General features: G+C 43.2%; 1 protein-coding gene across 1 annotated transcript; it reads left to right on the top strand.

Annotated features, from left to right (window-relative positions):
* The first annotated feature begins 23,521 nt into the window (after window positions 1-23,521).
* On the top strand, window positions 23,522-142,875 carry LOC124553527. Its single transcript, XM_047127376.1, has 8 exons — window positions 23,522-23,675; window positions 54,028-54,250; window positions 69,788-69,966; window positions 78,972-79,099; window positions 80,568-80,743; window positions 95,442-95,635; window positions 116,132-116,406; window positions 142,729-142,875. The coding sequence occupies exons 1-8, from the start codon at window positions 23,522-23,524 to the stop codon at window positions 142,873-142,875; spliced, it is 1,476 nt and encodes a 491-aa protein (XP_046983332.1).
* Window positions 142,876-144,179: the final 1,304 nt, after the last annotated feature.

Genomic DNA, 144,179 nt, shown 5'->3' with positions numbered 1-144,179 from the left:
TGTGAGTGAGTGCTGGAAGACACTCCAGCATGAGCTACACAGCGCACTGTGTACACTCGAGCCAGCAGCTTCGTGTACGAAAACCACGAAAAGACATTGCTTCGATACACATTTGCTACGACAAAAAGACGACGTAATCACAGCCAGTCTGACGACATTTTGTGCAAAATAACGACAAAGAAAAATTCCGTCAGTGTCATTTTCCCCACAATTAACGACTTTATAACTAGTGCACACTAATGTAGTGGACAGTTTTCTTCAACTTGTGCACACTGCTGTCAAACGGAATGTAGCGTATTCTACATACACCTGAGCGCCAGTGTAATCAACATTTGTAACTTTACTTGGAGTGCATCTGAGCAAGAAATGGACGATGATTTTTGCAAATTAATTTATCAGCGACGGAGCACTGCCACTTACAAAACAAAAAAGTTTTTCATGACTTGTTTACACTGCATATATGCCAGTCACATGTATATATTGCATATTCTGTTATATATTTATGTTTCTTTATAATATACTACTCTACTTCCTACTATTTTTGTGTAATATTACGCAGACGAATTTTTCAGTACAATATTTGACAAAATTCTAGCTGGAGAGGCTGTGGGATAGCGAAATAGATTGTGAAATAGGTCTACTGTAAGTTCCTTCTTCTTCTTCTTCTCCTTCTTCTTTCGAATAACCCATTTGGAGGGTACCATGAATCAACTGTGAGTACTCTTCATTGTATTAGATTGCCTTAGTTTCCAAATTTCCTTCACCCTTTCAGAGTGTCGTTCCCTTTCTTCTTGAGCCCGCTTTCGTCTAGTTGTTTTCTTTCTCTCCTCAAATTCTGTCATTTGAACTGCCTTTCTGAAATGTGTTCTGTTTTCTATTATGTCTATTGTAATTCCGCGGTTTTCCAAGTCCATTTCAGTCTCTATGAACCATGCGGGCTAGGATTTGTAGCTATAGAGTAATGTGAATATACGTTTGGTTAGTCTGCTGTTATCCATTCCGAATATACCTCCAAATAACTGTATTCTTCTCTTCCACATTACATCACTTAGTTTTTCAATTTTCAAGTACAGCACTCTGTCTGGTCTTAACCTGTACTCAGCATTATCGTTTCTTTTAGCTCCATGTATTTTCCTTAAAATTCTTCTTCCGACTTTCTGTGAGTTTGCCATTTGCATTTCGGTATTTATACGTACTATGTGTGCCTGAGACGCCAAACGACAATCTTGAGTCTGTTATTCTCCACGGGCAGTCTTTGGCCAGAGACTGCCTGGCAGCGAGGAGAGCGGGAGTTGTGACGTCAGAGGGGTAGCGAGGCAGGCGCCGAGCAGCGGACTCGTGGCAGAGCAGCCGTGGAGGTGGCCGTGGGTGCGTCTGAGTTAAAGTGAACTGTGTCTGAATATTGTGAGACAGGGGGGGAAGATTTGACTAGTGATTTGGAATGAAATTAGAGCAGGAAAGAGTATGAAGAGGAATGAAGGCAACATTACTTATTTAGTGACACCGCAGTCGCACGTTGAATGAGACATCCACATCAGGGAACTTCAGATTTTTCATTAAAGATTCTGTAATTTTCACTGTGAGGTATTTTTCATGTTTATTGATTATCTGTCTAACGTTTATGAGAGTGAGAGTTTGGTATCGGTTTCGTCCTTTGTCAGCGTCAATAAATTTGTAATATGAACTGCGTACGAGTAATAATACATCAGATAATTTTTAAAAAAGGTGGTTAAAGAGACATTTCATCTACGAGCATTGTCCACAACCTCGATCCAAGTCATTTTCATTTAAGGACTGCCTCACTCAGTGATGTGTGTGAAATAGTTTACTTGCTGTCTGGAGCATTGCACTGGGCTCTCAGCAAGTGTAGTCAGAAATTCGCAACTGGCTTGCAGAGAGCACCAAGCACTGCGTTTCCAAGCGGTTAAATTACGAGGTGAGATAGTTTCATTTCACGATCTGTTTGTTTGCTACGAAAATTATCAGAGCACAGAGACCATTTCATGAACAGCATTATTTGGCAGATCATTAACGCATAGGAACTACTTAATTTAATTAAAGAGATTAATAGTAAAGTTCACATTTTTAGAACGATTATGCAACATGTCTCATTCTGGCAGACAATTATAAAACGTTTCTCTCGCTGTTGGAAATGCTGCCAAGACTAAACAACAGGAAACTAGTACGAAATCTCAAATAAAATGAAAGGAATTATTTTAAAGGAAACTTTCAATATCACATTTCACATAGGAATCTGTAGATATTATTTGACGTAGCAGAATGTAATATTAAAATTTTTAACCAGATCTAATTACTTAACATCCGATAGAAGGAAGTACTCATTTTTCTACATTTGAAAGCCAGATTTCGTGTAACGCATCTCATCTTCGCAAGAAAAAGGCTGTCGATTGCTGAGTAAATATTGGCAGTCAAAAGGAGGTCGTTAACCTGCTGATAAAGAAGAGGAGAACAACCCTATTGCAACGTTTCGTACAGGAATCTGTAGATTGCATTAACGCAATTTTATAAATGCTAACCAGACGTTATTACTTACCACACGAATCAAGGAAGTACTCGTTTCCCTACCTCCCAATGCTATCTTTTGAGTAGGGCATGTTCACTTTCCAAATAAAATGTACTCGATATAATAGTTCTTTTGGAGAAACACTACTGAGAAAATTTAGAAAACAGGCATTTGACGGTGACAGCCGAACGATTCTAGTGCCACCAACATGCATTGTGCGTGAGGTCCACGAAGAGAAGATACGAGAAATTAGGGCTTATAAATAGGTATATGGAGAGTCGTTTTTGCCTCGCTCTGTTTGCAAGTAGAACAGGAAAGCAAATGACAAGTAGTGGTACAGGGTACCCTCTGCCACGCACCATACGGTGGCTTCAGGGGTACCTATGCAGATGTACTACATTTCTTATAGGAATCTGTAGATATCTTTTTCATCAAATGAAAGAAAGAAGTACCCATTTCTCTACCGCTCGAAGCCAGTTTTCGAGTATCGCATGTTCTGTCTGCAGACAAAAAGCAGCCGATGGGAGAGTAAATGGCGGCAGCCAGAAGACGCTTGGTAACCTGCTGTGGTAAATCAGTGGAGAACAACTCTGTTACTACTTCTCATATATGAATCAGTAGAGAGCATTTGAGGTAGCAGAATATAATACACCCAACAGCGAAAGAAACTGGTACACCTGCCCAATGGCGTGTAGGACCCCCGCGAGGACGCAGAAGTGCCGCAACATGACGTGGCATGGGCTCCAGTAATGTCTGGAGTAGTACTGGAGGGAACTGACACCATGGATCCTGCACTGCTGCCCATAAACCCGTTAGAGTACGAGGGGGTGGAGATCTCTTCTGAACAGCACGTTGCAAGGCACCCCAGATATGCTCACTAAGGGGCGTTTGGTGCCCAGCGGAAGTGTTTAGACTCAGAAGTGTGTTCCTGCAACCGCTCTGTAGCGATATTGGACGTGAGGGGTGCCGCACTGTCCTGCTGGAATTGCCCAAGTCCGTCGAAATGCACAATGGATATGAATGGATGCAGGCGACAAGGCAGGACGCTTATGTGTGTGTCACCTGTCAGAGTCGTATGTACAGGTATCAGCGGTTCCACGTTACTCCAGCTGCACACCCCCCACACCTTTGCAGAGCCTCCACCAGCTTGAAGAGTCCACTGCTGACACGCAGCGTCCATAGCTGTACACGTCAATCCGCTCGATCAATTTAATGGAGACTCATCCAACCAGGCAACATGTTTCGAGTCATCAACAGTCCAATGTCGGTGTTGACGGGCCCAGGCCAGGCGTAAAGGTTTGTGGGCCTTCGGCTCCAAATGCCCATATTATGATGACCAACTGAGGTGGTGGTTAAGATAGAACCCGGGGAAATACGTATGTTGCGGCAAATCTCATCCTACGTGTTTGCTGCCAACATGAGAACTGCAATGAAATGATTTCAGAAGACTGGTGTTTGGCCAACGAACCTCGACGCCTTTTCAGGCGGTGACTTGCCACCAGCCGCTACGACTGGTATTCCGCCGCCACCCAGAAGCCTTCAGCCGACCGTTCAGCAAAACCCACACACTGACGCTCCCGCTGACTCCCCCGACGCATCTCGTGGACTCGCGCAATCTGACTGCAGCGCCAGATTATAAAATACTGAGCTGGAGCAAAGACGTCAGTGTTCTTTGACGCCTGACGCTCCAAATTCGTCCATAAGTAACTCCACTGGGTCAACCGTCCCTGGTTTTACCCCGGAAAATGTCAAGCCAGTATCCAGAGCACCTGAGAGTGACGAGAAAGACAGGTCGAACCGCTATTCTCACATCATCTGCCTACGAGAATGAGGTACATCAAGAGACCAAGAAACCACTTAAGCTAAAGAATCTGAACAGAATAGAGCAGAGATCAGGCTGCTGGCTGGAGAAGAGAAGAAGAAAGGAAAAGAAACATGTCTTCCCTTACAGGAGAGGAACACAAAAGAAAACCAAATTGACTCTACAGAAAATGAAACATACGAAGACGACAAAGATGCGGCATGAACATATCGCAAGGAATTGTACTGGACTCCAACTGAGGGACGGATTGCCTGACAGAAGAGCAAACAGTGGGCTGGTGACTCGTGTGCTGGCACAGGCAGCGAGGACGGTGGATCCCAGCTCACCTCTAAGACGTGTCATCGAAGAAACTTAAAAAAAAAAAGAGGAAAAGTCGAGGTCCATTCCACCCTGTGTGGGGAGCGGAACGGCCTTGAAAACACTTTCCTAGTTGGTTGGTACAACAAAGTAATGTGTATTATTCTACTTTACTTTCGTTTGCGGAGTGTACTACAAAAACGTACCGTCCCTAAGCTTCCGCACCTTGCTCCAGACGTGAGGGTCCCCCCCTTCCGCTGGAGCAGCTTCCCGGCTGCGCCCCCCGCGGACTCAGCCGCGCCGTGCTCGCCCTACGAAGGCTTTCCTCACGAAGCAGCGCACTACACCGGCGGCGCACAGCTGCGCACAGCTGCGCACGAGGCGAACTTCGGTCCAAAGCTTCCAGTTCGAGGGCTGCCGCAGCCGGCTGCTTCGTTCTCCATTTCTTGTCTTAATGTCCTCGTGTTGTGCACTCTACCTACACGCATCACTCACCCTTGCAAACCCTCGTATGCCTCGAATGTAGAAGAAGGAGCACAGAATGTCGTTCGCTGTAATCCAGTAAACTCAACGATATTACTTTCCCCGTCTGTAAACACAAATCTACGACCTACCCATTTTCATAGAGGACATCTTGAAGATGGAAAACTCCTGAGAGAGAAAGAGTCTGTTGTCCTTGTGTTTTGCGGTAGTGCTCGTCTCTCCTACATCTCTTTCACCAACACGGAGTATTTCGCCACTGCCCATTTCGTATAGGGTTCCATTCGTTGTGCCGCTCTGTTAAGCTTCGTACAGAACACACTGCTCTGAAACCTAAGGTACTTTGCCTCACTTTTATCTACTCCGAATATAGCGCAGAGACGGACAAGGCGTGGCACAAACACTGTAACGTAATATCAAGTACCCATCTAACACAGGGGTTTCCAAACGTTTCCTCTGACGGAACTCTTCGAGAATGCTGGTACTTTTACGGAACGCCTTTTTTGTTTTGAATGTTAAAAAAAACTTTAAAAAATGAGAAGGATTTGTTTTATTCAGTGATTACTTCAATTTAACTCATGACTAATAACACAGTAATCATAATAAAATGAAATAAAAATTAATATCGTCAAGGTGTTCACGAAAAAACTGGCCATGTTATAAACATTTTTTCGTGGAGCACATATTCTGTCCTCGCGGAGCATCAATGTTCCACAGGACACAGATTGGGCAACCCTGCTCTAAGAAAATGCTCTGTGTTGAGTGCAGGGTGAAAGAGCACCGGTTAGTTTGAGACACACTGCGAATCTGGTTGTCATCCTCAGCAGACTAACAAAACACAGTTGCACAGGTGCGTCTAATTTTGGCTTCCACGATGACATTTTCACTCTGCAGTGGAGTCAGCACTGATATGGAACTTCCTGGCAGACTGAAACTGTGTGCCGGACCGAGATCGAATCTCGGCACACAGTTTTAATCTCCCAGGAGGTTTAATTTCGGCTTACTGAAAAAGACGCGCCGTGCAAAATACAGGGGCGAAAAATTCATTAACTGGATAGAATTGGAGTAACATTTTTGCCAATACGTATACTGGGTAACGTGGGACTAGTACCATCGCCGTAGTTGTTCTCAAATCGACAGTTCGATTAACTTTTTTGTTATGACTGACAGTAATCATTGAATTACGTTCGCTACGAGACTGTTTTTCCCGTCCCGGGCTACTTATCGTTACAGCGCAGGACCACTGTAACAGTGTGTGTGGGTGGGGGGAGGGAGGGAGGGAGGTGTTGGTGCTCGGTTCCTGTCTGAGCTGGCTGCGTAGGGTTAACTGCCTTTGGTTTACTTCGAACCGGCGGCCATTTGTGTAGCCATTCGACATCTGTCTTAGTGCAGCTACGTTACAGAGTAATGTATTAAGCGAGATTCGAACGACGACCCCGAGCTGGCGCCCAGGCAAGTTGTGGAATGCGATTAATTCGTTTTGCAAAAGATTTTAATTGGGATGAAACTAGTGCACAGCTAATGGCACCATTTGTAGTTGCAGCGATAGCATTTTGCGTGCAACAGCATTCAGAAAAAACGTTTTTCCGCGAATTTTTTGAAACGTGCAGCTTCTGTACTTTTAACTTGCATAAATGGGTTCAAATTTTGCACGAAGGTAGGTAAATGGCTAAAGTCAAAACGAGCCAAGATACTAGGTACACCTGGTTTCAGTTTTCATCTCCACATGCGCCAGTTGCTACGACGTGCTATTTTAGGTGTCCACACGTGCACCTTTACATGTGTAAGTTGACGTGCGCGGCCGATACCTGCCCGTGTAAACCCCGCTTAATGTACCACTCTGTACCTCCCGAGGTCTTTAGCAAACTAAAGAGAGACAAATACGGCGCAGTTTTTTAGTTGATGCCGATTTTTACTGCACTACACGCGCTGCCTCTTGTGAAAACTGTGTTGTAAGTCATCACACACACACTACTGCCGGCTCTCATCCCCTATCGTCTTCAGGAGTGCTGGTTACTGTCCGCTTGGGGCGCTGCCGTCGCTGTGCATAAGGAAAACGGGCACCAGTGTGGTGAGAGTAACCTGTTAACTCCAGACTGTGGTTAGACAACACGCAGCCGCTGCGACGCGATATACACAAATACACGTCAGGTGTGTCGTAGGATCCTCAGTGCCTTCTGATCTTCCAGCAAACGGCCTCGCCGAAGTGGTAACACCGGTTCCCATCTGATCACCTGAGTTAAGCGCTGTCGGGCTTGGCTGGCACCTGGCTGGGTCACTGTCCGGGTCTGCAGAGCGCTGTTGGCAGGCGGGGCGCACTCAGCCCTCGTGAGGCAAACTGAGGAGCTACTCGAGTGAGAAGCAGCGACATAGGTCACCAGAACTGGCAACAGCCTGGAGAGCGGTGTGCTCTCCACATGCCCATCCCTACCTGCATCCAGTAATGCCTGTGAGCCTCGGATGACACGGCGGCTGGTCGGAACCGTTGTGCCTTCAAAGCGTGTTCGGGCGGAGTCCTTTTTGTTCCCGTGGTCCGCAGATAAAACATCTTGACCACAAAAAATTTATCGCCAAACCATTTCTTGGAATAGCTGAATTCGTGAGTAATCACTCATCATTATTACACGCATAATAATAAAAAGATGTATTGTATGAACATAATGTGTTCGCTTTTCTGCATCTACGAAAAATGGTCAGATGCAGGGGTGTCACGTAAGTTGGTGTGCCAAAGAGTCGAAAAGGTCGAGAAACGCGGCTCTAAAATCTTATTTACTCCTTTTCGGCTTTAGTCATGGTTGTTCTGTAATAGACACCTGCATAAAAAGAGAATTCGAAGTTACTAGTTTTCTTTTAAAGAAATCGGTAACACGAGATTTGAATTTCAGTTCTCAGTGTGGACAAGGAAGTTTTCTCGGCGCAAAGGTAAGAATAATTCACCAGTCAGCAGGAGAGCGGAGACAGCTGTGATGGTAACCAGTCGCAGTTGCGAATTTTTGCGGTGTGAGTTACTCGCCTCCAGATCAGGTGGGAAATGAGCTGAAATGTTCGTATGTCGTTGGTGACATTTGTCTTATGCCAGTTAACATGTATGAATCACATATGTGCTCGAAAAGCAGATAGTTTTTAGCGTTCTGTCTCTCTCTCTCTCTCTCTGTTTCTCCCTGTTCCACAATAGTCAGTATACATTACAACCTTCATAGGCAGAACCGATACAGTAACTATTGATTGTCTTTCACAACAAATAGAAAACTTTGATGTGTTGTCGTCAATGCCATAACAGCATGCCTTTCTGGTCATATCGAATGCCTTTTGTGGCTTGGGTTTTTCCGATATGCGAATCAGGAAATACGTGTTACGAATTTGATGGCACCTACTTTGACGCTGACGACATTTTTATCTTCATCATACCTTGCGCGGCACACGAATGATCTGAATTCGAAAACGCTGTACTGAACGAATCGATAGCTGTGGTGCTGTGGTGTCGGGTTGGTGACAACCAGTTGGTGCAGCAGTGCCGCCAACTATATTGTGAAGCCTGAAATGACTCTGCCGGGCTACTGTTAGCGCTACAATATACCTGACAGACACAAATGCAGAAGGTGTCTCAGCAGGGACGTTCGATATTCGCGGATATTCCAGCGGCAATCATTCGAAACAAAAAAGCCTTAGCAAACGTGTGCTCTAAAGCACTTACCTTAAGAGCTGTGACCTCTTCTTCATCTTCGATACCGTGAAGCAAATCGCTTCTACGGCCAGCTCTTTACTTTCCGTATTTTGAGAGGACCTGTAAATAGCGATCTAAAAATTTCAGTATGAGGGTGTTGCTGCAAAGAATATGAAAGCCAGCATGACTCCGATGCTTGTATGTAATCACCGACGTGTAAGGAAGGGCGTAGTGTGTTGATACAAACTAATGTATTATAGTGATAAGTGGATGTTTCGTTATGCTTCCTTTCGAACTGTTACCCAATAATTGTAATGTGTTACGTCTCAATCGAGCGGGTAGGTTAGACAATTTAAAAAGGTAAATGGATAAGTTAAAGTTAAATATAGTGGGAATTAGTGAAGTTCGGTGGCACGAGGAACAAGACTTCAGGTCAGGTGAATACAGGGTTATAAATACAAAATCAAATAGGGAGCAGGTTTAATAATGAATAAAAAAATAGGGGCGCGGGTAAGCTACTACAAACATTACAGTGAGCACATTATTGTAGCAAAGATAGACACTAAGCCCACGCCTACCACAGTAGTACAAGTTTATATGCCGACTAGCTCCGAAGATGACGAAGAGATTGATGAAATGTGTGATGAGATAGAAGAAATTATTCAGATAGTGAAGGGAGACGAAAATTTAATAGTCATAGGTGACTGGAATTCGATAGTAGGAAAAGGAAGAGAAGGGTAAGTAGTAGGTGAATATGGAATGGGGTAAGGAATGAAAGAGGACCCCGCCTGGTAGCATTTCGCACAGATCATAACTTAATCATAGCTAACACTTGGTTCAAGAATCGTGAAAGAAAGTTGTATACATGGAACAGGCCTGGAGACACTGGACTGCTTCAGGTAGATTATATGATGGCAAGACAGAGATTTAGGAACCAGGTTTTAAATTGTAAGACATTTCCAGGAGCAGATGTGAACTCTGACCACAATCTATTGGTTATGAACTGTAGATTAAAACTAAACAAACTGCAAAAGGGTGGGCATTTAAGGAGATGGGACCTGGATAACCTGAAAGAATCAGAGGTTATAGAGGGTTTCAGAGAGAGCGTTAGGTAATAATTGACAACAATGGGAGAAAGAAATACAGTAGAAGAAGAATGGGTAGCTTTGAGAGTTGAAATAGTAAAGGCAGCAGAGGATCAAGTAGATAAAAAGACGAGGGCTAGTAGAGATCCTTGGGTAACAGAAAATATAGTGAATTTAATTGATGAAAGGAGAAAATATAAAAATACAGTAAATGAAACAGGCAAAAAGAAATACAAACGTCTCAAAAATGAGATCAACAGGAAGTGCAAAATGGCTAAGCAGGTATGGCTAGAGGACAAATGTAAGGATGTAGAGGCTTATCTCACTAAGGGGAAGATAGATACTACCTACAGTAAAATTAAAGAGAACTTTGGAGAAAAGAGAACCACTTGTATGAATATCAAGAGCTCAGATCGAAAACCAGTTCTAAGCAAAGAAGGGGATGCAGAAAAGTGGAAGGAGTATATAGAGGGTCAATACAAGGGTGATGTACTTGAGCACAATATTACGGAAATGGAAAAGGTCGTAGTTGAAGATGGAAAGGGAGACATGATACTGCGTGAAGAGTTTGACAGAGAACTAAAAGACCTAAGTCGAAACAAGGCCTGGGAGTAGACAACATTCCATTTGAACTATTGATGGCCTTGGGAGAGCAAGCCCTGACACAACTCTACCATCTGGTGATCAAGATGTATGAGACAGGCCTTCAAGACTTCAGACTTCAAGAAAAATATAATAATTCCAATCCCAAAGAAAGAATGTGTTGTCAGATGTGAAAATTACCGATCGATCAGCTTAATAAGTCATGGCTGCAAAATACTAACACGAATTCTTTACAGACGAATGGAAAAACTGGTAGGAGCTGACCTCGGGGAAGATCAGTTTGGATTCCATAGAAATGTTGGAACACGTGAGGCAATTCTGACCCTACGACTTACCTGAGAAGATAGATTAAGAAAAGGCAAACCTACGTTTCTAGCATTTGTAGACATAGTGAAAGCTTTTGACTATGTTGATTGGAATATTCTCTTTCAAATTCTGAAGGTGGCAGGGGTCAAATACAGGAAGCGAAATGCTATTTACAGTTTGTACAGAAGCCAGATGGCAGTTATAAGAGTTATGGGGCATGAAACGGAAGCAGTGGGTGTAAAGGGAAAGAGACAGGATTGTAGCTTATCCCTGATGTTATTCAATCTGTATATTGAGCAAGCAGTAAAGGAAACAAAAGAAAAATTTGGTGTAGGAATTAAAATCCATGGAGAAGAAATAAAAACTTTGAGGTTTTCCGATGACATCGTAATTCTGTCAGAGACAGCAAAGGACCTGGAAGAGCATTTGAGCGGTATGGACAGTGTCTTGAAAGGAGGATATAAGATGAACACCAACAAAAGCAAAACGAGGATAATGGAATGTAGTTGAATTAAATCATGTGATGCTGAGGGAATTAGATTAGGAAATGAGACACTTGAAGTAGTAAATGACTTTTGCTATCTGGGGAGCAAAATAATTGATGATGATCGAAGTAGCGAGGGTATAAAAAGTAGACTGGCAATGGCAAGGAAAGCGTTTCTGAAGAAGAGAAATTTGTTGACATCGAGTATTGATTTAAGTGTCAGGAAGTCGTTTGTGCAAGTATTTGTATGGAGTGTAGCCATGTATGGAAGTGAAACATGGACAATAAATAGTTAAGACAAGAAGAGAATAGAAGCTTTCAGAATGTGGTGTTACAGAAGAATGCTGAAGATCAGATGTGTAGATCACATAAGTAATGAGGAGGTACTGAACAGAATTGTGGAGAAGAGAAATTTGTGGCACAACTTGACTGGAATAAGGAATCGGTTGGTAGGACATGTTCTGAGGCATCAAGGGATCACTAATTTAGTATTGGAGGGCAGCGCGGTGGGTAAAAGTCGTAGAGGGAGACGAAGATATGAATACACTAAGGAGATTCAGAAGGATGTAGGTTGCAGTAGGTACTGGGAGATGAGGAAGCTTGCACAGGATAGCTGCATGGAGAGCTGCATCAAACAAGTCTCTGGACTGAAGACCACAACAACAACGCATAATACAATTCCTCAAGTAGAAGTGGATGAATTCAACAGCTGAAAACAAACCGTACGTTTTCGGCCATGGGTTTTTGTTCAAAATATTATGTACCTACTCCCCTCTACAAGTATTAGAAGTTTGTAACGGGAAATTCCGAACAACCTGTAGCTCAATGCCATTATCCGCGATCGCATTTATTCCGGTAGTTCCAGATTTTTAGTATGTTATATTAACTTACCCCTGCTGTAAAGTCTAAGGTCTCGACATTAGAGCGGACGTGTGCATGTGGTCACATTCGAAAAACCAGCCGAAATCGCGACAGAAACTTTTTCCCTATATATCTAATTTCCAGTGGAAATTTCGGTAAAAGCAGTGTCAATAGATTTTGAAGAGCATTTTTCTCCAGACTTGCATCTACGATTTTTTTCTCTCTGTTATGGGTTCCTGGATATTATGCCTTAAAAATGTGTATGAGTTAGGAGAAACACGCATTTTTCACGAATAGGTTTGATTTGTCGTGAGTAGTTCTTTCCAGGGAAATTTTGGAAAAATTAACTGACAACAATGTAGTACAGCATAAAATATCCATAACACTTATAAGCTGCAATGTGTTAATCCTGACGCCTTGTTAGAAATACCAAAATAATGGGAAAGGAAGAAGAGCAGATAGTTTAAGTCTGAACGCCATTTTAGTTGACATGTTACAATTTCCAGTCGGTAACATCCCAAAACAACGTTAATAAATTTCAACTCTTGTTTTTCTGCGAGTATTAATCCACATACGACGTTTTGCTAATCACTGCAGATAATTTCCGTTAGCAGGTGTTCCAGACGTAGTGGCGTTGGAATTACTGATTAAAATTGCCATATAAATCGCTGGTGTGTTTTGTGACCAATCACTAGCAACAACTGCTGGTGACATTGCCAGCGAGATATTGCTCATGTGTAGGCTGCTAGGTGAACTCGTCGTCGGCGAACCTATCAGATAACAGGATGCACAAGTGTGTAAGAGGTGACAGGTAAGTGATGCTCACTGCTGTACTTTACATATCACCGAAATGAAACACAGCATTAAGCAATGACGACCACAGCTCTTGAATGATACTTCCGCCTTCTGACTGTACAGACTTCCTTGTCCTATATTAATATCATGGTTTTGTTCTTAAGTCATTACCACGTTCATTCGGTATAATTAGACATTGTTAAGTGAAGTCATCGTTAAGATCTATTGAAATGGTTGTGCAGCATGCAGAAAATCCAAAATCGTCTAAATATATGACAAACAGGTAGCAAATATGTTTTCCAGTCATTAAATAATTGAGCCACAGAATGAACATTAGTACAGTAGTTACATGTGTAGTGAATTTGGTCTGAAAATATACTATGGAAGATACTCATTGACTAACGCCCAAAGATGAATAGCATAGGTTGTATGCCCCTTTACCGTAACACATGCTCACAGGAAGATCATAGGTACATAAAATCATACATCTTTGGAAGAACTATGTTTTCTGTGAATACACTTACAAATACATCTTTGGAAGATCAGTGTTTTCTGTGTCTACAAGGTGTAAACAGCACTTCATAGCATGAAAATGTGACACCATGCCGAAAGGAATACCCACATCATACACAGGTTTAAATGAGAAACATGTCCATGTGTCATACATACCATACTACAGAAAATTGCGAGAATTTGCCTTTGCCAAAGACGACAGCGAAACGAATCAACGTATCAGCAGCTCGAATTCGTGCAGCCTCTACTATTTCAGTTCTAGGGAGATGAGAAGCCAACATAACGTGCCAGCATTGCACTGGTGTTAAGGATACGAATATCATTGGCGCAAGGACGACGAAGACGCCTCATTTAATGATACACAAACGGTAAAAAAGCAGTGAATGAATTCTAGTGCCCCGTTTCACCCTCGGCTCTGACCACAGAGTGAACATTCGGATGGACGGATTTGATTTTCGGGGCGGCGTATGTCTGTCCGTAAAACGTCCCACAAAGTTGGAATGCCGCCATATCCTTAGTACCGACAGAGACCCTTCGTATGTGGTGTGTATTTGGGACAGGTGTTTTGTAGACACCATGGCAATTTGCATTCGATACCAGGATTAAATTGTTCTCTCAGCTTAGATGAGTAAAATGAGCGGGCGCCGTCTCACTGCACCGTCACGTCAGCGTGTGTTCACACTGTCTGTCACGTCATGTAGCGTCAGTTCCCTTAGTCTGTGTGAGAGTATAGTATTGCCACTGAGGAAACAAGGTTGTTAATGGCCAAAGCAAACCTCATAAGGCATGTTCTTGATCAGTTTCGTTTGTGCTAAGACGTGAAACAACATTTCAAAACGTCGACATTTCTGCGCTGTGGGATAGTGGGCATCTGTTCTGTTACTGTCAAACCTAAATAAGTTTGTCGCTTTCGGATATCTCACACTGCTTGTGTAAAAACATCCAATGCAAAAAACCTGCAAGTCAGCATGAAACATTTACAATTTGCCACGAAAATAAAGCACAATAATAAAAATAAAGATTAAGTAGATACAAAAGCACAATATCCACTACCATAATACACGTGAATGCGGCAAAATAGGTTAACTTACGACGTTAGCAGACGATGATACCGTCGACATTTCCTTCCCGGGAAACCTTGACCTGCCGTGACGTGACGAGACGTTACGGTCTGTTGACGGCTTGACTGAATGCCGCCATTTGAAATGCATTGTGGAACGTTTTGACAGGACTCAATGGCCAAGATGAACTGTTCTTAAACAGTCATGCCGAGATCACGTGATAATTTCTGCTTAATGTTGACAACGTGAGCATCACGCAGTGCACACTCCAGAGATTTTTCTACTCTATGGCTTGGACCGACGTCATATCTAAGTCACAGACGCTACATCTGAAGGCAATGAGGTTTATTCCTAAAGCAAAGAATGTATCGCAGAAAAGAAAGATAGTAGACATACATACAATAAAATTTCATAGCAGCTCACGAGAATTAAATAGCCACAAGTTATATCGCAAAGAAATTGTGGTAATAAAAAAGAAAGTAACAACATTAAAAACAAACAGGCATAAAATAATTCCAGAATGAGATTTTCACTCTGCAACGGAGTGTGGCCTGATATGAAACTTCCTGGCAGATTAAAACTTTGTACCGGACCGAGACTCGAACTTTTTTTTTGAACGTATATAGACTTTTCCTTACAAAATAACAATTTTCGTTTTACAATTACAGTTTGCGTTTTACTTGTAAAGACGAGACAATCCATTCTTTGCTTTTATTTTTCTGTTACTGTACTGTCCAGGTAATTATTTCATTTGGTGCTTTTTTTTTATATATTTTTCGAGAGTCTGTCAGTCACATTTCGTTAGTTGTTTCTTGCACTGTTTACTGTTGCAGTTTAGCTTTTTCTGAGTCTTTGTTCACTACATCTGTACGTGTGGCAGAATGGATTGGGAATAAGCATTGATTGTACGATCTAGTTATTTTCAGAGAAAATTAGTAGAAAAAAGTTATTTTGTGGAAATTTTACTTATTACTAGTTATGGTATTATTATTATTGTTATTATTTTTGTAGATATTTTGAGTTGTGGATGTGCTCTATTCATTTTACAATAATGTTGAGTTATTACTATCTTCTTAGTAAATCTTGTGTTAGAAAACAAGGGGGAGGCATTTCACGTTGGGTCTTGAAAACGAGACCTTAGTGGGACATGCTCTAGGCATGAAATCAGTTTGACAGAAATATTAACGAGTGTATCAATTGTCCGCTGTTGTTTGATGAGTGAACTCGGGACCTTTGCCTTTCGCGGGCAAGTGCTCCACCGACTGAGCTACCCAAGCACGGCTCACGCCCCCTCCTCACAGCTGTACTTCTGCCAGTACCTCGTCTCCTACCTTCCAAACTTCCCGTGTTTGCAGGAGAGGTTCTGTAAAGTTTAGAAGGTAGGAGACGAGGTACTGGCAGAAGTAAAGCTGTGAGGAGGGGGCGTGAGTCGTGCTTGGGTAGCTCAGTCGGTGGAGCACTTGCCCGCGAAAGGCAAAGGTCCCGAGTTCGAGTCTCGGTCCGGCACACAGTTTTAATGTGCAAGGAAGTTTCAGGCATTAAATTAATTATTCTCACAGTTTATGCAAGCAAGTGTAAGAACCATAGACGGCCTTTTAAGTCCGTAATATCACTCGCAGTAGACCCTTAATCTATATTTACACCTACAGGGATACTTTGCAAATTACATTTACGTGCCTGGCAAACGGTTTATCGAACCACTTTCACGATAATCCTCAATTATTCCAGTCTCAAACAGCGTGCGGAAAAAACGAACACCTATATCCTTCTGAGCGAGCTCTGATCTCCTCATTTTATGATGATGATAGTTTCTTCCCGTGTAGGTCGGCGTCAAAAAATATTTTCGCATTCTGAGGCGAAAGCTGGTGATCGAAATTTCGTGATAAATTTCTGCCGCAACGAAAAACGCCTATGTTTTAATGATGTCCGCCCCAAATCCTGTATCGTGTCAGTGACACTGTCTCCCCTGTTTCTCGATAATGCAAAATGTGCTGCTCTTCTTTGAACACTCTCGATGTAGTCCGTTTATTCTGTCTGGTAGGGATCCCACACCGTAGAGCAGCGCTCCAGAAGAGGACGGACAAGCGTGGAGTAGGCAGTCTCTCTAGTAGATCTGTGGCATCTTCAGCCAATAAAACGTAGTCTTTGGTTCGCCTACCCACAACATTTCCTATGTATGGTTTCCAATTAATGTTGTTCTTAATTGTGATTCTTAGGTGTTTAGTTGAATTTACAGCCTTTAAATTTGACTGATTTATCGTCTAACCGAAGTTTCACCGATTCCGTTTAGGACTCATGTGGAGAACCTCACACTTTTCATTATTTGGGGTCAACTGCCAATTTTCGCAGCGTACAGATATCTTTTCTAATCGTTTTGCAAATTGGTTTTGATATTCTAATGACTTTACTAGATGGTAAATGACAGCATCATTTACAAACAAGCCAGCCAGAGTGGCAGAGAGGTTCTAGGCGCTTCAGTCTGGAAGCGCACGACCGCTACGGTCGCAGGTTCGAATCCTCCCTCGGGCATGGATGTGTGTGATGTCCCTAGGTTAGTTAGGTTTAAGCAGTTCTAAGTTCTAGGGGACTGATGACGTCTGAAGTTAAGTCCCATAGTGCTCAGAGCCGATCTACAAACAACCTCAGACGATTCATCAATTGTCTCCGAAATCGTTTATATAGATAAGGAACAGCATTACCTTGGTATCATTAAGTGCATAAGAATCACGTTGGGGAATTTATAACGGAATGCACAGTTCAGTAAACACACTCCTGGAAATTGAAATAAGAACACCGTGAATTCATTGTCCCAGGAAGGGGAAACTTTATTGACACATTCCTGGGGTTAGATACATCACATGATCACACTGACAGAACCACAGGCACATAGACACAGGCAACAGAGCATGCACAATGTCGGCACTAGTATAGTGTATATCCACCTTTCGCAGCAATGCAGGCTGCTATTCTCCCATGGAGACGATCGTAGAGATGCTGGATGTAGTCCTGTGGAACGGCTTGCCATGCCATTTCCACCTGGCGCCTCAGTTGGACCAGCGTTCGTGCTGGACGTGCAGACCGCGTGAGACGACGCTTCATCCAGTCCCAAACATGCTCAATGGGGGACAGATCCGGAGATTTTGCTGGCCAGGGTAGTTGACTTACACCTTCTAGAGCACGTTGGGTGGCACGGGATACATGCGGACGTGCATTGTCCTGTTGGAACAGCAAGTTCCCTTGCCAGTCTAGGAATGGTAGAACGATGGGTTCGATGACGGTTTGGATGTACCGTGCACTATTCGGTGTTCCCTCGACGATCACCAGTGGTGTACGGCCAGTGTAGGAGATCGCTCCCCACACCATGATGCCGGGTGTTGGCCCTGTGTGCCTCGGTCGTATGCAGTCCTGATTGTGGCGCTCACCTGCACGGCGCCAAACACGCATACGACCATCATTGGCACCAAGGCAGAAGCGACTCTCATCGCTGAAGACGACACGTCTCCATTCGTCCCTCCATTCACGCCTGTCGCAACAGCACTGGAGGCGGGCTGCACGATGTTGGGGCATGAGCGGAAGACGGCCTAACGGTGTGCGGGACCGTAGCCCAGCTTCATGAAGACGGTTGCGAATGGTCCTCGCCGATACCCCAGGAGCAACAGTGTCCCTAATTTGCTGGGAAGTGGCGGTGCGGTCCCCTGCGGCACTGCGTAGGATCCTACGGTCTTGGCGTGCATCCGTGCGTCGCTGCGGTCCGGTCCCAGGTCGACGGGCATGTGCACCTTCCGCCGACCACTGGCGACAACATCGATGTACTGTGGAGACCTCACGCCCCACGTGTTGAGCAATTCGGCGGTACATCCACCCGGCCTCCCGCATGCCCACTATACGCCCTCGCTCAAAGTCCGTCAACTGCACATACGGTTCACGTCCACGCTGTCGCGGCATGCTACCAGTGTTAAAGACTGCGATGGAGCTCCGTATGCCACGGCAAACTGGCCGACACTGATGGCGGCGGTGCACAAATGCTGCGCAGCTAGCGCCATTCGACGGCCAACACCGCGGTTGCTGGTGTGTCCGCTGTGCCGTGCGTGTGATCATTGCTTGTACAGCCCTCTCGCAGTGTCCGGAGCAAGTATGGTGGGTCTGACACACCGGTGTTAATGTGTTCTTTTTTCCATTTCCAGGAGTGTAGTTCATTCGCATATCGCCTCACGGCAGCAAAGCAGAACTCGGAGGCCGTTTCTGGGCACAACAGGTCGAATCGCCAGACTGACGTACAACTTAGCAGTCAGGGTGCATGGAGTAACCACGAGAGTGATCCTGCAGTCACACGAAGCCCCACTGCAGACCGTAACCCCGCGTGTCTAGCAGGCAGGCAGGTCGGCTGCAGGCACTCAAGTCGCCTCCTCCTAGTCGACTCCCGGCCATCACTGGCACCGAGGTGGAACCAGCCTCCACCAGGAAACACACGACACCTCCACCCTGCTGCGCTCCACTGAGTTCTCGCTTGACACCACTCAACTCTCAAACGTCGCTGGTCTGTGGGTAGTAGAATGCACGCTACAAGGCATCCACCTTGGACCTGTTCTTGAAGTAACCGCCTTGTAACAGCTCATTGCGTCATTGTGGTGCCAACTACCACCTAAGCTGCCGCTGCAGATGCAGTACGGTACGCCAGAGCCATACGCCAAGCACAATTGTTTTTCCTCTCTGTAGTTCCACGTGGCCGTTTGGAGTCCAATCTTATTGGCTCCGCAGTACATTGTCGTGACCGTTTCTGGCAACAATGATGTACAGTGGCAACATTCGGGGCAAGTTTTTCTGTAATGTTGCAAAAGGAACATGGACCTTCTTGTAGCCCTAATACACAACCTCTTTCAGCCCCAGTGACAAACATCAAATGGCAAAGTCCAATTTCAAAGATAAATGAAATGTCGTGTGCCTAGGGCCTCCCGTCGGGTAGACTGTTCGCCAGGTGCAAGTCTTGCGATTTGGCGCCACTTTCGCGACTTGCGCGCCGATGCGGATGAAATGATGATAATTAGGACAACACAGCACCCAGTCCCTGAGCGGAGAAAATGTCCGACCCAGCCGGGAATCGAACCCCGGTCCGTAGGATTGACATTCTGTCGCACTGACCACTCAGCTACCGGGGGCAGACAGTTTCAAAGGTAATTAACGCTCACGAACGTTGCAGAAAGTATATAAAGGAAACCTGATTTGCATCCCCATAGTGGCGCTGCTAGCCACACTCTTGTGCGACTGGCACTGCTCTTAAATCTGCATAGACATCATCAGACATCATCATACTGAAGCAGAAAGACGCCTCCAAACTTACGTTTCAGTTGCAGAACTGCTCGTTGGTGTTGCGATTTTCAGATCCGACTATAGGGGTGCAGCTTTCTCCATTTCGAAGGAATCCCCCCCACACGTACCCCCCCCCCTGTCCACCCCTCCCCTCACAACCACCACCTACTCTCTCCCCCCCCCCCCCCCTCCCCCAGCTGATGTGGTGCCTATGTCTTTTCAACTAATATCCTAGTAGTGCAGTTTTCTCGCCAATAGTAGCCATCTCGACACCTCACACTTACTACAATATATACACACACTAAGCGGTACCTGGCGGCAATCAACTTCCCGGACTGCCGTGGTGGTCATGTGTTCACTCATTAGCGTATTTCCTGCATAACGTATCCATCGACAATCATTTTGATCAACAAATTTATTTTTGTTACAAACGCAGTTATCGACGGGTTTATATAACGATACGATATTGCAGTGCCTGTGTTATTCCGAATTACAACGTGAAGTTCGCTTCGACGTGCCTGCATCGTAATTCGGAATAACACAGACTCTGCAATGGCGTATTCATCCTCCGACTGTAGGCAGGCGACTTTATACAGAAATGTCTCCCCTGTGTTGGAATACACATAATGGAGGTAAGAGTACAGCTTGCAGAGACATGGTTGACAACAAACAGGTGTTTGCGGCTTGCCGCGGGTCTCGCTCGGATAGCCTAATGGCAAGGCGGCCACTCGCGACGAGTGGGACGTCCGGGTTCGAGTCCCGGTCCGGCACAAACTTTCCCTGTCGTCATTCCACTCCACAGCTTATGGTTGTCCATGTTCGCAATTTCGAATATATTTAATACTCAAAGAGCGTTCAAAAAGTTTTGCTCAGTCGTCTCTAATTTTTTTATTTTTTGAAGGAGGAGAGTGAAATTTTTTGTGAACATACTTGGAACATTTAGCTCTACATTGAGCCTACACTATGTAGCTTCCATCAGCTGTGACGCATCTGGCCCAACGTTCTTTCCATGACGTAAATGCACTTTGGTAAAATTCTGGGGATTGACTTTTAACCATCGCGTGACACAGGAAATAAGTCCCACTATCAAATGTTTTACCGCGCAGGCGGGCCTTCTGACGATCAAAGAGGTAAAAACCAGACGGAGCCAAGTCCACACTGTAGGGAAGATGAGGAACGATTTTCCAACCCATTGTCCTGATTTTTTTCTGAGGCATAAGAACTGTATGGGGTTTGCCATTGTCACGGTGTAGTCTGAAGAACTGACGCTGAAGCTGTGGTCTGTGGGTCTTGATGGCACGTCGCAGCTTGTCCATTGACAAACAGTAATGGTCCCGATTAACTGTGGAGCTAGGTTCCAAAAAGTCGATGAAAACGACACCACACTGATCCCAGAAGAACGAGGCCATCACCTTTCACCCTGCTGTTGGTGAAAGTCTTTTTTTTCTTCTCCCGAGGGGAACCTGGACGGTGCCGCTCCATGGATTGGACTTTGCTCTCAGGTTCGGACGAAAACAACCATGTTTCATCCTGTGTAATGACGCCGTCAAGACACTGTTTCCACTCTTCAGTGAAGGTCTTCATGAGACCCTAGCATACATTCTTCCTCATCGTTTTCATTTCGCTTGTCAGTAATCTGGGCACCCAACGTGCAGAGACTTTTCTGTACCCTAGTGACTGTACCAGTGATACCACACTACCCAATGACAAACGAGTCATTTCAGCAATCTGTCGTGTCGTCACACATCTGTCATTTTGGATGATTTGGTCAATGGTCTCCTTATTCACGTCACTCACTGCCGTCGATGGTCTACCGCATCGTGGATTGTCCAGTAGAGAGAAATCAACTTCTTTAAACCTCTGCAACCATCGCTGGATACTGCTGCGATTCACACTGTCCTCCCCATTAACAGGGAGCAACTTCCTGTGAATGAATGTGGCAGAGTCATCGCCTCTTTTGAAAGGGGAACTCCATCATCGACCGTAGTCGCCACCTGACATCTACTTCACGGTCCATTAAGGCTCACCTGTAAATGAAAGGAAATACTATTATACACCAACTTATAGCTGAATGTTCCAAGTATGTTCACAAAAAATTTAACTCACCTCCTGCAAAAAATAAAAAAATTAGCGACCACTGTGCAAAACTTTTTGAACGCCCTTTTCCGATCTACAATGAAGCGCGAAAGAAACTGGTATAGGCATGCATATTGAAATACAGAGATATGTAAATAAGCAGAACACGGCGCTGCGGTCGGCAGCTCCTATGTAAGACAACAAGTGTCTGGCGCAATCATTAAATTGCTTATTGCAGCTACAGTGGCAGGTTATCAACATTAAAGTGAGTTTGTACGTGGTGCTATAGTCGGCGCACGAGCGATGGGACACAGCGTCTCCGAGGTAGATTATGAAGTGGGGAGTTTTCCCCGTACGATCATATCGCGAGTGTGCCGTGAATATCAGGAATCGGGTAAAAGATCAAATCTCTGACATCGCTGCGGCCGGAAAAACATCCTGCAAGAACGGTACCAACGACGGTTGAAGAAAACAGTTTAACGTGACAGAAGTACAGCACTTATGCAAATTGCTGAAGATTTCAATGCTGCACCATCAACAAGTATCGGTGTGCGAACCATTCAACAAAACATGATCGATATGGTCTTTTGGAACCAAAGGCCTACTCGTCTACCCTTGATGACGGCACAACACAAAGCTTTACGCCTTGTCAGGGTCCGTCAACACCGACGTTGGGCTGTTGATGGCTGGAAACATGTTACCTGGTCGGACGAGTGTCGTTTCAAGTTCTAGCGACGGATGGATGTGTACAGGTATGGAGACAACATCATAAATCCCTGCATGTCAGTAGCGAGGGGTCAAGCTGGTGGAGGCTCTGTAAGGATGTGGTGCATGTGTACTTGGAGTGATATGGGACCTCTGATACGTCTATATACGACTCTGACGGGTGACACGTAGGTAAGCACCTTGCCTGATGACCTGCATCCATTCATGTCCACTTTGCATTCGGACGGACTCTGGCAATTCCAGCAGGACAATGCGACGTCCCAAACGTCGAGAATTAGTACAGAGTGGCTTCGGAAACACATTTATGGGTTTAAACACCTCCGCTGGCCACCTAACTCCCCAGACATGAACATCACTGAGCACATCTGGTATGTGTTGCAACCTGCTATCCAGAAGATATCTCCACTCCCTCTTGCGGATTTATGGTCTTCATTCCTTCCAGCACTGCTTTAGACATTAGTCGAGTGCATGCCACGTCGTGTTGCGGCGCTTCTGCGTGTTCGCTGGTGCCTTACATGATGTTAGGCAGGTGTACCAGTTTCTTTGGCACTTGACTGTGCATCAGTTCCCAATTCATTATTAAAGACTGGCACGTCATGAGATTTTTGTGTCGGAATAGTAAACCAGTACGCCTGGACATCTGCTACAAGTCTCTTAGTGTAACTCGATGTCGTCCTAAGTCCACGTTGCAGGCGTATTTGTGAAACAAATACTCTTTTGTGACGAATGCGTGTCCGCAGTTGATGACTGGTAAAGTAAAGGGAAAAATGAGCGAGTCACGGGTGGGAGACGTCACGCTTCCTGCGGTTTAACCTTCCTGCGGAAACACTTCCGCTGCACGTAGCGCACACTCAGTCAGTGCTCCCTGCGGTACGCACCGCGTGTGTTCGTTCCCACCTCAGCGTGAGTAGCTGACAATGGACGCAGCGGGCGTAGCTACGTCGCTGCTGGTTTTGCTGGCAGCAAATAACTCCTCGGTGCTCGACTGTGTCTGTAACCACGTCGCCAACGTCACCGACGAAATGAGTTACGGCGATGGACTGATGTGGGAGACGTACTGCCAAGACCTCGGTGAGTACATCATCGTACAGCGTCGATTCACTCGACGTTACGCAGTACACAGTTATTATCTGCAAACAGGCTGTTTGACTTACACGTAGTGCTGTCAAACGTTCGCAGCCCACCAGCGAAGGAGTACATCATACGTCTACATCTGTATGATCACTCTGCAATTCACATTGAAGCAGTTCATCGAACTACATTGTACCTTCAAGTTACGTGGCTAGTGTTCCACTCTCGAACAGCTTCCGGGAGAAATGAACATTTAAATCTTTCCATGAGAACCCTGATTTCAATTCGTCTTCTCTGTGTAGGTGGGCGCCAAAAAAGATATTCCTACACTCTGAGGAGAAAGCTGGTGACTGCAGTTTCGTGAGAAGAACCTGCCTTAACGTGAAACGTCTTTTTTTTTCATGACAACCACCCCAATTCCTGTATTATATCAGTTCAAATGGTTCAAATGGCTCTGAGCACTATGGGACTTAACTTCTGAGGTCATCAGTCCCCTAGAACTTAGAACTACTTAAACCTAACTAACCTAAGGACATCACACACATCCATGCCCGAGGCAGGATTCGAACCTGCGACCGTAGCGGTCGCGCGGTTCCGGACTGTAGCGCCTAGAACCGCTCGGCCACCCCGGCCGGCTATTATATCCGTGGCACACTCTCCCCTATTTCATGGTAATACAGAACGAGTGCCCTTCTTTGGACATTTACGATGTCCGTCAATCCTACCTGGTAAGAATCCCACTCAATACAGCAATATTCCGGAACAGGGCGGACAAGTGTAGTGTAGGCAGTCTCTCTAGTAGGCCTGTTGCAGTTTTATAATCTTCTGCCAGTAAATCGACGCCTTTGGTTAGCCTTCCCACACACATTACCTATGTGACATTTCCAGTTTAATTTACTCGTAATACTAATCTCTAATTGTTTAACTCAATTAGATTTCTTTAATTTATCGTGTTACTGAAATTTCGCGGATATATTTTACTACTCATGTTAATGACTTCACACTTTCCATTATTTAGAGTCAGTTGCCACTTTTGAAATCATACAAATATCTTGTCTAAATCACTTTGCAATTGTTTGTGATCATCTGATGACTTTACAACAATAGTAAATTACAGCATCAGCAGCAAGTGGCTTGTAGTGAAATAGCGTGCTGACGGAATATCGTTTCAATTATGCGACTGGATTCGTGATTTCCTGTCAGAGAGGTCGCAATTCGTAGTAACTGACGGAAAGTCATCGAGTATAATGAAGTGATTTCTAGCGTTCCCCAAGGTAGTGTTATCGGACCTTTGTTGTTCCTCATACACGTAAATTATTTGGGAGACAGTCTTAGCGCCGGCCGGTGTGGCCGTGCGGTTCTAGGCGCTTCAGTCTGGAATCGCGTGACCGCTACGGTCGCAGGTTCGAATCCTGCCTCGTGCATGGATGTGTGTGATGTCCTTAGGTTAGTTAAGTTTAATTAGTTCTAAGTTCTAGGCGACTGATGACCTCAGAAGCTAAGTCGCATAGTGCTCAGAGCCACAGTCTGAGCAGCCGCCTTGCAGATGATGTTTATCGACTAATGAGGTTATCAGAGGATCCAAACGAATTGTAAAACGATTTAGAAAAAATATCTGTATAGTGGGAAAATTGGTAATTGTCGCTAAATAATGAAAAGTGTGAGGTCATCCACATGAGTGCTAAAAGGAATTCGTTAAACTTCGGTTACACGATAAATCAGTCAAATCTAAGCACCGTTAAGTTTAACTATATAGCCAGGAATGAGAATAACCAACATTTTAAATTGGAAGGAACACACAGAAAATGTTGTGAGGAAGGCTAACCGAAGACTGCGTTTCATTGGCAAAACACTTAGAACATATAACAGGTCTACTCAAAAGACTGCCTACACTACGTTTGTCCGTCGTCTTTTAGGATACTGCTGCACGGTGTGGGATCTAAGGACCAGATAGGATTGACAGAGTACATAAAAAAAGTTCAAAGAAGGGCAGCACGTTCTGTATAATTGCGAAATATGGGAGAGAGTGTCACTGAAGTGATACAGGATTTGGGCTGGAAATCATTAAAACAAAGGCGTTTTTCGTTGCTACGGAACCATCTCACGAGATTTCAATCAGCAACTTTCTCCTCCGAATGTGAAAATATTTTGCTTACGCTGATCTACGAAAACCATAATAAAATAAGGGAAATCAGAGTTCGCACTGAAAGATATAGGTGTGCGTTTCCTCCGCGCTGTACGAGATTGGAATAATAGAGAATTATTGTGAAAGTGGTTCGATGAACCTTCAGCCAAGCTCTTAAATGTGATTTACCCGTGTAGATGTAGATGCAGATGAAAAAAATATCTGTGGACTGTTCAGATTGTCTCCTAAATGATTCATGTAGATGAGGAACAACAGAGGTCCTATAAATATTCCTTTGGAATTACTCGAAGAGTTTTCGTCGATTACTACGAACTATGACCTTTCCGACATGAAATCACGAATCCACTCGCACAACTGAGACACACGTAATTTGATAACATTCCGCCTGTGAGGAACAGTGTCAAAAGTCTTCTGAAAACATAAAAATATTAAATCAATTTGACATCGCCTTTCGATACCAATTAGTACTTCGTGAGAATAAAGAGCGTGTTGTTTTTTCACGAGAACGATATTTACTGAATACGTGCTGGTTATCTCTTGATAGATCCTCTTCTTCCAGGTGATTCATAATGTTCGAACACAGTGCATCTTCAAAATCATTCCGCAAATCGTCGTTACTAATGTGGATCTGCAATGCACAGGATTACTCCTGCTTCCGTTCTTAGTACTGGTGTGACTCGTGCAAGTTTCCAGTCTTCGAGTACGGATCTTCCGTGAAGCGGGCGGTTCTACGCGACTTCTAAGTACGGAGCTGTTGCATCAGCGTAGCCTGGAAGGAACCTGACTGGTATACAGTCGGGATTGGAAGAGTTCCCTTTATTAAAAGATTTGAGCTGCTTCGCTACAGCGAGGACAACTACTTCTAAGTTACTCATGTTGACAGTTGTTCTTTATTCGAAATCTGGAATATTTACCTCGACTTCTTCGGTGAACGAATGTCGGAAAACGATGTTTAGTAACTCTCATTTACTGGCACTGTCATCACTAACATCACCACTGTTAACGCGCAGTGAAGGTATTGATTGTGTCTTGCTGCTGCTGTACTTTACGTATGATCGGTATCTCTTAGTTTTCTTTTTGAGAAAACTATTCAAGACATGTCCCATCGAAGTTCCCTTCTGTAAAACTTTGATGATCTAGTTGTTCTTTCCTTCGTTTAAAAATTTGCGTGATTTTTTCTGTTGCTTCTGCAACACCGTTCTGATATGTTTTGTGTATCGTGGGGAATCTGTTTGATACGTATCTCTCAACTGCGGTCGATGCCATTTCCTAGCATTCAAACCCCATCTTGTCTGTATTTACATATTGCGGTCGAAAAGAGTGGAGATTGCGTGAAGCGGACTTTTATCTCCTTGTTAAAGTAGATGTATTTTGCATGTACACTATGTGCTCAAAAGTATCCGGACATCCCTAAAAACGTACGTGTTTCATATTTGATGCATTGTGCTGCCACCTACTGCCAGGTACTCCATATCAGCGACCTCAGTAGTCATTAGACATCGTGAGAGAGCAGAATGGGGCGCTCTGCGGAACTCACGGACTTCAAACGTGGTCAGGTGATTGGGTGTCATTTCTGTAATACGTCTGTACGCGACATTTCCACACTCCTAAACGTCCCTAGGTCCACTGTTTCCGATGCGACAGTAAAGTGGAAACGTGAAGGGGCACGCACAGCACACAAGCGTTCAGGCCGACCTCGTCTGTTGACTGACAGACACCGCTGACAGTTGAAGAGCGTCGTAACGTGTAATGGCCAGACATCTATCCAACCATCACACAGGAATTCCAAACTGCATCAGGATCCACTGCAGGTACTGTGGCAGTTCGGCGGGAGGTGCGAAAACTTGGAGTTCGTGCTCGAGCGGCAGCCCATAAGACACACATCACGCCGGTAAATACCAAATGACGCGTCGCTTGGTGTAAGGAGCGTAAACATTGGACGATTGAACAGTGGGAAAACGTTGTGTGGAGTAACGAATCACGGTACACAATGTGGCGATCCGATGGCAGGGTGTGGGTATGGCGAACGCCCGGTGAACGTCATCTGCCAGCATGTGTAGTGCCAACAGTAAAATTCGGAGGCGGTGGTGTTATTGTGTGGTCGTGTTATTCATGAAGGGGGCTTGCACTCCTTGTTGTTTTGCGTGGCACTGTCACAGCACACGCCAACACTCATGTTTTAAGCATCTTCAAAAATGGTTCAAATGGCTCTGAGCACTACTGGACTTAACTTCTGAGGTCATCAGTCCCCTAGTACTTAGAACTACTTAAACCTAACTATCCTAAGGCTATCACACACATCCACGCCCGAGGCAGGATTCGAACCTGCGACCGTAGCCGTCGCGCGGTTCCAGACTGTAGCGCCTAGAACCGCTCGGCCCCTCCGGCCGGCTTTAAACGTCTTTGTACTTCCCAATGTTGAAGAGCAGTTCGGGGATGGCGATTTATGCTTAAAACACGAGCGAGCACCTGTTCATAATGCACGGCCTGTGGCGGAGTGGCTACACGACAATAACATCCTTGCAATGGACTGGGCTGCACAGAGTCGTATCCTGAATCCTACAGAATACCTTTGGGATGTTTTGGAACACCGACTTCTTGCCCAGCCTCACCGACTGACATCGATACCTTTCCTTAATGCAGCACTCCGTGAAGAATAGGCTGCCACTCCCCAAGAAACCTTTCAGCACCTGACTGAACGTACGCCTGCGAGAGTGGAAGCTGTCATCAAGGCTAAGGATGGATTCCAGCATTACCACGAACTTGTAAGTCGTTTTCAGCCAAGTGTCCAGATACTTCTGATAACATGGCATATTTTTGGTGGGTTTAGGTGTTACGGTATTCAGTCTCGCTACAACAGCCTTGTAGTCACTAATCTGTGTATCCGCTATTGTGCTCTCTATTGGTTCACCTTTATTTGTTGCTAAGAGTTAAAATATAGTTTCTAAACCATTAACACTTCGAGTGCGCTCCTGAACTAACAGTTCGAAATAGTTTTCTAAGAAAGCATTCAGTGGTATTTCGAAATAAGTTTCTTGCATGCCACCGACTGTAAACATATATTTTTTTCCAACGTATCGAGGGTAGATCGAAGTCACCTTCACCTATAATTGAACATATGGGGTGCCTGTTTGAAATGAGACTCAAGCTTCCTTTGAAGGACTACGTTTATTAGGACTGAGTTTTTTAGAGGAAACCGACACCTCAGTTTCAAGCCTACAGATCTATGGACTTTGTCTAATCTGTTTTTCAGGCGAGACGATGTCTTGAAGTATTTTTGGGAAAGTCTGCAAATAACCCGTGTAGATCAATCAGAACGAAAGAAATTGCAGAAAGTAGTTGAAGATAGCGATTTTTTTGCAGGGGCAAGGATTCGGAATTCGGTGCATGCGCAGTGATAGACAAATGTAAATTTCCGTGTCATAAGCGAAAATGGAGAACGGCATTCTGCGTGTTACAATTGATCTGTCTGTCATGACAGTACTGAGCAGGTTTCATCAGCGATTCAGTGAAGCGCCTCCTAATGCCGACAATACGAGCATTCTCAGGCGGCATCGGCAGTCTGAATGGCAGAACGTTCGTACAGACAAAGAACAACCAGGCGGCGCGAAGCAGATTATCGCTAATGTTTTCTCCGTGAAACCCACACATAACACCTGAGCATGAACAGCTACAGTCGTTTCCAACAGCTGTATTAGTTTTCCAGTGCCCTCTGTTATTTCGAGCAGTGGTTTGTAGAGCTACCAGTGTTTTGCAATGGCCGGTGAACGTGCTTAGCTGACATGGCGAGCCAGACTGCGTGGTGCTTACAGCAGGCCGTAGTTGAGGGGTGGAGCGGTACTTGAGAAGACCTCCTGCCTGCATACAGTCATGTAGATCGCGGATCACCCAGAGAAGGGACGCCAAACATCATAGTTATAATAATCTATACACACACATATAGCGTGGATCATAATTAATGGCGTAAACGCATGTAGTTCAAAGTACACGAAACTAGAAGCAAAAAAGTCTCAGTAAACATAGCGTCGTAAATGCATACCTTAAGAGCTACGAGCAATTCTTCATCTTCGATACTGTGAAGCAGATCTCACCTACTGCAGGCTCTTTGCTTTCCACATTTTGGGAAGTATGTCCAGTAACATTCACTATAAAATGCAAACCTGAGAGGTTGTAAGCAATTCTTCATTAGAAGAGTTGTGTTTCCATGTAGCGAAGAGGAGCACGTGCTCATAGCTCTTAATGTGTGCATTTTAGAGCAAATGTTTACTGGAAATTTTTTCTTGTTTTGGTCCATACTACTACTTCCCAAAATGTGGAAAGCAAAGAGCTTGCAGTAGAAGAAATTTGCTTGACAGTATCGAAGATGAAAAACTGCTCGTAGTTCTTAAGGTATCCATTATCGACCCTATGTTTCCTCAGACCTTTTTGCTTCTAGTATCGTGTACTTTCAACTGTATGCGTTTACACTATTAATTATGATACACGGTGTATAGTGTTCGTTTCATTGTAATTCATACAAATCTACAGTATGTAAGACGTATGCGTTGCCGGCGATGGGCGAGGCATGGCAGAGTCTCTGACCAGAGAGTAGTATGTAGTTAGTTGTTGCTTGTCGCGAGTCGGCGTCTGTCGGCAGTAGTAGTCAGTCCGAGTAGTAGTCGTCAGTCCGTGCTAGTCTTCAGTAGTCTTCAGTCCGTGCTAGTAAGCTGTAGTCGACACGAGTCGGCGCGTGCCTGCGCGTGTCGGCAGTTGCACTGGTCGGGACACTGGAGGATCAGTATTATTGTAGAAGGTAAAGAAGCAGCCTTGCGCATATCTAGTAATGTATATTAACTGCCATTAATTTATTTAAAAAATGCCCCAATAATAATTTTATAATATAAAGTTTTTTTTTTTTTAAAAGAAAAGCATTGATTTCAATTTAAAGAAAATTTCCATTCCATGATCATTCGTTCCAAGAATCAGAAAAAAATATACGCCAGCATTGCACGAAGCTGTGCCAAAAAATCTCCGTATAAGGCAGATATATATTCGCAGTTTTTATTAAGGTAAGAATTTTTTCCTTTTTTTTAAATTCAGAATACAGGGGCGAAGCGCAACTCTGCTGTCGTCATAAAATTTACCAGGTTACTGATTTTTTTTTTTTATTATTTCGGTGTTTAGGAATTGAATTTTGTGGTTACATTAAATGCGAATGCATTTCTGCACGGAGACTATAAATGGGAGCTAATTTTGTTCAGAGGTTACAGTTGGTTCATCATTTAATTATTATTTTATGGGGAGTTTACACATGGTTCATTTTTCATTATTTCTGTGGGGAGATTACACTTGGTTCATGGTTGCTTATAATTTAAATTAATTTTGTGGGGAGGTTACAAGTATTATTCCAATCTTCATCAAATGTTGCACACTTTACCTTCAACGGAAGAGAATTGTCACTGTCTGCATAATATTTCGTAATCTGCCTTTAAATATATGTGTATGGGGTATATATAGAGGAAAGGTTTTTACGAAATATCTCTAAAAGTTCTTCGCCGATTTACTTCAAATTTCTACATGATCCCATAGTCAACGTTTGGGAGGACGTAGGCTACATATATTTTTAGCAAGAGCTGGTATTGTCATTTGGAGAGCGAAACCGGTGGATAAATAGTACTAACTGCGACCTGTGGCTCTTTTCAGAAACTTGTATACTTACCTACACACGAGCAGTGGCGGATACAGGAAAACCTCAAAGAGGGGCGCTAAAGCTATCTTGAGCTATCTTTACTCTTAGCTTAATATTAAATAATCAAGTCACATGGAAAGTTTCATTTAAACTGATTATACACATATACAAGAACATGCCATCTTATGGTATAAAAAAGTTACAAATGTGGTTCTCTTCCTTAAATGAAGAATTGTATGCGCAAATTGATTAATTGGCATAACATACATTATTAGGCAACATGAAAATCCATGTTGGCTGCGGCAAGTTGCACACCAAAAACCGTGGTCGGTGACTGTGCGGTGTGGGATTCTGGACAGAATTACAGGCCCCTATTTCATCGAATGAAATCCTAATGTTAGGAACTACACCACGTTACGGTAAGAAACATTAGGTCTGTTACTGGAAGAAATACTTTTAGGAACAAGGAACAGAATGTGGTATCGACACTTTGCGTGTCCGACACATTTTTCGCTGACGGCCAGAAACGAGTTGCAGAGACAATTCCCAGATGGTTGGATTGGACGCGGAGGAGACGAGTCGCGGCCGGCTCGTTCGCCAGACTCGACCCATCTGGAGTTTTTCTTGTGGGGATTCATAAAGGACATTGTTTATAAAGACGTTCCTACTACACCTGAACATATGCGAGAGAGAATTGTCAGACCATGTGGTTCGATAAGTGCCGAAGTGAGAAGGAATACCACTCAATCCATGATAAGAAGATTGCACCACTGACTTGATACCAATGGTCATCAGTTCGAACACCTTCTGTACATGGACGTTCATTCCGCGTTTTTGACCTTCGTTGATCTTCAAAGACCTTACTGTTACACGTCATTCGATTCGTCTCGATAGCCGCTGTCAGCTAATAAGTAACAACTATAGCATGCCACTTAAGAAAACGAATTTGACCTTTATATCTCTGACACAACACCACCTAGTAACAAACAACCAACGTCATATTAGGACCACCGTTGTCCCATGCAACATTTCTCCCACAAACTTTTAAGCTCCTATCATACTTTCGGAGTTACTCTTGGTGGCAATAGTTGGTGACTCACCCTGTATGTTCGTATGCGACTCTCATTTTCCATTCATCTGTATCTGTAATTTAATTAATTACTAAATCAACTTCTTGTATTTTGACTTGCATAAGTGTCGATCTGTCTTTTATTGTACAAAACGTAAATTTTTTTGGCAACTGACATGTCCAGCTTTTTTAATACTTTTCTAAAATTTTTCCTCTCATGTGACTGAAGCACGGCAAATAGTATCCCCTGACGATCCAACCAAAGCCCATACGTTGGCGGGTGGTGGGGGCAGGGGGGGGGGGGGGAGGAGGGGGAAGCAACAGTAAGGAAGAAAAAAAGTTGATTGCTGTTTCCCAAACGCGGTTGCTTTCGCTGTGGGTATCAACAAGTCACAGGGCCAATCAATTTCTTGACAGATATTAAACATCTTGGGCAACGTCGGGAATTACTTACTTACAAGTATTAATGATTAATTATGTTGTAAAAAATGTCAGCCAATGTCTTTCAGCCACTGCGACGCTACTCCGATCCAGTAAACTTCCAGCCTTCTCCAAACAGATGACGAGGACAGTGATGAGACGAGAGGCCACGCAGTCGTACCAAAACTACTCAGTGGGCTGTGCTGCGTGCGAAGTGGATTCGCTGGCTCTTGGACACAATGCAGCCAAGATCTGTGTGTCGATTAGGACCTCGAAGCTTTCTGCATTTACAAGTTTACTAATATCTCATGAACATTACTGTAAAGCTCGCACTGATTATCTGCAAAGTACACACTATGATGGCATCCCGATGTTTCGGCTGTTGATGATAGCTGCCTATCAGGGGCCTCGCTTCGTGAGTTTACTTCACGGCAGTGCTACTGACTGCGAGGATCACCACAACGAACAGTAACACGGAGCAGGTACGAAACAGCTTAAATGTTCTCTCGCGAGATTATCTCTCAACCGAGATAAGCTTTATCGGATGGCTCCGAGGTCGCTTCTCACGGGCTCAGCGTTGTTTGCTTCCAGAGGCACTGAATCTTCTCCTGTATTTGTTAGCGTTGCAGTCTAGGGCTCTTATTCCTCTTTGTTGGTGCTTTTCTAAAGAGTACTTGAGTCGCCCTTTTAAAATATTCTCGTATCCTTCGTAGCCCAACTAGCGGGGATAATGTCTTTTGCGTGGTAGAATAATCTGACCATAAATTTTTAGGCAGCTGAATATAATTTTTTTCTGTTTTTTATTTACTGTGGGTCCACTTGCTGCCATTCAGTGCTCTGACTGCTGCTTCATTTCCGGCGTGTACTCATCTGTGAGCCACACTACCGCATATAAAGGCAGATCCTGCTGGATTATTGTTTTAACCGATCCGAAGACTGTTGAGTAATCAGCTATCTTATTAGCTTACTGTCAACTGTGTAAGTGTAGGTGGAAAAACACTGTAACACTCTGATTCTCTTACACGAGTAAAAAACAAGGAATGGCGGCAGATCGTCAGGTAAATATACCTGAGGAGATATTTAACGTAAGCAGCTCAGAGGCGCATCACAGAAATTAAAACCACTACACTAGGGGCGTTCAATAAGTAATGCAACACAATTTTTCTCGGAAAATTTTGATTGAAAAAATACGGAGTTTTGTATGCTACATATTGGAACATTCCCGCCGATTGTCTCATGGAGCTCCGATAGCTGGTGGGGGACAATACGTAGCCTTTAAAATGGCGTCTCTAACAGAGGTGCGTTCCAAGCAGACAGAATTTCTCATTTCTATTGGCGGAACACCAGAGCGTCGCAGACACAGGCGCGGGCAGAATGTCTACGGTGACGTGGCAGTGAACGAAAGCACGGTGAGTCGTTGAGCGAGGCATCTGACGTCATCGCAACAAGGTCGCACAAAACCTTCCGATCTACACAGAGCTGTGACTTCTGCAATGTTGAAACGTGCGGACACTCTCATTCCAGATGATGGACGGATCACACTCAGACATCTCGCTGCAGAATTGGACGTCCGTGTTGTTAGCGCTGACACACTCGTCCACCAGGTGAACTACTCAAAGGTGTGCGCCCGCTGGGTTCCTCGTCGCCTAACAGAAAGAGTGTTCTAGCAGCAGTGGACACGGGAAGATCCTGAAGATGATCCCAGCAGAAAGGTCGAAACGTCGATTATTTTAGAGGAGATATGAAGCGGGCTAATAGCCCAGAAGATTTTAACTTCATGCAAGGACCGTCTGTGCGGAAATGCTTGCACATTACGTGACTGATAGTTACAACTTTTTGTTGGACATCGCCACATGCTATGAAACTTCGATTCATCACTTCGAAACGAAAAAAAACGGCAATCCATGGAGTGGCGCCACACAACTCCACTTCTGAAGAAAAAACTGAAAGCTGTACCGTCAGTTGGTAAAGTAATGGTGTCCGTCTTGTCGGAGTCTGAAGGGGTGAAGGGGTTATTCTGTTCGATCTTCTCCCTCATGGTGCGAAGGTCAAATCTGAAGCGTTCTGCGCTACATTCAGAGAACTGAAGAAACGACTTCTGCATATTTGCTGTCACAAAAATGTAAACTGAATTTTACATCTGCATCTACATGGATACTCTGCAGATCACATTTAAGTGCCTGGCAGAGGGGTCATCGAAGCACCTACACAATTCTCTATTATTCCAATCTCGTGTAGCGCGCGAAAAGTACGAACACCTATATCTTTCCGTATGAGGTCTGATTTCCCTTATTTTGTCGTGGTGACCGTTTCTTCTTATGTAGGTCGGTCTCAATAAAATATTTTCGCATTCGGAAGAGAAAGTTGGTGACTGAAATTTCGTGAGAAGACTCCGTCGGAACGGAAAACGACTTTCTTTTAATGATGTCCAGCCCAAATCCTGTACCATTTCAGTAACACTTTCCCATATTTCGCGGTAATAAACAACGTGCTGTCCTTTTTTCAACTTCTTCGATGCACTCCGCCAATTCTATCTGGTAAGGATCCCAGACCGCGCAGCAGTATTCCAAAAGAGGACGGACAAGCGTAGTGTAGGCAGTCTCCTTAGAAGATCTGTTACATTTTCTTTTGTGACCTGCCAACGAATCGCTGTCTTTGTTTGGACTTCCCCCACGACATTTTCTATGTGTTTCTTACAATTCAAGTTCTTCGTAATTGTAATTCCTAGGTATTTAGTTGAATTTACGGCCTTTAGATTTGACTGATTTATCGCGTAACCGAAATTTAACGGATTCCTTTCAGTACTCACGTGGGTGACCTCACGCTTTTCGTTATTTAGGGTCAACTACTAATTTTCGTACCATTCAGATATCTTTTCTAAATCGTTTTGCAATTTGTCTTGATCTTCTGATGACTTTATTAGTCGATAAACGACAGCGACATCTGCAAACAACCTAAGACGGCTGCTCATATTGTCTCCCAAATCGTTTATATAGATATAACACTACCTTGGGAACGCCAGAAATCACTTCTGTTTTACTCGATGACTTTCCGTCAATTACTGTTACCTCTTTGACATGAAATCATGAATCCAGTTACATAACTGGGATGATATTCCATAGGCACGCAATTTCACTACAAGCCGCTTATGTGGTACAGTGTCAAAAGCCTTTCGGAAATCCAGAAATACGGAATCAATCTGAAATACCTTGTCAATAGCACTCAACATTTCGGGCGAGTAAACATCTAATTGTGTTTCACAAGAACGATCTTTTCTAAGTCCATGTCGACTGTGTGTCAATAGGCCGTTTTCTTCGAGGTAATTCATAATGTTCGAACTCAATAAGCTATATGTTCCAAAATCCTGCTCCATATCGACGTTAACGATATGGGCCTGTAATTTAGTGGATTACTCCTACTACCTTTCTTTAACATTGGTGTGACCTGTGCAACTTTGCAATCTTTGGGTACGGATCATTCGTCGAGCAAACGGTTGTATGTGATTGTTAAGCTGGGAGCTAATGCATCAGCATACTCCGAAAGGAACCAAACTGGTATACAGCCTGGACCAGAAGACTTGCTTTTATTAAGTGATTCAAGTTGCTTTATTACTCCGAGGATATTTACTTCTACGTTACTCATGTTGGCAACTGTTCTTGATTCGAATTCAGCGATATTTACTTCGTCTTCTTTTGTGAAGGTATTTCGGAAGACTACGTTTAGTAGCTCTGCTTTGGCATCACTGCCTTCGATAGTATCTCCGTTGCTATCACGCAGAGCACACATTGATTGTTTCTTGCCATTAACATAATTAAAAAAAATGGTTCAAATGGCTCTGAGCACTATGGGACTTAACAGCTGAGGTCATCAGTCCCCTAGAACTTAGAACTACTTAAACCTAACTAACCTAAGGACATCACACACATCCATGCCCAAGGCAGGATTCGAACCTGCGACCGTAGCGGTGTCACGGTTCCAGACTGACGCGCCTAGAACCGCACGGCCACACCGGCCGGCAACATAATTCACATACGACCAGAATCTCTTTGGATTTTCTGCCAGGTTTCGAGAGAAGGTTTCGTTGTGGAAACTATTGCAAGTATCTCGCATTGAAGTCCGCGCTTAATTTGGAGGTTCTGTAAAAGATCGCCAATCTTGGGGATTTTGCGTCTGTTTAAATTTTGCATGTTTGTTTCGTTGTTTCTGCAACAGTGTTCTCACCTGTTTTGTGTACCAAAGAGGATCAGCTCCGTCGTTTGTTAATTTACTTGGTACAAAACTCTCAGTTGCTGCCGATTCTATTTCTTGGAATTCAAGACACATCTGGTCTACACTTATACACTCCTGGAAATGGAAAAAAGAACACATTGACACCGGTGTGTCAGACCCACCATACTTGCTCCGGACACTGCGAGAGGGCTGTATAAGCAATGATCACACGCACGGCACAGCGGACACACCAGGAACCGCGGTGTTGGCCGTCGAATGGCGCTAGCTGCGCAGCATTTGTGCACCGCCACCGTCAGTGTCAGCCAGTTTGCCGTGGCATACGGAGCTCCATCGCAGTCTTTAACACTGGTAGCATGCCGCGACAGCGTGGACGTGAACCGTATGTGCAGTTGACGGACTTTGAGCGAGGGCGTATAGTGGGCATGCGGGAGGCCGGGTGGACGTACCGCCGAATTGCTCAACACGTGGGGCGTGAGCTCTCCACAGTACATCGATGTTGTCGCCAGTGGTCGGCGGAAGGTGCACGTGCCCGTCGACCTGGGACCGGACCGCAGCGACGCACGGATGCACGCCAAGACCGTAGGATCCTACGCAGTGCCGTAGGGGACCGCACCGCCACTTCCCAGCAAATTAGGGACACTGTTGCTCCTGGGGTATCGGCGAGGACCATTCGCAACCGTCTCCATGAAGCTGGGCTACGGTCCCGCACACCTTTAGGCCGTCTTCCGCTCACGCCCCAACATCGTGCAGCCCGCCTCCAGTGGTGTCGCGACAGGCGTGAATGGAGGGACCAATGGAGACGTGTCGTCTTCAGCGATGAGAGTCGCTTCTGCCTTGGTGCCAATGACGGTCGTATGCGTGCTTGGCGCCGTGCAGGTGAGCGCCACAATCAGGACTGCATACGACCGAGGCACACAGGGCCAACACCCGGCATCATGGTGTGGGGAGCGATCTCCTACACTGGCCGTACACCACTGGTGATCGTCGAGGGGACACTGAATAGTGCACGGTACATCCAAACCGTCATCGAACCCATCGTTCTACCATTCCTAGACCGGCAAGGGAACTTGCTGTTCTAACAGGACAATGCACGTCCGCATGTATCCCGTGCCACCCAACGTGCTCTAGAAGGTGTAAGTCAACTACCCTGGCCAGCAAGATCTCCGGATCTGTCCCCCATTGAGCATGTTTGGGACTGGATGAAGCGTCGTCTCACGCGGTCTGCACGTCCAGCACGAACGCTGGTCCAACTGAGGCGCCAGGTGGAAATGGCATGGCAAGCCGTTCCACAGGACTACATCCAGCATCTCTACGATCGTCTCCATGGGAGAATAGCAGCCTGCATTGCTGCGAAAGGTGGATATACACTGTACTAGTGCCGACATTGTGCATGCTCTGTTGCCTGTGTCTATGTGCCTGTGGTTCTGTCAGTGTGATCATGTGATGTATCTGACCCCAGGAATGTGTCAATAAAGTTTCCCCTTCCTGGGACAATGAATTCACGGTGTTCTTATTTCAATTTCCAGGAGTGTATTATTAATTTGGAATGAGTGGATATTGTCTGTCAGGTAGGCGTCAAATTAATTTTTATCTACTTTTTTGAATAAGTATAGTTTTCGTTTATTTTTTGAAGATTTGGGTGTTACAATATTCAGTCTCGCTACGACAACCCTGTCTTCACTAATCCGTGTATCGGTTTTGATGCTCGTTATTAACTCCGGATTATTTGCTGCTAAGAGATCAGGTGTGTTTTCACAACCGTTTAGTAACTGCTCGAAATAGTTTTCAGGGAATGCGTTTAGCACAATTTCGGATGATGTTTTATGCGTACCTCCGGAATTAAACATGTATTTTCGCCAACATACCGAGGCTAAATTAAAGTCACCACCAACTATAATCGTATGAGTCGGGTTGGTGTTTGAAATCAAACTCAAGTTTTCTTTGTACCTTTCAGCAACTGTATCATCTGAATAGGAAGGTCGGTAAAAGGATCCAGTTATTATTTTATTCCGGTTACCAACAATGACCTCCGGCCACACTAGCTCACTGGAAGCATCTACTTCAGTTTCGCGGCAAGTTGAACTACCGTTTTTATCCATGATTGTGTAAGGCCTTAGACAAGTCTACACACCCGAGATGAGCTCACAGACCATCATGGGACTGTTCTTCCTCGTGCATACTACATCACGGAACTCACATACTGCGATTGCCATCTGTTTGGCCCAATGAAGGGTAACCACTGCAGGAAGCAGTGCGTGGATGATGGGGAAATTATTGGTGCAGCAGGAGGCTGGCTCCGTCATCACCCAGTAGAGTGGTGCCATGAGGCCCTCCCAATGAGGCGGCGTAAGGGTGTCGTGCTGAACCGACGTTGTGTTCAAAAATACAGTTTAGGAGCCAGAGAACTGGGGAATAGTATGGTGTCTTGGTACCCTGAATAAAACATAGCTGTTGGCAGAGAGAAAGTGTTGCGTTACTTACTGAACACCCCTCATATGTCCATTATAATGATGAGGATTTTTGTTTTCCTGTATAAATGTGGGCAGACAGGCCATGGTGAGGGATGTAAAGAGGGTGTCATTCCGGGAGGTGAGAGCGTGTTGGAAGGCAGGCGGGATGTCGACGGCAAAGGCTGCAAGTCTGCAGAGCAGGCCGGACTGAAGCTCTGGAGTCGGCAGCACCCACCCCCGCTGGCCGCCGGTGTACTGAGGAGCCAAGTCTTAGGGCTCCTGCGAGCGGCAGTTCAGGTGCCACAGCTGCAGTCCGGTGTTTCTCATGAAGCCTTGAACAGACCTCTCGCCCACTGACGTACCGGTATCTCATCTCTGTCGTTCTGAAAAGTTTCCCATCGGCGTTTGCATACATCTGCCTAGCCAGCTCGAATTCTCCAAATTGCCAGTCAAATCACTGAACAATAGCTACGTTTTCGATTTGGACAACACGCTCTGTGCTCGCATTAGATACTGCTCTAGTACGAGATATTTCGGGTAACGCTGGAATTCTAACTGATAGACACCAGCCCGCATCTCGTGGTCGTGCGGTAGCGTTCTCGCTTCCCACGCCCGGGTTCCCGGGTTCGATTCCCGGCGGGGTCAGGGATTTTCTCTGCCTCGTGATGGCTGGGTGTTGTGTGCTGTCCTTAGGTTAGTTAAGTTTAAGTAGTTCTAAGTTCTAGGGGACTGATGACCATAGATGTTAAGTCCCATAGTGCTCAGAGCCATTTGAACCATTTTTGATAGACACCATATTATCGTGTATAGACAGCCAGTCGAAATACTCCTGTTCCGTGCGATCTGAATCCACTACGTGAGTGGGTATTAAAATTATCTGTTTATCACTGTCCAGTATTTACTACATACTGTGTCGAAACATCTATCAACATTTAAAGCGTGTTGTCAGCCTGCCTTCATACTCCTGCAGATATTTTTCCAGTAGCACTTCGTCATATACTGATCGGCCAACACATTGTGACCACCGATCTGCTATCGATGTAACCCCGTCCAGGCGACAACAGCGCCACCTGGTGGTCAGACACATGCACAGTGCATGTAGTATGAACGAGCCTGCTGTCCACGTGTAGAATGGGGAAGGCGTGCGATCTATCTGGGTCTGACCGAGGGCAGCCTGTGATGGCCCAGAGGTACAGCACCAGCATTTCGGAAACGGCACGTGTTGTCGGGTGTTAGAGGAGTCCTGTGGTGAGTGTCTTCAGAACGTGGCGAAACCAGAGCGAAACCACGTGCAGAGGTTGGGCAGCCACCCCTCATTACAGGTGTCGGACATCGTAGGCTGGGCAGCGAACTGTGGCGGAACTAGCGTCAAACTTCCATGTTGGGTAGAAAGCATATAGATACAGCAACAAGGAATATCTCAGTGGGCAGTACAGTTGAAGAGGGATGGACATCCCTAAAAAGGGCGATAACAAAGGTTATGAAGGAAAGCACAGGTACAAAGAAGGTAACTGCGAAGAAACCAAGGGTAACAGAAAAAAATATATCAATTGATCTATGAAAGAAGGAAACAGAAAAATGTTCTAAGAAACTCAGGAACACAGAAATACAAGTCGCTGAGGATCGAAATAAATAAGAAGTGCAGGGAAGCTAAGACGAAATGGCTGCATGAAAAATGTGGAAGGATCAAAGAAGAAATGATTGTTGGCAGGACTGACTCAGCATACAAGAAAGTCAAAACAATCTTCGGTGACGTTAAAAGCAAGGGTGGTAACATTAAGAGTGCAACGGGAATTCTACTGTTAAAGGCAGAGGAGAGAGCGGATAGGCGGAAAGAATACAATGAAAGTCTCTGTGAGGAGGAATTGTCTGATATGATAGAAGGAGAAACTGGAGTCGATTTAGAAGAGTTAGCGGACCCTGTATTAGAGTCGGAATTTAAAAGAGCTTTGCAGGACTTAAGATCAAATAAGGCAGAAGGGCTAGATAATATCTCATCAGAATTTTTAAAATCGATGGGGGAAGTAGCAACAAAACGACTATTTACGTTCGTGTGTAGAATGTATCAGTTTGGCGACATACCATCTGACTTTCGGAAAAACATCACCCACACAGTTCCGAAGACGGCAAGAGCTGACAGGAGCGAGATTTATCGCACAATCAGCTTAACAGCTCATGGATCCAACTTGCTCACAAGGATAATATACAGATGAGTGGAAAAGAAAATTGAGAATGCGCTAGATGGCGATCAGTTTGGCTTTAGCAAAGGTGTAGACACGAGAGAGGCAATTCTGAAGTTACGGCTAATAGTGGAAGCAATACTGAAGATAAATCAAGACACGTTCACAGGATTTGTCGACCTGGAGAAAGCGTTCGACAGTGGAAAAGGGTGCAAGATGTTCGAAATTCTGAGAAAAGTAGGGGTAAGCTATAGGGAGACACCGGTCATATACAATATGTACAAAAGCTAAAAAGGAATAATAAGAGTGGACGACCAAAAACGAAGTGCTCGTATTAAAAAGGGTGTAAGACAAGGATGTAGTCTTGCACCCCTACTGTTCAATCTGTACATCGAGGAACCAATGATGGAAATAAGGTTCAGGAGTGGAATTAAAATTCAAGGTGAAAGGATATCAATGATGCGATTCGCTGATGACATTGCTATACTGTGTGAATGTGAAGAAGAATTACACGATCTGCTGAATGGAATGGTGTGATGAGTACAGAGTATGGATTGAGAGTAAATCGAAGAAAGACGGAGGTAATGAGAAGTAGTAGAAATGAGAACAGTGAGAAACTTAACATCAGGATTGATGGTCACGAAGTAGACGCAGTTAAGGAATTCCTCTACCTAGGCAGGAAAATAACGAGTGCCGGATGGAGCAAGGAGAACATCAAAAGCAGACTAGTAATGGCAAAAAGGTTATCCCTGGCCAATAGAAGTCTCCCAATATCAAATATCGGCCTTAATTTGAGGAAGAAATTTCTGAGAATGTAAGACTGGAGTATAGCGCTGTATGGTAGTGAAACATGGACTTTGGGAAAACAGGAACATAAGAGAATTGAAGCATTTGAGATGTGGTGCTACAGACGAATGTTGAAAATTAGGTGGACAGATAAGGTGAGGAATGAGGAACTTCTGTGCTGAATCGGAAAGGAATATGTGGGAAAAAAGTGGTAAGGAGAAGGAACAGGATGGTAGGACATCTGTTAAGGCATGAGCGAGTGACTTCCATTGTACTAGAAGAGCTGTAGAAGGCAAAAACTGTATAGGAAGACAGCAAATAATAGACGACATATGTTGCAAGTGCTACTCTGAGATCAAGAAGTTAGCACAGCACAGGAATTCGTGGCGGGCTGTATCAAACCAGTCAGAAGACTATTAATATTTTCTAATGGGTAATCGACATATAGTTTGTACAGTAAGGCTAAAGATCAATCTGTTTATGAACATAGTGAATTTCTTTACGTCAACCAGCAAAGAATCTGAAATATATGGGACATGCATGAACAGACTAAATCTTTATATATGTGTCAACTCAAAGGCTACGACTCAGGATATCAGGTAGGGTATTTACTTATCTTAAAATAAATTTGAGTAGTCATCAAACCAAAAATTACTAAAAAGAGTACCGTGATGGGGTTCCATTCAGGCTGCAATAACGCAGCTAGGGCTGAGACTAATTCGACAGATGCAGAGGTAATCATAGTGAACTACACTACAAAATAAATACGACGCACCACGAATTATGCGAATGGGACGGAAATTGGTAGATGTGATGTACATCGACCGACAAACATGTAATTGTAGTTTAAGAAAAATTGGATGATTTATTGAAAAAAAAAACATAACTTCACAAGTTGAGCAAGTCTGTAACACGTTGATCAACCTCTGGCCTTATGCAAGCAGTTGTTTGGCTTACCTTACCACTGTCTGGGGCGCCTCCAGACACCTCTCCACTGGCCATCGGGGCTCAGTTCGAAGCAGAATTCATCAGTGAATACGATTCTACTCCAGTCACTGAGCTTTCAGACCAAAGACGTGTCTACAGTCGTCCCGCACAATGGCGGGACACCAACCAGAATGTCGCCCGCCGCGTGGAGCGACACCCAGGAGTGTCTGGGGCGACGTTTCTTTTCTCTTCGTAGCAGGAACTCTTTGGCAGCCATGTGCACCGCCTTTACTGCACAGTAGTACGTCGACGATTTCCTACGCCCACTTTTCTTGCCTTTCATGGCAGACCATCCTGGGCTTATATTTCAGCACGATAATGCTCTCCCGCAGACGGCGAGGATTTCTACTGCTCGTATTCCTGCTTGCCAAACTCTACCTTGGGCAGCAATGTCGCCGGATCTCTCCCCAATAAAGAACGTAAGGAGCATTGTGGAAAGAGCCCTCCCACCGTCTCGCGGCTTTGGCGATCTAATTTGCCAGCTGAGCAGAATTTCACACGATGTCCCTCAGCAGGTCATTAAACAACTCTGTCAGTCAATGCTAAGCCGAATAACTGCCAGCATGAGGACCAGGGGTGTACAGCACGTTACTGACTTGCTCAGTTAGTGAAGCTCTTTCTCTTGAAAAAACTATCTATTTTTTTTTTTCTTCGCTTGTCATCACTTGTTTGTTTATATCTGTCCACCACATCTACCGATTCCGATAATTTCTTCGTGGTGCGTCGTTTCTTCTTTGTGTTAGATTGTACTTTGAGAAATTTATGTTCGTATTGAATACTGATTACGCAGTGGAAAATATTGATAATAACCTCACATGACGCAGTTATCTATAATGAAGTGCTACCCGAAAGAACCGGCACAAACATCTAACCATATGTTGAAAATCGATATGATTTCAAACTGGCACAAAGAATGGCAACTTACATTAAATGTTCAGAAGTATAAAATCGCGCACTTCACACATAGGAATCACTCATCTCGTAGAAATGCCTGGGTGTCACAACTTGTAAACATATCGGAATGATCACATGTGCTCAGTCGTACGCCAACGCGGTGGTGGACAACTCAGCTCGCCCTATTTGCCCAAGAAATTCACAGTGCCGTAGACACTGGCGAGCAGATTGATGCCGTATTCCTGGACTTCAGGAAGGCATTTGATACGGTTCCGCACTTACGTTTAGTGAAAAAAATACGAGCTTACGGAATATCGGACCAGGTTTGTGATTGGATTCAGGATTTCCTAGAAGAAAGAACACAACATGTCATTCTTAACGGTTCAAAATCTGCAGATGTAGAGGTAATTTCGGGAGTACCGCAGGGAAGCGTGATAGGACCTTTATTGTTTACAATATACATAAATGACTTAGTTGACAACATCGGTAGCTCCGTGAGGCTATTTGCAGATGACACGGTTGTCTACAAGAAAGTAGCAACATCAGAAGACTTGTACGTACTCCAGGAGGACCTGCAGAGGATTAATGCATGGTGCGACAGCTGGCAGCTTTCCCTAAACGTAGATAAATGTAATATAATGCGCATACATAGGGGCAGAAATCCATTCCAGTACGATTATGCCATAGGTGGTAAATCATTGGAAGCGGTAACGACCGTAAAATACTTAGGAGTTACTATCCGGAGCGATCTGAAGTGGAATGATCACATAAAACAAATAGTGGGAAAAGCAGGCGCCAGGTTGAGATTCATAGGAAGAATTCTAAGAAAATGTGACTCATCGACGAAAGAAGTAGCTTACAAAACGCTTGTTCGTCCGATTCTTGAGTATTGCTCATCAGTATGGGACCCTTACCAGGTTGGATTAATAGAAGAGATAGACATGATCCAGCGAAAAGCAGCGCGATTCGTCATGGGGACATTTAGTCAGCGCGAGAGCGTTACGGAGATGCTGAACAAGCTCCAGTGGCGGACACTTCAAGAAAGGCGGTACGCAATACGGAGAGGTTTATTATCGAAATTACGAGAGAGCACATTCCGGGAAGAGATGGGCAACATATTACTACCGCCCACATATATCTCGCGTAATGATCACAACGAAAAGATCCGAGAAATTAGAGCAAATACGGAGACTTACAAGCAGTCGTTCTTCCCACGCACAATTCGTGAATGGAACAGGGAAGGGGGGATCAGATAGTGGTACAATAAGTACCCTCCGCCACACACCGTAAGGTGGCTCGCGGAGTATAGATGTAGATGTAGATGTAGATGTAACTGGTACAGTACAGGGAACGTACAACCCATAAAAATATTACAAATGTGAAAGTAACTCTGTGTGTTACATTGTCATGAATAAATCGCTGAACTAATTTGGATAAAATCTGGTATGGAGATAGCTTGGACGTCGAAGGAGAACGTGGTCAACTCAGGGAAGAAGAAGAAGGAAAAAATCCTATTAAATTGTGTAGCTGTTCAGCACTTAATGTTTCTTGTTTCCTTGTCTCTCTAACACTATCTTTTTTTCGGCTTCTAAAATGTTTTCAATATTATCTACTCGTATTTGTAAAACATCTTTTCGATCTTTTTCTTAAGCTGGGTAGTTGTATTATCTTTAGCAGTATTATGCACATTTTTAAACATGGTATACGTGAGTATCACGCAGACGACACCCCAGCAGATGTCGACGACTACAAGTGTTTACAGATTAAACCGTTACAGTGCGAAACCGAGGTCTACTCGTATGTGTGGTTTCTGCAGTTTTAAAAATAACTGCTACACCACCTGGTTAAGCCGTACGATTTTTACGGCGTAATATTGTGGAGACGCAATGATAAAATGCTAAGGTAGGCCCGAGATCCGTGTTTAAAACTATTACTCAGGCTCATATGGTTCAAATGGCTCTGAGCGCTATAGAACTTAACATCTGAGGTCATCAGTCCCCTAGACGTAGAACTACTTAAACCTAACTAACCTATGGACATCACACACATCCATGCCCGAGGCAGGATTCGAACCCGCGACCGTGGCGGTCGCGAGGTTCCAGACTGAAGCGCCTAGAACCGCTCAGCCACACCGGCCGGCTATTACGCTGGGAAAGCTATAAGAAATATACCACTAGCAGTGGAAAAATCGCTACTATCGGAGCACAAAATATGCTTTCCTTAATACACTCTCACTCAAAAGTGGGTTAGCAGCTACTTTCCTCTGCACCTGTAAAATTTTACTCAAAAATATAGGCATGAGAACATATTCGCTCTTTTTGTTTGACATTCAGACTTCCAAAAGTTCCACTACCTGCAACTCGCTCACATCCAGTAGTCCACCCCTGCAAACGGCTAATACTCATCCACTTCCAGATGCCCTTCGTCACCCACCCATTCAGCCCATCATCGATATTATAACTTTGTGTATCTCTGTCATTCTCTAATGTCTCACAGCCACACTCCCATTCATTCTGTCCTACTACTACACCCTTCTGTCACTGTCTCTGTCTCCCTCTTGCTCTTTCTTATTGCTAATATACTATTTCTTCCTCCCCACTGATTGTGTCTCTTCTTTGTTGTCATTGTCATACACTTCATTCACTCTGTCTCTTAATATCGCTGGCTCTCATCCACTTACCCCCCCCCCCCGGCCCCCCACCATGGGAATGTCTCCTTCACTCGTTTCAAAGAACTGTTCTGTCAATCTCATTTCTGCTCCACTGGCTCTGAGCTTCTCTGTTCCCCCCACACTGCCACTGTCTCGTTTGAATTTTCTATAGCACAACCACTTTCTACCATCTTTCAGTATTTATTACTTTTCTGTCTCTTCGCCACTGCCACTCTCTTCTTCTCTCGCAGCTTAAAAGAGCGTGAGTATGTATGCATGCCAAAATCTTTAGAGGTGCTGAGGAACGTAGAGTGGGGCAGATAGCATTTAGTTTTCAGTCAAGAGTCTTTTAATTAAACAGGGGCATATTCGCATTTTTTTCTGTCCGATACAAACATTTCTCAGTTGTTTTCTTTCCTTTCCCTGCTGCAGCAGGGCATATAACTTATATGAAAAGGAAGTTATTGGCCAATAAAATATAGATAGTTTACTTACACTAGGTGATCAAAACTATCCAGACAACCCAAAACCATATGTATTTCATATTAGGTGCATTGTGCTGCCATCTACTGGCAGGTACTACATATCAGCGACCTCATTAGTGATTAGACATCGTGAGAGAGAAGAATGGGGCGCTTCGCGGAACTCACGGACTTCGAACGTGATCAGGTGATTGGGTGTTTCTTATGTCATAGATCTGTACGCGAGATTTCCACACTCCTAACATCCCTAGGTCCACTGTTTCCGATGCGACAGTAAAGTGGTAACGTGAAGGGGCACGCACAGCACAAAAGCGTACATGCCGACCTCGTCTGTTGACTGACAGAGACCGCTGATAGTTGAAGAGAGTCGTAATGTGTAGTAGGCATACATCTATCCAGACCCTTACATAGGGATTACAAACTGCACCAGGATCCACTGTAAGAACTATGACAGTTAGGCGGGAGGTGAGAAAACTTAGATTTCATGATCGAGCGGCCGCTCATAAGCCACACATCCCGCCAGTAAATGCCAAAGGAGTGTAACATTGGACGATTGAACAGTGGAAAAATGTTGTGTTGAGTGATGCACCACAGTACACAATGTGGCGATCCGACGGCAGGGTGTGGGTGTGGCGAATGTCCGGTGAACGTCATCTGCCAGCGTGTGTAGTGCCAACAGTAAAATTCGGAGGTGGTGGTGCTATGGTGTAGTGTTTTTCATGGAGGAGGCTTGCACCCCTTGTTGTTTTGCGTGGCACTATCACAGCACAGGCCTACACTGATGTAGGCTCGGGGATGGCGATTGCATCTTTCAACACGATCGAGGTTTGTTCATAATTCACGGCCTGTGGCAGAGTGGTTACACGACAATACCATCCCTGTAATGGACTGGTCTGCAGAGAGTCCTGACCTGAATCCCATAGAATACCTTTGGGATGTTTTGGGACGCCGACTTCGTGCCAGACCTCACCGACCGACATTAATACATCTCCTCAGAGCAGCACTCCGTGAAGAATGGGCTGCCATTCCCCAATGCCCCTGATTAAACATATGTGTGCGAGAGTGGGATCTGTCATCAAGGCTAAGGGTGGGCCGATACCATATTGAATTCCAGCATTACCGATTGAGGGCGCGACGAACTTGTAAGTCTTTTTCAACCACGTGTCTGGATACTTTTGATCACATAGTGTATGTGAAACTGAAATAACGCAAAACTGAGTATCGCCTTCAGACCTGATTTTTAGGAGGAAATGTATTTTCATTTGCTTTGGTCTTACAACATGAGGTTCCCAGATGTTAACGGAGACACTTTCAGCATATTACTGCTTGTTCGTCACTTTAAGAATTATGTTTTCGTCGCAAACCGGATTGGAGGTGCGTATTTTGCGTCTACTAGTAGGATGTCTTTTAATCTCTAAGTTTTGGAATATATTAGGTTCGTGTGTTGCCAGATGCACACCGATTATCGTTTATTTCATGCTATGCTTCGTAAACGTAAGTCTGATTTAGAGTATTTTTCTAAGATAGCTCTGTCTGCGAAAGTTTCTCGAACTCAACAAGCCTCGGAGCAGTCTCAGAGCCGCCGGACCTTACACGCAGAACGTCACGCGGCAGCAACAGCTGCAGAGACAGACCAGTCACTGACACGCTGCATTTTAGACACTGAGTGTCGCAGGTGTCTTGCAGCTTCCGAGACGCCTGAACACTCTGAGCGACGGCGTCATCTATATGCTGTGCAAGAAACAGAGCATACCCTTACATGCAGAATGTTGGAAGCTTTTAGTGAGGCTGCATTTAATTATGAATCATTTAACTGACTACGTTAATCGTCGATTAGTCATCTCAGGGAGGATAGATCAAAAATGTAAACATCGTAACGAGTTGAAATCGTAGGAAGAAATGGTTGGTCTGTTTTGCTCTGGTGACGAAACCTCACTTAAATTCCTAGGAAAGCCAGAGGAACCTCTAAAAACTGCATTTTTGACGGAATGTAATGAATCGTTGTGTTGTTAAAATATAATTGGGAAATACAATGCAGCTTTGAGATGACTTCATTTGCTATGGGTACTGAGGTAAAAATGCCGGGATTTCATCTACTCTTACGATTCAAGGTCAAATTTACCGTAATTGCCTCTTTGCGTGCTCCACATAACCATCAGCATGAGTCCCTACAGAGAGACATAACGGGGAATGGAATCAATGAAGCAGCCTGTAGGGATAAATATATCCAAGGCGTGGAAAAAAGTGAATGTTGCTAATTACAAATTTAAAAACTGCATTGGAGAAAATACTAGGACGAGATTACAAAGAAGTGATTCATCCTGTTCATGCACCGAGGGCCGAACTATTAAGTCCGTATGCTGCTCCGTTACATAACCACTGGTATGGGACTACAGCTGTGTCTAACGAATAATTAGTCTGTTCAAGAGCTTCCTTACAAAATTGTCGTACAGCCCATCCCAGCTTACTGGTCAAATGTATGAGATACATACCGATAAGCTCTAAGTTGCGATACCGAAGGCATGCGAAGAGAGCAAAGGAGGATATTAGACGAACATCAACAAAAGCAAAATGAGCGTAATGGAATGCAGTCGAATTCAATCAGGTGACGCTGAGGAAATTAGATTAGGAAATGAGACACTTAAAGTAGTAGATGAGTTTCGCTAATTGCGAGCAAAATAACTGATGATGGTCGAAGTAGGGAGGATATGAAATGCAGACTGTCAATGGCAAGACAAGCGTTTCTGAAGAAGAGAAATTTGTTAACGTCGAGTATAGATTTAAGTGTCAGGAAGTCCTTTCTGAAAGCATTTGTGTGGAGTGTAGCCATGTATGCAAGAGAAAAATGGCTGGTAAATAGTTTAGACAAGAAAGGAATAGAAGCTTTTGAAATGTGGTGCTACAGAAGAATGCTCAAGATTAGATGGATGGATCATGTATCGTGTGGTGTAAAAACTGTAGAGGGAGACCAACGGATGAATACAGTAAGCAGATGCAGAGGGATGTAGGTTGCAGTAGTTACTCGGAGATGAAGAGGTTTGCACAGGATAGAGTAGCATGGAGAGCTGCATCGAACCAGTCTTTGGACTGAAGAAAACAACAACAACGAAGAGAGCAGTTCCAATGGCCACAGTCTTCTCTGGGTAGCGTAAGAGAATCAGGGGAACGCTGTAAAGGCCAAACTAGTCTCAGCTATTACTCGAAAGCCTATATAGGGTGACGATCCAGTGAAAAAGTTGGGAATCAGAAATTAAATTAGAGCCACATACGTATTTCATTCTTCCCGTGTAGAATACGCAAAGCAGGGAGGAACTCCTCGTGTGTAGTTCAAGGGAAAGTAGCCTGTAACAAGAATTTCATCTACATCTACATAGATACTGGCCAGGCCACCGCATGGCGAATGCAGGAGGGTTCAGGCCGCCACTACTAGCCATTTCCGATCCACTCGTAAATTTTATCAGCAGGTTTTCGCGAACAGAACATCGTCTTCCCTCTAAGAGTTCCTATTTGAGGTCACCAAGCATCTTAGTAACACTCGCGTGTCTATCGAACCTACCGGTAACAACTCCAGGAGTACTCCTCTGATTTGCCTCGACATCTTCCTACAGTTCGACTTGGCGGACGTACCACACACACGACCAGTACTCAAGAATGGACCGCACAATTCTTCTATACGCGGCCTCCTTTGCAGATGAGCTACACTTCCCTGTAACCGAAGTCGACCATTCGCCTTACTACCTGTTACCGTCCTTGCGAACTCGCTCCATTGCACATCGCTTTGCAGCGCTACTTCTAGGTATTTCACTGATCAGTTCTTTCGTTACTGTTTCAACATGGATATAGGTTCTCTCTCCCAAAATGTTAGCTAACCACACATAAAACAATGTAGATTACAAAAAGACGTTGCGAAAATGAACATAGAAAACAGTTCCCTATCCACAACAATGCCAACCACAACATCTCATTTCTTTTACACTTAAGAACCAAAGAAACTGGTACACCTGCCTAATATCGTGTAAGGCCCACGCGAGCACAAAGAACTGCCGCAACATGACGTCGTATGGACTCAACTGATGTCTGAAGGTGTGCTGAAGGGAACTGACACCATGAATCCTGCAGGGCTATCCATAAATCCGAAAGAGTACTACAGCATGAAGATCTCTTCTCAACAGCAGTCGTATCTAGTATCTAGACGTATGAGGGGCCACATATCACTCCAACTGCACACGCCCCACGTTACAGACATTCTCCAACAGCTTGAACAGTCCCCTACTGACAAGCAAAGGTCCGTGGATTCATGAGGTTGTCTCCACACCCTCACACGTCCATCCGCTCGATACAATTTGAGACGAGACTCTTCGGACCAGCCAACATGTTTCCAGTCATCAACAGTCCAGTGTAGGTGTTGACAGGACCAGGCGAGGCGTCAAGTTTTGTATCGTGCAGTCACAAGCGTATACGAATGGGTGCTCTGCTTCGAATGCCCATACCGATGACGTTTCGTTGAATGATTCGCACGCTGTCGATGGCGCAGAATTGAAATCTGCAGCAATTTGCAGAACGGTGGGGCTTCTGTCACGTTGAGCTATTCTCTTCATTCGTCGTTGGTCCCATTCTTCCAGGATCATTTATCGTTCGCAGCGGTGTCGGAGATTTGACTTTTACCAGATTCCAGATATTCACGGTACACTCGTGAAATGGTCGTACGGAAAAATCCCCACTTCATCGCTATCTCGGAGATGCTGTGTCCCATCGTTCGCGCGCCGACAGGAACGCCACATTCAAACTCGTCTTGATTAACTGACATTGTAGCGGCAGTAACCGACCTAACAACTGCGCGAGACACTTTTTGTTTATATAGGCCTTGCCGACAACAGCGCCGTATTCTGCCTGTTTACATATCTCTGCATTTGAATACACATACCTATACCAGTTTCTTTGGCGCTTAAGTGCACAATGCTCCACTAAGCTGAAGCGTTATGTGTCGGAGATAAAAGGTACGGTACTGAAAGTATCATTAGAATCGACGCTGAAGTGTTTTAACGAATGATGACATTTGAGACTGTTCTTGAAAATGCTGCAGTATTGAACAAGATTTTTGTTTAAAAAAAGACGAGTAATTCATGTCACACCTCAAAAACTGCAGAAAATTTGCAAAATCAGAAAAACTGGATGAAGCAGGAGTGCTAAGCCCGTAAATTTAGCAGCAAAACTTCTATGAAGTACTGGCGGAGGTAAAGCTGTGAGGAGGGGTCGCGAGTCGTGCTTGGGTGGCTCAGCCCGGAGAGCAAAAAGTAAAGTTCCCGAGTTCGAGTCCCGGTCCGGCTCGCAGTATCATTCCTTCAGGAAGTTCCAAGTAGCTGGTTTGCTGTACATCAAAGTCGTCGCTAAATTATGGATGTAGAAGCCCACATTTGGTTACTAGAATCGTAACAGCAGAAGGTACAGAAAATAACTAAATTGTACTTTCTGTGTGTATTCTGAATACGGGCAGATTATATGATTACGTTGTTAGCTGACTGATGACTATACAAGCTGTAGCACACAGAGCCTCCAGTTGTGCCATCAACAGTGGCTGTGATCTGACTGAACACTGAGTCGAACTAAAGCTTAGATGACAGGTATAGTTACATTCTACCCTTCTTCAACTCTGTACCAGAGCTCAATGGCTGGTGAGTTTTGACATGCCTGTTTCTTAGCAACACGTGACAAGGTGCTTTCAACGGGTGAGAGGTCTGCAAGGACGTGCTGGACATAACAGCCCAACACTCTCTGTATTGATGTACGTTGCGACAGCATGGGAACCATAGAATGAGGTTTTCACTCTGCAAGTCGAGCGTACTCTGATATGAAACTTCCTGGCAGATTAAAACTGTGTGCCTGACGGAGACTCGAACTCTGGACCTGAAACTTCCTTGCAGATAAAATCGGTGTGCCCGACTGGGACTCGAACTCGGGACCTTTGGCTTTCGTGGGCAACTGCTCTACCAATCGAGGACTTGCCCGCGAATTCAAAGGTCCCGAGTTCGAGTCTCCGTCCGGCACACGATTTTCATCTGCCAGGAACTTAATATTTTGTTGAAGACAGAATGATGGAGATCTCGAAGATAGAGAACACTGACCGGTCTTAACATGTCAGAAATTTAACGATTGTTGTCAAACTTGCCAGCCATTTACTGTATAGCAAATGGCTCCGCGTACGATGACGCCAGGTGCCAGGCATATATGAGAGCGACCAGTTCAACCTGGCAACCTTCGGTCTCGGTGGAGTCGAATTTTTGTGTTGCAATTTCAATGGCTGCTAGTGACCGTCTACACAGTAGTAGTCAACAAGAACCTGTCTGATCAGTCAGTGTGCCAGCCTAATGGGTACTGAAAATCGTTTCGCAGGAAATTATTATCTGTTCGAAACGTGCGAGAACCTGGAGGCGCCGTCCGTCGCGGTGCCGGCCGCCACACGGCTGGTGCCGCGCAGAGGCCACGAGGAGGACGAGGAGTGCGGCCGCGCCCTCGCGGAGGTCCGCCACCTCACGGAGGACAGCTCCAGGGAGCTCACCAGGGGCCTCATCCGCGGCGTCGCTGCCGACTGCATTCGCTCTTGCTCCGTACAAGGGTACGTACGCCACTGAAAGAACCAACCCATAGTCGTACGTGTAATCCTCTTCTCCAGTTCTCATATTTGTTCTCTAAGCTACTACCTCTATTTTCCGAGACTAACATTAGATAGTCAGCAGACGGGACGAAACACTGGTCATCTAGGAGACATCAAGGTAACACCTTGTGACACCGCCTGAGAAATTGATAATGACCTCTGGAGTTCATAAGACTCTTCAGGTTTGTCATATGGAGCTGAACTTCCCTTAAATTTACCAGTTGAGCAGGTGGGAAAGGGGAATGGCAAAGGGAGATGAGAGGAAAAAGAGTAGTGAAGGCATTGATGAATTAGAAGGCTGTGTAGAGCTGGAGTGGGAGCAGGAAGGGGGTGCGAGTGTGGAGCAAAAGGAATAGAAAAGGCTCGGCCAGGGGGCTTATGGGAAGGTAAGATAAACAGCAGGAGAGTTCCCTCCTGCCCAGTTAGGGAAAAGCTGGTGCTGTTAGTAAGGATCCGGATGGCCCAGGCTGTCAAGCAGTCACTGAATTGAGGTCCAATGTATTGGGCAGCGTAATCAGCAACTGGGTGTCCAGCTGCCTCTTGGTCACAGTTTGTCATGAGGACTGACAGCTTGTTTTTTGTCATGTCCCCATCATATTTCTGCGTGTTCCCACAAGCAACACTGCACCCTTCCCCACCGCTTCCTTGCTATACTTCCTCCTTCTCCACCCTCCTCCTTACCACCAGCACTCACGGATTGCTTCTCCCATCAGATACAGTGGTAGTCATATGTGTGTAGATTTATTTACAGTTCTACCTTGCAACAATACTTCTGTACTGAGTGGTCCACCAAATGGGACTTAAGTCCACAAAGTCCACATGATTTTGGATCTGCTGGCAGGTAATAACATGACACAAACTGATTTAAGCCTGTCATCATGACCAAGAGGCCACGCACGATGATATAGTCACAACATTCAACCTGTCGACAACTTGGCACCCTAGATCGTCCCACTTACCATTTCGAGTTGGGGTGGTGGTGTATTGCACTGCGTTAGCTTTGCTCATTATGTCTCATCTTTTAAGTCTGTGTAGATTGTCACAAAACAAAATATACTTCATCAATATCAAACAGACTCACTTCCTATGAAACTGTGTTTCATGGCGGTTTGTTAACTGGGAATGAGCAAGAAAAGTTTGTTATGCCATAGAGGTGAAGCACCAATTATTCGCCTGTCCAGTTTCTTCCAACACCAGCCGCGTTCTCACTGAAGAGCTGGTTGCCATCCTCTCTGCTCACATTTTTTGGCAGCAGCGACGTCAGACAGTCCACCATAGGACAAATAACGCTTTTCATACTATAATGGCCTAATTCGATGGCCCCACTGAAACACTTTCCTGACCATCCATTACATAATTTTTTATACCTCCCAACGCTGACAACGTGGGAGGGACTATTTTTCCTTTCAGTTCTACACTGCCTGTGACTGTTTCACCTGTTAGCACCTCATGGGGTGTCTGTCTCTGCAAATTACACAGTATTTTTTCTCCTGACACGACAAGCCAAACTACTGCCACGATGACTTGGGGTTTTTGTGGGCACTGTCTTCCTCCTGCGCTTCAATGATTTCTTGTAGCTGTCATATTGTGAAAATTATGCAGTTAGAAACAAAATTCTAATCCCTTTTGATTCCAGGTTTGGATCATGATGTAGTTTTCGCTAACCTCTCTTTAATAAAGGTTTACATCCATCTACATACACTATGTGATCAAATGTATCCGGCGGGGTCAGGGATTTTCTCTGCCTCGTGATGGCTGGGTGTTGTGTGCTGTCCTTAGGTTAGTTAGGTTTAAGTAGTTCTAAGTTCTAGGGGACTGATGACCATAGATGTTAAGTCCCATAGTGCTCAGAGCCATTTTTTTTAAATGTATCCGGACACCCCCAAAAACAAACGTTTTTCATGTTAGGTGCATTATGCTGCCACCTACTGCCAGGTACTCCATATCAGCAAACTCAGTGGTAATTAGACAGCGTGAGAGAGAAGAATGGAGCGCTCTGTGGAACTCATGAATTTGGAACTTGGTCAGGTGGTTGGGTATCACTTGTGTCATATGTCTGTACGCGAGATTTCCACACTCCTTTACATCTCTAGGACAACTGTTTACAATCTGATAGTGAAGTGGGAATGTGAAGGGACACGTACAGCACGAAAGCGTACAGGCCGACCTCTTCTTCTGACTGACAGAGACTGCCGACGGTTGAAGAGGATCGTAGTGTGTAATAGGCAGACATCTATCCAGACCATCACACAGGAATTCCAAACTGCATCAGGGTCCAAGGCAAGTACTATGACAGTTTGGCAGGAGGTGAGAAAACTTGGATTTCATGGTCGAGAGACTGCTCATAAGCCACACATCACACCAGTAAATGCCAAACGACGCCTCGCTTGGTCTAAGGAGCGTAAACATTGGACAGTTAAACAGTGGAAGTGACAAACCACGGTACACAATGTGGCGATCCGATGGCAGTGTATGGTATGGCGAATGCCCAGTGAACGTCATCTGCCAGCGTGTGTAGTGCGAACAGTAAAATTCGGAGGCGTTGGTGTTATGGTGTTGTTTTGCTTGGCACAATCACAACACAGGCGTACACTGATGTTTTAAGCACCTGATGTTTTAAGCACCTTCCTGCTTCCCACTGTTGAAGAGCAATTCGGTGATGGCTACTGCATCTTTCAACACGATCGAGCATCTGTTCATAGTGCACGGCCTGTGGCGGAGTGGTTAAACGACAATAACATCCCTGTAATGGACTGGTCTGCACAGAATCCTGATCTGAATCCTACAGAACACTTTTCGGATGTTTTGGAACGCCGACTTCGTCCCAGGCCTCACCGACCGACATCGATACCTCTCTGAGAGCAGCACTCCGTGAAGAATGGGCTGCCATTCCCAAAGAAACCTTCCAGCACCTGATTGATCGTATACCTGCGAGAGTGGAAGCTGTCATCAGGGCTAAGGTTGGGGCAACACCATATTGAATTCCAGCATTACTGGTGGAGGGCGCCACGAACTTGTATGTCATTTTCAGCCAGGTGTCCGAATACTTTTGATCATATAGTATAGGTTTCCTCTGCTACCTACTCTTAACCAATATTTTAATTTGCAAACTTAATCACTGTGAATAGAACGTGTGTAGTAAGATGACATATCACACGTCTCACATTCACTGACAGCAGCAGTTGGTGTAAGGTGTGAGACGACTCATCATTCACTCAGAGTGACAGTCGTTCTCAGTCCTGGCGGTTAGAGTCTCTTTAAGAACAGTATTGTTACGCTGACTTTTGTCGCTATGACTGGTACACCGTTCCCTCCAGACACATGCACAGTGAGCGTTGACAAACCAGTACCTTGGGTAACTTCATTCATGGTCTGTTGATGTGCTTGTCCAAAAATGATAGATCACTTCTGCCATTCCGTAAGATCTACACGTCGACCCGCCTTAATTTACAGATCTGTCACAAGCGACCTGCACGAGCACACCGCGATTACCACCCCAGTGTTGTGGCGGAAGTCAGTGGCGGGGGGTCACGTGACTGCATGGTACCAGTCCTGCAACATCTGTAGCACTCCAAAGCGACACGTGTGCTCAGTTAAGCTGGTAAACAACATTTTGTCTGGTGGGTTTATGTCACGTTTTCCAAATTGTATGAGGCTTGCAAAATTTTTGAGTACACCTACTTTGGCTAATAGTGAGCATCATGTTGGAAATCAAGAAGTGATTGCCCACTTTGTTTTTAATTTCACTCAGAAAAGTTATCAACAGGTTAATGTCTTTCTACAAAGACCAAAGCAAATCAATGCTCAGTTTGCAGACCTGGTATAGAAGGGGTCTGTGTTCGGTTCCAAGTACTGCGAAGTATTTTACCTCGGAGGACTGGAATGGGGTGTCCTCAGCCTGGTGATGTCATTTCACGAGATGATTGCGTCCGAAAGTCCGGCTCCAGGTCCTGGATGTCGACAGTGTGCTGGAGAGCGGTGTGGCGGTCGCACACTCCTCCATGCCCCTCCCACGACGCCACTGGCGGAAGATGACGCGGCGACCGCTCTGTCGCCCCTGGGGCGCCAGGACAAGAGCGCAGAGTTTGTTAGCGTAAGTTTATTCTTACTGCTAGTGACATTCGTATATGAGTGAGGCTACGACAACTTTTCACCGAATATTTATAAATCTCGTGCCTTAGTTCCTCATTCGGACATAACTTTGCTTTAAAATCATAAAGGAAACACCTTCCTGATGTTCGGCGGCTGTTATTCGCTTAATCACAAACTGGCTTTCAGCTCCTTAACTCATCGTCAAGTGTCAACGTGACGCTGACCTACAAACTGAGAGCCGCATTGTGATTAAATAAACACCAAGAAAGTGTTTGCAGTACGATTTTCCTGTCGTGTTCTGTCAAACACGGAGTACCGTTAAGTAAATTCATTTTCTTTTCTTTCAAATGGTCTTATATCTCAATGATATTAAATCGTAGGAAACAAAGTTACCTGTCTTTAGGTTATTCAGTGAACAAATCAGTCTGAACTGTGAAATGTAAAGGTGTAACTAAATTAGGAAATGAGTCACTAGAAGTAGCTGACGGGTTCTGATACTTGGACAGCAAAATTACTGAGCTCGGAAGAGGTAGATCTACATCTACGTGATTACTCTGCTATTCACAATAAAGTGCCTGGCAGGGAGTTCAACGAACCACCTTCAAGCTATCTCTCTGTACCGTCCCATTCTCGAATGGCGCGCTAGGAAAACGAGCACTTAAATTGTTCTGTGCGATACCTGATTTCTCTTATCTTATCGTGAAGATCATTTCTCCCTATGTAGGTGGGTGACAACAGAATGTTTCCACAGTCGACGGAGGGAACTGTTGATTGAAATTTCAGGAGAAGATCCTGTCGCAACGAAGGACGCCTTTGTTTTAATGATTGCCACTCCATTTCGCGTATCATGTCTGTGGTACTATCTCCTCAATTTCGACATAATACGAGGTGCCCTTCTTTGAACGATTTCGATGTCATCCGTCAGTCCCACCTGATGCGGATCCCACACCGCACAGCGGTACTCCAGAACAGGGCTGACAAGCTGGTGTAAGCAGTCTCTTTAGTAGACCTGTCGCACCTTCTAAGTGTTCTGCCAATGAATCGCAGTCTTTGGTTTGCTCTACCCATAACATTATCTATGTGATCGTTCCAGTTTAGGTCATTTGCAATTGTAATCCTTAAGTATTTACTTGAATGAACTTGTGTGATTTATCGCGTAATCGAAATTTAGCCGATTTCTTTTATTACTCGTTTGAATAACTCCATACTTTTCTTTATTCAGGGTCAACTGTTCCTCAGATTCTCTCCTATCTCGTTAATATTGATCAGTGGAGGGCCTGTAACACTTACTTGGGGAACGCCGGATATTACTTCTGTGTTACTACTAACTGACCTTTCTGACAGGAAATCACGAATCCAGTTGTGTTTCACAAGAACGATATTTTCTGAAGCCGTGCTGACTATGTGTCAATAAATATTGTTTTTCGAGATAATTCGCAATGTTCTAGTGTAGTATATGTTCCAAAACCCTACTTCAAATCGACGTTAGTGATAAGGGCCTGCAACTGAGATGATTACTCCTATTTCCCTTTTTGGGTATTGCTGCGACTTGAGCAATTTTGCAGTCTTTAGGTACGGATCCTTCTGTGAGCTAAATGTGGGGCTATTGTATCAGCTTACTCCAAAAGGAACCTGACTGGTATTCAGTCTGGACTGGAGGCCTTGCCTTTTTTTAAGTGAGTTAAGCTGCTTCGTAACACCGAGGATATCTACTTCTATGTTTCTCATCTCGGCAGTTGTTCTTGATTGTAATTCAAGAATATTTAGTTCGTCTTCTTTGGTGAAGGAGTTTCGGAAACCCGTGTTTAATAACTCTGATTTAGCAGCACTGTCATCAGTGACTTCACCGTTGTTATCGCGCAGTGAAGGTATTGATAGCGTCTTGCCACTGATGTGCTTTATGTATGACCAGAATCTCTTCGGGTTTTCTGCCGGATTCCGAGACAGAGTTTCGTTGTCGAAATTATTAAAAGCGTCTCGCATTGAAGTATGCGCTATATTTCGAACTTCTCCAAAACTTTGCCAGTCTTGGGGATTTTGCGTTCTTTTTTTCGTTGCTTCTGCAACAGTGATATGGCGCGTTTTGTGTACCAAGGGGGAACAGTACCATCACTTACTAATTTGTGTGGTATATATCTCTCAAGTGCCGTCGATACTGTCTCTCTGAAATCATTCCACATCTTTTCTACGATTACATGACCAGATGGGAAAGAGTGGAGGCTGTCTCTTAAAAAGGCGTTAAGAGCTTCTTTATCAGCTTTTTAAAATAGATACACTCTGCGTTTCTTTTTGATGGTTGTAGGTGTCACGGTATTCAGCCTAGCAGAAACTGCCTTTTGGTCGCTGATCCCCGTATCCGTCATGATACTCCCAATTTGTCCAGGACTATTGTTGCTAAGAGGTCAAGTATGCTTTCGCGACCATTTAGGCTTCGAGTGGTCTCATTGAGTTAGTGTTCAAAATAATTTTCTGAGAAAATATTCAGTAAAATTTCGGATGACGTTTTATGCCTGCCGCCGGGTTTAATCGTATAAATTTTCCAGCATATCGTGGGTAGATTGAAGTCACCAACGATTGCATGAGTGGGGTACCTATTTCAAATGAGAGTCAAGTTTTCTTTGAACTGTTTAGCAACGTATCTTCTGAGTAGGGGGGTCTACTTCTGATAGCAATAAATACTCAACTACAACTGTGCTTAACCTATCCTTTCTGAAAGATCGTTAGAAAAAATTTCGGCTGAACTTATTTCCAGGTTTAGCCAGCTTTACGTACCTATAACTATTTGAGCTTCTGGTTCTTTCCCAAACAGCTACGACAATTTACAACAACAATACCGCTTGTTTCTACAACTGCCTTACTGTGTTTTACCTGCCCCCTTGTAGACATGTTTTTCTGTGGTTTCCTGAGACCCTCTAACCTAAAAAAGACCCTCTAACCTAAAAAAGAAGAAACAGAAATCGATATAGAAGAGATAAGGGATCCAGTATTACTATCGGAATTTAAAGAGCTTTGGAAGACTTAAGACCAAATAAAGCAAAAGAGATAGATAATATTCCATCGAAATTTTTAAAATCATTGGGGAAGTCGTAAGTAAACCATCATTCACGTTGTTGTGTAGAATTTATGAGTCTGAGGACACTCCATCTGACTTCTGAACAAACATCATCAACACAATTCTGAAGATTGCAAGACCCGACAAGAGCGAGAATTGTCGCACAGTCAGCTTAACATCTGATGTATCCAAATTTCTGACAAGAATAATATTCAGAAGAAACAAAATAAAATGCAGAATCCATTATATGACTGTCACCTTGGCTTTAGGGAAGGTAAACCACCAGAGAGGCAATTCTGACGTTGCGGTTGATAATCGAAGCAAGGAAGAAAAAATCAAGACACTTTCATAGGATTTATTGACCTGGAAAAAGCGTTCGACGAGGTCAAATGGTGCAAGATGTCCGAAATTCTGAATAAAATAAGGGTAAGCTATAGTAAAGATTGGGTAGTGTACAACATGTACAAGAATCAACAGGGTACAATGAGAGTGGAAGACCAAGAGTGAAGTGTTTGGATTAAAAAGATGTAAGAAAGGGATGTACTCTTTCGGCCCTACTGCTCAATCTATTCTTCGTAAAAGGAATGATGGTAAAAAAAGAAATGTTCAAGAGTGGTATTAAAGTTCACGGTGAAAGGACATCAATGATAACGTTCGCTGATGACCTTGCTGTCTTCAATGAAAGTGATCAAGAATTACTGGATTTTCTGAGTGGAATAAACAGTCTAATGAGTGCAGAATATGGACTGGGAGTAAACTGAAGAAAGACGAAAGTAGCAGAAATGAGAACAGCGACGAACTTAACATCAAACTGGTGGTCACGAAGTAGATGAAATTAAGGAATTCTGTTACCTAGGCAGCAAAATGACCCATGAGAGACGCAGCAAAGAAGGACAACAAATGCAGACTAGTGTTGGCGAAAAGAGCATTTCTGGCCAAGAGGAGTGTGTCAGTATCAGACATAGGCCCTAATTTGTGAAAGAAATTTCTGAAAATGTACGTTTGGAGCATAGGATTGTATGGTAAGTGAGACATGGATTTTCGGAAAACCGAACAAGAAGAGTATCGAATCATTTGAGATGTGGTGCTACAGAGTAATGCTGAAAATTAGGCTGACTGATGAGGTAAGGAATGAGGTGGTTCTCTGGTGAGTCAGCGAGGGAAGGAATATATTCGAGCACTGACAAGAAGAGGAGACAAGACTGTAGGACATCTTTTAAGTTATTGGGGAATAGCTTCTATGGTACTAGAGGGAGCTGTCGAGGGTAGAAACTACAAAGAGAAACAGGGATTGGAGTATATCCAGCGAATAATTGAAGACAAATGTTGGAAGTGCTACTCTGAAATGGAGAGATTAGCACAGGAGAGGAATTCATGGTGAGTTGCACCAAACTAGTCAGAAACCTGGTGGCTTAAAAAAAAGTGCCTGTCGTTTAAGAATATAGTATACCACCAGACACGAGAACACACTGTGTCCTGATGCATTACTCACACCACCATTGTAGGAGTTGAATACCAGAAAAGACATGTTCATTCACAAGAAAGTGCATGTACCTGCTTTTATTTTATCAGCCTGTTCGCTATGAACCAAAAGCTACTTCCTCCTGAATATAGTATACTATATTATTCAGTTCCTAATTCGAGTGTGTAAAGATAGTGTCTATCCCATCCACAAGAAAAACGTCTCCAGAGTCATCTGCTGCAGTTGTTAAGTTGTCATTAAGATATATTAGAAAAAGAAACGGCTCTAGCATGTCAAGTTACTTAGTGACGTGTTCCATACATCATAGTCACGATAAATAAATAAATAAACGTTTTGATGATGCGAACCATCTCACAAAATAGGACACAATTTTTAAACCAAAATATTCACATGACTATGGGCTACTCAATTGAAGAATTCCTCTATGGGGTAAAAGGAGTTGTTAAGGAGACACATCTTGAATCTACATTGAAAAACTCTTCTCTGATATGAAATTTTTTCAGATGGTGTATATTTCAGTTTTTCTGTGCCAAGGTTGCATGAAGGGCAAAGCAAATCCTCCTAGTGTTATGAATATCTCTGTTACTTTCAAACTCCGATTCATTTTAATGTAACAAGTTTTAAAGTTCATAAATGAATATGAGGCTGTGATTAATATTCTCAGATTATTAAAGGGATACTTGCTGGACGTATGTGTGAGGACCACTCATACAATTGTAATTATTTTCTTTGGGGAAATGAACAACTTGTTGCCCCTGTGAGGAGTTAGCCACGAATATTTTCCATTAAGACATCAGTGAATGAAAATATGGAAAGTATTTCAACTTACTGATTTCTATATCCCCAGAGTTGGAAATTATTCTCATCGCAACAGTAAACCTAAACATTAAAGTCTACTCAACGGGTTTTCCCATTCAACTTTTTATCAGTATGGGCACTTAACAAATTAAAACTTCTAGACTGTTAATTATTTCTGGTCTGTATTCTCGGTTAATCAGTGGTAGGATGCTTTTTACAGTACAAAACTAGTTGGTAAGTGTGTGTGTGAGTGTGTTTTCAAATTTTAAAGGCGGCCCATTAGAGGCCACAAGTCAGTAACTTTTCCAAAAGCACAATTTACTATTTTTTTCTGCTCATGATTTTTTACAAGCGTTCACAATAATACGTGTATCATCTGTGAAAATCACTAATTCTGTCTGCTGATGCAAGTAAAATAACATATCATCAACATGAAGCAAGAACAGTAGTGAGTACATTTATCAGTCAGTTAATTAGAGCAGGAATTGCTGTGTTCATGAACATGGGTATGTACAGAGGAATAAAAACGTTCAATAGATTGCTTAAGGAGACAAAAGTAAATAATAATAGTACACCACAGTCATGTCACAGCAAACTTTCTATCTGCATTTTGTTTTTATGTAAAACTTCATCTCAGTGTTCTTTACCCGAAAATACTGACATCTCTCAGAGCCCAACAGCTCACTCATTGTGGAGGGATGTTAGCTCAATATTTTCCAGCAAGCTGATGGGAAGTTATAGTACATGAAATTAAAACCTAACATCATCGTCATAGTGTTGATAGCAGTTGATATTGTGTAGGTCGAGTATGCAGGTCTGTCACTAAGAGATGAACAGACAGTACACCACGAGTCTGCTCTATTCACCAGCCAGATATTCTGACTTCAGTATTCTGTTTTCCCTAAATCACTTCAGGCAAATGCCCATATGGTTTCTGCTATGAGGCCCCTGCTGTCTAACTGCCCCTTCTTGTCAAAATAGATGTGCAAATATCGAAATGTTTGTCCATAAGAATCGTAAGAATTATGTTTGTTGTCTTCAAGCTGTAAAACAACGACATGTACAATATCCTTAAAATATTGATCCACACAGGAATAAAACAACCATTCCAGCTGTTACATGAACCAGGTTGAGCATGCATTAGATATGGTAAAAGTGTGGGTCCACCATCATGAGAACTCTCTCCGTACTCATTCGATGGTGTCAGGAATGGCTCCATGGAAGAGTATGGTAGGCCTGGGCAGCGATGAATCGGCCAGTTTGCAGACAGCATGCCAAGAGTCACTAGCAATGTGTCCCACAGAATCGTGTTAGGGCCCTTGTTGTTCATGTTTGGTATCAACGACCTGGGAGCATAGTTACAATAACATCAGGCTCTATGTCAATACTTACTTACCTTATGTGTGCAGATTGGTAACAGTACTAGAGACCCGATCAGCCAGAACATTATGACCACCGACCTACCAGTGATATAAACCCACCCAGGCGACGGAACTGTCACCCTGTGAGGAATAATTGCCAGTCGACACATGCACGGTGCATCTCTAGTATCAGTGAGTATTCTGTGCATGTTTATAATGTGGAAGGCACGTGATATACCTGAGTGTGACCGAGGACAGAGTGTGATGGCCCAGAGGTTCAGCACGGAAACTGCACGACTTGTCGGGTGTTCTGGGACTGCAGTGGTGAGTGTGTTCAACATGTGGCGACACCGTGGTGGAAGCACGTCCACACGTCGTGGGGTTGGGTGGCCACCCATCATGACAGATGTCGTACGTCGTAGGCTGTGCAGACTGGTGAACCAGGACAGGCAGCGGACAGTGGGGGAACTAACATCCAACTTTAGTGCTGGCCAGATTTCAAGTGTGTCTAGACACACAGTGCACCAAACACTCCTAGTGACAGGCCACCACAGCTGAGGGCCTATGTGCCTGCAAATGTTAACGACGTCAGCAACTACGACTGAAATGGGCACACTACCATCGACTCTGGAACTTGGCGCAGTGGTATATTGTGGCATGATCTGTGAATCCCGATACCTTCTTCATCACTCCGCTGGAAGGGCCCCAATCCGTCGTCTTCCAGGGGAACAGTTCCTTCACGTGTACTGTGGGGTGGAGACAGACTGGTGGCGCCTCCATAATGCTCCAGGGAACACTTACATGGATATCCGTGAGTCCAATGGAGCTCGTGTAAGGCACCATGACGGCCGAGGAGGATAGTACACTGGTTTGCAGACCACATACACCCCTGCATGACGACCATGTTTCTGACAGCTTTTTTTTTCAGCTACATAATGCACTATGTCACATGGGCAGGATAGTGACGGAATGGTTCAAGCAACACAGTGACAAGTCCCAATTGGTTTGCTGGCCCTCCAGCTCACCAGATCTGAACCTGATCGAACACATCTGGGATGCGATTCAACCTGGCGTCGCATCTCATGGGCCTCCTCCCCGGAATTTACGGGAATTGGGGATTTGTGTGTGCAGATGTAGTTTCAACCGTTCAGCGGCCTACAAAGGCCTCACTGCTTCCATACCATGATAAGGCTCCACTATTATCCATGCCAAACGTGAACATACAGGCTATAAGGCAGGTAGTCATAATGTTCCGGCTGATAAATGAATTTCCAGTACTGAGACACATGGGTGGCTTTGTCATTTGCCTTCATAATGTATGCCACTGTGATCGTTTTGCCTGTTTTTGGACATATCGTTAAGTCTTGTGTTGTAGCACATTCACGGGAGTTGTTCTTCTTAAATCTCCATTTTCTCAGCTTGGTATTGCAGGGTGTGATGGTAGTTCTTAAGTGGTGAAGCACCTGCCATGTCGGAAACAACAGATTATTCGCAGCAGCCAGTGGTTCTTCAGGCTTTATGAGCATCTGATCAGTACAGTTTTGCAATAAATTTTTCATCCTATTTCAGGAGGCTCGTTTACAGAATTAGTCCTTCGCATTAGACTCCACTGGGATATCAGTAGCCTGTGCTGTATTTGGTAACCGTATAAATGGTGCCGGTGATAATCGGACTGCAACTTACCTTCTGTTCATGGGTCGAGCTATGTCGAAAGTTAGCTAAATTTGCCGAACTAGCTTTGTTTTTAGGAGACAGACACTACGCGCTCTTTTTCATTGTTTGCCACCTCGGCATATGTGGCAACTGCAGAGTGGTACCAGGCATTTGTCGCATTCTCAGCTGCAGAGAAACATAAGACGAGAGTCGATGTTCTCAGAATTTGAGGATGAACTCCCCATTTCGTGCCGCTGAATTTTTGGATGATGTTATTATTCGTACACACTTTTCCCTTAACGTCCAAAATGTCACATTGTTGTTAAGTCGGATACCCAAATATTTCAGCGGTTCATCTGGTTCAGTTCTTGACACAGCCTCGCCACTTTAAATTGTGTATGTGCGCCTTTATTTGTAAAGTGAAAGTCACACATCAGAGTTGTACTGGGATTTGATGTGCGGAAGTATTCTCCATAGTATGTCTTTGAGAATTCACACCACAAACAATTTTCCTTGTGAGCCCATGGCAATATCGTCGATATATATATATATATATATATATATATATATATATATATATATATATATATATATGTGTGTGTGTGTGTGTGTGTGTGTGTGTGTGTGTGTGTGTAGACCAGCCGAAGTGGTCGAGCCGTTCTTCGCGCTACAGTTTGGAACCGAACGACTGCTACGGTCGCAGGTTCGAATCCTGCCTCGGGCATGGATGTGTGTGATGTCCTCAGGTTAGTTAGATTTAAGTTGTTGTAAGTTCTAGGGGACTGATGACCTCAGAAGCTAAGTCCCATAATGCTCAGAGCCATTTGAGCCAATTTTGTGTTTGTGTCATTTTTTCGCCTTCTCCTGTGCCTATTTCTTGTTTGTAGCGTCACATAAAAAGTCTATTTTGAAATAGACGTTCCCCTAATTTTGTCATTCGGAAGTCCTTGTTATAAAACTTAATGAGCAGCCGTTGGTGACTGACAGTATCATAGCCAGCCGAAAGATCTGTAAAAGCAAGTCCCATTATCTGTTCCTGTTGGAGGCCGTCCTCTATATGTTGAATGAGACTATTTTACCACAAACACCAGGCATAAATCCTACTGGTTCTGGTATGAATTTGGTCTCTAATGCTACAAAAAGTCTTTCAAAAAGTATTCTTTCAATGGCCCCATAGAGATGACACGAATGTGAGAAAGGCGAGAAGTTTGAGTATCTGTAGGGTTTTTAGCAGGGCTACCACTCTGGCTTTCCTCTAGAGTTTCGGAATGTGCATGCTAGTGATACAGCTATTCATTAACCGTACATTACATTTTAATGTTGTAGTACCAAAATGCTTTATTCCTATATTGCAGATATCATCCAGGCCATCAGGCCTGTGTTCCTCCATTTCTTGGTGTGGCAAAGACGTCTGTTTCATTATTCATATCTCGTTCGATTTTCAGTCTTTTTAATTTTGTGCTTTCCCGTTTAATTGAGGGCGGTAAGATGATCTGTAGGGAGTTGCTCTGGTTTGATCAGGTGCTGGAGTTGTAGGATGTCAGGATGTAGTTCCGCCTTAGCGTCGCCTCGCATTGAAGACACTCCCGCAGCACTCCCGGAACATCCGTCGAGTCGTGCAGTTTCTGAAATGCTCGTGCCGAGCCTCTGGGCCATCACAATCCGCCCTTGGAGGAACTCAGATGGGCTGCGTGCCTTCCCATTCTACACACAGACAGCTCGCCCACTGATACCACATGGTGTGTGTGTGTGTGACTAGCACACGTCCCTTGCCAGGTAAAGGTGCTACAGTCTGGACGGTTACGTATCGATAGTAATTTGGTGGTCACAGTGCTTTGGTTGACCAGTGCGCTGACCCTGTCCAAACCCAAATAAAATAAAGATCATAGCGTTACATCTGCACAATAAAGAGGTTCGCAGCAAGTTCCAGATGCTACTAGATTAAATAAAAGTCTCCTTTAACTGCTTCCCGCAACACCTACTGTAGGTGTCTTCTTTTATCTATCTGTGTCATTTGTGCTGCACTTAATGAACCTGACAAAGTTTGGCACAACAGTAAACCAATTTTCTGGAAACGACTGGGGATTAAATGCAAATATGCTACGCAATGCCACAGCATGAAAATGTAGTGACGACTATGCACAGTGAGGGCTTGAGAACCGTTAATGGCACTGCCAGATCAAGTGCCACTCAATGGTTGCCTGTCCTATCCCACATTGCTCCTGCTTACCTGATATGTAAAGTGACCGAGGTGCAAATTTTTGAAGCCCTGTATGAACTCAGTTCTAAATACCGTATTCCATAAATCCACTGACTGCACACCTGAAGAAAGTCACACACGCCACTTTGTGTTTATTTGCGTATTTATCTTCGATGTCACCGAGATGTAGAAAGAATGTGGGAATGAACATCCACCCAAAAGGCGCATCTTATTCAGAAACCAATGGTGAAGCGTGCAGAGTCTGATCTTCGTTGTGGTGAATGCTCATGACTCATCTGCACCCGAATGGCGCAAGGGAGATATGGCCACCTCTTGATGAAGTGGTGGCTTTATAGTGAAAGTGTTGCATGTGGCTGTGCTGTGCAGGAACAGACACTTGTAGAGAACTGTCAAGGCATGTTTCGAATCTTAGCCTGAAAGACTTGCGTCAAGTGCTATGATCTCATTATGAAATTTGAACATTCACCAATCAACATAATGTATATGTTTGTATGTTCTATAAGGAGTACGTTAGTAATGATCTATCTGTACTAGAGTTTGTACTTGTTCTATTATAGTATTGGATGAATTTGTGCACAAGTATTCTTGTATTTCAACAAAGACCGCTCACTTTACCATAACGTGTCAACAGACTCGCATACCATTCACAATTCACGCTGGAATAACTCAGTCTAATGTCTTGATTCATACCTAACGACCTGGATGTCAGTGTCGAAGGGCGACATAAAAACTTGAGAAGTGGCTGCCTGAGTTTGGTTTCATTGTTCTGTTCAAGAAAAGACGGTCTAGTACCAAAATGTCACTTGTTACATCAGGTGACCGCATTTTATTGTTTAAGGTTGGATAACATGGAATGGAACCTAAAGACACTGCAAACGGATCGGCTGAGGGGTGCGACCCTCACCAAGTTACTGCACGCTGTACAGCAGATCACAAGAGCCATAAAGCACAGGAATCGCCTTGTCTTGGATTATAATTGGGAATTTCTTCATAATGACCACAACATCAGCGGAACTGGTGAGTATCTCCTTTGACAGTTTGTTATCTTCTCTATATATTAAGGGCAATGTCCTGGGTGACTCACTCGTCACGACCCAGCCTTAACCACCAAGGATACAAATTCGAAATTTGGAGAGGGCTAAAGAAACAGTGTTTCAGCACTTTTGGGAATTGAACTCCTGTGGGGGGGGGGGGGGGGGAGAGAAACAGTGTGTGACTGTCTTTTTAAAAAAACAAATCGTTAATAAAGAACTATTGAAGTAATTATTGAAGCTACATCTATGTTAGTTGAATTTTTGCTTAGAAATAAAAAGAAATACGGTTTTCAACGTATTTGGAAATTCAACGCCTAAGGGGGTGAAACAGACGATGTAAATTTTTATGAAAGTATTTCATTAAGTAATCCTTTTTGAAGCTAAGTTTAAGAAAATTTGTATTTGCGTTCTTGGTTGGAAATTAAAAAAAAAATGTGTTTCGGTGTTTCTGGAAATTCAGCCGATAAGGAGGCGAAATTGGGAATAAAAATGGTTCTGGAAATATTTGATTACGAAGGAATTTTTCAAATAAAATGTCTCAAAATTTGTATTTGGCTTCTTGGTTAGACGTAAAGAAATTCATGTTTAAACGTTTTCTGGAAATGCAACCTCTAAGGGGGTGAAATAAGGGACGAAAGTTTTATAAAAAAATTCTTTATATTAAAACATATTTCAAGTTTAATCTATAAAATTGGTATTTGACTTGTAAGGCAATATGCGTTAGGCAATGAAAGTTTTGATGAAAGTAAATGTCACCACAAGAACTCACAATGGTGGATTAACGAGGATCTCTGACTCCAGCTACCAGAATTGATTTCTGGTCGGAAGTGCATTCGGAAAAGACCATACTTCTACGGCCTTAATTAGCGTGAAAATTTTAGAAGATGTAGCGATTTCTGAACGACGTAAGAATTCGATAAAGAAATAATCTGTTTAGACCATACACTCCACACAAGAGAAGCAGTGGGTGCTAAGATAATTGTTAAATGAAGCGGAATGTACCCTTTAAGTTATGTTAGGAAGTAAATCTTGTCTAAGACAGAGAACACATAGATTATGGGGCTGTGTTTACCGCACACTCCTCGAAGAGACACAAATGGCACACTAGTCCCTTGCCTACATGTGGGTGCTTCTATACCCGCGTCAGAGTCATGCTACACTGCAGATATCCTGTAGCAAGAGCTTTCAGGTGGAAACTTTTTGATCGTCCCTTATATAACTGAGACATTACTTCTGGTTGTACTTGTCCTTTATTTGTCTCTACCACTTCTTGCCGCACTGCAGTTATCTGCGTTTTCCTGAGTCATTTCCGAGAAAACTTCTCCCTACTGCCCCAAACCTCTTTTTCTCCTCAATATACACGACGTTTTATACTCTTTTTATCCAGTATATCTCCATACTTCATCATTATACTGACCCCTTTCAACGTATAGGGGCGTCTACTTCATGCCACATCTTCAGTTCTTTTAAGTAATACCTAATAACTACACTTAGTGGCATCTTCAGGCTTTTACTAGCGTCATCTTCAATGCAACGAACATAGATCTGATTTAATATAGGTCTCTGCCTCCATACACGTCATATTCTCTACTATCTACATAAGATATAAATGTATATCTGAGGTGCGACAATAAAGTAATGAGACTGATTTTCTTTGCAAGATGTGGCAACCCTGCAGTACCTTTGACTTTGATCTATGTTTCTAGTCCAAGTGGCACATCGATGCAGCTGCTCAGTCGTGAGTTGTGCTGTAATAAGTTAACACGTGTTTGCGTCTCTCGTCACGGAAATGGAACCAGATAATATTGCGCAACGGTATGTCATTTCTTTTTGCATGAAATTGGGTGGGAACGCGTCGACAACTTATGGTAAGCTTCAGAAGGCTTTTAGAGAGGAGGTTATGTCAAGCGCTCAAGTTTTTCGTTGGCAAAAAATGTTGAGTGAAGGCAGAACCAATGTTGAAGATGAAGACTGCAATGGACGACCATCAACCTCAAGGACGTGTGTCAACTTGGCCAAGGTGCGTGAACTCGTACGATCTGATCAAAGATTATCTGTGAAAATGATTGCAGAAGAACTGAACATCAATCGAGAAACGGTTCGTCTAGTAATAACTGAAGATCTTGGTATGAGAAAAATTCCTGCAAAATTGGTCCCCAAAAATCTCACACCACAACACCGAGAAACACGGAAAAATGTGGCAGCCGATCTGTTAGAGCAAACAAAAATGAATCCAGAATTGTTGGGCCGTGTTATCACTGGTGACGAAAGTTGGTTTTTTCAGTACGATCCAGAGACAAAAGGCCAAAGTTCGCAATGGTGCTCAAAGGGATCACTCAGACCAAAAAAGCTCGCATGTCAAAGTCAAAAGTGAAATGCACGCTTGTGTGCTTCTTTGATTCCAAGGGAACTGTTCATAAAGAGTGAGTGCTTCCTGGACAAACAGTTAACCGATATTACTACAAAGAGATTTTAGAAAGACTTTGCAAAAGAGTTGTTCGTGTCCGTGCCAACATTGCTGATAATTGGGTTCTGCATCACGATAATGCGCCATCGCATACTGCTCTGTCGGTGCAGCAGTTTTTTACCTCAAAACAAATTTCAGTACTACCACAGACACCTTATTCACCAGATATCGCTCCGTGCGACTTTTTTCTATTTCCAAGAGTCAAAACGGCGGTCGAGGTACACCATTTTCAAACAAAACAAGACGTCAAAAAGCTGTGATGAGGGTCTTGGAGAATATTACAGAAGATGAGTTCCAGAAATGTTACCATCAATGGCAGAAGCGCTGGAAAAAGTGTGTGCAATCAGATAGGAACTACTTTGAAGGAGACAACACTAAACTTGACTAAAACGGTAAGCAACATTTTTTTCACACCAGTAACATTACTTTATTGTTGCAACATGTATATTTGTTTACGTAGTTCTCAGATGCAAACTCTCTTTTCAGATTTCTGTCTTGATTCAGAGTGGTCAGTATCAGGTAACTGTTTCAGCTGCGCCATTCTAATCAATATAGTCAAAAATGAAGACAAATAACACGTAATTATCAAGAACGAAAGATGAATGGAAGTATGAAACTTGAATTTGAAAATAAAGTTCCATCTATATCAGATCTCACTGGTCGCCAAACTGGTAACTACCATGCAGAAACACCTTCCCAAAAAACTCTTAGTTACAGTTACTTATAATTTTTTCAGGGCTATAATGTTCCTGAGTTTCAATTCCTTCCAAATTTTCTGATATTCGAGAGACATTCATGTGGGGTTTCGTACAGTTCTGAATGGTTGCTGATATACCTGCATATCCATTTTAGTTTGTGCCATTCTGCGTTTTTCATTACTAGTACCAGTTATCCCACTTTGAAACTAGAGGTAGGTGATAGATTTTACATCATATCACCATTTCGCATCTAACACTCTTTCCCCTATATTTACTCTTTCTTGTGCTTGATTGTTGCCTAATGAGATATCGAATAAAACAAGAAAAGTCAGTCAGCTCTGGTTCATGGTTACATATTAATTTGCATTCACATCTACATCTACATCCATACTCCGCAAGCCACCTGACGGTGTGAGGCGGAGGCTACCTTGAGTACCTCTATCGGTTCTCCCTTCTGTTCCAGTCTCGTATTGCTCGTGGAAAGAAGGATTGTCGGTATGCCTCTGTGCGGGCTCTAATCTCTCTGATTTTATCCTCATGGTCTCTTCGCGAGACATATGTAGGAGGGAGCAATATACTGCTTGACTCCTCGGTGAAGGTATGTCCTCGAAACTTCCAAAAAAGCCCGTACCGAGCTACTGAGCGTCTCTCCTGCAGAGTCTTCCACTGGAGTCTATCTATCATCTCCGTAACGCTTTCGCGATTGCTAAATGATCCTGTAACGAAGCGCGCTGCTCTCCATTGGATCTTCTCTATCTCTTCTATCAACCCCATCTGGTACGGATCCCACACTGCTGAGCAGTATTCAAACAGTGGGCGAACAAGCGTACTGTAACCTACTTCCTTTGTTTTCGGATTGCACTTCCTTAGGATTCTTCCAATGAATCTCAGTCTGGCATCTGCTTTACCGACGATCAACTTTATATGATCATTCCTTTTTAAATCACTCGTAAAGCGTACTCCCAGATAATTTATGGAATTAACTGCTATATTGTAGCTAAATGATATGGGATCTTTCTTTCTATGTATACGCAGCACATTACACTTATCTAGATTGAGATTCAATTGCCATTCCCTGCACCATGCGTCAATTCGCGTGGTGCAAATACTGTTGCATCATGCTTGTGGTTGTTAAGGATGCCTTCTAAATACCTAATATTATTACGCCATGTGGAATGTTTCCTCTACATCTCCTGCAAAGTCCCCTGTAACCCTACCGCTCATATTTATCCAAAGGAAACCCCTAAGTAATTATGTATCGTGTCCCGACAACATTTCATAAATATTTTAGCATGAAATTGTTTACCATTATTCAACACAATACTCTCAGGCATGCCTAAAACAACAAAATTGTTGTTACCCAGCTTTTCTGTAGGTGTTGTGGCATTAGCTCTTCTGTCTGGAAATAGCTTAATGTATTTACTGAATCCCCTGACGTAGACCAAAACACGCTCCCCTAGAACTACGTGTAGGTCGAAAATGATCTAATGCTAATAATTCCACTGTGTTAAAGGGATTGCATATTCCTTTGCACAATGCTACTTACTAGTCTCTAACTCAAAACGCATATTTTCAAAAGTTACTGTGTCACTGAAGTTTGCAATACACTTCTTAGTCCCTTAATGCTCTTACTGTAAATACACATAGTCTATTAAAAGCGCAGATTTTTGGAGGGGCAGCATAGTAGCCGGTCTGGCAAATCCATGTTCGTTCTCCTGAACCAAATTCCTTGATGGATGTAATATTGTGTTACCATGAGATAATTAGGGTCTCGCAAATGACATTTTTTAATCTCCGATGATCACCCTATTCTGTTCTCTTTCAGAGTACTGACATATTTTCTTCAAAGCATTTTCCACCTTGATTTAATTTATAGCTAAAGTGAGTACCGAATCGTTTTCAGTTAATGTAATTTCAGACGCCTTATATAGCTCAACATTTCTAGGCAACCTGTTGGACGCCAAAGTACACTTCCTTCATATGTTTTTAATTTCATGATCGAACTGTTGCAGGAACATTGCTCACCTTGCATGTTTCAACTTACAAGTTTACAAAAATGTTAATGCTTTAAGACCATTGCATATTATTACTTGGTGACTCAACAAAGAATGCTCAAATTTCTGCATTCCAAATACGATGGCCACTGCGTCTAGATCTGATACCCGTTATTATGCTCCACTGATTGTCCTGATTAAGTCTTAAAAACAATCATCTTATGCACTTCAATATCCCCTTCTTTTTTATTTTAAACACCTACACTCTTATACCATATGCATCAGAGCTCACTAAAATAAAAGAAGTCTTCTCAAAATCTGAGTGATTCAGCAGCGGGTTATTTAAGAAACAATTTATGAGCTTTCGAAATGTGGGCTGATATTCTTCAGTCTGAACCCAGGAGCTATCCTCTTTTAACAACTGATGTGTGTAAGGAGCGTAGAATGACTCCTTCCACAAAACGCCGATCAGACATAAACAGGCCAAACATGGCTTTACGTTGTTGCTTTTTCTTTGACGTTTCAAACAGCTCAGTCACTGAGAACCTGGATGGTTTCGCTAAAATACGTTCTCTGCTAAACACATGGAGCAAGAAATTCAATTGATTCTTAGTGCATGCCATACTTTCTTAATTCAGTTTTGTGCCACCTTTTCCTACTTCATCTCATACGTTGTCCAGAAAACTAAAATACTCTTCCCAAGTAGGGCATGCAACTTCATGTTGTCTACGTAAAATGTCACTTGCCCTAATGCTTCCTGCCCCTGTAACAGCGCCATATCTCTTAAAATTGCAAAGACCGATATATTAAAGACAGACGGAAATACTCCATACCCACGAGAAAATCCATTATATATACGGAACACGTATTTTCTTCAGTCTTTTGCCAACGGAAAATTCGAAAATCCATTATATATACGGAACACGTATTTTCTTCAGTCTTTTGCCAATGGAAAATTCGAGTAACCACAAATTATATCGAACCATTCATGTGAAACAAGTAGCTTCTCTGAATTATTGCAATAACTTTGTATATTTTGTTCGCTGACCCTCATTAAATTTTGTTTAAAGTATGAGCATCTAGTACGAGCCTTACAATTCTATAACAATTCAGTGCTACCGCCAGCGGATTTTTAAAAATATGTATTGCGTGTTACAATATCCCCCAATCTAACGTTCGTTGAATCGTTTCTTAATAGGTTCTTGGCAACTGGTGATCATTGGATATGGTTTCTTGAAAAATATTTCCAAAGTCTTACATTTAAAATGCGTTAGTAATATGTTTCCATACATTTGAAAACGCAGTGTTATGCTTGAGTAACACTTGCCTAAGCTTTTCTCTCTGTTTACATGAAACTAGATGTACAGATTGAGTTTTTATGTTCAGTACACAAGGGCTCCTAATATTTTTAATTCTATTATAGGGTGGCTCAACTTATTATGAAGTACACTGAAGCGCCAAAGAAACTGGTATAGGCACACGTATTCAAAAATGGTTCAAATGGCTCTGAGCACTATGGGACTTAACTGCTGAGGTCATCAGTCCCCTAGAACTTAGAACTACTTAAACCTAACAAACCTAAGGACATCACACACATCCATGCCCGAGGCAGGATTCGAACCTGCGACCGTACCGGTCGCTCGGCTCCAGACTGTAGCGCCCAGAACCGCACGGCTACTCCGGCCGGCTAGCGCCTAGAACCGCTCGGCCACCCCGGCCGGCACACGTATTCAAATGCAGAGATATGTACACAAGCATATGTAAACGGCAGGTCTGTACTTGAAACTATGAAGTACATTGTGTTTTGTAACGGGTTATTTTCACTTTCTTAAGCTGGTTTTAATAATGAAACTAATACAATATTTAAAAATGTGGTCTCCGCCTCTTTTTGTTATACTCAAGCGACTGAGACGAAATCTTGGATGGACGAATCTTTTATTTGCTTTGAAAAATTTTGAAGTTCGAAATGGTTTCCATGTTTGTTTAGGACGTAATACACTTTAATCATGCACATACCCTCGATAGTGCATATGTTAATATCATATATGTTTTTGTACTAGGTAATAACAAAACAAGTTTTAATCTGGGCTTGAATTCGAAAGCTGTAGAAGTTTAAAAAGCTAATGAATAAGAGTGACGGAAAAAATTGCAACACAAAAACCTATTTAATGTAGAATAACTAATCCAAATGTAAAATGCTGGTACATTAATAAACGTGTAACTGCCGGAATTTAGAATGCAGGCATGCAAAACGAGCATCCATTGTGTTGTAGAGGTGCCAGATTTCAGTTTGGCGGATGGAGTTTCGTGCCTGTTGCACGTGCTCACTGAATGCAGGGATGGTTAAAGCTTGGTAAGGATGACGCTGGAATCGTGGTGTGATGATGTCTCATACGTGCTCGATCGGAAATCTGATGGTCGAACAGCCCAAGGCAACATGTCGACACTATGTAGAGCATGTTGGGGCCACTACAGCGAGCGTTATCCTGTTGGAAAACACTCCTTAGGACGCTGTTCGTGAATGGCAGCTCAATAGGTCGAGTCATCAGACTGACGTACAAATTTGCGTCAGAGGCATGTGATAACCACGAGGGTGTTCCTGCTACTATAGGAAATCGCACCTCCTACCATAACTCCAGATGTAGGCTGAATGTGTGTAGCACACAGACAAGCTGGCTGCAGGCCTCTGGGCTCCTCCTGACTGACACATGGCCGTCACTGGCACCGCGGCAGAACCAACTCTCATCAGAAAACACGACAGATCTCCACCCTGCCCCCAGCGAGCTCTCTCTTGACAGCACTGAAGTCGCAAATGGCGGTGGTTTGGGGTGAGGAGAATGCACACAGTACAGGGAGTTTTGCTCGGAGCTGTCCTTGAAGTAACCAGTTTGTAACAGGTCATTGAGTTTCCGTTGTTCCAACTGCTGCTCACATTCCTTCAGCCATCTGCTGAACACGATGGTTTTCCCTCTCCATAGAGCCATGTGGTCGTCTGGAGCCCAGTCTTCTTGCGACCGTGCATTCTCGTGCCCACCGTGGCCAGCAGTCATGTACAGTGGCTACCTACCTACCTGTCAAGTCTTTCTGCAATATCACAACGGAACATCCAGGTTCCCATAGCCCTATTACAAACGCTGTGAGGTGTTGATAATAGCGTGTCTGTCGCCTTAAAGATATTCTTGACTAACGTCAATGTGCCACATCCAGTATCAAAGGTAACTGACCATCATAACAGTTACAGTGTGTATTTAAATAAATGTAATTTGTATCGTCATACGCGACTGGCGCGAAATTGGAATAGGCGTCATCATTAAGATATAGAAACACTCCTACTTTCGTTTATGTCACACAATTCTTTCTTGGCATTGCGTTTTCTTTCCCCGTCAGTTTATGTGGTCTGAGACCTTACCAATCCTCCAAAAAATGATTTTACCTTCCAATTTTTTTACTTTCTTCAAGGAGATCTCCCATTTAGAGTCTTTTATGATGTAAGCCTACCTATTTGGTCCCCCTCCCCCCCCCCCCCCCCTGGAATTTAGTGCTGGTGACGCCAGTGTTTAAAATGCTAAAAGTAAGCTGACATAGAGATGACATTTCCATCAACATACGATACAGGCACAGATATACTACTCGTGTACCGCTTCGGTCCGAAAAAGGTGTCCATACTGTAGTGTGACTGTAGTCTGACAGTGTATACATATTTAGTAAATTCTACCTTCATACCCTCTTTATCCTTGTGAATGCAGAAAGTGAATGTTGTGCTCGCATAGAAATCTGATTCACTGACCTCTTCACCACTTTGTCGTCTGTCGTCTGTCTTCTTGTCCAGAATTGCGGGCCGAGATACCGGTCTTCCTGGAGCACCTCTCTGACTACTGGCGGGACTCGGCGCAGCTGCTCTCACTGGGTGTCAAACATTTCTCTCAGCTGCTCGTCCCCCTCGCTTTCGAGCAAATGGTAAGTGGAGATTCTTTTCGTGTTTTATGTTATAAGTACGCGGGATGAGAAAGTGATACACACAGCCACGAGTACGTGGTCAGACCTCTTGGTCTGTTTACTGGCTTACGTGGCTCACACTGTCGCTGTTTCCGCCGCTCTGACTGCAATGTTAACTCACTGCAAGAGATCTGACCCCCTCTACCTTGTGCGGTTATTAGGCAAAGCAAGCACAGTCAGAACGGTTAAGGATAGGAAAGAAAATCATCCGTACCTTTCTTGTTCGTAGTTTCTCGTAACTTCCTAAACCAGCAGGAAAACTTCCTGTCAGATCCTACAGTACAAGCCTAAGCCTGGTGGCCACATATTTCTTAAGTAATGGTCCAGATGTTACTAAACCGTCCTTTATCTCACTATCTGAGAATCTGCTTATTTGGAGTCTATTACTCTGTAGGTAATACGCGGGAGAGGCGGGTCAGGGATTACGGTCTGCAATAAAGATCACCTTCCGTAATAGAATTTGTCAGCCTATGGCGGTTTTTTAAAGGCTTCATCGTTCAGAAATAACTTGGAGAATGTCTATCCACACATGAAGAATTTAATGGGCGCAAACTTAAGCTTATGCACCGTGGACATCATGACCAACCACTACCTACCTCACACTCCAGTATTCCTGCTCCTTCTGCGAAATTACACTGAGATGACAACGCACGGGGTAACGATGTGCTCACTTACTGACGGTGGTAATGTCGCGTGCACAAGGCGTGGAAGGGCAGAGCATTGGCGCAGCTGCCAACTGTACTCGGGTGATTCGTGTCTGACGTGGTTATGATCGCACCACGGCAGTTAACAGGCTTTGTACGCGGAATAGTAGTTAGAGCTAGATTCATGGGCAATTCCATTTCAGAAATCGTCAGAGAATTCAGTATCCTGCTGCCTACAGTATAAAGACTGTGCCGAGAATAGCAAATTTCAGGGATTTCCTCTCACCACGGACAATGCAGTGGCTGACACCCTTCACTTGACGATCGAGAGCAGCGGCGTTTGACTACAGCTGTCACTGCTAACAGACAACCAGCACTGCGTGAAATAACGGCAGAAAGCAGTGCGGGGCGTATGACGAACGTATCCATTAGATCCATTTATAATCTGTTTAGGGAGAGTTTATCTATAACTACCCATACACGTCCATAGCTAGCATGTGTTAACGTCGAATGTAGGTGGTGGTCACATTAATTCGACTCCATTGTGTACAAATAAATGCAACTCTCTGAACTGACTTTGTAGCTTGAGAATCGTGTGTTTGATAAGACATCAATACAACCCACTTTGCATTAATGTTATAATATGTTGTACAAAACTGAATATTTAGTCATAAGCTGGCATTAACTTAAGCATTATGCAATAGTCGCACCTACACGTGTAACTTAAAGTTGGCTGCTAATTGTGAATATTGTAAGTAATTTGAACCACCTTCTGTGTGTCTCAGCGTATCCACTCAAATGATCTGCAACGCCATGAATGGATTAACAGCATGAAACATCTGAGAGACATGCTGCACACGAGATTAAGCGGCTGGGTTCATGATGTGCAATCCGTCAGCGAGCAGATGGCGTACTACAAAGTGGAAGAACACAAGAACAGGCCTGGGACTTACATACTTAGGTAAAAGCGAGTGTACTTTGTAACTTTTGTCGAACTCATTACGATTCATGAATTTTTATTCCATTCCTTCCCCTCGTACGTATTTTTTACAGTTACGTAAACAGCTGCGATAATTTAATTCAGGACTGAGCAGAAAATGTGACTAGTGGACAACAGTCAAATACCGTTGCTGCCAGATACTACATAAGTTTACATAATTTATGGAAACAGTGAGAACCTCTGAAAATTTGTGGTACTTGACACACAAACCTAGTATAGAGGTCAAACAGGGCTAAAACAATTTGTCTAATCGAGGAAAGTCATGCTAATAACGTGTATTTCCACGTCTAGCCTAGATGATGGCACCAATTAGGGAAGGAAGAGCGTACAAAAGTTATATTAATCTAAGGGCTAACCAGCGATAACGATTAAACAAAAGATGAAGAGGTGTCGATACGAGGGTGTGGGGTGGTAATTGGTCATACTTTTCATGTCTTACACTGTGACGTGCGGTTTTAAATCCGCTCATAGCACAGTGCATAAATACTGGAAGATAGAAGTGAGAGGTACAACGTATATGCCTCTCCACCACTGGGCATGTGGGGTCACGGAGTGGCCAGCTCGGGATTGTCGAGGATGGTGAGTGTGTCTTGGAGGTGCAGGGCGAAAAGTTTTACTATACTTACGACGACCCCTTTGAGTGCGAGGTGGCAAAAGGCCAATGATGTTTATGACATTAGACTCCTCACATATTGTCTATCATGCAACCACAATATTGACTGCCAATGGCAACAGGGGTGGGACTGGAGGTCTCCAGCTGCGAGCACAACAAGAGGCTATGGAACATAACTGAACTGCTTAGTCAACGAGTAACTCGCAATAGTGTTACAATGCTAGTGGTGCTGATATGAAGCAGAGCAATGGCAACAATAAAGAAACAAACATTGCAATATATCTACAACAACACTTCACGAAGTTGATAATTCGTCAGAAAGAAACACAGTGATTTTTGCAGAGTGAGAAAGAAGTGGCAGACGAAATATTAAGACTTCTGCAAGATGATTCAGTGGGATGTGTGGCATCGTATATGTTTGACTGTACAGCTGGTATAAATAACGAGCGGAATGATGATAATATGTGCTTAACAAGTGAAACTGTTACTGAAACAAGTCCTAGCTACGTAGTTCATCATACTTGTAGGGCAGGGAGCCAGAAATCTTGGCTCCATTGAAACGTAGTAAAGACCAATCGTTGTCCAAGGAGCGGGTATTAAACATAATTACATACATGGAAGATCATCCGGAGCGTAGGAATAACGCAACTGTGAATAGATTTCGAATAATTCCACAGCAGTATGACCTGCATAAGAAAAAGGACAAATATTCAGGGGAGAACAAGAAGCACTTTTTACAAAAACTGATGTCCGCGCGTTTCAAGGATTCTTAATAAGATTTATGGGATGTCCATAATAGTTACCTACTACGTCATGCAAATCAAATTGTGTCTGACGTAGATTACAGTGATTTCAAGGGAAGTAGTAGACGGTAGCATAACTTGAAACAGTGCTATAGAATTGGAAGACATAAGAAACGACATTTCAAACGAAGTGTCCACTTGATATGCACAGCAAACTGTGGAATCGACCTAAAAATTTGTAGATTATTCTATCCTTCAGTAAGGAATTTGTTTGGACAAGAAATGCATTTAAAAGGAATTCAGGAAATTAGAGGTACTAAGAGAGTTGTGTCAAAGTCGAGTAAAATCAATGCCTCAATACATTAGTATACAATTATACCGATTGTTTAACTTGATGGTAAATCGGCTATAAAGTTATTTATTGTGCTGCGACAAGCTGAAGGTGCTCTGCTCCCTACGACTCTTTCTCGTGTGTGTGATCTTGCAAGGGCAGTAGGATATATTTATGTCACAGAAAGCAAGAATGGCATAGCTGCGTAAGAAAACAACAGCTATGGTAAGAGCAGTGGTTTGCGCCAATCGCTGGTCCATTTAACTTGCTTTTGCTTGATTCCTCGTCTCCAGATAAAAATCACGCTCCTTTAGAGCAAACTATTCCTCCCAAAAAATGTGTGACATTGCATTTCACACCACTGTGTAAATTCAACCTCTGGACGTTTGCTTTTTGCACGCCTATAAACCATATTATAGCACTTTCTGGAGCTATGTCTTCAAGGATTTCAGTTCCACAATAAGCTCTTCGGCGAGCTGTTCTGCATTAGGCTGGATGAATCACATTCCATCTGTTTTCACCACCCTATTACACCAATATGATTCTGTATGCTTTAAGAGTGGATATGCAGTTGGACGTCCTTTTCGGTTTGTAACCCCAAATAAGTTCGCCTTGGATCTTGATGGTTGGCACCTCTTTGACGACTATGACGCACTATTTTTCATTTGGTGATCATAGTGCAATTTCATGGTTTGCTTTTAACATGTCTTGAATATCGACGATGTCTGTCTGTGAAGTATAATGCATATGTGCCATAGAAGTATGATCTGTGCACCTCCTGGACCCTCCTGATGCACATGGTTGTTAACACAACGCTTTCAAATTAGCTTTACTAAAGACTGAAGTTGTGATCTTGGACTCAAGAGGGTCCTTGTTAGACTGTCAGTCAGGGGTTGATTGTTGAGAAAGAGACGGTAATGTTGAGTAGATCATGGCTAGTAAGTCAATAGAAAGCTTGCCAGTACTTCAGTTTATAGTTGGTATACTCAGAGCTTGTCTGTCATCAGTCCAGGCGTCTTTTTGTATGAAGTATATTGCTGTGGCATCTCTCTAATTCCCAGTGGCGAGTTAGTGTGTTCAAGACATTGGTGAGGAAGAAGGAACAGTAGTACCCATGAGATTCTTTGAATATTTCAAGAGGTCAAGGAGTATGGAGAATTCAAATGGGACTGATAGCTGGGATGAGTGTGTGTGTATGTGTGTGTGTGTGTGTGTGTGTGTGTGTGTGTGTGTGTGTAAGTGTGTGTGTGTGTTTGTGTGATAGTGGCTTTGGTTGAACTTTGCTGCAGGATGGAATTAGTATCGGATATACCTTCGGGATATGGAGAGTGGCAAGGTATCTTCTGATTTGAGTCCGTACAAGCTTCCAGTAAACGTCCTAGATTTTATGGTACTGTTCTAGAATTATTTTACGTGGGCTATTGTGGGGTGGATATGACATGGAATGAGAATAAGGGTTGACTTTTGCATGAACTCGTGATCACTTTCAATGAGATGAAGGATATGTGCAGTTATAAGTCTGAGGAGGTAGACAGACGAATCATTTCAGTGATAGGAGAGTTGAGACCTGAAAGAAAGTAGATCATTTGTCCTCAGTTACGTTCAACATGGTAACTGCTGTGGATATACAGGTCCACAACGATAATGTAGGTGTAGAAGGGTTAATCAAAGTGAGCAAGGAAATAGTGTACGACAACTCAGAAAGATATAGGCAGTGATTGTTGGGTAGGGTAAATCACATGACTAAAGAGAAAGTACTGAACAGTATTGGGGAGAAGAGGAGTTTGTGGCACAACTTGACTAGAAGAAGGGATCGGTTGGCAGGACATGTTCTGAGGCATAAAGGGATCACCAATTTAGTACTGGAAGGAAGCGTGGTGGATAAAAATCATAGAGGGAGACCAAGGGATGAATTCAGCAAGCAGATTCAGAGCGGTGTAGGTTGCAGTAGTTACTCGGGCATGAAGAGGCTTGCAAAGAATAGATTAACATGGAGAGATGCATCAAACCAGTCTTCAGACTGAAGACCACAGCAACACCAACATGGGGAATGACTCCTCCTACCCAATATCCTCTCACTAACTTGGGAGGTGGCGAGGCTTACCTGAACACCTACAAAATGAATTCGTTTTAAACAAGTGCCAGTTGTCTATATTATTGGATATTCTCTCACTTCCTTCCCCTTCACATATCTTATTAATCTGTAATACACTGCAAGTTGTTAACGCTATTTAGTGTTCTGTTACTTTCGACTCCTTTATACACTTTAATGATCTGAACTGCCTGCTCCAGCTGGTTTCCTCCGAAGTCCTACATTTTTGACTTATTAACGCAGATGTCTACTATCCTTATAGTGTTATTCACTTATCTGTTCTTTGCCTTTTACCTTCTAATCCTTATTCTTTCGCGTTTATTTCTGTATACTCATCAAACTTTAGTGTCAATTACGTCTCCATAGGGTAGTAGTGATTTCTTAGGTGCTGCGTCGTTGTTACTACAGAATATATTTTGTGTGTTTCTAAGTACATCTTATCCACCCATGTGACTTTACATTTTCACATCTATGCACCTATCAAAGACTAACGTGTCTCTTGATCTATTTTATATTCATGATTTCTATGACTTCCGTCTGTTTAGCATATTTGTTATTAGGTATAGTTAACAGAATTTAGGTTTATGCTTTAAAGATTGACACGATATTTGAAGAACGCATTGTCATACAAAAAACCTAAATGGAGAGATTACCAAACATGAACTTAAGCCCTTATGCTCCTTATCCGCATGTTCTGTATAGCTGCACAGCAACAGAGATTTTGTTTAATGCTGGGACTCAATCTACCTCGTTTTTCTTTCGTTGACATTGTCTTTTGCTCCATAATTGAGTGTCACATTTAGTTCTACTTCAGTCCCCTTAAATCCACGATTAAAGAGTACTCTTGATAGGAGAGTTGGCAGTAGTGCAGAATTGTGATATAAACTAGATAGCACCACCGTAGCTATGGGCCCTATAATGGCGAATTTCATAGCTGCAGAACAGTTGTGCGTCCCCTGAGGTTACTTAGTATAAGCTACAGCGATGAGTTTAAATTTTGTACTCATCTCTAGTTTCTAATAAGTACATTTTCTCGTCAAATGTATCCATTTTCTCTTCATCAGGTATCAGATCGCTGTAACTTCGATTTTACTTTTGTTTCTCGTTTGTCCTTTCTTTATAATCTGATTTATACTTCTCCCTTCTCTCATAAATATCATTTTCTGAATAGCAAATGTTTAGCGACTTATCTGTCAGTGGATTCATTCTTGGCTTGTTGAAATATACCTCTTTTGCAACACAGTCACATGAGACATTACTTGCGTCCTCCCTGTATTTAGCAGACTCCTTTATCCAATCGCCATACACGTACACTGCTGGAAATGGAAAAAAGAACACATTGACACCGGTGTGTCAGACCCACCATACTTGCTCCGGACACTGCGAGAGGGCTGTACAAGCAATGATCACACGCACGGCACAGCGGACACACCAGGAACCGCGGTGTTGGCCGTCGAATGGCGCTAGCTGCGCAGCATTTGTGCACCGCCGCCGTCAGTGTCAGCCAGTTTGCCGTGGCATACGGAGCTCCATCGCAGTCTTTAACACTGGTAGCATGCCGCGACAGCGTGGACGTGAACCGTATGTGCAGTTGACGGACTTTGAGCGAGGGCGTATAGTGGGCATGCGGGAGGCCGGGTGGACGTACCGCCGAATTGCTCAACACGTGGGGCGTGAGGTCTCCACAGTACATCGATGTTGTCGCCAGTGGTCGGCGGAAGGTGCACGTGCCCGTCGACCTGGGACCGGACCGCAGCGACGCACGGATGCACGCCAAGACCGTAGGATCCTACGCAGTGCCGTAGGGGACCGCACCGCCACTTCCCAGCAAATTATGGACACTGTTGCTCCTGGGGTATCGGCGAGGACCATTCGCAACCGTCTCCATGAAGCTGGGCTACGGTCCCGCACACCGTTAGGCCGTCTTCCGCTCACGCCCCAACATCGTGCAGCCCGCCTCCAGTGGTGTCGCGACAGGCGTGAATGGAGGGACGAATGGAGACGTGTCGTCTTCAGCGATGAGAGTCGCTTCTGCCTTGGTGCCAATGATGGTCGTATGCGTGTTTGGCGCCGTGCAGGTGAGCGCCACAATCAGGACTGCATACGACCGAGGCACACAGGGCCAACACCCGGCATCATGGTGTGGGGAGCGATCTCCTACACTGGCCGTACACCACTGGTGATCGTCGAGGGGACACTGAATAGTGCACGGTACATCCAAACTGTCACCGAACCCATCGTTCTACCATTCCTAGACCGGCAAGGGAACTTGCTGTTCCAACAGGACAATGCACGTCCGCATGTATCCCGTGCCACCCAACGTGCTCTAGAAGGTGTAAGTCAACTACCCTGGCCAGCAAGATCTCCGGATCTGTCCCCCATTGAGCATGTTTGGGACTGGATGAAGCGTCGTCTCACGCGGCCTGCACGTCCAGCACGAACGCTGATCCAACTGAGGCGCCAGGTGGAAATGGCATGGCAAGCCGTTCCACAGGACTACATCCAGCATCTCTACGATCGTCTCCATGGGAGAATAGCAGCCTGCATTGCTGCGAAAGGTGGATATACACTGTACTAGTGCCGACATTGTGCATGCTCTGTTGCCTGTGTCTATGTGCCTGTGGTTCTGTCAGTGTGATCATGTGATGTATCTGACCCCAGGAATGTGTCAATAAAGTTTCCCCTTCCTGGGACAATGAATTCACGGTGTTCTTATTTCAATTTCCAGGAGTGTATTTACGATGTCTATGTTCTCTTCACATGGGTGATTGGTTTCATTTCCATATGTGTTAACCCATACTGTTTTCTTGGGCCGTTTCTGTTTTACTCTCCTTGGTACCTTCAAGAATTTTACTTTGTGCAATCCCTTTGTCGTTAATGTACATGATCGGACTTCATACGAACCTGATACGTCACCCATCACCCTCCTGTCTCCATTTGTATTTCCATGTGGTGTGACGTGTGTAATTTTTGAGTGAGTCAGGTAAATTTAATTTCCGGTAATTGTACGTTATTCCATAAGTGCAGAATGCTTCGCTTTTCAGGGTGCCTTAGATAGCTACCTAACGATGGCTGGCGAAAATAGCTAGCAAATCCATATGTTCAACTTATCTAATCTCTATTTCACCGCAATCTCAGATCAAAAGACAGTTCGCCTGCAACCTCATTACATTTGATTTTAAATAGGTCTCTTATACTAGAAAGAGATTTGCATACACTTTATCCAGTGAATCACTGCAGCTTATGTGAAATGTGACAATTCTCATTTTTCATTTGTTTTTTAATTAACTGAACGTCATTAACTTCTAAAGCCACCAGTTTTTGGTCATTTCCTATGAAATGCTGATGCAGTGTCTACAAGACAAACTGAAATTTCTAAGTGATCTTCATTCGGTAACGACACCACATTACATTTAAACAAGCTATTGTAGGCTTGTATGCCTCAAACACACTCTGATCTTACATAATATTTCGGGCATGTCGCACTGTCCTACTGGATTTGTTCAAGTCTGTCAGAATGCACAATGGACATGAATGGACACAGGTGAACAGACAAGCTACTCATGTATGTGTCACCCGTCACAGTCATATCTAGACTCATCAGGGATCCCACATCACTCCAACTGCACATGCCCCACACCATTACAGAGCCCCCACCAGCTTGAACAGCCCTTGCTCACATATAGGGTCCATGGATTCATTAGGTTGTCTCAGTAGTTCCTTTCACGTTTTTTTAAATCGAAGATTTCCGCCTCCATTCAATAAAGTATTCCCTCTTTAATCTACATTCACTTTAATCGATATTTACTAGCAAGAAGAACAACGAGTACTCAACCAGCGACTCCCACGCCGCCTTGGTGCGTTCTAACAGCTACTGCCATGCACCACCGCCACTCCTTCAGTAATGGTTATTCTTCCTATCTTACTGGCCCTGCTAATTCATACCGATAAAACGTATGCCTCAACAGGTGCCCCAATCGGCGCATAAAACCCCTAAACTAAAATTATTTTGAATGTAAATGAAAATAAAAAGATCCTTGGTGAAGTCACTGGGCTTCTCATGATTGATGTGACAATCAGCTACTTCGGTCCTCTCCTAAATGAACACTGTTACTGCCACCTTACTGCAAAACATTCCATGCATTATGGGTATAATTTGAAGGGTGTGTTGATAATGGTAAATTTTTGCATTGGCGTTTGTACTCTGAAGAGACAAAAGTCACGGGATACCTCGTAATATCGTGTCAGGTCTCCATTTGCCTGGAGTAGTGCAGCAACTACATGCGGCATTGATTCATTGGAAATCCCCTGCAGAAATATTGAATCATGCTGCCTCTGTAACCATCTATAATAGCGAAAGTGTTTCCAGTGCACGATTTTGTGCACAAACAGACCTCACAATTATGTTAAATTAGTGTTCCATGGCACTCATGTCCTTGATTGTCCAGAATGTCCTTTGAACCAGTTGCAGATAATTATTGCCTGGTGACATTAGTGGGACAATGGGGATGCGGGGCCATTTTGTTACTGCGGGTTGCCTCCATCAGCGGCAGGTATGCACTCAGAGGCAATCCTATTGTTCTCCTTTGATTGACACATACTTAACCTATTGTCCCATTAAGTGGTTTTCCATGTCACTGCAGATAACCTATTGTCCCCCCCCCCACCCACTCCAACTCCCCTACCCCTTTCACTGCTACAGGTACACTTTGAAGTCTGAGTTACTGGAATAGAAACTGCCACTACTATTTCACATGAGGACACAAGTACAATTAGACCTGTGATGCCACAGATAGACTGATTGACCTCCCATCGCAAATCCAAGATGGCGGCCGTGATGGCGCAAGTATCGTTACCCAAGATAGCGGTGGTGGGAAATTCAAAAAGTGCCGTGCCCCCTCACAGGTGGAAAATTGAAATTTTGTCAGTTTTTCGCGAGGGCCATGCTCACCTGGACGTGGAATGAGTTTTTGTGAGTGCCATACCCACCTGGACTTTGAAGGAAATAGTTAAAGCCTCCACCACAATCTTCAACCGACCACCACATCCCCTTACCATGTTGGTGGTCTAACGTGTACTAACGTGCACTAACGTGTACTAACGTGCACAGTGCATAGAGTCATCTAAGATGGCGGCTGTGACATCAGTTGATGATGCAAGTGCCACACCCCACTGGCAGGAAGTTGAAATTTTGGCGGGAAGATAGGTCAACTGGGCTACCTCCCCTAACTTAACCCCCCTCCCCTCACTCCAGAAAAATGGCAGAAAGCTCAAATTCCAACAGGATAATGCATCACACCTAAGTAAATGGCAGAGCTCTGCATATTTCTTACACCTTGAGCACAGTGCTTAATTTATGTTCTATCTCTCTGCCTATGAGAGTCACAGAGCATGCTCTAAAGTATTGTTCTAGAGTCTAGGATGAGTACCCAGAAGGTATTGGTAAGAGAGAACATAGACACATGCACTTCTAGGGCTACAACGTTCTGCACTTAAAACGGGCTATAATGTTAGGTCGCCTGCATTTCCAACCTATTAGATGTATGGAATGTAGCACTGTTAATATTCCAATGTAAGAAATATATTTCAAGCACGGGACATAAATTGTTCTTCTCGGATTCTCTATGACAAACTATGTTATCGGACCATAAAACGAAAAAACTACTTCCTTAAAACATTGGCTCTGTGTGATTCGGGTACTATATAGCTTTCAGGTGATGTATAGCACCCACTGTACACATCCGATCATGGTTCCAAAATTATACTATGCCTGCATCAGCGCCGGCCGCGGTGGCCGTGCGGTTCTGGCGCTGCAGTCCGAAACCACGAGGCTGCTACGGTCGCAGGTTCGAATCCTGCCTTGGGCATGGGTGTGTGTGATGTCCTTAGGTTAGTTAGGTTTAAGTAGTTCTAAGTTCTAGGGGACTTATGACGTAAGATGTTGAGTCCCATAGTGCTCAGAGCCATTTGAACCATTTTGAACCTGCATCAGCCCTATATAAAATGATTGTTAGTAACTCCGAATACCTCTTACAAGGAAACAGATAAACGTACAGCAGCAGCGACTGACATGTGAAAATTACCAGTCATTCCATCACTAACTGCCGTTTCGAATCCTGCCTCAGGCATGGATGTGTGTGCTGTCCTTAGGTTAGTTAGGTTTAAGTAGTTCTTAGTCTAGGGGACTGATGACCTTAGATGTTAAGTCCATCTGTCACTAACTCTGTAAACAGCACTCCTGTCGGGCAAATATGTACACTGGGAATGCAGTATCACTAATTTAGTTATGACGCTGAAGTCTAGATTTTACACCCAAGATGTGGCAGGAGGATGGAGTACATCACATAAATCAAAGTTCGTTTAGTGGGATGTGTCACGTCTCATCACACATGAGATGGAAGTCCTCTGATGACAGACAGGTTTACTGTTGACGATCGGAAATGTTATGCTGCTGCTTGAACGTGGCTTATGTTCTGACATACGTTTGTGGGAAGTGATCAAACTACTATTCACGTAAAAACAAAAAAGACTGCGTATGTCTAGTCATAACAGAACGATGGATTGAAAATGGTGAATTGTGATTTCAATGCATCGAAAAGTATATCCGAACATACGTGGTGATAGATTCATTTCATAAGCAGCTGCACAATATAGCAATGCAAGTGTTCATCTGGAGCTGCTATAGTGCACAAACAGGACAGTCAATACAGCTGTTACAATACGTCCCCTCATCGGCACCCCGTATGGGTACCCTAGTATTTTCCTTGTTGTCTGTCAGAGGTGATATTGATTCAGTACGCCAACCCGCGTCTGTGACGCCTTTCTTAGCATTACATCCGCGGATGGGGTAATCATTACCACACAGTGCCAGGCGCCTGCCCTTCATAACACTTGTTTGAAGAATCTCGGCAGGGTGCAGCACCTTCCAGAAGTGATGATTCGACGACTTTGTCGGGTAATTTCCCAGGACTGAGGAGAATCGAGACATATAGCCAGTGTGGGTGTGGGCCTTTCTTTGGGTGCTGTGCAGATACAAACGATAACTGCACTGTTTGTGCAAAATGTGTATATACTGCATTGTAAAGTTACTGTGGTTTATGGTGTGGCATGACTAGAGAAGATGACTGTGTGTCCTATCGTGAGGGACGTAAATATTAGGGACATCGATAACCACAAGCGATTTTTTACATGGGAAATTATGTGCACTGTAGATAATGAGATTCGTTCCAGAGGAAAAATTAGCTGCACATCTATCGATGTCAGACTGCAGTTGCAATCGTAATATTTAATTGTAGTTAGACTGTTAAATATTCTTTTGAGTCTTGTATGTATTTGATGATCTGTAGACAATTTTTGCAGGGTTAACTGCCAGTGCAATGTAGCGATCCGTGCAAAATAATTTTGTCTCTGAAAGTCTTGTCTGCAGGAAACAATGGCAGATGGTGCTCCCAGACCAGCAGTTTGACGGGTAAGTTCACTGGTGGACAGGATCTCCTGTTAGGAATGTGCCCTGGGAAGCATTGCAACATCTCTAGGTGGTGGACCAAACTGCAGCTATGTGTCATCACACCAGCAATGGTGCCTAGGTGAACACGTATTTCGATAGGAATTTCTCAAGTGTAAAGTATGAAAGAGATGACAGCGTCTCACACTCACAGAGCCCAAACTATTGCGTCATAGCTTCGCTGGGAGTGCCAGTGCAGCGTCAGGTGTCAGGTGGTGGGATGTGTTTTTTATTATTAGCAATCTTTTACTTAAACTGTAGTCCATCTAAATATATACTCTGCTAGCCACCAACCGGTGTGTGGTGGAGGGCACTATTCACACCAAAGTTATATTTCCCTACTTCTGTTGCACTCTCAGTTCGTGTGTGGGAAAAACGTCTGTCTGATCACCTCAGTATGAGCTCCAATTCCCCTTATCTTTGAATGGTGATCATTGTTCGATATGAAAGTTGGTGGTAATAATATATGCTCTGCATCCTCGGCAAAGATAGAATTTTGAATTTAGTGTGCAGCCCTTCCATTTAGTGCATAGTCTATCTGCAAGTGTGCTCCACTTCAAATATTTCAATCAGATTTGTAACACTCTCTTGATGCTTAAAGGTACCAGTCACGAATCTTGCTGTTCTTCTCTGAACCTTCTCAATCTCTTGAATCAGACCCAACTGGTAAGAACCCCCATACATACAAATAATACTCAAAGACCAATAGGATGCCACAAATTAAAAACAACTACACCATACATGTGAAGAATATCGATTTAATTAATTTGCATAAATTTTTTATGTCAGTGTGGTATTAACGGTACAATAGTCAAGGGGCGGGGTGACATGGAGCAGAACAGCAGGTTAACTGCAGAACACTAAGTTAATTTGAATAATTTTTATGTGAAATGCAGTTCAATAGTTTAAGGGGATGGGGATGACAATGAAAACCATTTAACAGAACAACAGGTTAAGTGCTGACAAAGGGCGAAAAATTAGGTTAAACAACCAGAGTACAGTGCTGAACATCACGTTACACAACATGTTTTCCCCATGTAATTGATTATTGCAAGACCTAGATGTTTCCAAAGAGCAGAGAATGATGAGCCAGAGAAATCCAACCCCCACAAACTGAATTTCTTATAAATAAACAATATACCTTTTCCATATATTACATAGATTTTCTTAATTGTTTAAACAATATTCCATACAGAGCAATCAAATACGCTCCAAATGATCGATCAACTGAGTCTTTTTCCTACCAATTCCTGGAAAGAGGTGTTGGTTGGGTGACTTAGGTCAGTGAAGGTGCTCTTTTTTCCTGCTATTTTCTTAGGTATGTTGCATTATCCTGTTGGAATTTGAACTTCCCACCATTTTTTTGTGGGAAGAGGAGGGGTGTTAGGTTAGCAGAGGTAGCCCAATTGACCTATCTTCCCGCTGAAATTCCAACTTCCCACCAGGGGGTGTGTGGCACTTCCATCATCAACTGATATCACAGACGCCATCTTAGATGACATCACGCACTGTGTACATTAGTACATGTTAGTGCACGTTAGTACCTGTTAGCCTGCTAACATGGGTTGGTAAGGGGATGTGGCAGGTGGATGAGGTGCGTAGTGGAGACTTTAGCTATTCCCTTCCAAGTTCAGGTGGGCGTGGCGCTCACAAAAACTCATTCCAAGTCCAGGTGAGCGTGGCCCTCGCGAGAAACTGACAAAATTTGAATTTCCCACCTGCAAGGGGGGAATGGCACTTTTTGAATTTCCCGCCGCCGCCATCTTCGGTAACGGTACGTGTGCCATCATGGCCCCCCATCATGAATTTGCGATGGGAGCTCCATCAGTATGTCTGTGACGTCACAGGTCTAATGGTACTTGCGTCATCATGTGAAATAGTAGTGACAGGGGCTATTCCAATAACTCAGACCTCAAAGTGTACCTGTAGCAGTGAGGGGGCAGGAGAGTTGGAGTGGGTGGGGTGGGGGGGACAATAGGTTAACTGCAGTGACTTGGAAAACCACTTAACAGGACAATAGGTGAAGTACCTGTCAATCAAAGGAGAACAATAGGATCGCCTCTGAATGCATACTGCCCCCGTCGTAGGTAACCTGCACTAACAAAATGCGACAGCATCCCCTTCGTGAGGGGGGAGGGGAGTGGGAGGGGCTGGAAGGGACAATAGGTTATGTGCCGCAACATGGTAAAGCATTTAGCAGAATAATATGTTAAGTACCTGTCAAACAAAGGAGAACAATAGGATTCCCCTGAGTGCATAACTGCCTCTGATGTAGACAACCTGTCTACCTCTCAGTCCCACTACTGACATGATGCATGGTCCTCTATAAAATTTCCAACTTTGTTTGGGAACATTACTGCATGAAGAACTGCAAATGGTCTCCAAATAGCCGAACGAGACCGTTTAAAATCATTTATCAGTCCAGATGGACCAGAGGACCCTGTTCACTCCATTATGGAGCCACCATCCGCTTGCACACTGCCGTGTTGGGAACTTGGGTTCACGGCTTTATGGTGTGTGGTCTACACTCGGACCCTACCATCAGGTCCTACACAATGAAATCGGGAAACATCTGAAAAGGCCACAGTTTCCCTTACTCTAGGGCGCAACCAATACGGTCACTAGCACAGGAGCAGTAGCAGCATCTCCTACTATCATTCCCCATTGACAACAAATTGCATTGCACTTTCCTAACGGATTCGCTCGTCTTACGTCCAACACTGATTTCTGTGGTTGTTTCACACAGAATTGCTTGCCTGTTAGCACTGACAACTCTACGCAAACAGTGCTGCTCTCGGTGGTTGAGACCATCGGCCACTGTGTTGTTCGTAATGAGAAGTAATGCCGGATATTTGGTATTTTTGGCACACTCTCTTGGAACTGTCAATCTCGGAATATTGAATTCTCTAACGATTTCCAAAATGCCTATGCGTCCAGATCCAACTAGCATTCCGTGTTCAGAGTCTGGTGATACCTGTCATGCGATCGTAATCGCGTAGAAACCCTTTTCACGTGAACTGCCTGATTACAAATGACAGCTCCACCAAAGCACTCCCCTTTTAAACTTCGTGTACGTGATACTGTTTGCCGTTTGTGCATGTGCATATCGCTACCCCCAGACTTTTGTCACCTCCATGTATAACACTGTAATTCATCGTAATTCATCACAATAAACGATTTTTATTTGAGCAAAATGTTCTAATGACAGACCGACACACAATTTTAATTTGCCGTGAAGTTTCATACCAGTGCACCCTCCAGTGCTGAAAGTAAATACTTTGCGGATACCTCTACATCACACGTGAGCTGCACATGATCTGGCACGCTGAATTAACTTGTTTTTAACTTTTAACGTCGCAACTTTTTTTTGTTACAGACGACCTCTGTTGAATCATGACCTACTGTCCTACCACGAGCGGTTCCTCTCCTTCAGGGACGACTTTACTGCGCTGTGCGTCGCTCGACATCGACGGGCGTCACAAATGTTTGGTCTCGCCGACGCACTGTATTCCTTCTATTATTACAACTGGTTCTTCGACCTACAGTTTGTAGGTGACATCGAGAGTTTAGGTAAGAATAATTTTCTCAGTCAGCCACTTCATTTTTGTGCACTGGTGACTCCCTACTGTATTCCAGGTCGAGGACTGAGCCTCGTAAACAGCTAATGATGTGTGGTTTCACATTTTCCGTAATTTCCCATGTGACCTGCGTTAACTACTAGTGTGCTTTTCATTGCTGGTTCCTCGACTGGTTGGCAACTCTCCCCCTAGTTCTATTGCAAGCTGATTACTCCAGTTCGACGTATCTATAGACTCCTGCCCAATAGGATGTAAAAACCTACATATAGCAAATATTACAGTGTTTGAAAGAGATAAAAAGAATTACTTTAAATGTTACAGAAACGTCACTGGAGCGTCGGTTCCCCACTAGGCATCCGTGAATTTCGCGACGCTGGTGATATTCACAGACGTTGTTAACACTGCTGCGTGACTAGTATGGTTGTAGAGACGTTGCTGAAAACGTCGCGCTATTACATTTACCCATTGCTGCCATCGCCATAGCAATGCCCAATTCCATCAAAACAACCAACTGACTCGTGTTCACTAATGCGCCAAAGGAACTGGCATAGGTATGTGTATTCAAATGCAGAGATATGTAAACAGGCAGAATACGGCGCTGCGGTCAGCAACGCCTATATAAGACTACAAGTGTCTGGTGAAGTTGTTAGATCGGTTACTTGTGCTGCAATGACAGATTATCAAGATGTAAGTGAGTTTTAAAGTGGTGTTACAGTCGGAACAATGGACACAGCATTTCCAAGGTAGGGCTCAAGAGGGGATTTTCCGATACGAGCATTTCAGTGTACCGTGAATATTAGGAATCTTGTAAAACATCAAATCTCCGACATAGCTGCGGCCCAAAAAGATCCTGCAAGAACGTACCAACATCGACTGAAGACATTCGTTCAACGTGACGGAAGTGCAACCCTTCCGCAATTTGCTACATATTTCAATGCTGGGCCATCACCAAGTGCCAGCGTGCGTACCATTCAATGAAACCTCATCGATACCGGCTTTCAGAGCTGAGGCCCCACTCATGTACCCTTGATGAATGCACGACACAAAGCTTTATGCCTTGCCTGGGCCTGGCTATACCGACATTTGAGTCTTGATGACTGCAAATATGTCGCCTGGTCAGACGAGCGGGTGGACGTGTACGGGTATGGTGAGAACCTCATGAATCGGTGGACACTGCATGGTCGTAGCGGTCTGTTGAAGCTGGTGTAGGCTCTGTAATTGTGTGGAGCGTGTGCAGTTGGACTGATGTGGGACCCCTGATACGTCTAGATTCTTTAACCAAATGAAAAATCAACTCTTCTGGAGTGTCTATCGTTGCCCCATACACCGAAGGCTTCATGTCCCTCAGTACGAGATCAGCAGCATCCTGAAAACAATATTCATCACACAGCCATCTGAACATGGTCTCTGAACACAGATTACGTCAAAACTTCACGGACAGCTAGCGGGATAACGGTACGTCTGTGAGAGTTCTGTCACATGAGAGAAACTTTTCTTATCATCTTCGCTGAACAGTGTAAAGCTTTGCATACACAGTTCTTTTGAGACCGAACAAAAGGCCGGTTTTAAATATGTTTGTTTTCTGTAGCTCAACAGCTACAGATATAAATTTTTTGCTAAGCACTGAACTGCTGTGGACGAGCTAAATCGTCGTGTTCCGCTGCACCACAGTTACTGAGTGTGGAGTCTTGTACCGCAAGGAAGCAAGGGAGCAGACGTTGTTATGGATGGTTGGTATCCTCCTTCTACACTACAAATGCACACGTGGACTAATATGGTTCTTTATTTACATGAACAGACTTTTACTTAATTTCAATAGAGTTCATGTGTTTTGGTACAAGTTCATCAGTAATAGTCCTCTTGCACGCAATGTCGGTAACCTTGATATTACAAACTTTAGTGTCATTGCTAGTCCCATTATAGTTAACAATCTGGTCACAATGTACTGTCATAGGCTGTGATGTGCTCTGCAAACGTACTGACAGATGCCAAACAGGAGTTTGAGTTCGTGAGTGAGGCCTAGAGGGCGTTGGCGACATCTTGCTTGTGGGTGTGTCTCTGGCCTCTCTCGTGACAGGCGCGCTTGATTCAGCGTGTGGGCATTCTCAATAAAAATGTGATGATGTGAATGGATGGCCCTCAACTGTGTACCCTACGACAGAGTTGCAATATGAAAAGTTTTGGCTGGTTTCGTTGTCTAGGGGCTGGGATACGTAGTTGTCGCATTACAGGCCAAATACAGCTGAGTCTACAGTATACAATATGGATGTACACATGAATCGAATGGTCGAAGCTTCCTATGACTCAACAATTGCGAATTTAGGACGTAAAAAAAACGTTTATAAATGAAGCATTGCAATTAAATAAATCTGCAGATTATCTTAACGACTTTAAATGATGAGTACGACAGTAGAAGTACTTTTGACAGTGTGGTATATATTTCTGGAGAACACTTATTGGTGTCGATGGTCCAATAATAAAATAAAATATAAGTTGAATAACAGGAAAACAATAGATTCCTACTGCACGTAATTAGTTATGAACGACAACATAGCTCGCGAGATATTCACTTCTACAGGCACACTACGTCTTCACTGTAGAAGCCACGGAAATCTCACAAGTGCAAACGTCGGCATTCCGAAGTATTTCTATCTGTGGCGACCAGGAGCAAACCGCTGCCCACTCTCCAAGTCTCTGCCTCGACTGCCGCGTCAAGCACCTCCCCCGTGTCCTCTCCCGTACCCCTCTCCCACTTCCATCGAGTCTCCCCATTCACGAGCGCTGTGATTGGCTAGAGCGCTCCCGCCATGTCTTCAAGCCAAAGTACGCTCACAAACATCAAACACTCTCGAAATACTGGATTTACATCTAAATAACTTGAAATTAAATAAATATTCCTACGGCTGGACTATAAACAAGCTCTAACATCCATTATTAAATACATCAACAAATTATATAAACATATATCAAAGGAATAGCGAGCCAAAGTAACCCAGTAGCCTAGTGTCTCCGTGCTTTCTAAAACACGGTAAATAATTGACCATTTTCTTCACGAATAGCATATATCGGATTTAAACAAAGACACAGATGAATAAATATATTTATAAGCATGCTGTGGAGTACTTATGGCCTGACGCTATCTATAGTAATCGGCTATTTTCACCTCCAATAACTCCTGTACTATTGACGTTAGATGCCTGTAATTCATACCACTTTAGGTTTAATCTAATAGCTTTCCAAAGACACGTCGATCGACGAAATCGAATGAAGTGTTTAAATTTTGGAAATTCACTGCTGGGTGTTACTTGTACAATTTACCCGCAGATACTAAACTTTAAACTAATAAAGATATTGAAAATCTGATTACAGCATCAGAATCGTCGTGCAAATGATAGTAATTTACATGTTTCTTTTTGAGGTATCATGATTCTTCTGGCTAGTATTAACATCTATACAAACTGCGAAATGTCTGCCACGATAGTTTCACAAAGTCCGCCACCTTTGGCACTCTCGGCGTGCAAGCCTCTTTCACTGACACAGCCTCACCGTGGAACTGCCAGCCTCGTGGCCGGGCTGCAGCCCTCTTGCTTCGGCCAACGTCCGGCACCACGTGGTCGGCCTGCCGAGCGGTCCACGCGACCATGACAACTCCGAACTTGGAATACTTTCAGGGCGCCACAATCCGCCTTTTAGAGGCGTCTACTACTGAACTTTGCATATCATCTTTGCCAACTGCTGTGCTGGCGACAGCTTACACCAGCACACTGAGGGCACGTGCAAGTGCGCTCCCTGGGATTTCCTAAAGCACTGTTGACGTATTTATGTGTCCCACTCTGCCGACCTCTCCCTGCTCCATAGCAGCTACTTCATCTCGATTAACAGAAAAGTTTCGATTATTCATCATACAAACAATGTACGTCTTTGAGTGCTGTCATTTGCGTAAACCTTGTTTCACTATCTCGAACGGTTTATGAAATATTATGTTGATTACGATCACATCACTATGATGCACAGGGACGGAAATGAACGCATTTCACGGAAGTGTCCAACAGATATAAAAATCAATAACTGGAGGACGGAATGAGATAATGATCTGTTCTAAGTTTGAAATCAAATTTCCATATTTTATCTACATTTCCTATAATGCAACGAATGAAGTAAAATTAAACATACACACGGTTAATGCAATGTGTTATTAGTTATGGAAACTCTTCCATATTTTGTGCAATGTTTTACTTAATTTGACGTAGTGAAATATGACAAGAAGGAAATGAAATTCTGTACCTTATGGAGATAAGATGTCAGACAGTAGTACGTGCAAAGACGAAACTTCTTCACGCAATACTTTTCCAAAGATCGGATGATAAGTATTTCATGACAGCACAGGTATAATAATTTGGCCAGCAGTATCCACATTACACCCAGCACGTCTGAGACAGTGAAAGTGTTAGTATTGTAAATGCTGCAGTTATTTTAACGTTTCGTACATGATCTAAGTATAATATTTCTTATAATTTTCTATTTTTCATTAATGATTAATATTTTTATTTAAAATTGAATAGTTAATTATGGAATAAAAATTGTTAATAATTTTCTTATAAATGTTGATTCTGTGAATCCTAATAATACTGAGAAAACTTTGTATGAATGATGTGTATAAACAGTAGTGTTGGTTGAAAAAATCATTTTAAAAGGTCAGTGTTACTGCATTCTGCGCAAGGAAAGTACTGAATTGTACAGTATGATATGTTCATGATGAAAGAGGTGTTATGGTCGTTCTGACCGTTAGAAACTTAGTACCAGACAAGGGTTGCATGTATAACTAACTGATCCCTGGCCTAAGGAGGAAGTGCCGTCGGATGTAGGTATGCCAATTCATACATGACTAGCTGCAAACTTTGCTGTGACATTCTGCTAATGCAGCACCTGCATAGTACCTCTAGGACAGTGATAAACATGAGTAATCATCAATATTAATATTGATATAATATACCTACAAAATATGTATAAGCCAATATTACCACCTAACTAGTGTATACGAAATCATATCAAAAGTTCTATCCTGACAGGGACACAAAATAAGACATAACTATTACTTTCACTTTACTGGAAATGAGATTTCTTGACAGGATCCAACTGTCTATCAAAAGATTCTGGCAGTGTCAATTAAATAAAATGTAAGGACTTACTGGAGACAGACCTGAGTGCCTGCCAAAACGTTGTACCAAGGTTTATCAAATAAAACGTAACCATTGAACTGAATGACTCGGTTTATGAACTATGACAATAAGAGATTTTCGAGTATCATCAGTTATATCCAACAGGCTAGTTGTGGTGGTTCAAATGCAAGTTCACTAGCATTGTAATGGGACACCATTAATGAGATTAATGCTCAATGGATTTAAAAGTGGCAATGGGAAACAATTTACCCACTGACTTCTTGTAGATAAGTGTAATCAAATTGAGTGCCTTTGGTCGCCACTGGCCAATACCAGCTGAAGTAATATTCTTTTCAAACAACGCATAGGAATTAGGATCAGTATTTAAAGTAAAATCTTGATACTGATAGCTGTAGGAGTAGATTTCTAAGGAATTTCACACAAGATTTATTAAACCATAGATGAGTGGGTAACGTTAAACAAAAAAGCATAGATAATTATGTGATTCAGGTTCGTCCTCACATGGAATGAATTAATTAACTGTTCATTAGTACTCAGTGCTTCCACCTATTAGTTATGCTAAATTATTCAGAGCACCACACAGCATCATGGATTTTAGGATAGGCATGTGGTAACCTATGATATTGACGGACAGCAGAACAAGACTCACATGTGTGTACTATCTACAAACACAGCTAAAAATGAGTTTCCCTTCCGAAAATCAGCGTTAGAATAACACTACAGTGTTCTTGGCATAGTAGGTGGATTGCATTAGCAGACAGGTGCCAAGCCATGAGAGGTTTCATTAACTGGATAATCAAGGACTTGAACTGAACTGAGTAGTGATTTATTATTTATTATTTACTATTATTTGGTTATTATTTATCTTCACAGATCATGCACTCCCACAATGTGTGTTCTGGTGTGCCTGCACTGTCCCAGGAACAGCTATCATGTATCTATCTTCTAATTTTGTATAGATACTTAGCATGAGGGCCATAACAGTCAGGTAATGAATCAGTCCACTCGACGGGTTAAGAAATCTCGTTTTTACTCCCTCCCACTCGTTTTGCCACAGTTGTAATATGTAATCTTTTATTTATTACTTTTTCGGATTGGCCTCAGTTCCAGGCACCCTTCATACTTTCATTTGATTGCCTTTCTGTAGCCAGTAAAAGACCAGTTTTTTTTTATTTTCCAACTATAGTGAGCATATTCCTAGAATTACTGACAAAGCATCCTATGGGGCAGTTCAATAGACACCCATTAATTTTGGCAGCACTCCTGACTGAACTCTCCTCACTAATGCAGCTGCCTTAACTAGCTCCAACCTATGAGCCCAAAGTCTCACACGATATCCTGTAATTGATGTTAATATAGATTGGTGGTAAACTCTGATTGTTGTTGCCTGTTAGCTACGGTTATAACTTTATTCATCACATTTATACCTTTTCTGCCAGTTTTCTCTATTTGTAGTTCAAAGTTACGATGTTCGTCCAGAAGCATACTCACCTATAGGGATAGATTTATTTAGAATAAGGAGTGATTTATTTATCGCTATCATGGGGGCCTCCAATGGACACTTGAATCGATATGGCCAAACTGTGAAAACAATGCTAGTTCCATCTACCATATTTAGGAGGACAACGGTTCCATCCCGTGTCCGCCCATCCTGATTTAGGTTTTCCATGATTTCCCTGAATCGCATCAGGCAAATGCCAGGATGGTTCCTTTGAAAGGGCACGGCCGACTTCCTTCCCCATCCTTCCCTAATCTGATGACACCGATGACCTTGCGGTTTGGTCTCTTCCCCCAAAATCAACCCAATCCTGTTCGTTCCCCTCAGTCCCTGATCTGACTCCCATATACCATAACTGATTAAAAATTGGCCAAGTTTACAGAGTAGATTCAGGAGGTTGAAACCTATTTCTTTAGCAAGGTATTTGCAGCCTACGTTAACTTTGGTGCACATGTGGGAGGGTATGACACTAACAGCCTACACATGTGGTATCTATTTACCAAATTTGGTTTACTATGCACTATGCCCCAATTGAACAAATTGTCCTGTCATGGGAAAAGTCATGTGTAACACTATACTGCACCATTTAGTATATAGATATAATATTTATAGCCAATTTTGGTATGTAGATGCAGTATAATGTGAGAATTTTTGCAAAATTTAACCATCAAATGCCTAGAGCATTTTGCTTATTGGAGCCGGCTGCGGTGGTCTAGCGGTTCTAGGCGCTCAATCCGGAACCGCGGGACTGCTACGGTCGCAGGTTCGAATCCTGCCTCGGGCATGGATGTGTGTGATGTCCTTAGGTTAGTTAGGTTTCAGTAGTTCTAAGTTCTAGGGGACTGATGACCACAGCAGTTAAGTCCCATAGTGCTCAGAGCTATTTGAACCATTTTTTGAACCATTTGAACCATTTTTTGCTTATTGGACTTGAAATGAAAGATACATAAAAACACAGAAAGTGTCAGATCCAATTTAGATAAAGTTTTAATTACTCAAACGTACTCAAATGGAATAGAATACGGTCGCCAGACTAATTAGGCATAGAAATGCGAAACATTTCTTTTAAAGAAAAAGTAGCCAGTTTTAGTGGAAAAACTCAGTCTATACTTGTTTCCTACGAAAATGCAGTGAAACCAATCACAAGCAAAAAAGTGGTAAAGTGGATACTAGCAGTTATTGTAAAACATGATTGGCCTCTGAAACACAAAAGACATTGTTACACTCATCAATTTTAAATACTTTGTCAAACCTGAGTAACTTAATCAGCACAACAATTGCAAGCCTACACTAACTGGAGATTGGACACAGGTCTAGTTTCATTTTGTGATATTTTCAACACAGCACGAATTCAATTAAATTTCACTTGCATTAAGATTCACTCTATTCTTTGAAAGCAAAAAAGTAACTGTTTTCATGGATAATGGCATTCATAGTAACTTTACCTTCAGTCAGAATAAAACAGCAAATGGGTGCTCATAAACTGAAATTGGACCTTTTAACACACAATGTGCACAAAATTCAACATAAATTTCAAAAGCCGTTAGAACTTACTACTATCATGTAACTTTGTGCATTTTGTGCAACTTTCAATGGGGAATCCCCTAATCTTTACTACTACAATAAAACAAACTATCCCACTTTCATGAATAATTTAAAGAATGCCAACTTTTGGAATTCTCTTTTTGAAATATTGATTCACCTTTTATGCATTTTTATAACTGATTTTACAGTGAATATTTTTACTAGGTACTGGTTTTCAAACCATTCATTAAGAACATTAACTTTAAAGTGACCACAAAATGGCTTGTTTTCTGTTATCATCTCAGTTGTCTACATTTGAAACCAGAAGTTAAGCAAGTAATTTAAGAGATCACAAAACTTTAGATTGAAGAAGTTCAATTACTGGGAGGTTTTCACAAAGCTACACTTACATCCTCTTCAACTTTACCAAAATCTACATTACTTTTAGATAACCTATTTCACTCAATTTTGAACAAATTTAACCAGTTAATCGTCTTTCTTTTTTTTATAATCATTTCTAACAATCTGGACACTCAGAGATCATTGTTCAAGATATTGAGAGATATTTAGGTGAGGAACAGAATCAAGTTATGTACATAAATTTTGGTATGAGTTAACTTGTATTTGCACATACTAATTGTGCTGATCCATCACATCATAATTCCTCCTCTCTGTTAATGTGATTGCACAATATTGGTGGCGAGTATATGATGGCAGAGGGACTTGCCATTCGAATCGAATACTCTGTTATTTCTTCATGGAGGTCATCACGTTATATAATACTTACAGGCCTTTAGAGGGGAACCACTCCATATTTTACCATAACATGAACCAAGAGAGCTAAATTTGGATCAGCAGTTACAAGTATCAAGTTGTAGTGTACTCTTCTCCTCGGGGTTCTGCCATGAAAAATATAAAATAGAAAATCTGATTGGGTTTGGAATTTTGGTGGTTTTAGTTACAGATAAGGCGGACTTCGTATTATTGATTGAGATCGTGCTGTAATTTGACCGTGCATGGCAGACCGGGTTGGCAACACTACAAAAAGAGACTGTACGGAAATAGCATCAGAAAATAATTGAAATTTATCTTATAATCTTGTTAGGTACGCAGTATTAATTACAATGTAGTCTTCATGGCTGTCCTCCTAATTTCTCTTGTAGGATGACCCGTCTTTCACTTTTCTCCGTCTGTTGAAAACTTCTTCAAGTTGTCGCTGTCATGATCAATTTACATATTTGATGATAACCACCTCGAGTCACTATTGAAACAACCTCGCTTTGTAATGTAATTTTAATTTCCACCCAAAAGCACATTCAACACATCGCCGAAAAATACACGTCTTTAGTATGAAGACAAGAGAGAGAGTCTAATCAATTAGTTGTTAAAAACAAAATCCTACGCAAAAGTAAAAAAAAAAAAAACGAACAAAATTATTTATAAATATCGGTCGCTGGCGCAGCGCTCTTCTATGTGCGCGATCGTAAATTATATCTTTGTATTGGCGGAGGCGCGGTAGTCAAAGTACCATTACAAAGTAAACATTTTTAAGTAAACATTGCATTTACCCGTATTAACAAATCAATACAAAATTACTTAACCAAAATCATCCATTTCCAAATACAACCAAAGCTATTAGTCAATGAAGAGAAAACATAGTACAACATATCAAGAGCACATACTAAAGAAAATACACTTTATGTAAAGCATAATAATCAGAAGAACAACAATACATAAGATCTTACTATGGTGTTACACATGCCCCATGGTTCAGTGAGGTTTCCCAAACATCTATAACACTCAAGTAGTACTGGCTGAAAAAAAATTATTCCATCCAACTTTCGTTGGGTCAGAGAAAACATGTTACATACATACAGTAAATACACTAAGAAGAATCATACATTTCTTCCAAAAGATTGTTCAAAAAGAAGCATATGTATCATTTACTTTATGAATAACAGGTTTATCGTAAAACAGGACATCATTACCCATTATCATCTCATACACAGACTGTCCAAATATTTTCTTTACTACAGAGAAAGTCATTTTAACATTTTTATAAACAGAAAAAAAAATCCATCGTTAAACAGGACATCCTTAATCATCTTCATCTCATACATATATTATCCATTAACAGACAACCAGTTCATAAAACAACCTACACATTTATAAAACAAGTATAGCATTCTGTAGAAAAGCAAATATACATAAACTAAGACATACATTAACCAAACACAAAAGCATCCTACATTGCACATTTAATTAATAGCAATTCAAAACTTTTGTTCTAGAGAAGCACATAAACACTTTAATATATTTATTTAGAACCTAGCTTTAATTTCCACTGCCCTCGTGTTACAACCAGACAGTCCATTTTTGGTTGATTGCACAGACATACCTATAGTTACATCAGATTTAATATTGTTTTTCACTGACTTCTATAGAAATAGTCAGTCCATTTTTGCAACTCATAATTAAAACATACACAACATTAATCCAGAAAATTCAGCTTATTTTGTTGCCTGCAATAGCACTCTGCAAACCATGTCTGTAAACATTTAGGTACACAGAAACATGTACAAATTTTCTTTAAAAAGGAAATATTTTAACTGTATTCTTGCCCTGGTTGGCAAGTCTTTGTTATTGCCTGCTGCAATTGGCAGTCCTGTCATTAACTCTATTGTATTCTCTTTACTATTTTGGTTTGTTGCCCAACAACACATTTTTAGCATTTTATTTTATTTTATACTGCAGAAATTTTATCCTTGCAGTCCCTATTACATCATCTCCAGTAAATATTACACATTTGGTTCAATTATCTTTTTATGTTATACAGAATGTGAAACTGAAACACATATATTAGACACTGGTAACAAAAAACATTTCTTTTCAAATGACTACATCATAAACCTGTGAATTTAAATGTCATATGCAGGATTAAGTCAAGAATGAGATTTTTTCTATTCATTTGTCATTGCTTTTTCACACGCTTCTAGGTCATTACACATATCAACTCAGGAAATCATCTTATATTTTATTGCAAGTGATTTCCGTCAACTCCTGTGGTTTAGAAAAAGGAACATCTCACTTCTAACTCATACACATATAGTAGGTACTTTTCCCTTGTTTTTGACAAACTTTTCCATCACCATTTTCATACAAAAACTTTTAGACATACTAGAGTATCCATTGAAACTCTACTTTTACTTATTCTTGAACACCTTTCTTCCAAGAACTTTAGTCATTCATTTGCATTGCGTGCTTCTACTTCTTATTACAGTACCCACTTTACTTACAACATGTTTAGTCATTTTCTAGTGCACGTGTATTACTTATTTACTTCTTTATCCACAAACAATTACTGTATTTTGCATTTATTTATCACATCCCTTTAGCATACACACATCTATTTATTCTGATATCTATTCTGATAGGGAAGAAGGAAAGATGATAGTAGAAGTTCTGAATGCTAGAAGAGGAAGATTGACAACAGGAAAAGAAAAGGAAATAGTATTGTCAATAACTTGAGTACCTGGTGTTTGCCAGACACCTAGCATCGCATAGAGTGCAGTGCCCTCTGAGGGTTTTGATTTCATTCATTATTTGTTTCTGTGGACATACTATTTTAGGTTAACAATGTTTGTAACTCCCAAAGGTTTTCTTGATCTAGGGTATAGAAGAAAATAAGCACTGGCATGTGGAGCTCCTTGCACTTCAAATGGTTCATTGTAAATGTATTTAAATTTAGAAATTTCATCATTAATTTCACTAGATTTTTCATGTGCTTTCACCAGAACGTAGTCACCAAGTTTAAATTTAGTTGTTTTGAGGCACTTATTATGCCTTTTCGATCTAACAGCCACTTTCATTTCATTCTCCTCCTAACTAGTTCTTTTTGCTCATGCAAGTTAATCCCTAAAACAGGTGGAAATTTCAAGATCTCTTCAATAACACTTTTGCTTTTATGGTTCAACAGAATTTATTTGGGTGTAAACCCCATTGTCTCATGGTAGAGAGTGCTCATGGCGTTTTCAAAATCTGTCACAAATCTGCCCCAGGCCTTGTGATTATGGTGGCAATAGGTTCTACCTAATCTTCCTAATGCCCACACATACCTTTCGACAGGGTTACTTGCAGGGTGGTAGGTAAAAATATATTTCACTTGTATACCATGTTGTCTCATACCTTCTTTCCATATTTTAGAATTAAACTGAGGTCCATTATCAGATAGGACTGCTCTGGGTTTACCAATGGTGTTAAAATATTCATTCATTTTACTAAAGATTGCTTTTGCAGTAGCTTTTCTGATAGGGTAAAACTTAATAAATTTAGAGAAAACTCCTAAAAATACCACAATATAAGACCTACTTCCTTATGTTTTAGGGAGAGGACCATACAAATCTACTGATAACAATTCCAAGATGTCTTTTGGCACTGTGTTTTGCATATACCCTGGTTGGTATGGTTAGCAACTTGTGCCCTATGACACACATCACAAGATTTAATTCTGTCAGCAATTTGCTCAGTGGCACCCACATTAAATCACAATTACGTCAGTTAATTTCTCAATACACTTTTTAGACCACAGTGCCCTAAGGCAAAATGGAAATAATCAATAACTTCATTTTCAAACTGCATAGGCCAATAAACTTTCCATTCCTGAGTACTTGCATCTTCCTCCTATACAATATTCCATTAAATATCTTATAAAATTTACTGATTTGTGGGAAGTTGGGGTTAATGAAACTTGTTTTAACAGATTTCCAGACCGCATACTCTTACAAATCTGTTGAGTTCTTTTTCTACCTGGAACGTCTTTGATACATCTCATGTGAAACTTACCACCTTTATTACATTCTTTCAGTAGGTTATTCATATCCTCTGGCAATGGAGATGAAGCATCGGCCACACGACTTTCACTGCCTTTGATATACAAAATTTCATAATCAAACTGTTGTAAGTACAGAGCTCATTAACTTAAACTGCCAGTAAACAATCGACAGTCTTTCAAAAAAGTTAAGGCTCTATGGTCAGTATGAATAATAGTTTTGTGCCCCATAAGTAATTTCTAAATTTCTGTAAGCCCCAAATTATGGTTAAAACTTCTTTCTTTGAAATAGTGTTATTTTTCTCATATTTAGTTAGATCTCTACTAGCAAAAGCTATAGTTCTATGTTTTGCTTCCGCAAATTCTGTGCTTTCTTGAAAGATTTCAATACTAATCCCCTATGCGCTACTGTCTGTCATCATGTGGAATGGTTCACTTAAAATAGGATGATGTAAAATAGTTTCTCTTATTAACTCAGTTTTCAAGTCTCTGAAGTCTTTCTGACATTCTGACGTCCAAATATATGCACTGTTTTTCTTTAGCAAACTGTTCAAATATGGGCTATTAAAAGCTTACCCCTTCGCAAATTTGCGATAAAAACCACAAAGACCAAGAAATGCTTTCAGTTGTTTTCTGTTCTTAGGTGGAGAACACTTTTCAATTGCATTTAGCTTCTCTGGGTCCTTGCCAATCCCAGCTGTAGTTACGACGTGTCCTAAAAACTTAATCTCCTGTTTTACAAATTCACATTTCTTCAATTTCAAAGTCATTCCTCCTGCTTGAAGAGCAACGAGAGTTTTGTTCAATAGTTCACAATGTTCTTCCCAACTTTCAGTAGCAATCAACAAATCATCTATACAAACAGTTAATCTGGCACAAAGTTCTTTTCCTAACACAGTATCTAATGCTCTTATAAAAACTGAAACAGAAGTATTTAAACCAAAAGGTACAACTTTATACTGATAGCATTTCCCTGCAAACACGAATGCTGTATGTTTCTGGGAATCTTTGTGTAATGATTATTTGCCAATATCCCGCAGTGAGGTCAAGACTAGTTATGTACATTACATTATGGAATTTTTGCAACAGATCACCCACATTTTCTGGCCTGTCTACCTCTCTCCTGACAATCTTGTTCAGTGTTCATGCATGAATAACAACTTGCATGCCACTGTATTCCTTATTTACTATAATAAGTGGACTATTATATTTACTGTTGCTTCTTTCAATCACTCCCCATTCTAACATTCTGTGAATTTCGGCCTGTACCACTTCTTTCTCAGCTATTGGCACTGGATAGGGTCTTACACAGAATGGTTCATGTTCAGCTGCATCGATATGGTATTCAAAGTTCGTGACAACACCTGGATTATCAGAGAGCACTTCCCTGTTGTTATTTAAAACAGCAAATAGTTCATCTTTCTGTTCACACAAGAGTTCTTGGATAGCATCAACAATTTCCTTAAAATTGTCAATTTTTTATTCATTCAGTATTAAATTTTTCACATGGTAGATTTCATATAAGTGAGACAAACCATCATTTTCAGATTCTATCTCTAGCATTATGGATTCTACATTAGCGCCATGTACAGTGTCATCTTCTGTAAATTTAATTTCTAATGTATTAGGCTCCCTATTAATTTTAACAATTCCATTACGACAATCTAAAAACACTTTTTCTTTGTCCAGTCAATCAATACCCGAAATCATCTCAGCACTTAATTCAGGTACCATAAAATGTCATGTTCAAATTTCTGTCCTTGCATTTTAAATTCAATCAGTACATTTTTCCAAATGGGTTTACTGGACTTGCCAGTAGCTCCTACAATCTTCACTCCACTCACAGACATTATTACTAACCCTGGCTTACTTGAAATATGTTCAAAAAATGATTCTGATACAGCACTAATTTGTGATCCTATACCCAAAAATACTTGCAACTCAATATTATAAACGTTACTGGGGATAATGGTTTTGTTTAACAGTTCTAGAGTCTTTCACCTCCTGTTCTTCCCACAATAAATTATGTTCAACCATTATGTCCTTCCAGGAAATGTTACCTGCTTATTTCTGTTGTATACTGGGTGGCTTTTTAGGTTTCTTGATCTCTATATCTCTAGCGATCTTTAACAGTTCTCGTCCCTCTATGATTTCATCAGGTAGTTCTTCTGGTTCCTGCAATTCAAATTCTTTCATGAGATTAATTAAAGCATGCCCCAGCATAGTATCACCAGTGGCTCTTTCGGTTTTGCTTCACATTCTGGATTTTGTTTGGAAAGATTGTCACTCATTCTTTTGTATCGTCTTTCGGTAAATGTGTACTCACTTTCCTCTACCTCCGAGAATTCATTCTCATCTAAATCTATTCATTTCTAGTTTCTTGTCCATTTTAGTTAATATTATATTCAGATATCTTTCACTTTCAATCTTAGATAACTTTCTGCTATTTACTCTTTCAAATTGGCTGCAAGTTCGTGCAGCTGGACGTTTTATGCTCACTTTACTTTTGTAAAACACGTAATACTGCAAAGCTGTAAAATCAACAACGTCCTGTCACTGGAGGCCACATATAACATTAACTGCCTACTCGTGTGCTATCTACTTACTAAATTTGGTTTACTATACCCTATCCATTTGCACACTGAGACTGTCACAGACCTTATGAAAGAGCCCTTCCAATCATTCTTCCTACTTGGAGACTTTAATGTCCTAAATATCTTGTGCAGATCAATCTCTACTTGTCCTCACCGTCGCGTTTCGGAGAGCTTTCTGATGTCTCACGAGCTGCATATCCTCAACACAGGCACTCCCACTCCTTTCTGTGCTGCCACTGGGTCACTGTGAGCCAGCTACCTCTCTTTCTGCTCTCCAGGCTTCGCAGACCAGGTTCAGTGGGCAGTCACTGATGATCTTCACTCAGTGACCACGTCACAGTCTGTATTCATCTACTGGATGGAGCATTACCTGCACAGAAGCCACCAAAATTGTTGGTCAGTAGGGCTAACTGGATGCTTTTCGTCCATCTGGCTGTGTCTGAAGACTGCAACAGTGTCAACGAATGGGTGGACCACATCACACGATAGATCCATCACACCACTGACTTATCAATCCCAAGGTCCTGTTGCTTGTTGGACTGGTGTGTGTCGCTCAGCAATCCAGGACAGGCGTACAGTTAGCTCTTCAACTATTTAAGTACAGCCCAGCAACACACAATCTCACAGCCTTTCAGGTCACGAGAGCCAATACTTGACACATCATTAAGGAGAGCAAGAAAACGGCGTACCAAGCGTTTCTGGACTTTGTCAACCATTCCACTTCTTCTACAAAAGTACTGGAACCCATTATGAGGGTTTCTGGCAAACACAGTCGTCTACCAATAACACCAGTGCTGAAACAGAAGTGTCTCCAAACTACACCCAGAAACATCACTCAAACTCTGGCAGATCATTTTGCAGCGACTACTGCTGATACCAGCCTTCACAAGCTGTGAAGGGAAGACCCTCGAGCGAATAGTTAACCGTCGTTTGGTCTGGCTGTTAGAAACCAGGCAACTGCTTAACCACTCTCAGTGTGGATTCTGGAGGTTTCGATCCACTGTTGTCAACCTGACTCTACTAGAGGTGGCTATTCAGCAGGCCTTACTATGTAGACAGCACTAGCACTGTCTTGGCATATTCTCTGATATCGGTAAGGTGTACAACGCTATGTTTCCGGGCTTCAGTTTTAACTCCAAATTTTCGTGGTTGCCACACCTGTGAGACCTGAAAGCCAGAAACCAGAAGGCACAGTATTCTCGTGCAACTCCACGAATGGGGCTTTCATGGTCATCTCACCATCTTCATATGGTCCCTCATGTCTAAGCGCTTTTTTAGGTCTTGATTTCGTAACACGCTGTTGGAATGTTTTGAGCAAGGGAATGGTGTTCCTAGAGGAATGTTTTGAGTTTTAACCTCTTTTTTTTAGCGATAAACAGTATCACATATACAGAAAGGAGCCTTGTACAGTGCTTCTTAACTGTGGACGATTTTGCTGTTTCATGTTCCTCCTCCAGAAGTGCTACGGCGACCCACCAGTTGCACTTAGAGTGCGGAAGTTAGGGAGGTGGGCTGCAAAGACAGGTTTTCAGTTTTCTGCAGATAAGAATTTTAATTATTCTCATTGTAATTTTAATTTACCTGACTTGCATGTGAGGGATACAAGTCGACATTTTTAAGACTCAATCAAGTTTCTGGGCCTCAGTTTGAACTCCAAATTTTCGTGGTTGCCACACCTGTGAGACCTGAAAGCCAGAACCCAGAAGGCACTGAATACTGTAAAGTGCTTTGACCTAAGGTCTAGGGGATGAGACAGGGTGTGTCTGCTCCAGTTTTATAGGGCTCTTGTGTGTTCGTGGCTAGACTATGGATGCACAGTGCACAGGTCAACGAGGTCTTTTTACCTCAAGATTATTGACGCATAAGGATATTAGGATGCGCTTACAGAACCAGCCCCATACCCAGTCTCTGTGCTGAGGTTGGGAAACCGCCATTCACCATCTAGCGACACCTCCTCATGGTGAATCAGGCATGTAAGTTTCTTGTAGCTCCAACTTCACCTGCACACCATACCATTGCTCCTCCACCTCTGGAATGCCATTTCTCCATGAGCAACATGGACATCTGGACACTAGGTAGGGCATGTGCTGGAGTCACTTGGTGTGGAGCAAGTGCAACACCAAATCCAGCGTTTTAACAGTCTGCTACCCTGATTAGAGGCCCAGAGTAACTTTGATTTAGTGCAGTATAGCAGATGTAGCAGTCCAACATATATTTTCGTACATTATTAAAGGACTTTTTTAATGGTCACCAAACCTTTAGAACTGTCTTTACGGATGGGTCGAAACAGGGGGACTCTGTTGGTTGCACTATTGTTTTCTCTGATTGTATACTCAATGTCTGACTGCCTTGCAAGTTTTTAGTCTTTGATGCAGATTGACATGCGACCTTGCAGGCACTGTAGCAGAGGAAATGTGCTTAAAGTGCTAAATTCCTTGTCTGCTCTGATTCCCAGAGTGTTCTTCACTCTCTACAACGTTTGTACCCAGTAGCTAAAGTAGTGCACAATATCCAGGACGTCCTCCTCCAGCTACAACGGCAGGGGAAGGAGAAGTCTGTCTGCTGAGTGCCAGGGCATGTGGATGTTGCTGGAAACGAAAGGGCAGGTCTAGCAAGCAGGGAGGCGTGCCGCGCTGCTGAGTTAGCGCGGTGTGCCATCCACCTGCCTGCTGTCTCCTCGCTTTTGGGTCGGTGGGAGGATGAGCGGCTCCCCAGTCGTCTTCACACAGGCCACAGCCCTGTGACACGTGGCTTCTTGCTCCGGTGAGGACTCTGTCCATTGTGTAGTACTTGTGGCATACAGATCATGGTGCGCCAGATTTTATCAGACTGTGTTTTATTCTCCGACCAGTGGGCAGCGACTGGTTTGCTGATAGATCTGCCCTCCGTTTTAATTAACGTTCAAACGAATGTGATGAGAGTCTTATGGTTTTGTAATTTGTCCACTATGTTTCCGAAAATTTTAGGGAGATGATTTTAACGTATTAATTGTGTGCCCAGCTAACCCATCTTTTTCGTATGTGGTCAGCCAATCAGATTTCTTAGAGTCTCTTTTTTTAGCTCACCTGTCCTTTTATTTCCGTTTTAATCCCAGATATAGCACCTTTCACCCTTTATCCGTTGTCTTAACTGGTGCGAGACAGAGTGCTTGTGTGGTCAACGCGAGTGAGGTGGGAGAGAGAGGATGAGCGTCACTTTAAAGGTTTCCTCCTCACTGTGTGATACCATTTTCTTAGTTTTATCCACATTTGTTTCTTTTAATGTGAGTAAGGGTGCTGATAATCTCGCTGTTGACCGACTGTAAGCTCCAGACACACACACACACACACACACACACACACACACACACACACACACACACAGACACACACACACGCACACCTGCAGCAGTTACTGAGATTAGCGTTCACATGTAGACAGGTAAACGTGCCATGGTAATCGCATGGTTTTCACTCAGGCAAGGACTTTAATTTATCAAAGCTCAGGAAGTTTGCACTAAAAATTTACAGATGATATACAAAAACCTATTTCGTGAACCTGTCTCTCTGTTAGTGGAAATTGCGCCAAAATCTCTACAGTAGAGCCTGAGATTAGGCTTCGCTTCAGACTCCAAAATACGGCTAGAGACTATAAAAAATAATACTTGTTGTTAACACTCTTGGGCGAGACACGGCAGGTCGCAACTAGTCGCTCCAAGCAGCAGTCAGATTTTTAATTCATTAACTTCGGCCTAAATCCTTTCATTATCAAATATTTTTTAATGTGGTCATATGTTGGTGACCACAATGTTTGAATGTGAGCAACTCTTGCGAAAGGATTTCATTCCAGACTGCTCGGCCGGTTGAGGAAACACGCTTTCATTTGTATTTTTTACGTCCAGCACGCTACCAGCCTTCGATACATAACCAGCTTATTGCGCTCAAACAAGCAGAGCTGCTTTACGATTTGCACCATGGCAAATACTCTCATAATGTTTTTCGTTGTTTGCCCTCTCTGTGGACCTTCGTGCATTCATACACGCGCCACTAAACGCTCCTTTACAGTGTAACTGTTTCAACACGAATTCACAACTGCAATGGTGCTGTAGTGAAACAAAAGAGTATAGTAATTACACCAACGCTTTTCGTCAGCTTCAAAGGAGGGATACCAAGCAAACGAATGTATGTCCTCAATGATTGCACAAAGTCACCCACCATGTTAACCGAGAGCACAAATGCGCTGCTTCCTGGACTAGGGTAGGCGCGCCGGCCCCAGATTCAATCCGCCTGATGGATTACCGACGAGCGTCGGTGTGCCAGCCAGCCTGGATGTGGTTTTTAGGCGGTTTTCCACATCCCACTAGGTGAATACCGGGCGGTCCCCACGTCCCGCCTCCATTACACGACTCACAGACATATGAACACGTTCACACTATTCCATTGCTTTCACTAGACGCAGACAGCTGGGTCTACACTAATTCCATCTTGGGGGGGGGGGGGAGGTTATGGGGTGGGGATAGGAAGGGGATCTGGATGCCCTCTACACTAACAATGGCAAATCCATAGTAACAACGCCGACCCTGCGTTGACGTGGAAAAAAGGCGCAAGGAAATGATGAAGAGTTACTGTAGATAGTCAAGAGGGTTTGGGGGACTTCCTGGATACTCTGTAGATGAAAACGAATTGCGTACTCTTCTCTCGATTCAACTCTGGTATATATCTTTCCAAATACAAAAAATTTTGTTGACATTATTTATCATCGATGATGTAGTTAAAATACACCTGGTCTTGTGATCCAGAGGAGCCTCTGGGATCAGATGTGTACATCTGCTTCTACATACATTTGGTGTGTGAGCACCACTCAACTCGCAGTGATTCTTTTGCAGATGAGGAGTGGCAGAGGGAGGACAGAAGCAACGCCATGTTCTCCGTGGACACTGACTGCGTGCAGCTGTTGGCGAACGCCCTCGACCACCCCACGTGTCCGCTGGAAGACCTGCCACCGGAAACCAAAAACCTGCGCGAGCGGTGCCGCGAGCAGCTGTGGGACGACGTGGTGCAGAGGTCGCCCCACGTACCCGTCACCAGCTACCTGGCCTACACGCAGAGGATAAACGTCAACCTCTGCCTGCTGGCCTGGATGACAGCCAACTCGTTCGGCGTTTGTCAGGACGTCCCGTTTAGTATGCTACAGTCCGTACATGATGCTCGCTGCTATTTCGACAGCCCTGGCGATCAGTCCTGCCTGCAGTCGAACGCTACAGACGCCATCTGCTCTGTTTCCAGAGCAGTCCTGTTGCTCATGTGTGGCGATTTTTCTTTCCATAAGTCTTTCGATTTATGCGGCGTCAGTTTCTACACAAACGGATCGCACTTCACGACGTACAATTTAACGTGGGAAAGAGAGTTCTACAAAGGGTATGTGAGGCCAACAGAAAGGGCTCTTAAGTACAAAGACAGCTTGAACAGTGCCACCTTGAAATACAAAGATTTCAAAATCGACAGCTTAAAACCTTTAGAAATGTCATTTATAGCCTTAAATATTATTTTCCGCTTTTTGACCACTGTTGTATACATGTACCTGCCCCAGTTACGTAATGTCCCGGGAAAGATATTCTTGTCCATTCAGATCACGGGTATAACGCAGATCTTGTGTTCTGAGGTCATTTATCGTATGACAGGTGTCCCCGACCTATCTACGATGGTCCACATTGACAGTGCCCTCACTCTTCTAAGGTGTATCTGGCTAAACTTATTCTGCTACCAAATGTACGCTTGTGTCCGTCATCTTAGGCTCCCTGACGACCTGCCACCTGCTGAAGCCAGAAGGGTATTCCGTGGTCAAGCGCTGTACGCACTGATACCGTGGAGTGTGGTATGCATAGCAACTATTGCTTTCGAAAAGATGAGCAAATATTACCTGATGCACAGTCGGATAATATTCCTTGCGGGGATTTCTCTATCGATAACTTTCAATTTGGTTTGTCTTGGGTCGGTGGGATACATGTACTTACATGCTCGGAACTCCATGCGGCAACTCAAAATTTTTAGTAACGATAAATTTGCCTCTAAGAAACAATATGTTTTTATGTCAGTTAAGGGCGTTATTTTGAGCGGGATAGGTATAATTATTAGAATTGGGTTCCACCAGGCACAAGGCATAGCGCAGTTTGTGTACTACGTACACATAGCCACGATGGTGCAGGGACCACTGCAGTTCGTTTTCTTCATTTGTAATGGAACGACGCTGCCTCTGCTCAGGAACAGAGTGCTGTCGTGGTGGAATCCGGATATCATCCGCCCAGGACAGGAGCTCTGTTCAACAGCTGAGAGAAATCTGGAAAGGAGGAGAAATGAACGGTCTCTCCTTGCGCAATCCTCGTTGTAAGTTACATGGATATTGTTTCCAAAGGGCTGTCTCGACTGTAGGCAGGACTAAAGCCAGTGACCAGTCACAATGATTGAATCCAGCTGACAACACAAAATTAACTCCTACTGCTAACGCAAAACCAGTGTATTTTTCTCACTTGTTCTAAATTATTCTACATGTCTGTGTTTGTCTAGTTAATTTAATGAATTGACATTAAGTAACTACTATTAAAATGTAATTTACTACAAGATAATAAGAATTTCTTGCTCTATTTCTTCCAACCCACCCTGTGATAACATGTTAACTTGGTCTCCGAAATTTTCACAAAAACATTTTGTTACCCATAGCATATGATAAAAACGAAAATACTGAAGAATTTCTTGCATATGAAAAAAATATTTCAACCACTGGGCAGTGAAGGGAACATAATATACTCTTGCAATGTCTTTACAGGAATGTTTGCCTTTCCCATTTATTCCTACAAAGCTTCAAAAAGATGTCTACGTTTCCCTTCTTATCTTGCAAATAACTGCAGAACTGTGCTTCGTCTTTTGTCTCACACTAGATCGCTCAACCCAAAATTCTGTCTCCGACTAGTGCTAGGAATTTTTTAATGACAATTTACATGACTTTCACCTCTGGCAACGCATTGTGTATCTGAAAATTATTCCCTTGTACCATATTTAACTTCAGCTTGATACAGAATTTTTTTGCGAATTTATTTACTTATCTACATTGTTCCATGACAGTATTTATTTTTTGGAAATATGCAAGTCTTAAATAAGAATTGTATGTGTGTATTACGTGTATGTTCAGTACTGTGCCAAGAACAATTAGTATCAGTGTCAAACCAGAGGAGCAGGAAGATGGAGATAACTCAACTGTGTGGTAGAACATGTAATGGTGTTCGTAGCGCTGATTAGTGTTCTGATTGGTCAGAGGGGAACAAAATGTTATAGTATGAGACAGTAACAAACAAGTGTCGTTGTGACATGTTGTTTGAAGTGAATGCATAGTGTTAAAGGACAATTGCACAGGACACAGGAATAAGAGCAGTTGTTGTACAGGATGTTGACATACTGATTGAGAAATACAGTAAGGTATTAAAGAAAACGTTAAAAATTAATGTATATACGGCGTAGCACTTGTAAAGAAGAAACCATGTTGTTTAAAAGTGTATTTTTACAATTAATGTAGTGCAAGGGAAAAAAATGTGTCAGAAGTTAATGTGAAAGAACATATGTCTGGCAAGAGTTATACAGTAAGGGCGTAGTACCTCGAATTTAGTGTGATTTGTGATCAACAGATGATGGCCAATTTGTTCGAATAAAAACAGAGTGAGCGAACAGTGCAAATGAAACCGATCCCTGTGTGAATTTAATATACTCTCCTACTGAGCATCACTGCCATAGACGGTGTTACATAGAGCCATTTTTGCAGAGACTGTCAAGTTACAGCGAACCTTACGGTGAATTTAATGGAGGAAGGATTGCTATTTTGAAACTAGAGATTGCAGCATCCCTCGCCATCTTCGTATGACACGAGGTAGATGTGACGTGCAGCTCAGCCTACCTACATACCTATTTGATCACATACACACTCACTCACTCTCAAACACACACACACACACACACACACACACACACACACACACACACACACACACACGTGCGCGCGCGCGAGCACGCTGCAGAACCGAAACAAAGTGATGAACTCCTTCCGTCGTTTGTTCGGAACCCCCGCAGCGTCGCGAAAACACAATCGCGGTTTGCCCCGCGTCAGCCGGCCGGAGTGGCCGAGCGGTTCTAGGCGCTCCAGTCTAGAACCACGAGACCGCTACTGTCGCAGGTTCGAATCCTGCCTCGGGAATGGGTGTGTGTGATGTCCTTAGGTTAGTTAGGTTTAAGTAGTTCTAAGTTTTAGGGGAGTGATGACCTCAGATGTTAAGTCCCCGCGTCAAACACATCACGTGACGCTCTACTCCGCGTGTTTAGTCGCAAGCAGTTTACTGGCGGAACCGGATAAATTTCCTACACTAGTAAAACCGCTCTAAATTTGACGCCGTCATCTTCGCTTTGATCGGCGAGGCATGGTTAAGCTTCACCAATCTAAGTCCAGCACCGGCAATTACCAGCACTGTTAGTACACTGAGGAGCCAAAGAAACCTGTATACCTGCCTAACATCGTGTAGCGCCCCCGCGAGCACGCAGAAGTGCCGCAACACGACGTGGCATGGACTCGACTAATGTCTGGAGTAGTGCTGGAGGGAACTGACACCATGGATCATGCAGGGCTGTCCATAAATCCGTGAGAGTACGAGGGGTGGAGATCTCTTCTGAACAGCACGTTACATCCCAGATCTGCTCAATAATGTTCATATCTTGGGAGTTTGGTGGCCAGCGGAAGTGTTAGAAAAGTGTCTCTGGAGCCACTCTGTAGCAATTCTGGACGTGTGGGGTGTCACATTGTCCTGCTGGATTTACCAAAGTCCGTCGGAATGCACAATGGACATGGATGGATGCATGTGATCAGCCAGGATAGTTGCATACGTGTCAGCTGTCAGAGTCGTATCTAGATGTATCAGGGGTCCCGTATCACTCTAGCTGCACTCCATTACGGAGCCTCCACCAGCTTGAACAGTCCCCTGTTGACGTGCAGGGTCCATGGATTCATGAAGTTGTCTCGGTACCGATTCATCTTCAACCGCTCGATACAATATGAAACGAGACGCGTCGGACCAGACAAAATGTTTCCAGCCATCAGCAGCCCAATGTCGGTGCTGACGCCCAGGCGAGGCGTAAAGCTCTGTGTCGTGCAGTCATCAGGGGTACAGGGGTGGGCGTTCGGCTCAGAGAGCCCATATCGATTATGTTTCGTCGAATGGTTCACACACTGAAACTTGTTGATGGCGCAGCATTGAAATCTGCAGCAATTTGCGGAACGGTTGCACTTCTGTCACGTTGAACGATTCTCTTCAGTCGTCGTTGGTCCTGTTCTTGCAGGATCTTTTTCCGGCCGCTGCGGTGTCGGTGATTTGATGTTTCATCGGATTCCTGATATTCACAGTACACTCGCGAAATCGTCGTACGGGAAAGTCCCCAGTTCATCGTTACCTCGGAAATGCTGTTTTTTTTTTCTTGGCGTTTCAGTGTAGTAACGTTACTACTATCGAGTAAGGTTCCAAAGATGAGACCGCAGGACTGGGGAGATAACCATCTAAGTTGAATAAATGACCTTGAATTGGCTGCATGCAATATAAAATTCAAAGCCAGCAGGAAAACGGTGACTTGGAAAACATCACTGTCAGATCTGCACGGGAAAAGTTCAGTTTATATATGTGAATTCACCCTAGCCACGCCAGTCGCTTTCTACCTAACCGCTGGTTCCAGCTACCTAACATGTCCGAGTTTCCTCTCAGCTCACCGACAATAACGCTCCTGTCTACAGGAAACCATACAGGCTTCCAGAACACCTACAGCCAATAACGGAAGAATTCCTCCATCAGAAACTGTCTGAGGGGACTGTTGAACAAGTGTAGATGTTTTAACTGTTCCCAAAAATGTTGTCGGATGGCACAAGAATATACAGATTATGCTGTGACTACAGATACCTCAACACAAGGACTATCACTGGTGAACATCCAACATTGAATGCAAAAGAAATTTTGGACAACATGGGTCAGTGTAAATACATTTTTACGATGGGCTTAAGAGCGGTCCAGAACATTCACACAGGGAACAACAGGGCCGCGCGGGGTAGCCGCACGGTCTAGGGCTCCTTGCCACAATTCGCGCGGCTCCCCCCGTCAGAGGTTCGAGTCCTCCCCCGGACATGGGAGTGTTAGTTTAAGTTAGATGTCCTTAGGTTAGTTAGGTTTAAGTAGTTCTGAGTTCTAGGGGACTGATGACCTCAGATGTTCAGTCCCATAATGCTCAGAGCCCTTTGAGCGCACAGAACAAGTAACCACAGAGTCAACACACAACCAAGGACAACAAACATCACAAATATCGATAGTGACTATTAATCAGCAGGTGAGGTAGCACTAATTCTGTCCCTCTGGTTTTTGATGAGAGACAGAGCCGGATTCCAAGCAACTTTTAAACAGAATCCACCATCTCTGTTAATAAGGTTGCTTGATAGTCTGACTTCAACAGCTTCCTTAATAACACTATCCCAATAGCTGGACGTGCAAGCCAGAATCTCCGTGTTGTTGTATTCCATAGGATGGCCGGTGTCAAGGCAATGTTCTGCAATAGCGGATTTGCTCGGCTGTTGTAAGCGTGTGTGACGCTTATGTTCAGTACACCGGTCTTCCACAGTCCTGATTGTCTGACCAATATATGACATGCCACAAGTGCAAGGAATGCGATAGACACCAGCCTTACGCAAACCAAGATGATCTTCTACCGACGCCAACAGGACCTTAATCTTAGACGGTGGTCGGAAAACACATTTCACATCATATTTCCGCAAAATACGGCCAATCCTGTTGGAAATGCTTCCTGCATAGGCAAAAAGGCCGTAGACTTGGTTGCCACTTCGCTGCTATCGTCACTCACCCGTTGCACAGAAGGCTGATGGCGCAACGCAGGTTTGATCTGCCTCTCACTATAACCATTCTGACGAAAGGTGACTTCGAGATGTGACAGCTCAGCTGCCAAACTTTCAGGGTCTGAGATAAAGAGGGCCCTGTGAACCAAGGTTATTAAGGAAGCTGTTGAAATCAAACTATCAAGCAACCTTATGAACAGAGATGGTGGATTTTGTTTAAATGCTCCTTGGAATCCGGCTCTGTCTCTCATAAAAAAAAAAATATATATAAATAAAATTAAAAAAAAACAGAGTGACAGAATTAGTGCTACCTCACCTGTTGATTAATAGTCACTATCGATATTTCTGATGTTGGTTATCCTTGGTTATGTGTTGACTCTGCGGTTACTTGTTCTGTGTGTGTTATCTTCCTTGTTTCTACTCTGTGAACCAAGGTATTAAATTCCCTTGCAGATTGCTTCCTTCTTGCAGTTGTGCCTTGAGAATGGCAGGGTGTGCTCCTCTCGAAATATCGGCGGTGGTCGACGACGCCACCAGGCAGAAAACCCGTAAGTTATTTGCATGTCCCAGGCATGTTAGATAGGCTTCATTTCTGGATGACACGCTGGCCGCTCTAGTCGAGCGATGACGTGATGCCGGCCGCAGTGGCCGAGCGGTTCTAGGCGCTTCAGTTTGGAACCGCGCGACCGGTACGGTCGCAGGTTCGAATCCTGCCTCGGGCATGGAGGTGTGTGATGTCCTTAGGTTAGTTAGGTTTAAGTAGTTCTAAGTTCTAGGGGACTGATGACCTCAGATGTTAAGTCCCATAGTGCTCAGAGCCATTTGAACCTTTTTTTTTTATGATGTGATCCTGAAGGAAGTCATTCACAAGATCTGTACGATGGGGTCGCGGATGTAGTCCAGGAAGACGAATGCCTCGCCAATATGCTGCCAATATGTTTGCACTATCGGTTGGAGGATGACATTCACGTATCGTACAGACGTTACGGCGCCTTCCATGACCACCATCGGCGTACGTCGGCCCCACATAATGCCACCCCAAAACACCTGGGACCCTCCACCTTGATGCACTCTCTGGACAGCGTGTCAAAGGCGTTCAGCCTTACTGGGTTGCCTCCGAACACGTCTCCGACAATTGTCTGGTTGAAGGCATATGCGACACTCGTCAGCGAAGAAAACGTGATGCCATTCCCGAGCGGTCCATTCGGCGTCTTGTCGGGCCCATCTGTACCGCGCTACATGTTGTCTTGGTTGCAAAGATGTGCCTCGACATGGATGTCGAGAGTGAAGTTGCGCATCATCCAGCGTATTGCGCACAGCTTGAGTCATAACACGACGACCTGTGGCTGCACGAAAAACATTATTCAACATGGTGGCACGGCTGTCAGGGTTCCTCCGAGTCATAATCCGTAGGTATCTGTCATCCACTGCGGTAGTAGCTCTTGGGTGGCCTGAGCGAGGCATGTCATCGACAGTTCCTGTCTCACTGCATCTCCTAACAACATCGCTTTGGTTTACTCCGAGACGCCTTGACACTTCCCTTGGTTGAGAGTCCTTCCTGGCACAAAGTAACAATGCGGACGCGTTGGCCCCGCGGTGTTGACTGTCTAGGCACGGTTGAAAGACAACAAGGTGTCCTGGTGGAATGACTGTAACTGATCCGCTGTGGGACCCCCTCCGTCTGATACGCGCTGCTCATGCACGGTTGTTTACATCTTTGGGCGGGTTTAGTGATATCTCTGAACAGTCAAAGGGACTGTGTCTGTGATACAATATCCACAGTCAAGGTCTCACTTCAGGAGTTCTGGGAACCGGAGTGAAGCAATACTTTTTTTATGTGTGTATTAAAAACTTTCCTATTATACTGAACAAAACGAAACTATTTTAGGAGCGCTCTGGCAGAGAAAACACTTAACTGCTGTTATACTCTGTGGAAAAAGATTAGTGCACCCATTTAGAGGTTTCCAGTTCACTCACGATTTATTGCTGCCACTGTGCAAATGGAGTACATGAAATTGTTACGTTTACAGATCAGTAGCACCAGCGGTTCTGATGTAGCACGTATCGGCCCCTGCTGAAACACACGTATTAGTATATGGCGTAGCTTCCAGAGGTGGTAGTGCAGGCGCTGACTCTGGTATCCAGTCGATCGTACATATGTAGAATACTGCGATACATTATGCCATCGCTGCTCGACCGGTTCACACAGTTGTGTAAGAGTTGTTGGTTGTCGAGTCGCACAAGTCACTTCTCGTCCCATCGTATCCCACATTTGCTCGGTTGCAGACAATTCCAGGGACATTGCTCGCCAGGGAGTTTGCTGCACATCTTGCAGAGCACGTTGAGTTCCACAGGCAGCGTGTGGGGGAGGATTGTCCTGTTGGAACAACACATTACCTTCCTGTTACAAGAACGGCATTGAACAGGTCTAACAATATTCTGCACATATCAGGTGCATGTTAAAGTCCCGTCCAGAAGCAGCAAAAATGAAAGGGAGCTGTAGTGGGTGGGACCAGTGTGTCTTGTCTACGAGACAGCGCTTGCCAGGTCTGCGTCGTACGAGCAAACTACCATCACTTGCGTGGAGGCAGAATCTGCTTTCGTCGCTGAAGACCTCGGCACGCCAATCCAAGTGATCCTCTGATGACGCCAGTCGAGTGGTGCACGGCCATGCTGTGGCGTGAGGGGGACACAGGCTACAGCTTCGCCTGCCCACAGCATCACTCCTAATAACAGGTTCGCAAAAGTTCGCGTGGACGCGTCTGGGCTCAGAGTCCCTCTCACCTGTGCTGTGCTGGCTGTACAACCTACCAGTGCTGCCCCGACAATAGAAAGACATGGGCCGGTGTCTCTGCTACTTGGACGTCCAGAATCTCGTCTATGCTCTTGAGAATGTTCACGTGACCACTGGTACCAGCGTCATTGCACAACTGACGCAGCAGCGCCCTCTGGTGTGGCCGTTGTCCGAAAGGACCATCCCGCCACAGTTTTACCGTGGCATGGTTGCCTGCTTGCTTCAGACCTGAGCCTTCATGGCATATATCGTCGTCGGATCAAAATAGACGTCGTCTTTCCAGATGTAAAAGTTTTGTTTTGATAATGTTCCTATTGGGTCTTTAGCATATATTTCACTCAGAGAAACTTGCTGCCAACTGCATTGTGCGCATCATATGCCACTCTTGTTACGTGCAAGACTGTGTTGTTCATTGTCAGGACACTACAGATTAGGACAGTGATAGTTAGTGACGGGAAGTGAGGGCCACCGGCTCTTGGCTGCTGAGGTAAAGATGTAACTCAGGGCTGAGGGCACGGGTTCATGAGCAGGGCATGGGAAGTCTAGATTGTCCTGTTCCCAACACGCAACAACAACGTGCAACACACCAAAATGAGACAACAAACTACACTTGCAACAAAGCCGAGCAAGGCGAGAGGAAACTAACTAGCCAACAAGGCTGACAGAAATACTAAACGTACCCACAAACGTTACACCCGACATTCAAAATGGCCACACGTCTACATCCTGTGAAGCACCTTTAAGGGAACAGCTTTCCACGACTGACGCCTCTGACTCTCGTGATTGAGCAGCTTCTCATGTGGTTACATCCAGACCCAGGTCTCCAGCAAGCAAAGCATCTGACAGCATCCTAACAAACTTTGCAACAAACAACCATTAATCAACAATAATTACTGTATAAAATGTAGACATCAATGAAATCGCCAATGCACAATCCACTAAGATAAAGCAATCTACTTCATTTTGTTCTGGACTTAAAATTCCGAAAAAAAACAGTGCCAAGGTTAACACACACCACTCAGACAAAAAGATTGATACTACGTACTGACCTGAAGCAACTGCAACACCAAACAAACCGTGTGTCAGACTGCGAGCGGAAGAGGAACTGCGTGGATCCACTCTCATGGTTGACCGTTATATAGTTGTATGACTACTCATGTCAAAACTGTCATATCCCATAACCAAATACTAACAAATTGATGAATGTAGCAAATCTCAGTTAACTAAAAGGTAGAACCGAGAGCACTGCTATGACTAAGGTTACATCAGTGCTAGCCACATCTGATTACTGTATTTGTACAGGGTGTACATCAAGTCTGGGAACATTTTCAATTATTTATTGCACAAGAACCAAACATTGTACAGATCCCATATATACTGCATTTTGAAGAGAAACCCTGAAAGATTTCTCCTGTATACCGCCACAGCGTAGTTTGGTTGTTGTTATGGTCTTCAGTCCTGAGACTGGTTTGGTGCAGCTCTCCATGCTACTCTATCCTGTGCAAGCTTCTTCATCTCCCAGAACCTACTGCAACCTACATCCTTCTGAATCTGCTTAGTGTATTCATCTCTTGGCCTCCCTCTACGATTTTTACGCTCCATGCTGCCCTCCAATGCTAAATTGGTGATCCCTTGATGCCTCAGAACATGTCCTATCAACCGATCCCTTCTTCTAGTCAAGTTGTGCCACAAACTCCTCTTCTCCCCAATTCTGTTCAATACCTCCTCATTAGTTATGTGATCTACCCATCTAATCTTGAGCATTCTTCTGTAGCACCACATCTCAAAAGCTTCTATTCTCTTCTTGTCCAAACTATTTATCATCCATGTTTCACTTCCATACATGGCTACTCTTCATACAAATACTTTCAGAACCGACTTCCTGACACTTAAATCTATACTCGATGTTAACAAATTTCTCTTCTTCAGTAACGCTTTCCTTGCCATTGCCAGTCTACATTTTATATGTACTTCGATCATCATCATTTATTTTGCTCCCCAAACAGCAAAACTCCTTTACTACTTTGTGTGTCTCATTTCCTAATCTAATTCCCTCAGCATCACCCGACTTAATTCGACTACATTCCATTATCCTCGTTTTGTTTTTGTTGATGTTCATCTTATATCCTCCATTCAATACACTATCCATTCCGTTCAACTACTCTTCCAAGTCCTTTGCTGTCCCTGACAGAATTACAATGTCATCGGCGAACCTCAAAGTTTTTATTTCTTCTCCATGGATTTTAATACCTACTCCGAATTTTTCTTTTGTTTTCTTCACTGCTTGCTCAATATACAGATTGAACAACATCGGGGAGAGGCTGCAACCCTGTCTCACTCCCTTCCCAACCACTGCTTCCCTTTCATACCCCTCGACTCTTATAACTGCCATCTGGTTTCTGTACAAATTGTAAATAGCCTTTCGCTCCCTGTATTTTACTCCTGCCACCTTCAAAATTTGAAAGAGAGTGTTCCAGTCAACATTGTCAAATGCTTTCTCTAAGTCTACAAATGCTAGAAACGTAGGTTTGCCTTTCCTTAATCTATCTCCTAAGATAAGTCATACGGTCAGTATTGCCCCACGTGTTCCACTATTTCTACGGAATACAAACTGATCTTCCCCGAGGTTGGTTTCTACTAGTTTTTCCATTCGTCTGTAAAGAATTCGCGTTAATATTTTGCAGCCGTGACTTATTAAACTGATAGTTCGATAATTTTCGCATCTGTCAACACCTGCGTTCTTTGGGATTGGAATTATTATGTTCTTCTTGAAGTCTGAGGGTATTTCGCCTGTCTGATATATCTTGCTCACCAGATAGTAGAGTTTTGTCAGGACTGCCTCTCCCAAGGCTGTCAGTAGTTCTAATGGAATGTTGTCCACGCCTGGGGCCTTGTTTCGACTCAGGTCTTTCAGTACTCTGTCAAACTCTTCACGCAGTATCCTATTTGCCGATAGTCAGCGCTAGTCCCAAATATGGCGAGTTGAGGTGCCACTCCGTGTGAGTTTTTTCTGTGGGGACACATTAAAGATCTGGTGTGTCTACCGCCTCTACCACGTGATGTAGCAGAGCTCCGGGAGAGAATACGGGAACTGAATGCCACAGTCGGCGATGCCACGCATGCCAGCCATGGGACAGGTATGGCAAGTATTCGATTACCGTATTGACGTCTGTCGGGTCACTCACGGTTCACGTATCAAATGTTTGTAAAAAAAACTTTCAGAGGTTCTCTTCAAAAAGCTGAATCTATGACATGTGTACAATGTTTAGTTCTTGAGCAATAAATAACTGAAATTTTTCCCGGACTTTATGTGCGCCCTGTATATTAAATTCATCTTGTTGGCATCTGTATAATGTACTTGGGGATCTTACTGAATACAAGATAAGAAGAGCCCACCTCAGCAGGCGAGACAGCCAGCATTCACCCAATGAGAGTTACTGTATGTCTTCCGGAAGGCGAACCCTGCTAGGGGAAGAAGGAGAGCAGGTGGAATGTTCGGAACAGTACACTGAATGTCATTTGAACTTCGTAATATGGCTTCATCTATTCTGCGTCCTAAACGATGGTACGCTATTTCATCATGTCTTTGAAGTAGGCATTCGTTGGTGATGAAGAGATTGCATACAGTGTGGGAGATCAGTTTCATAGCGCTCTTGTCTCCGCAAGTATCCAGCTTTCTGGGGAACAACAGACCAGATGCTGTGCGCAGATACGATCTCTAAAGTGGGGCGAGATGGGAAGCTGTAGGGGACTTTTGGTTTAAGCGACGTGGGACCCCCAACCATAAGGTCGGTGCTTTCTTGTTGACTTTTTTGAGAAATAGAACAGCTACGATTGTTTAATATGAATGAAGTGTAAAGTAGGGAAAGAGAAATCGCTTTCTGTACATTGAGAAGAGAGCTTATTGGCTAAAACATTGAATAGGACAGATAGTGGGAGTTAAGAGTTGTCCGTTTCAGATTTCCGGCACCAAAAAGCCACGAAGCTGGTTAATTATCTTTAAATTGAGTATGGAAGGGAGATTGTTGCAACTTTATAATGGACTCATTGGGTACCTCTCAGAAGATTCACTACCATTATTCCGCATATTATCCACAGGGAAATTTTGCTTCTTGCTGGGACTGCTTCGCGGAATTTATTGCGATCCAAGACTCACCAGAGGACACTACAGACGAGAGGGGGACCTGGATTCTGGGCTCTGAGGGAGAACAGCCTCCGGTAGAAGTCAAATCACTTAGAATTTCCAGCCGCCACAGCTAACTTCTCGCAGGCATCAGTAACTCTAAGCATGGTGAGCGACTACAGTATTCACAGACGAAGTGATGGGAAGTACGTGAGAATTCCTTTCCTGTGCTCCTGTGCTAACCTCTTCATCTCAGAGTAGCACTTGCAACCTACGTCATCAATTATTTCCTTGACGTATTCCTATCTCTGTCTTCCTCTACAGTTTTTACCCTCTACAGCTCCCTCTAGTACCATGGAAGTCATTCCCTCATGTCTTAGTAGATGTCCTATCATCCTGTCCCTTCTCCTTATCAGTGTTTTCCACATATTCCTTTCCTCTCCGATTCTGCGTAGAACCTCCTCATTTCTTACCTTATCAGTCCACCTAATTTTCAACATTCGTCTATAGCACCACATCTCAAATGCTTCGATTCTCTTCTGTTCCGGTTTTCCCACAGTCCATGTTTCACTACCACACAATGCTGTACTCCAGACGTACATCCTCAGAAATTTCTTCCTCAAATTAAGGCCGGTATTTGATATTAGTAGACTTCTCTTGGCCAGAAATGCCTTTTTTGCCATAGCGAGTCTGCTTTCGATGTCCTCCTTGCTCCGTCCGTCATTGGTTATTTTACTGCCTAGGTAGCAGAATTCCTTAACTTCATTGACTTCGTGACCATCAATCCTGATGTTAAGTTTCTCGCTGTTCTCATTTCTACACTTCGCATTACCTTCGTCTTTCTCCGATTTACTCTCAAACCATACTGTGTACTCATTAGACTGTTCATTCCGTTCAGCAGATCATTTAATTCTTCTTCACTTTCACTCAGGATAGCAATGTCATCAGCGAATCGTATCATTGATATCCTTTCACCTTGTATTTTAATTCCACTCCTGAACCTTTCTTTTATTTCCGCCATTGCTTCCTCGATGTACAGATTGAAGAGCAGGGGCGAAAGGCTACAGCCTTGTCTTACACCCTTCTTAATACGAGCACTTCGTTCTTGATCGTCCACTCTTATTATTCCCTCTTGGTTGTTGTACATATTGTGTATGACCCGTCTCTCCCTATAGCTTACCCCTACTTTTTTCAGAATCTCGAACAGCTTGCACCATTTTATACTGTCGAACGCTTTTTCCAGGTCGACAAATCCTATGAAAGTGTCTTGATTTTTCTTTAGCCTTGCTTCCACTATTAGCCGTAACGTCAGAATTGCCTCTCTCGTCCCTTTACTTTTCATAAAGCCAAACTGATCGTCACCTAGCGCATCTCAATTTTCTTTTCCATTCTTCTGTATATCATTATTGTAAGCAGCTTCGATGTATGAGCTGTTAAGCTGATTGTGCGATATTTCTCGCACTTGTCAGCTCTTGCCGTCTTCAGAATTGTGTGGATGATGCTTTTCCGAAAGTCAGATGGTATATCGCCAGACTCATATATTCTACACACCAACGTGAATAGTCGTTTTGTTGCCACTTCCCCCAATGATTTTAGAAATTCTGATGGAATGTTATCTATCCCTTCTGCCTTATTTGACCGTAAGTCCTCCAAAGCTCTTTTAAATTCCGATTCTAATACTGGATCCCCTATCTCTTCTAAATCGACTCCTGTTTCTTCTTCTATCACATCAGACAAACCTTCACCCTCATAGAGGCTTTCAATGTATTCTTTCCACCTATCTGCTCTCTCCTCTGCATTTAACAGTGGAATTCCCGTTGCACTCTTAATGTTACCACCGTTGCTTTTAATGTCACCAAAGGTTGTTTTGACTTTCCTGTATGCTGAGTCTGTCCTTCCGACAATCATATCTTTTACGATGTCTTAACTTTTTTCCTGCAGAGATTTCGTCTTAGCTTCCTATTTGTTTCATTCCTCAGCGACTTGTATTTCTGTATTCCTGATTTTCCCGGAACATGTTTGTACTTCCTCCTTTCATCAGTCAACTGAAGTATTTCTTCTGTTAGCCATGGTTTCTTCGCAGCTACCTTCTTTGTACCTATGTTTTCCTTCCCAACTTCTGTGATGGCCCTTTTTAGAGATGTCCATTCCTCTTCAACTGTACTGCCTTCCTTATTGCTGTATCTATAGCGTTAGAGAACTTAACGTATCTTGTCATTCCTTAGTACTTCCCTATCCCACTTCTTTGCGTATTGATTCTTCATGACTAATGTCTTGAACTTCAGCCTACTCTTCATCACTACTATATTGTGATCTGAGTCTATATCTGCTCCTGGGTACGCCTTACAATCCAGTATCTGATTTCGGAATCTCTGTCTGACCATGATGTAATCTAATTGAAATCTTCCCATATCTCCCGGCCTTTTCCAAGTATACCTCCTCCTCTTGTGATTCTTGAACAGGGTATTCGCTATTACTAGCTGAAACTTGTTACAGAACTCAATTAGTCTTTCTCCTCTTTCATTCCTTGTCCCAAGCCCATATTCTCCTGTAACCTTTTCTTCTACTCCTTCCCCTACAACTACATTCCAGTCTCCCATGACTATTAGATTTTCGTCCCCCTTTACATACTGGATTACCCTTTCAATATCCTCATACACTTTCTCTATCTGTTCATCTTCAGCTTGCGACGTCGGCATGTATACCGAACTATCGTCGTCGGTGTTGGTCTGCTGTCGATTCTGGTTAGAACAACCCGGTCACTGAACTGTTCACAGTAACACACCCTCTGCCCTATCTTCCTATTCCTAACAAATCCTACACCTGTTATACCATTTTCTGCTGCTGTTGATATTACCCGATACTCATCTGACCAGAAATCCTTGTCTTCCTTCCACTTCACTTCACTGACCCCTACTATATCTAGATTGAGCCTTTGCATTTCCCTCTTCAGATTTTCTAGTTTCCCTACCACGTTCAAGCTTCTGACATTCCACACCCCCACTCGTAGAACGTTATCCTTTCGTTGATTATTCAATCTTTTTCTCATGGTAACCTGCCCCTTGGCAGTCCCCTCCCGGAGATCCGAATGGGGGACTATTCCGGAATCTTTTGCCAATGGAGAGATCATGATGACACTTCTTCAATTAAAGGCCACATGTCCTGTGGATACACGTTATGTGTCTTTAATGCAGTGGTTTCCATTGCCTTCTGCATCCTCATGTCGTTGATCATTGCTGATTCTTCCGCCTTTAGGGGAAATTTCCCACCCCTAGGACAAGAGAGTGCCCTGAACCTCTATCCGCTCCTCCGCCCTCTTTGACAAGGCCATTGGCTGAATGAGGCTGACTTCTTATGCCGGAAGTCTTCGGTCGCCAATGCAGATTATTTATCAAAATTTAGGCAGTGGCGGGGATCGAACCCGGGACCGAAGACGTTGTGATTATGAATCAAAGACGCTACCCCTCCCCCCCTTTTTTTTCTTAATCTCATTTTGTTCGCTTTTGTTCGTTTCGTCTGCTCGGGGCGGACGGCGTGAGACATCCTTCTAAGTTCGTTGATGATCGATTAACTCAGTTTCTTTTATTAGAGAGGGCACGTAACCCTCTGACCGAACACGCTGAGATACCGTGCCGGCTAAAATTCGTGACCCCGCCGGGAATCGAACCCGGGACCCCGTGCTCGGGAAGCGAGAACGCTACCGCGAGACCACGAGGGGCGGGACCCCTAGACCACAGGTACCCTCTGTGTTTAATAAATTAAATTCATGAAGACATGCAGGGTATCAGAATTACCATACGTCTGAACGTAATATCAAGTCTGAGACGTACATGTAGTGTTAATTAACGTAGTGAACATATGTCAAGGGTCCTGGAGCCATCGCTAGGGTTCTGAGGTCACCAAATGTTGTTTTTAGTAATCATTGTTTTACCATTAGAACTTTACGACCTGCTTTCTCTGTATAATGGGCACTTCACGTCCATACAACCCTTCTTCACCCGGAAATTATTCGAGAGTATCACCTGGTAGCGTAACTACTCTACAAATTTTTCTTTTATCATCAAATATTTTTTTAATTCAAATCAAACGTAGCATTTCTTGGTATACGGTAGGTGTAGCCTATGTAGGCACAAAACTTTGTGCATTTTTATGTAAAGTAGTGTTGGATGAGCGACGATTTTATGTTAACCTTATATTACACTTACTGATTTGTTGTTTACATGTCCCAAAGTATGTAAATGTGTTGGAGTACACAATAAGCTGTCAAAGCTTTGTGATGTGCAAAATTCGTTTTTATATAAATACCACACTTTCCTGTGCCAGAGAACAGAATATAATGACCGGGAAAATTCTCCTCTCAGGGTGCAAAGTAGCGAATATGTCCCTCTTTAAAAGACTCTGACAGAAATCTAGAGAACCAGCTCCCGCAACGCTCAGTCCGCCTTCCTCACCAGAAATTTTGGCGTGAGGACTACTCGCTCTCGCTTCTCCTTAACGAGGATGCAAGAGAGAGAATAACGGTGGAAGAGGGAGACGACAGTGCCAGTGAGAGAGAAAGAGAGAGGAAACATTGGTGGTGGAGAGGTAAAATGGCACGGAAAGAGGAAAAGTGATGGATTAATACAATAGCGGTTGGAGCCAAAGAGAGACAAGACATTGATGGTCAATGAGAGACAGTGGTTGTAAAAGAGGAAGGGATCAGAGAAGAGAGAGGGGTAGTGCAAATAAAAAAGATAAATGCGTGCAGAGCACACATGCTAAGTATTGGGTGTCTGGACACCTGCCTTCCAAACCCCCACCCCTCTCCCCTCTGAAACCGGCTTTGCCTACTTTTCCCCAGTCCCTATACATGTATGTTAAACTTTCCCAGCCTATAGGTCAAGCTTCCAAGGAAACGATACCCAAGGAGATGTGTAGAGGGAAAACAATAGTGGTTGCACAGACTGACAGCAGACTGTAAGCGAGAAATAAAGAGCCAACGGCAATGGAAGAGAAAAAGAATGGCAATGGGAGTGGTACCGAGAGAAAGTGGCAGAGAAGGAGAGAGTGGCAAGGAAGTGCGAGAGAAAGAGATGAAGACAGCGACAGTGAGAGAGACGGACAGCTGAAATTTCCAATGGGAGCATAGAAGGCAGTGGGAGAGAGATATAGATACTGGGTGTTTATCATTAAACTTCCCCTATTTAACATGTTATAACACAGATACTAGGTACTGTACAAGTACCAAACTTGGTAGCATTAATGTCAAGGACATGTGGAAGAGAAATAATGCAGAATCAGTTAAATTGAAACACTTTCAATGTGCTGCTACAGTATATCATACCATTACATACCGCTACCATTACTGCTACAAAAGGGGCTCTATATGGCGCCCATCAGTGTCCAGATAAATCTGGAAGCGCGAGATTGCATTCTCTACAGCAGAACGAATCATGTCTGTAGGTATACTTGCTACCTTTCTTGATACACTGCCCTTCAGATCAGCACATGTGTGAATGTTTCGCTGGTCCTGGTAAACCCTGTCCTTGAGGTAGCCCCACAACCAGAAACCACAGGGAGTGAGACCAGGTGATCGTTCCGGCCAAGCATTGGGAAACGATCAGCTGATAACTCGATGTAGTGTGGGGCCCCATCTTGCATGAAAACTGCCGAGTTCAATGCGTCTCTCTCGTGTAGAGCGGGTACGGCGTGTTGGTGAAGCATATCACAGTAGCGCTAGCCAGTCACACTGCACGTCTTTGGTCCCATGAGTGCCAACCTGTTCAAAAAAGAATGGGCCAATGATGAATATGGATGTAAGCCACACCATACGGTGACACGTTCACCATACAGAGGAACTTCATGCACAGTGACTGGAGCTGAAAATTCCCACACTCGGCAGTTCTGTGTGTTTACCTGTCAGAAGAAAATGAACTTTTTCTTTCCATAGGATGGTCCAGGGGCAGGCCTCACCAACTTCAGTTCCTGTGGAGAGCGAAGTCAGCACGTGGTTGTGTGTCCAGCGGTACAAGCTGCTGTGTGGTACAGGTCTTTTGCGGATACCATTTGAGAATGGTTCGAAGCACCTTCAGTACAGTGCGCGGGATGTTCAACTGTCGTGACACCGCACGTGCACCCCCTGACGATCGAAAATTGCGCACAGCGTTGTCTGCCATAGCAGCAGCGATTTCACGACCGGTCGTAGGCCTCTTCCCAGAGCGACTCACAGTTCTCCAGTTGATCCAAACTTCTTCATCATGCTCCGCACAGCAGGTGGAGAAAGAGGACCCTTCTGTAATCCTATCAGCCGGCGATATTCTCGAAGTGCAACTGCAGCATTACTGTTGTTTTGATAATAGAGCTTCGCCAATAATTCCTTGCTCCTTTCGTCCAAGCTAATGTTGACACGTCACCAAGTCACTGGGACTGGTCAGGTGTGTGAGACTATGAATCACGGCATCTGGTGGCCACAGCTGGAACTGGATGGTGGCACTGTGATGCTTGGAAATAATGCACCCCGTACTCCTGACATTAATGTTACCAAGTTTGGTACTTGTACAGTAATTAGTTTCTGCGTTATAACTTGTTAAATAGGGAGCATTTAATTATAAACGCCCGCTGAAAGGAAGATGCTGAGTATAAAGATTTTACTACAAAGATTGTCTAGATAAAGCTATTTATAATAATTTGTGTAAAAATAGCGCAAACACGTTTGCATGACAAAATATTTTGTGAGAAAGGTAGAAAGAGGAAGAGGCAGCTGGTTCCCCACTTTTCCGACAGAGAGGAGCATATTCGTCTATTTTTTGCCCCGAAACGAGTCTTTTTCAGATAGTAGAAAACACTTGTGTATTTAGAATCAATAGAATCCAAGACTGAATTTTAGGATGAGAATATATTATGGACCAACGCAGCCTCAAGTTTTGTGCACTAGCAGTGTTAAGTTAGAATCACTGGGCAACCATCTGCTTCGAACAGATTACGCGAGGTGTGTGATGGTGTACATATTTCTGTCATTGCTACCAGGCCCATAGCAGCGCCCTCGTGTGTCAGTTTTTGGCCTAGAGAGGAACACAATCCTGCAACATTTAACATATCGCCGTGATCTGGTCCCAGTCGGCTTCGTGCTCTAGCTCAGACTGAGATCTCTACTGGAGAGGGGGGCGGACTGTTCAAGGGAATGCAACGGACAGCGAGCGTGGACATCGTTTCAGTCAAAGGCAGTGGAAACGTGATGGAGGGCCTCTACGTCAGTGCTGTGAATGTGTTTCAATTGACCGAATGTGAGCTGAAAACTGATACTGCAGTACACGTCTCTAACACCACATTGTGTTTTATTTCGAAGTAACGTCAGAGCTTATTGAACCCGCTGTTTGCATACGTGGCGACAATCAATTAGTGCAAGAGGACGAAACGCATATTCTAGATTTTTGATTCGAAACGATGTACAATAAAACCTTCTATGTCGACGTCAAAATAGATCTAGAAGAATAGGCGCAAGTAACCAGGAATAAGGCACACAATGCCGAAACATCTTCAAGAAAGCTGTAGCGACCTTATGTGCCGCAGGCGTCGAGAAACGCTCAGTAGTTGGTAAAGAGTCAGCTGAGGGCCGCGGTTGACACACAAGTGATAAAAATCTGGCCTGATCGAAAAATAATAAATGGGGACAATTGTGCAAGTAGTTTTTAAATTAGTAATTTAAAAATGTATTCGTAGAATGTTTGACCACTGCACAGAATCAAAAAGGAGGGATATGGATATTAGCTCTGTTGTTAGTGAAAAACAATTGAGACCACCTAAAGTGAGCAATGCACCAGATGCTTACGGAACTGAAGTTAAGTTTTACATTAAATATACCACAAGATGAGGTCCTTCCCCGGTTCGTATTTAGGGAGAATGACTTGTACAACTGACAGTGCCGTACAACAAGAGGGGAGTTCAGCTCCGTCCTGGTTACAGATTCTCGAAGTGTAGAAGCGTTTAACAATCTTCTTTTCGTTTCACCGGTTTTAGGACGCGATGCAAGCCATTCTTTTCCACTTAGGCTTACTCTAAAAACTCCTCAATAACCGATAATTACGGTGTAACTGTAAACAATTGCCAGTGACTAATAAAATGGCTCTGAGCACTATGGGACTTAACTTCTGAGGTCATCAGTCCCCTAGAACTTAGCACAACTTAAACCTAAATAACCTAAGGACGTCACACACATCCATGCCCGAGGCAGGATTTGAACCTGCGACTATAGCGGTCGCGCGGTTCCAGACTGAAGCGCCTAGAACCGCTCGGCCACTCCGGCCGGCAGTCACTAATAAAAATTCACGTTGTCCTAACCAACGTTGTTTTTCGCCTGTGAGCGGCAATTACAACCAATAGTTCTGAAATGGACGGTATATAAAGAACAAAAGTATGGCATAATAAACACTAAAACTATATGCCATTTATTTTCTCCTTATAAAAACAAAAAATTAAAAAATTATCTTGTTGGATGTTTTCCCTTTTTTTTAACATTTGTACCATTTGTTAGGATAATATCTCAATATTTGTGTATGTATATTTCTTTGTCAAAGCAATTCTTGGAAATAATTCTTATTTGTTAGTGTAACAAATGAGTGTCTAGAAACAAAAACATTTTACTTGTACATGATATTTAGAAAATGTGTTAGGAATAGATTATACTTAATTACTACATTTATTAAAAAAATTTCTAAGAAAATCGATGTGAAAGACTCCTCACTTTCGATAACAAAGTCCTTAAAAAAACATTCACACTTAAATAAAGAAAGAAAAAAATTAAAAATTAATAATAACAATAATAATAGCATAAAATATTCTTCTCTTGTCAATATAAACATATTTTTGAGAATAATGTGGAAGAATATAAAGATATAAATTAGTAATACAAACTAGCATATAACGAGAATAACGTGGCTGAACAGTAGGCAACAAAATTTAGATAAAGGAATAATTTTTGACTGACTTAGACAACGATTCAATCATTGCCTAACTTCAGCGCAAAATTGAAGTTCGAAGGGTGGTGATATGTAAGGTGTCAGGCATGAAAACCCTGACATGATAAGCAAATCCAGCAGTATGTCACATAGCTCCGAATAAATCGTGACATTCAATTAACCAAAGTAATACGAGTAACGAGTGAGCAAATGGAATACCACAGACTAACACAAGAATGCCTAAATGCGTGTCATACCTTCCCACAGTGAGACAGACGCAGTTCCGAGGGGAGAAACGAGAACAGAAGCCGAGGGCAGAACCGTGTTAAGCTAGAAGGCCCGACGATAAGGGACGGACACCCACGTTTACAGCCAACCGCCAGGACCACCCCCCAGCCCATGTTGAAAGATAGAGCCCTCCAGAAGAACTGTATAGATCTTACGATAACACTAAAAGGGCCACACCAGCTGCAAGTTTTAACGTGAGACTTTTTCGCGTCTCTGTTACGTTGCAAACGTTAAAAACATTGCCCCACCACGAAAATTATAACGTTTCTCATTGGATAGACAGAATTTTTGTAGGCGGATCTTAAGGTTAACATTGAGACCCTGATTGGTCAGATGAAAACGCAGCCAGATAGTTTTTTTTAAACCAACTTCGGTAAATTGTAGTAAGGAGAAGTTAGGAGAGAGCTGCTTCCAATTAAAGCTGATGGTATTCACATTTGCTACGTAAGCTAAAATCTGAAACGCGATGATTTTTCTGTTATATAGTTATTGAGAAGCCACATCAGCCACTGTAATTAACGACTTGTTACATAAGTAATTAAAGATAATTGAGGGTCACTGTAGACCTTTTTGATAGTTTTCTCTTTTGTGAAACTTAATTTAAACCTAGATTATAGATGTGATATGGCATAGGTCATCCTTCGATCCATTGTAGAACTTGGAAACCCACTCAGGGAATATTCGTTCACATTTTTGTTGAACACAGTTGGTTTTTATCATCCTGTATTAAAATATTTCCTTTTATCAATAGTGTAATTTGTAAACAATGTTTTGTGAGTAGAATAAAATTTCCAGACAGCCTGCACCGCAAAAAACACGTTTCGAAATTCTTGATGAACAAACGGCACCACAAACACATGTGGAACCACAAATGTATGTTTCAAGACAGTCTGGATCGTGCAATGAAGCGGCAAGGTTAGCCAGACAAGATACCGAACCAATACCTGACAATGGAAAGCCAGGTCGCGAAGATTCAAATGTTTCAAAAGGCTCTGAGCACTATGGGACTCAACTTCTGAGGTCATTAGTCCCCTAGAACTTAGTACTAATTAAACCTAACTAACCTAAGGACATCACACACATCCACGCCCGAAGCAGGATTCGAACCTGCGATCGTAGCTGTCTCGCAGTTCCAGACTGCAGCGCCTAGAACCGCACGGCCACTTCGGCCGGCCAGGTCGCGAAGAGTACAGTGCAGTGCATTCAGCTACACGTTCACAACCGATGGAAGAAAATTATTGCGTACCACTCCAACGATGCTACGCAAGGGTAGGCGAAAGTTACAGTGGACAGTATCCAATGGATCTATAACAACCGGAAAGAACGACTGGAGAAATGATCAGAAACAAAAGTGGCGAAGAATCGCGAATTTCATATGGAACTATGACGAAGTACAACAACGATCATTTCCTCGCAGTCATAAAATTACAACACTTTCGAGAAGGAAACTCATTACATCCACGAACTTTTATTGATCAGTTCCGAGTAGGATTACCAGAACACAAATTAGACTTTATATGTGCACACATGTCAGGAACAGTCGCAGAAACCATGCAGAATATTGCAGCGACATGCCGATCGTACGAAGATTTCAGAGAGAAGCTTCTCTCACGATATTGGTCCAGCGAAGCACAGAACAGAGTGAAGTACGAATTATTACAGAACCCATATTTTGAAAATTCAGGAGAGAAGAGTCCCGTGAAACTTTTCGAAGTAATGGCAAAGAAAAATCAATGCTTAGATGTACCATATAGTGACGGAGAGTTGATTAAATTATGCGCGATCAAGTTACCATTAAAATACCAGCAATCATTAGTAGGTCGCGGAGGCAATGACGTCGAAGCATTTAAAGGTATTCTAAGGGAACTAGAGTTCATATTTTCGGAAGATGACGCAAAAAAAGACGAAGCGCACGTGAAAACGAAAGCAAAAAGCAGTGGAATCCACAAGACACAGTACGAAGAAACAATAATTACGAACCACGTGATAACTTCGCACCACGAAACGACAACAGATTTCAACAAAGAAACGGTTATGGATCTAGAAGAGAATATGGCAATAACTATAATTCACCCAGGAACGGCAACAACTATTACAGAGGGAATAACAACAACTGGAACGGGTATTGGAGAACCAATAGACCGACAAATTATCAACAAAGAAACCAATATCAACTAGCTGAACAAGAAAAGAGAATACAGATAGAAGAGGTGGAGGTAAGACCACCAAACCCCGAAAAACGTTCGAATTGACAGCTAAACGCCCATGCCAAAGAAAATGACGCAGGACAATTGCAGCACCTTGAACAGAGAAGTAAATACGTTATCACGAGAAGAGAAGAAGGAAGAAACAAATCCGCAGGGACCAGATGAAAACGAAGACAGGAAAATAATAATATCGTGTTGGGACGAAATTAATTGGGAGAATACTGACGAGGAAGATGAATTACGAGAGGCATGCACAACGAATGTAGGAGGACAGGACGAAGTAATGAGTATTGCAGAGCTATTTGAGATGGAAACCAGGGAAAGCGAATTCAAGGAGGATAATGCGCAGTCGACAGAAGTTGAAAATAAGTTATTAGTGGGCACACAACCCAACGTATATAATTAAGGAAGTTATGAAGCGATAATTAGAGCATTTAGATGCGATTATGTGGAAGTAGTGACGAAGAAGGAGAAGATAGACGAGGATGAGGAAAAAGTAGAGGATGTTGAAGAAAGCGTAAATGAAGGAAGAAATAGAGAAGAGGAAATAAAAGAGAGAGAAGTAGCAGTCGAAGCCTATCCTACAGAAAGTTCGAATTCACAGGGGAAAGTCCTGAAAAGACTCATGTATGATTCAGTGGAGGATTCGTTGATGCAAGAAGAAGAAGAACAGAACCAACCCTTTCAAATTCAACCAATTTTGAAGGCCATGGTAAAGCATATCCCAGTCAATATTGTAATTGATAGCGGAAGTGAACTGACCGCGATCTCAGAAAATTTATTCATGCAGTGTAATGCCAATGAGGAATTGCCAGTTCTGAAAACACGTAAGATTAAAGTAAGAGGTCCTATTAGAAACAATGCTGCGGAAGTTACGAGACTAACAAGGTTAACTCTTTCGTGTCAAGGTCAAAAGATCGAAGCCAACTTCGTGATTATACCTAAACTAACTGTAGATTTGATTATAGATGCAGATTTTTTAAGTGAGAGACGAGCGATGATAGATATGGGGAAAGGTAGCGTAACATTCGGGAATGTCACACTTCTCTTTGAGCAAAAGCTAAAATTAGAATGATGCGAGATAAAGAGGATGAAGAATTAGAATGGTATGCACAAAAGGGGGAATCGCCTCAACTCATGTTAGAAGTCCATAAAGAAATCGACGAAAAATTGCAAAAAGTTCAAGGTATTTCGGGACACAGTAAAAGAGAATTAGAGGGTATTTTACGAGATAAAGCAGAGGTATTTTTACCTAAGACTGGCAGTATTAAACACTTTCAGTACAAGTCTGAAGTAAAACAGCACAAACCATTTAGAGTGCCACCCTATACAATCCCATTAAGCTACAGGAATAAAGTATTCTAGGAGATATCTAGATGATGATATTATTGAACAGCTACCTCCACATATAACAGCCCACTCCATATTGTACAAAAACGAGATGGGAGCATCAGGTTAGTGCTTGATTCCAAACAGATCAACGCAATCATTATCACTGAGACAGATCGCCCACAAAAATTAGAGGTACTGATACAAAACTTCCACGGTACTAAGATATTTTCATCAATTGATTTACGGAGTAGTTTCTGGCAAATAGAATTGGCCCCAGAATGTAGAAAATTTACAGCGTTTATCGTATTCGGTAGATGTTACCAATTTAAACGATTGCCATTTGGTTTAAACATATCATCAGCAGCGGTTATTAGGGGATTTGATACTATACTCAGTCCTGAAATTTTACAAAAAATTACTTGTTATGTTGATGATGTAATTATAGCAGAACCCTCTTGGGAACATCACAACGACACATTAAATCAGTTTTTACAGATCATGAAAGAGCATGGGGTCACAGTAAATATAACGAAATCCTAATTCGGAAGGCGAGAGGTCAAATTTCTAGGACATCTATTTTCAGAGAAAGGGGTAACGCCCAACCCAGAAAAACTAACAGCAAGCAACGAATTCTGTACTCCATATGATAAGAAAACTCTCAGAGGATTTCTAGGTCTCACTGGATTCTATAAAAAATTTATTTGGATCGACTCTCTCGCAACACCACGGCTATGTGCGTCGACTGGAAAAAACACGCCATGGGTATGGGACCAACAAGCCAATGAAGAATTTTTAAAAGTGAAAAACGCACTAACAGCAGCACCAATTTTAGCACATCCTGATCTAACACAAATTTTTGTATGGCCACTGATGGCGCGAAAACAGGAGGACACGAGGCAACTCGGACCGCCGAGTCGCTCGCAGCTGGTCGCCCCGCCTGCGCAGCCGCAGCAGCCTGACAGCCCGGGGAGTGGTGGGGCGGGCAGCTGGCGGCGGCGGCGGCGGCGGCGGCTGCGAGTGCGGAGGGCCTGAGCTGTTGTTCAGCACTGTGTCGAGCAGAGCGTCGTGTCGCACAGTCTGCGAATTCCCAGATGCCAGAGTTGCAGGAGCGACGCGTCTGCATTACATTTTGCGTGAAGCTCAAGAACACCTTTACGGAGACACGCCGAATGATGCAGGAAGCCTACGGTGATGAGTGCTTGAAGCCGTACTCGGTGTTACGGAGGGTTCACAAGGTTTAAAAATGGCCGGGCGGAAGTTAAAGATGACCACAGTTCAGGATGCCCTTCGACGACGCAAGTGTCAGGAACGCCAGCGAAATTGCACGTGCCAATCGAAGACCGACTGTCCCAGAGAGACTGCAAAAGAATGTAACATTTCAGTCGGATCACGTCACGAAATCCTGACACGGCATCTCGCAATGCATCGTGTCACCGCCAAGTTCGTCCCACTGCTGGTGAGTGAAGACCGGAAAGATTTCTGCCTCACAATCTGCGAAGAGCTTTCGCATCGCGCAGATGAGAACTAGATGCTGCTTAAGAGACTCATAAATGCTGATAAGACGTGGGTCTACAGTTATGATGTTGAGACCAAGGGTCAATCTTGACAGCCGGTCGGGGAAGGTTCTCCAAAAAGGGCTCGTCAGGTCGGATTAAGTGCCAAAGCCGTGCTGAAAGGTTTCTTTGACTTTGATGGTTTAGTTCGTCACGAATTCGTGCCACAAGAACAAACTGTTGATCGGTGGTACTATCGGGACGCATTGCGGCTTCTGTGAGGAAATGCAACATGGAAACGGCCCGAAATGTGGCGAGACAGTTCGTGGCTCTTGCGTCACAATAACGCACCCGTACGTGCATCCCTGTCGGTGCGTGACTGTCGCTCGAAAAACGAAATCACTGCGCTGCCGCATCTTCCGCACTCTCCATACCTGGCCCATAGGGAGTTTTTTTATTCCCAGAGTTGAAAACCGTGTTCAGAGGATGACGAACTGCAACGATAGACGAGATAAAATAAATTTGGCACAGGCGGCTCTTCGCGCGACCCAGCAAGAGGCGTACCGAGTCTGCTCCCGAAAGTGGAAATAGCATTGGGAGCAGTGTATCAGTTGTGGAGGAGAGTATTTGGAAGGATACCACGCACAATAAGTAAAAGAAAAGCTCCGGAATTTGTTGAACAGACATCTCTGTTTTGAACATCGTTTCGATTTAGTTCAGCAGGACAGCTGTTATTGTATAATACGAGTAGAGATTTTGTTTGGACAGTTCAGGGTGTTCCTACTTTCATCCAACCGTCTACCAGACGCACAGCAAATCTTGACAGTATTGTTAGTAAACGTA

The sequence above is a fragment of the Schistocerca americana genome, chromosome 11 (genome assembly GCF_021461395.2).
Source record: "Schistocerca americana isolate TAMUIC-IGC-003095 chromosome 11, iqSchAmer2.1, whole genome shotgun sequence".
In the NCBI taxonomy this organism is placed as follows: domain Eukaryota; kingdom Metazoa; phylum Arthropoda; class Insecta; order Orthoptera; family Acrididae; genus Schistocerca; species Schistocerca americana.
Note: the sequence above shows the minus strand (reverse complement) of the source record. Positions and strands in the feature narration are given on the sequence as shown.

Coding starts and splice junctions, on each gene's coding strand:
- LOC124553527 (XM_047127376.1), top strand. CDS start 23,522: ATGGACGCAGCGGGCGTAGCTACGTCGCTGCTGGTTTTGCTGGCAGCA. Junction 54,251..69,787: donor CGCTCTTGCTCCGTACAAGG/GTACGTACGCCA, acceptor TTATTGTTTAAG/GTTGGATAACATGGAATGGA. Junction 116,407..142,728: donor TGACAGCCAACTCGTTCGGC/GTTTGTCAGGAC, acceptor GCGCGAAAACAG/GAGGACACGAGGCAACTCGG.